The sequence below is a fragment of the Excalfactoria chinensis genome, chromosome 4 (genome assembly GCF_039878825.1).
Source record: "Excalfactoria chinensis isolate bCotChi1 chromosome 4, bCotChi1.hap2, whole genome shotgun sequence".
NCBI classification, from domain to species: Eukaryota; Metazoa; Chordata; class Aves; order Galliformes; family Phasianidae; genus Excalfactoria; species Excalfactoria chinensis.
Genome location: NC_092828.1, coordinates 84,546,741 through 84,689,046, shown reverse-complemented (window position 1 = coordinate 84,689,046; position 142,306 = coordinate 84,546,741). Strand labels below are relative to the sequence as shown.

The 142,306-nt window shown below is 46.2% G+C and overlaps 4 protein-coding genes, 1 long non-coding RNA gene and 1 other non-coding gene across 11 annotated transcripts; 4 read left to right on the top strand and 2 right to left on the bottom strand.

Moving 5' to 3' along the window:
* Positions 1–51,548: 51,548 nt before the first annotated feature.
* Positions 51,549–78,172, bottom strand: LOC140252162 (transmembrane 9 superfamily member 2-like). Its single transcript, XM_072336518.1, has 17 exons — positions 77,935–78,172; positions 77,456–77,523; positions 76,251–76,344; positions 74,446–74,573; positions 74,097–74,226; positions 72,684–72,811; positions 71,464–71,575; positions 69,254–69,333; positions 68,241–68,349; positions 65,546–65,678; positions 63,607–63,726; positions 63,365–63,422; positions 60,995–61,154; positions 60,425–60,576; positions 59,886–59,997; positions 59,064–59,235; positions 51,549–52,140 (listed from the first exon to the last, which is right to left on the bottom strand). Exons 1-17 carry the CDS (start codon positions 78,049–78,051, stop codon positions 52,073–52,075), a joined length of 1,941 nt encoding a protein of 646 aa, XP_072192619.1. The 5' UTR covers positions 78,052–78,172; the 3' UTR covers positions 51,549–52,072.
* Positions 78,173–79,135: 963 nt separating this feature from the next.
* Positions 79,136–89,582, top strand: RBMX (RNA binding motif protein X-linked). Of its 3 annotated transcripts, none has more exons than XM_072336520.1 (9): positions 79,136–79,220; positions 80,210–80,336; positions 80,527–80,633; positions 85,769–85,940; positions 87,009–87,125; positions 87,479–87,593; positions 87,695–87,820; positions 87,896–87,999; positions 88,500–89,582. In XM_072336520.1, exons 2-9 carry the CDS (start codon positions 80,228–80,230, stop codon positions 88,805–88,807), a joined length of 1,158 nt encoding a protein of 385 aa, XP_072192621.1. In that variant the 5' UTR covers positions 79,136–79,220; positions 80,210–80,227; the 3' UTR covers positions 88,808–89,582. The 3 variants fall into 3 exon arrangements, with proteins under 3 accessions (XP_072192621.1, XP_072192623.1, XP_072192622.1); XM_072336522.1 differs by having other exon boundaries at positions 87,911–87,999; positions 88,500–89,502; XM_072336521.1 differs by lacking the exon at positions 79,136–79,220 and adding an exon at positions 79,485–79,508 and having other exon boundaries at positions 88,500–89,502.
* Positions 80,390–80,454, top strand: LOC140252328 (small nucleolar RNA SNORD61). Its single transcript, XR_011903609.1, has one exon. It is a non-coding gene; the product is annotated as a small nucleolar RNA SNORD61 (small nucleolar RNA).
* An 87-nt stretch (positions 89,583–89,669) lies between the features above and the next one.
* Positions 89,670–93,260, top strand: LOC140252164 (uncharacterized). The gene is made up of 3 exons (XR_011903554.1): positions 89,670–89,784; positions 90,667–90,755; positions 92,274–93,260. It is a non-coding gene; the product is annotated as an uncharacterized lncRNA (long non-coding RNA).
* Positions 93,261–94,159: 899 nt separating this feature from the next.
* ARHGEF6 (Rac/Cdc42 guanine nucleotide exchange factor 6) lies at positions 94,160–123,870 on the top strand. Of its 4 annotated transcripts, none has more exons than XM_072335117.1 (22): positions 94,160–94,415; positions 95,367–95,450; positions 100,930–101,014; positions 105,142–105,242; positions 105,672–105,873; positions 107,918–107,988; positions 108,922–109,016; positions 110,024–110,119; positions 110,614–110,736; positions 111,202–111,340; positions 112,354–112,413; positions 114,094–114,240; positions 114,850–114,936; positions 115,694–115,772; positions 115,936–116,069; positions 116,150–116,275; positions 118,484–118,504; positions 119,465–119,558; positions 119,754–119,843; positions 120,552–120,651; positions 121,474–121,528; positions 121,813–123,870. In XM_072335117.1, the coding sequence occupies exons 1-22, from the start codon at positions 94,251–94,253 to the stop codon at positions 121,951–121,953; spliced, it is 2,295 nt and encodes a 764-aa protein (XP_072191218.1). In that variant the 5' UTR covers positions 94,160–94,250; the 3' UTR covers positions 121,954–123,870. The 4 variants fall into 4 exon arrangements, with proteins under 4 accessions (XP_072191218.1, XP_072191217.1, XP_072191214.1 ...); XM_072335116.1 differs by having other exon boundaries at positions 94,163–94,415; positions 105,142–105,269; XM_072335113.1 differs by lacking the exons at positions 94,160–94,415; positions 95,367–95,450 and adding an exon at positions 98,299–98,438 and having other exon boundaries at positions 105,142–105,269.
* A 3,015-nt stretch (positions 123,871–126,885) lies between these two features.
* On the bottom strand, positions 126,886–130,825 carry CD40LG (CD40 ligand). The gene is made up of 6 exons (XM_072336118.1): positions 130,670–130,825; positions 129,615–129,752; positions 128,774–128,819; positions 128,469–128,516; positions 128,230–128,292; positions 126,886–127,369 (listed from the first exon to the last, which is right to left on the bottom strand). The coding sequence occupies exons 1-6, from the start codon at positions 130,823–130,825 to the stop codon at positions 127,002–127,004; spliced, it is 819 nt and encodes a 272-aa protein (XP_072192219.1). The 3' UTR covers positions 126,886–127,001.
* Between the last annotated feature and the right edge of the window lie 11,481 nt (positions 130,826–142,306).

The following is a 142,306-nucleotide window of genomic DNA, read 5'->3' as shown; positions in this document are numbered from 1 at the left end:
GGTTTCTGCTTTCTCAGCTGTTACCTTTTTGCATTAGGTTGTCTCATTGTAGGCACATCCCAAGCACCTGCAGCTCCCACTGGGGTAGGATTGCTATAGTTTAGGAACCCCATGTATTTGCGGGTTGAGAATCTCTATGCCACCAAAGCAGGGAGATGCTTAACCTCCTAAATGCAAGGCCCTGAGGACAGCAGATATATCAAGTGTCAGCTGCAGCTCCATTAACTTCTTTCCCATGAGCTTTTTTACATCTACCCTTTCAGATAACGTGTTCAGTAAGGCCAAAACTTTGCCATCAACCATACTGACCCAGGTGAAAAGCTTCCTTTCCCTCCTCTTGCATCTCCATGCTTTGATACTTTCCCATCTGTAGTATCAAATCACTGTGAGTGAATGAGTGAACAACACCACCCAAACCACAGCTCCCACCAACTTACTTCCCATCAAACTCCACACCTTCAGAGCCTGAGCCTGTTTTTAGGAACCAAGAGGCACAACCAACCAATTATCCATGCTCCATAAAACTACCTCTAATTTAGCCACCCATGTCTCTTCCCATCACTCGGAGAACACCAGAAGTTGGCCTGGCCCCAGGAGGCTGGGGGGGGGGCTCATTACAGTGGCAAAGGTCCAAGCCAACCCCTCTGAAGGTGGAAGCACCAGGTGTGCAGAACTCCATCCCTTTCATCAAGGCATCAGAAACCAATCCCTAAATAGGGATCCTGAGTGACCCCCACCCTACTGTCCCCATTGGAGCAGGGGAAGAAAGCTGCAGGAATGGCCCAGGCCATGTTGTCCAGTTGTCCCTGCAGCCCTAGTAGGGGACCCAGCACCTTGCACTGTGCTCTGGCATTAATGCTACAGCGGGCAGAGCTGCAAAACATAGCCACACTGCTGGAGAGAGAAGGGGAAGAAGCACAAGAAAAGGAATATTAAATTACTGTCAGGAAAGCACACTTGAGAAGTGATCAGCACATCATTCTTCAGAAAGAAGCACAGTCCCAAGGTGCAACCTCGCAGTAATGCTCAGAACTACCAAATGGCTTGTCCTGTCCTTCCTTACTCCACTGACCATCCCATCCCACCTGAGCCCACACAGGTTACCAGGCTTTCTCATCTCCTCCTGTCTGATCCTCCCTCCCTGCTGCTCCAGGCTTCTCCCAGTCACTAATCCCACCTCACCCCAGCTCTCTGAACTGCCCTGTCAGCTGTGCCAGGCCTGGCTGACTTTGCCTGGCTTCCTTAAGCCCCTGATCCCCCTCCTCAGCTGCTCCCTTCTGCTCTAACCACCCTGCAGCCACATTACTGATCTCCCCATGACTTCTCACTTCATACACACTTTGGGATACCAGAACATAACACTCGAATGCTGAACACTATAACAAAAATGACTTGCAAGTGGCAACTGGTGTTTGTATAGTTGCCCCACGCACACACCCAGGTGCTGCACTCCCTTTTTCAGTGGAAGTGGAGTTGTACCCACAGGACTGAGCAAACCCACAGCAGTAAAACTGCAAGTGTGGACACCTCAGGAACACACAAAGGTCTGGCATGGATCACCATTGTCATGATGGAAGGACAGCCAGCCTTTGTTCAGTGGCTGTCCTTTCCTTTAGGGACGTGGCCAACAGTCAGTGAGGAGAAATCTCCCATCCAAAGATTATTTGCCCACTAACCGCAATGCATTATCAGATAAAGCAGTATCATAATGAAGCAATAAGAGCCAATGAAGTCAACGTTATCATAAGATAATTAGCCATGTCAGGCAGCCAGATGCCTTAAGGCAAAAGCTGTTTAGTGCACCAAGAAGGTCAATCAGCAGATAATGCCCATTTCCTCTGAATTTACTGCTGTTGTATTGGCCATTTCTTTGAACGACCTTTCAACAATTTCATCCCCAAAGGTGAATATATACACTCAGGGAACAAACCCTCTTAGCGAAGACCTGATTTTGTCCAGGCCCCTAGCTGCCTGTACAGCTGACAGATAAACAGAGGTTAAACCAGATGTTTTGTACAAAAGATTATCATGACAGAAAAACCAAGGGAAAACACTCACCAGTGTTGAGGATTCACAGCCAACTCCACACAGGATCAGTCTGCAGAGGAAGAGATCCTGCCTTAGTGGTAGTCAGCCCCTAAATGAGATCTGGGAGAGGTGGAACCAAGCTCCACAGCCTCCCGTAGCTCAGCTGAATTACCTTCACCTGTGCTCCCACAGCTGACTCACTGATTGCCTCAGGTGGTTAATCAGAGGTTCAGGCTGTGATCAACAGTTTCCCATAGTGGAATTGCACCTGGGTTCAGGAAGGTCTACATGAAAATCTGGTAGAGAGATACCTCCGCTCACATGAACACAGAGGGGCATCTTGGTAGGGCTTTCAAACCCTGTTAATTGCTGGAGCACCATCTCCAGGGTTCCTCCAGTGGGTGGCAGAGCAAGGGCTGTGCTTTGCAATTAAGTGCTCCAGCATGGAGCAATTCACTTGGAAATAGGTATTCATGAGAAAGAGAGACAGCACAGCCCCAAACCAGGCTCTGTACAGTCAGACGAGATATCTGGTTGGATTAAACAGCTGTAAGCATCCAGACAAAAGCCATGTTCCCTCCAACAGGGGCTGTTTCACTGAATACCTGACCGGGAATTTACAGCAGAGAAAATAATAGCAATGATGTTTTTCTAGGAGGAGCATGAAACAAGCAAGGCTCACTTCCCAGCCAGCAGTACCAAATGAATAAATAGAGGCAGGAAGAACAGTCATTCTGGAGTTGTAGGGCGTCCCCCCAGTCTGCTTCAAGGTTGACCCGCAGTACAGTTACCATTTTGCACCCTCCGTAGCACTTAACAAGGATTTTTAATAAACGCGGGATATTACCCTTCTCATTTGCAAATACAGTGCTATCTTTTGGGAGGTTCGTACATAGGAATAAAGAGGGAACTTCGTACATCCCTGGGTACCTTTCCATGAGCCATTGGAGCAGATATGGATGATATCATGGATCAACATTTCCAGGTCAAGACAGACAGGGAGAATGTGCAGAAGGCTAAAGGAAGGGTATAACCCCCGAGGGATGATCCCAGCACTTGGAGAATGAGATGGAAAAGACTCCAAAGGATCCGGAGTCCACATCTTCCTCCTTCAGCTGTGGTGATCAGCACAGAAGAAAGCACTGTGGCTTCACGTGACTCCCAAGCAATCTCAGCTGTGATTTGGAGGAAAATCTCTGATTAAGTCTTGTTTGTTTCTTTGTGCTGTCTTTCTCTTCCCTTCTCCTTGTTAATGGACCTATGCCATCAACTGAAGTAGCAGCCCTGGAAGCCTCTCTCCCCAGCCCCTGTAGCACAGCTCTTATTGGCTTCCTACAGCAATTCTGTTCCTTTCTTGCACAAATTCTGCACAGACTCCCAAACAGCCACTGATACTATGAGGCTGGATAGCATACAAAGGGCTCAGTCCAGACAGCCCTCAAAGGCTGATCAAGTCAGTTGGAGGATTTCTCACAGCAGGCTGCCGTGGAAAGGACAGCAAATCCCTGCCTTTTTCCATCAATATGAGGTTTTCCCAGCACCAGAAATCTCAAGGAATCCAGAAATTCCTCCAGATAATGCAGCACAGAGGCTCTAATTCAGCATGGAGGATGTATCTTCTAATTGTATTAGGGATTTATACACTGAGTTAGTCAAATACCATATGGCCACTGTAATACAGGCTGGTTTTTCCCTGGCAGGCTGCGTAAGCTGCTAACAGTAGACAAGGTCATAACATGTCTCCTTATCACTGCTTTATGTTCTGTGTCCTGGTCCAGCTTCTACTGCAGAAGCTGGATATGTTTGCTAACCTCTTTCCTTCTCCAAGGATTCCTATCCCCAACGTCTGCACCAGAGTCAGATTTGGTCACTTGTACATTAAAGCTCTGGCCCCTGTTTTGGAGCTCTCATTTAAGTCCATCACTGCAGCTCCGTGAACACATAACACTCCAAACCATCCATGGTTCCAGTGCCATTTCCAACTACTGCCAATCAAACTAGATGGAAATCAATAAGGACAGGCTCACCTTCCCCTCCTCATTAGTCATTTCCAGCCTGACGTTAAGCACGTCAGCCCAGAATACAATAAATGCAAGCAACCAGGGAAGAAATGCAAACATTGCACGCTCTCGCTCAGACTAAGTAAATCTGTTATACAAATCCAATACATTCATAAAACAAATGGGTTGGTCCAAGAAAAGGGAAAGGGCAGGGAAAGGAGGATACATGCTCCCAGCTCTGCTTCCAAATCTCTCCACCAGCTGCCCTCCAAGCATATCAAAGACCACACCAACGAGTTGTCCCCCAGTATCAGGAAGATGAGTGCAGCTGCTCACCAGAAAGGCATGTCTCCTGTGTCAGAGCCTGCCAGCAGTTGGATGTTGTTTTTCAGCTTGGCTTCAGGAGTCATCACCATTTCACAAGAGCACAGCCCTGTTCTCCTCTTAAATTAGTTCCTCCCAGGACTCCCTGCTCGGTTTCATGGCCATTGCCATGTCTGTCTGAAGGACAGATGTCGTGGATGGGAAATGTTCTGGATTTCTAAGGGAGGGAAGGTGACAGTGTATTATTTTTCTTAGGAAATTAATCTAATTTCAAGGGGAAAAATAAGCCTGAATGTCTGGTCCAGAAGTGGTTTCTCACAAACACACCCGAAATACAGAAAACAATGACAAAGGCAGGGAGCAACCATTTTGCCACAGCTGCATCGCCGGCTCCCAGCCAGCCCCGTGTTAACTACATACATTCACTTTATGAAATCACCACAGCAAGCTATAAATGATGCATGAAAATTAAATGAGAGAACTCCAACCAAGACATGAATCCCCGGCCACATGGCTGGGTTGGGCTTGGAGAGGGGCAGACAAAGCCGCGGCAGAAAGAAAGCCCTGCATGACTGGGAAACCAAAACAACCTCCCCAGCACTCTGCTTTCAAAACCCAAGCTGTATTTCAGGGGGGTGCCTGAAACAGCCCAAGTTTGGAAGGCTTAAATATCCCAGGAATAGGGAGAACAGAAGGCTCTATCCTTTCAGAAACCAAAAGATGACACTAGAGGTGCGTTCAGGGAGAAGGGACTTTAAGGAGAGGTATTTACCATGGCTAGAATTTCACTTGCACATACCAAAACCATGTGCTGCCATGCAGAAGCAAACAGATTTGGCACATGGGAGCTGAGGGCTGTCATGCAGGATCAGGGGATGCCATGCGGGACCTAACCTAAGCCATTCTGTCCCACACACTGCCTGATGAAGGCTTAAAAGCTGCTCATGGGCTTAGCCTGTGCCCCTCCACTTCTCCATATCCTTCATGATGCCAAAGGCATTTCTACAACAGTGCTGCACTCATGAGCATGAATGTGGAACATTTCTGGAGGAGGATAGCTATCCTATCTGGTTTAACACTTTTAGATGCACTTTTAAGGCAAGTCTTCCAAAAGCAAGAGTTACAACTTGAAACAATGCTAAAATGTCTCTTAAAAGGGACACCAGCTCAAAAGCAAAGCACCCACTCACATCAGGAATTAGAATCATAGAATTGTTAAGGCTGGAAAGACCACTAAGGTCATCAGGCCCAACCATCAGCCCCACCATGCCCACTAGCCATGTCACTCAGTGCCACATCTCCATGTCCTGTGAACACCTCCAGGGACAGTGACTGCCTCACTTCCCTGGGTAGCCATTCCCATTCCCCTTATCATAGAATGGCTTAGGTTGGAAGGGACCTTGAAGGTCACCTAGTTCCAACTCCGCTGTTGTGGGCAGGGCTGCTTGATCACTAGATCAGCCTGTCCAGGACTCCATCCAATCTGGCCTTAATCACTTCTAGGGATGGAACACCCACAGCATCCTGGGCAGCCACTGACAGTTCCTCATCACCCTCTTGAGTAAAGAATTTCTTCCAGTTCTTCCAGTGCCTGACCACTCTCTCAGAGAATACATTTTTCCTAATATCCAACATGAACTTCCCTTGGCACAACTTAAAGCCATTACCTCTTGTCCTATCCTTAGGACCCTTGGCTCCCCAGAATCAGCGCTGGAAGAAGTTGGAAGAAGAAATATCCAGAGCTCTTTTAGGCTTTAGCACTGATGTGCAAATGCCTATTAGACAACACTTCCCCTCCAGAGACCAGGCAGAAGATGGTATCTTCAATTCAAGGTGCTCATACTTGCTTTCAAACCTCCTCAGCCAGCATCATGCTGACCAGAGAAGGACAACAGCGAGCACACAAGCCATGCTGGGAACAAGGAGGCCCTGTGCTCAGCTGGATTTCTAGAAAATGTCATAACACTGACAATAACTACCCATCATCATAATTTAAGATCCCTACTGACAGTGTAACATGGGTCATGGCCAAGCACTCACAGACAAAGTTTTGGAGCCAGGAGTTACACAGCCAACAGAAGAACCACACTGCCAGGCTGCTCCCTGTGCTGCAATGGCAGCTGTCTACTAACAGGAGGCAAAACACAACAAGAAAATGTGTGTAGATCCACACAGCCAGGCTGCTCATTTAGACACCATCATACTGACATAGGCACCAGCTTCAAAAATTCCTTAGCCAAGAAGGGTGATGAGGAACTGTCAGTTGCATAAACGGGCTGCATCCAAAATGGTCAACTGACATACAAAAAGACTGCTGGATTTTCTTTAAGAACTCCTGATAATTCACAGAGGGATCATTTAAAAAATAACCAGTTGCCAAAATCGAAGACATTTGACTCTGTAACACAGAGTTTTCCATAAGAAGCACAGAAAAAAAACCTCACCAAACTCTAAGTCACAGCAAACAGATAACGCTCAGTGAAACAGAGCTTTCTGACTGCTTCCCTAATACTTCGCAATGTGCTGAGGAGGAAAATGGTAACCCGAAATCACAAACCAGAATCTCACACTGAGAAATGCATTAAGAGCAGGGGGGCAGATGGGTGCCAGCTTTAATGTTTTTATCCCTTCTGAAGTGATTTTTTACTTCTTCAAGCTCTCAGAATGCTCTTTTGCCCCATTCTCGATCCCCATCACTGACACTGGCCACACCATAACCCCAAATGCAGCACATCTGACCTCTGAGACATGACACATCTCAACACATGGATGGCTTTAGGCAGCACAGTTTCCCTTTCAAAAATACATCATATGGTGCTTCTGCTATGGCCACCTCATTGGCCAAAAGATGGTGCTTCAGTGATTTGAGCGTCATGTTTATTCCAAAACCAGCTCCTTCTCAGGACAGCTCTGGCTGAAGATGCTGCCCTCCAGATGATGTTTTTCATTTTAGCAGCCATCCATTTCAATGCTTCATTTTTTTTCTTTTTTTTTCTTTTTTTCTTAAAAAAGAAATAAATCAAAGTAAATACGTTATCATGCACACCTAGGGCCTGATCCTTTGGAGAGCTACCCCTGGGAATAATCTTTACTCAGGGAATTGTGGCAGCTCCTTTGAACTCAGCCAGACTATCTGGGAGAGCTTATAAATAACCAGGAAAGGGAGGTTCAGACTCGAGGCTGTCATTGCCAAAATGTGAAGAAACTTGGAGGTCTTACCACCATGGAGCTCCCATGGCTGCTGGGGGTGATGGTGACCCTTGGTGTTATCTCAGTCTGCACCACAGACCAGTGGTCCTCTCCCCCTCATCTCATCCATGTGTGTATGTCCTACACCACCAGTTCAGGGGCCACCTAATTTCCATTCTGTTTCCCATGGCCTTGATGTCCTGCTGCTTTCACTCCAACGTTTTTTAGTTCATACAGAAAAGAGTTTGGTAGATGACAAAAAGCAGATTTGTGGCTTTGCAGTGAAACTGGAAGGATATGTGTCTCAGAAAGTCCCCTTGTGAGATCCTTCCTAACCAGTCTTAATCTGGGTGGGTGACTGTCAAGCTGGGCAAGGTATATTGGTCACCCACATGACATACCAACTGCTTCTGCTGTGACATTCAGATGCAAAGCAGACTCAAAGCCACATGAGACACATCCAGATCTACTAGAGATGGAAAACAGAGATCGTCCTGCCCAGGAGAAAGTGTCACAGATTTCTCCTTGCGAATAATCTCAGCTGACCCACCAAGATCCATCCAAACCCGTCCTCAGCACAGCAAAGGAGAGGGTGGATGAATTCTGAAGAGAAAGAAGGATGAGGCTGGTAGAAACTTCTTAGAGACACGACCCTGGTGTAGGCACCTTCCTCAATGCTCAGTCCAACCACAGATTAAGGACAAAATGAGGGTATCCCAGGTTCTGTGCCTCTGCTCTGGAGCCTACACTGCAACAGGGCTGCTGAAGAGCTCTGCTTTGCTATAGCCGTGGCTGTGATTAAAACTGTGGCTGACAAACTCTTGGGAGAAAATGAAGAGCCTTTGATCAGCACAGTTCTTAGCCCAGGACTGCCAGGTATTCAATCAGTGAATCAGCTTCCAGTGGAGAGATGGATGCTTTTCCTTCTTCACAGAAAGTCAAGGAGAGCGGAATAATACAGCACCACGATGGCCTCTTTGAAAGTTCCAGCCATCAGGAAAAGTGAATAGCAAAGTGTTATAGAAAATCAGGCTCTGGAGGAGAACACCCAGGTTTTTCTGCTTCCCACAACCAGTTTGCAGCCTGGAACTCGTTGGTACAAAGTTCTTGTCAACATGCAAAGAAAAAAAAAAAAGCTCTTGTGCTAAATCTTGCCTTTTTTCTTTCATATATGAAGCAAACCACTCTTCTCCCACCCACCCTGTAGGCCTGGGCTGGACATCAGCCCTTTGTTGCCTGGTGGGAACAGGGAGGGCTCTGCACTGGGACTCAGTGCAAAATATGCACTTGGGAGCTGTAGGCATGAGGGAAGAAGAGAAACTGCCCTGCACCGAGAGAACAAATATTCTGACCTAGAACAAGGCCCCTGGGCATAACCTTTATGTTTCTTTGATATTCATTTTTCTTGATCTTGGCAATTCCTTTTTCTGCAGCTTTGGATTTGATGATCCTCACACAGTAACTTCTTTGGCTTCCAGGTAGAATTACAAATGTATCTCCTTTCAAAACTATCAGGTCTGGAAACAAGATTAAATTTAGCAGGAAAAGATTTCTATGTATTTTTTCCTCTTCCTGGTCTCATTAATGATAATTCTCAATTAATTCCAGAGTAAGTTACCTGAAATCAGGCATTGTTCCTTGGTACAGATTTGCCCTTCACAATGAGCATTTCCACACTGTGAAGGTGTGGGTCTGTCACCCTCAGTACAAACAGAGCAGGCAGGAGGGAGACCTGCTGTGCATGTTGGTGCGTTGAAAAGAAAGGAACAGAATCAAACAGAAATGGTTTCCTGACCTAATTCTGAAAGCCTCATTACTAACTGATAATTAGCAATCGTAGGTTTAGAAATGTCATTGAAAGACGGGAGAAATTCACATTCCATATCCTGGATGGCAGCCCTTCCCATGGCAGGGGCTTGGAACTAGATGATATTCAAGGTTCCTTCCAACCCAAGCCATTCTATGATCCCAAGAGGAGGAGAGGAGCAAACTTAATCAAGAAAATAATACGCTTAGCCTCAGTTTTAATTCAAACCATATTTTAGCATCTCAGCATAGCAGGGATTCCATAACATCATTCTCACCAGTGCTACAAATATTTCTATCCACACTTGTGATGCTGCTGTGCAGTAGTGCTGTTCCTTCAGCATGATGACACTTCTTCAGCAGGCTTGGAGGCAAATGTCCAGTTACAGAATCAGATGAACTGCCCTGGAGGAGTAAGATGCAGCAATTCTGGAAGTATCTGAATTTCTTCCAAAGCATAAATCATATCAAAGTCCCACTTTGCCTGGCTCTGAATTCACAGAGGTACTTTGGGAAGTGATGCCCAGCAAAAAAACAATAACCACTGGATATTATGGGCAAAGGATAAAGGAAAAAGAGAAACAATTTAATACTCAACTTGCAGTTTTCTAAAGGACAGTGTGGGCTGAGGTAAAAGAGAAAGGGTTGAAAGCATTCAATGTGACGAGGCAGAACACATTATTTGTGTTCAGCCTGGAAGCAGCGCAGCAGATACATGGAAGAGGTTTCACCTCTTGGGCATCTCTCCTTCCTCCACAGAGAGGCAAACCAGCTGCCCACACACAAACCAACCCCAGCAAAGTGTCATGGTCCCAGCTAGGAGCCATGGCCACTCTCTAAACGAGAACTTCCCCAACACACTGTTCAGAGGCAAAGCTAGAAGAGGAGAGGTTGCTCTCTGATTTCCTCTGAGATCTGGGCAAAGTTAACTACATGCAAGTGTATTTTGTATTTTATGTATGTTCTATGCTAAATATAAACAATATATTATGCACATATAATATATAAAGTGATGATAACATACTTACATTTCTTTCAAGCTCACTCTTAATCCCATTCTTTTGTTTGTTTGTTCTAAAGAGATTTATAGATTTGCTCTCACAAAGGAGAGAAGTTCCTGGATATGCTGAGTATTCTGTGGCTCGGGCAGGCTTTTTAAACTTCCACAAGGTAATTGGCACAGGAATTTACTTGGCTAAACCAGAAAGAGATTTTCAAAGGCTGAAATGGCAGCAAAATGCCTAACTCCCATTGGTTTTCAGAGCCACTCTCCTTAATCTCTGCTGTACTGTGGAAAGCAGAAAGCTCCGCCACGGCTACACTGTGCTCTCTGTGCTCTGTGCAATGAAAGACAATGAGTTTATATTAGATCTTCAGAAGGAAAGAGCTCTTTTAATTTGGGTGGAGGAACACGGTTCACTTGCTGCCTCCACGAACACGATCATGACTTGTCTTTGGTGCCACAGAGCAGCACATGGAGCAGCCACCAGCACCGTTCTCAAGGAGGGCAGCCTCATTGGTGGAGCTACCATCCTCCCCCATCCTCCTTTCTATTTCAAACTTGCAAAAGCCCTGCAAGCACATTCCTCACTTGGGCTTCTAACCCTGGTCGGAAACAACACCACGCCAACCAATTTCAATAGGAAAAGTACAGTATGAGTGACATGACTGTGGTCTGATGTGGAGTTTGTCTGCTCCTTGGTTTACAGCTGATGGCAACACGGTGCTTTCTTGCCTGGCAGCAAGCTTGTAGAGGTGGAAATCAGGGCTTCCAAAGGCCCTCCCAACAAAAAAAAATCCCAAAAGCTTTGCTGCTTTTTGGTCCTAACTAAGAGCAGAGACCTCAAGTCAGCAGAGATGAACAGCTTTTACTTTTCAAGGACAAGTGAAAAATCCCTCAAAAAAGAGAAAAAAGAAGGGGAATATTAAGAGGAAGTGCAGCACGGTTCCATGACGCTGCTGGTAGGGGTGGTGGGATCTCTCCAGAGCCAGAACCCTGGGTCTCCTCACCAGCACATGCAAACCAAAGGTCCTCTGTGAGGCAGACTTCCTTCCCTTAACCATTCCAGCCCTTCAACTCATGGCAGGGTCCTGTTTCAGGCTCCCCAGCATTCCTCACCTGTTTATTTCCCTCTCCTCCTCCTCACTGCCTTAACCACCATCTTCCCCTCTGTGTTTGGACTTCGTTAAGTAAGAATTTTCAGTCGAATCGTAAATTCATCAGATACACGGTTTTGGTCACGCTGAAACTATTAGCTAGTGTGGGTCAGATCTGTCAAATAGTTTGGGCTGGAAACTATGTATGTAAGGACGGGCAGGGGGTAAAGCCTCTTCACGCTTGAGGCAGACGACCTGCAATGCATGGATGGTGGCCATGCACTCATTCCCTCTCTTTCAGAGGTTTTTAAGAGCTTTTAAAAGTAGAACAGATCCCCTGGGAGAGCAGGAAGCCATTGCAGGATTTCCAGAAGCTGGGATCAAGCAAAGGGCAGAACTTTGCATATCCCACCCAACAAGGTGAGGCTGGTTAGCAAGCAAACCTTTAGGTTGGAAGGGCTCCAGATCCTACAAAACAGCTTTAAAAGCCACACAGTGAGCAAGAGAAGCAGGGCTGTATGCAGGCAGCAAGGGTAGGATTCCAGATACCATGCTCCCATTCCTTCTTCAAAGACAATTATTGACAAGAGAGGGTAATCTCTTTCAGGTTGGATACTAGGAAAAAGTTTGTCTCAAAAGAAAAGGTGCTACAGTGGCACAGCTGCCCAGAGAGTGGTGGGGTCACTGTCCCTGGAGGTGTCCCAGAGCCATGGGGATGTGGCATGGAGGGACGTGGGGATGGGCACAGTGGGGTGGGCTGAGTTTGGACCTGGGAGTCTTAGTGGGCTTTTCCAATCTTAATGATTTTATGATACCGTAATTCTAAGACTGTCAATTAACAGAACAGTCAGAGTTACCGAGAGGAGCAAGAAGAAAACAAAATAATCTAGCTCATAAGCACGTTGCACAAGGAAAATAGGATTGGTGACATCAGGAGCTGGACTTGGTCTAACATTTCCCAGTTCCAGTGAAACTGTTAATGTGGGTGGTTGGCCAAAAGGTGTCTGATGTCTCACAGCCTCTGAGTCTGTGCATGCAAACAAAGTCCTACGCAAAGAAATGAAAACCACCACCGGAACCAGAGCTTTTTTTCCATCTGCTTCCTCTCTCTGCCATTTTGCATACGCAGAGGGCACACCGTCCCCACACCATGCAAAGTTTCTAGGACCCCCGCAGGTCCATGACAAGGATTGGCCAAGTACTTCATGTTACTGCTTCAGCTATAATAATCATCTCAGTGCTCCCTGGGAGATTGACACTTGGTGTGAGAAATCACTGCTGGGAGGAAGTCTGCACTCATGTTCTTGAGGCTCGGTATGGAATTGCTTGCAATGTTTGTTATTCAAATTAAAAAAGGAGTATGGGGGAAATAGCAGCGTTTGCTTTCAAGCATGACACATACCAGCCCAAAGCCTCCTGCTGGTTTCCAGTGTGAACCTTCTCATGTGCTCACTAAAGGTGCAGGACAACCCTTGGGACAAAGCGACCAAAACCTCAATGATTTCCACTGTAACATCAGGCAGTGGGTGAGTTCATGATGCCTTTGTAAGGAGCAGTAGCATTGCCTTCACCTGATGCTCCTGACACAAGGAGAAGAAACTGTGGACTTGGCCAACGTTGGTTTTGCTTTGTAAGACCTCAATCTGTTCCTTTTTCTGCTGATGGCACTAATGGGAGATGGCACTAATGCCACGTGAGCAGTGAGAGCCCAGGAAGTTACCGGCTGGTGGGGAAAGATGCTGAAACCTACAGAAAAGCAAACTGAAGATGTGGAGAAAAAGAAGCACGTTTCACTAATTTCTTTTATACATCGCAACAGCTGTGCTTACATGAAAAGGGTCATTAACTGGGGTACCAGCACGTCTACTGAGACTTCGTACCATTTAGTGGATCGCCGCAGAGTACAACGCAGCATCATTTAAAATTCACAAACAAAACCCTGTAAAATACCTTAGTAAGTATTTTAATGGCCCCAAACAAGTGCTGCGGACCGTCGGGTAGATGCAATTTATCCTTTTTGCTATGTAAAAAGGAAATATATATATATTTTTTTCCATATGTAAAAATCAATCTGTTCTTCTTAAAAAATAGAGGGGTTTTTTCTCTCTTCTTTTTTTTTCCTCCACTGCGTTATTTTAAAAGAATAAAGACAGCTCCCACTGAGATGTCTGTTTAAAAGTTCAGTACATTCTGCCGCCTCATTTTATCTAGCGACGAGGAACTAAAAGAACACTGAAAATTCAATCATGACGGCAATAATATTTGAAAAGGCTATAAAAAAAAAAGGATGATTTCGGTGGTGAGGAACAGTGTTGCTGAAATTCTGGACTCACTCTTCCTATTTCGTCGCATGAAAAATAATCTGGGCCCTATGCGGAAGGCGCGTTCCGTGCATCACTTGGATGGAAACAAAACAGCCTTTTAAAAGCCTGCTGAAATGAAAGGTGATTTTCTTAAAACACACAGGTGTTTACACAGAGCCATTTACTCAACATGAGGAATCGTGCCGTTCCCTCTCTATAGTTTCGCCATCTCTCGGATACTTTGCATAAGTATGCATTTATTTACTAATCTTCAAAGAGTCCCCATTTTTCCTAGCTTTCCACTGTAGTCATTAGAGGTCACAACCCTGTAGGAAATATGGGCTGCCATGGTAACACAAAATGTCTGCTACAGGCTTAGTGTAATTCCTCCCTAATAGAAAAACAACAGCAGCAAATCCTGCCTTTGATAAACGGGCTTATACGTTGTAAGGAGCCGCTACCTAGAAAGATGTCCATCACTTCAGAACAGTGCTAAATGCAAGAAATTGATAAAAAAAAAAAAAGAGAAGTGTGTGTGTGTGGGAGGGGGGGGAGGACAAAGTCACAAATTCAACATGCTTAAAATAAATAAATAAACAGACCCCATTCCCACACGCAAAGGAGAACATTGAATTAATCTGTGGCACCGACCTACAGCTGCTCATTAAACACAGCCCAGTGAGGCAGGTGAAATTTGCAGCTCTTCGCATGCGGACCCTCCAAGCAACCCTGGCTGTACTCAACAACAAGTGTCTGTTGAGCACTTCTAGAAGGGAGGAAACTGCATTCACCTATTTCTGACAAAGCGTGATTCAGAGGGGAGCTGCCACCTCTGTGACTGCAAGGAGGTACCCAGCCATCCCTGCTTGGAAGTTCCTGTGGGAAAAGATGCATCTGGTTCCAATAGATAAGTGGGGTTTGGGAGCACAGGGCAAAAAACTCTGTTTGATCTGATGGTTCATGGGTGTTGCTTGCATTTGCCACATTGAGGAGGCAGCAGGCTGGGGGTGAGGGGCTCCTGGGTGCCTGCACACCTGTGCCCTGCAGCACTGCCTCTGTGGGATCTCCTCCTGCCCCACACACATGGGAAGGACGGGGTTGCTTTCATCCACTAGGCGGAATTTTGCCAAGAATGTGGCTTTTTGTGCCCATTTCTAAACTTCCTTCATCTTTTTCCAACACTATGAGGGGTGCCCCTGCTGCCCAACCCATCCTGCTGCTGGGGTGCCACGGACACACCAACCACATGCCTGCGGCCACACAGAGCTTCCCCCAGACAAATCCTGATTCTCATTGCCTTTTGTTTACATTCCTCCAGCCACTTTTCAATCCAGAGCAGCAGCAGCAGTCACATCTCCACCCATCCGAGTTAATTTTTCAATTAAGCTATTGCATTACCTCTACTCCATTCCCCATACCATTGACTTTGCCCTACTACCTTTTAAAAACAGGCTGAATTTGGCCTGATAACACATGGTTTCTCTAAGCATGAGCCACAAACTACTGCAAATCCCCACCACCGTGCCCAGCACAGCACATGGCTGAAGACACACCAACTCCAGCACACACACTGCCCACTCTCTACCCCAACATCAAGCTCTATATGAAGAAGAAATGCCATAAATGTCTCTGCTTGCACCCTTTCTGCTTCCTTCTGCTGAAGGGGTGGTGATTTTTCTCCTTTTCTTCCTGTACCACCACTTTGCTTTTTAAAGCACCTGGGGAAGTTTTAGATTTGCCTTTTCTTTCCTGCCTGGTTGTGAGTAATACTCTTCTTTCATCATGTTCTCAAGAAAAAAACACATACAGTGTAATGAATGCTTGCAGTTTTAATGCGTATTCCCTTGTGTTGGTCCAAAAAGGCAGCTAGATCTGGGAGGTTCTGTTCTGCCTGTAATATTTTTCCCAGATACTGCTGACAAAAAACAAGTCCTCTTTCCACCCATCTCTGTATCATCACCCTCAGTCCTAGGAATCCAAACCAGTCTTCAGCCCAACCCCAGACCTTGCTGGAGACAAGGGGTGTATGCACACAGGTTTGGAGGACTGTCCCTGGCCATGGGAAGTGAATGAGCCTGTGACATCCACAATAGGATGTCACAAAGAAGAAGAGAAGTCCCCATACTGAGCTCTCTGGGCAGTGTCTCCATATCCCAACATCACTCTCACACTTGCTCTCTCCAACTGCTTTCTGCTGATCCATAGAGTGCAGGCCATCCTTGGTATCTATGCACATTGTGCTCAGACACAAATGGTGTTTGCTGACTGGTACCGAGCCCCAGGCTGGAGCCCCCTGCTTCCACCACTGCTGGGGGGGACCAAACATCCACCAGCCCTGGCCAGTTACCAACCCTTTACAGCAGCTGTGTAGCCGTGCTGCACAACTGGAACAAACAATTCTCTCTAGTAAGTCATTTGTAAGGGTGCTCTGGCCACCACCAGCATCCTCCTCATGCTCTCCAGAACCCCCGACAGCAGCAGCAGGAATGAGCCCTGCCAACAGCACCCAGCTAGATGCACAAAGCAGCCAGAGCATACACAATGCAGCTCACCAATTCCTCCCTGATGCTCAAAGATAGCCAGCAGGTTGAAAAGAGCTTCTGCTCTGCACTAATCCACATGCAGACTGCATTCCCAGCACAGTCTGGGGCAGACTGGCAGCGCTATGCCATATCTAGGACCCTCCCATCTGCCCTAGCATTAAAGAGTTTTCACTAAAAGCCTCAAAATTGACCCCCATAGTTAAAGCCACCTCAATCCCCACCTCTCACAGCACCAGTACTGTAGTGTTTCTCCTCCACCCCACTGAACACAGCAATATGAGGCATTTATCAGGGCGCATCCCATCTCCCACCACCACCAAGTCCTCCCCTGGGAGGCTGTGGGGAGGGAAAGTAGGGCATTCAGCACTCCGCGCCATTTATTTATATATTACCTTCCTATTTCAGAGGGTCTGGAGCAAATTTCACCAGCATCATTGATTCTGCACCACTGATGACAACAACCACGCTGCTGTGCCACCACAATTCACAGCAGCTCTTGTGACACCATGTGGCTCCACCAGAGCCACCCCACAGTTCTGAGGCACCCTGTGTGCACCCCAGCTCTGCAATCTTCCAGATGCAAGGCTTGATTGCAACCAATGTAACATCAGTGGTACATGAGGAAACACAGCCTCATCCAAATCCCTTCCCTTAATTCCTGCATGGCCCAGTGCTGCTGTCCCATGAAAAGCCCCCCCACAGTGTGAATGAGCAAGGAAGGCAAACACTGGCAGAAGGAAGGCTGCTGCCTCTGGTAATTTATTTTGACAACTGTAGCTTAGTTTTAATCATCAATAATTCCTCCAAGCAAAGCATCTTTGGGTAAGTGGGCTGTAGTCTACTTTGTAAAAGTAATGAAGTCGGAGTAACACAAGGTCTTGCTACAGCATTCTGCTATTAATCAGTGCTAATAATTGTGGAGAAACTGCTGTTTTGTGTATGTAAATTGTGGAATTTGCAGATAAGCGAAGTGTAAATGAGCGAGGTTTGGTGTAGATGAGGTACTTCCACTTTGTGCCAAGAACAGATAATAGCAGAGTATCCGACCCGCTTTATTGTATTTTCTGATCATACATTCATTAGTCGAGCTGTTTGGACTCCGCGGTTACAACAAAGAGATCAGCTGCTCCCCAGAGAACAGGCCCTGTGTTTTGTAGCCACTGAGGAAATGGGGAGGAAAGTGCTGCATTTTGGGCAATCAGAACGAAGTACTGCGTACCCAAAGCACGGTTAAACACAGCCAAGCCACCTTCATTAGAGCATCACGATGGTCACTCATTTCCATACATCGCTGATGCTGTTTCACTGGCTGATCTCCAACCCATTGCACAGACAAAGCCTCCTGCAGGGCATGGGCCGCTCATGGCACACAACATGCAACAGCTCCATCGTGCCCACAGCTCTGCAGAAAGAATGGCCACGGTGGTGCAAATGCACACAGAATGACCCCTGGCTGTGCTGTGGGCAATGAGCATCACTCCCATGCAGCTCCACAGTGTCTGTCCCTGCCCTGCACGGGGCTGAAACCACAGAGCAAACAGTGGTGGTGGTGTCGAGGCAATAAGAAATCATTGCCCCATTCATTACACAAAACCTTGGCTTGCCCAAGAGGCCGTTTCCATCCCGGATTTACCCTGGGGGACCCAAGGGAGGAAGGCAGGCTGGGCTGGCACCAAACCTCCAGCTTTGTGTGGAGAAAGCACAGCCTGTGCATCCCTCAATGCCAGCCCCTGGCACCGTGAGCACTGCAGGGCCAAACCTTTGCTGTCCCCTCCAGCATCAGCACTTCAGGGACAAATCAGCACTGCCATGTCACTAAACTGAGAGCAACAGCTTTTGCATTTAGATGCTTCACAATGAAAGCAACCTCTTCTATCAGCGGTGAAAAATTTTGCTGTGTTTTTATCTACAGTTGTGAAGGCTGCTTGTACCAAGTCATTACTTAAGATTTCCGTCTTTGTCAATGCAAAATGATATCTCATTGACATCAAAATATCTGCAGAACGCTAGCTGACACTTCTGCTTGCAAGCGCGTTTGGGGAGCATTTATACATTTATTTGCCTGGAAGAAAGATGGTTTTAACGGGCTCTCTAGTCTCTCATTTTTCAGAAGGCATTATCAAAACATCGGGCAAGAACCTCAGAGCAAAGCTCTGAAGGAACTGCAGCAGATTTTTGCCGTAGGAACTCTTCTCATATATCAAATCAGACCCTCACGCAACAGCCCGAGCACTGCTGTGCAATTCCCACTGCACTGCATTGCTTTATCCTTCTGGGGGAAAAGGGCCACTTTCTAAATGAACAATACAAGAGCCCGGCCACAAAAGGCTCCTCCTGGAGTAAGTTGTTTTGCCTGAGAAAGCCCTTTTTCCAACACAGGAGGCTCAGGGGAGAGGAGAACTCCTCCTTGAGAGTAGGGAGGCACTGGGGCTCTGGGACATTGGGGTGTGAGCCTGCAGCCCTGTGCACAGCCCTGCCCGTGGGGAGCAGCACCATCCACGCACTGAGCTTCCCAACACAAAAGGGAGACGTGCAGCCTTGCACTGATCTCTTTTAGTCCAACAGAAGGGTAAAACCGTTCTCTTCCAGGCCCTTCGATCACCTTTTACTTCTGGAAGGGGGGAGAAATAAACCTAAAATTACTTTTCCTCTCCAGAAGGATGTTGGCTGTTTTCACTGTGAGATGGCAGAGAGCATTTTCTCGCCCTGAAATCCAACGAGTTTTGCTATGTCTACTGCTTCCTGGTGCCAAAAAAAAAGGGGGGAGAAAAAATATCACCTGTAAAGAATTAGGTAACAGAGTGTGAAAGGTCTCTGCCACTCAGGAAATACATCCTGCTGGATTTAATTACAGATTGCAACTAAACTCCCCCCTTTTTCTGAACTTCAGACGTACAATAACATGACATTTATTGAATGTGCTAGCATCACGGCAGCAGGGACAGTAAAAAAACCCAGAGAACCACGTTGTTTACAATCCACTTTTAAAATCTACCTTCGACCCAAGCTTAATGAGAGTTTTATGGAGAAAGCACATTTTATCCGCCCTCGTTAAGAAGTACCAATTACCCAAAGAAGAGAAGCTCCATCAGCACGAGCTGTGCTGGAGCCCCGCTCGGTCCCCATGCTCACAGCATCCCTGCAAACCTCTCCCATCCCCATCCTCAGGGCACACACGAGCCTCCCTCTCTCCCTGTGCACCCCATTGGCTTTGGGGATGTCATTCCCCACACATTTGGTCTAAATTGGGCATTTGCTTTCAGTATCTCAGCTGAGATGAGCGGTGGTGATACAACAGTATTAAATGTCAAACGAGCTAAAAAACAACGTGCAAAGCCAACGCAACTCTGCATTTAATTTAGGCGGTGTCAAAGCAAGGAGCTGAATGGAATGGCTTTTTTTCTTTTTTTTTTCCTTTTTTTTTTTCCTCTTTCTTCACACATTTTTATAAAACCACCGAATGCGGCTCATATTTGAGGCTCCCACCGCAAATGCCCCGCGAGAAGCCATCCCTTCCCTCAGCTTGTATCAATATTAGGCTATCCAGCAGCAAAAAACCAACAGAACGATATCTGCCTACGCTCCAGCCGCTAATTGTACATGGTGACATTAAAACCGTTCCTCTGCCCCGCATTTAATATGCCCACTTCAGAACGAGGCACTTGTATTTTATCTCTAAATGCACTGATTTAGAGCCTGTTTTGCCTCTTCACTTCCGTGCCCAGAAACACAGACGGTTTCCTCCCTGTGTAGGTAATGAACCATCCAAGGCACTGGAACCCGTTTAAAAATGTGTATTCCATCATAATTATCTCCAGTCGTTGCGCATAATAAAACAATTTGTTATAGATCAAATCCTGTACGTGTGGATACATTGAGCCGGTACCGAGCGTGTCACAAACTCACAAAAGGGAATAAACTCAGAGTCAGACACAGCGCTGCTCCATGGAAGGTGTATCCTGTCGGCGATCCCGCGTAATTTACAGCGTCTGCCGGCGTGCAGGGGGCTCTGGCTTGACTTTTTTCTGACTTTTATGAGCTGAAGAACAGAAGCGGGGTCATTTGGGAGATTAAGTTTCCTTTCTGTGCCGGGGTTAGGGAGACAGACAGAGGCACAGCAAATGAGGGTTGTGCTGTACCCTGAAAATTAAAATACAGTTGGGTTACTGCCCTAATGATGTGCTTTCCCAGCTCTTAAAAAGTTCACAGCCTCCCGGTGCAGAGCCGGGACCCTCAGCACTTCACCAAAAGGAGGGGGTTGATAAGGATTGCGTGCTGCTTGGTTTTTCGCTTGTTGGTTTGCTTTTAAACAGAACAAAAACCTGCCCCTGTTCCTGCGGAGCGCACAGAAATCAGCGCTACGTTCACCCCCTGACATCCAGCTGCCATGAAGCTGAATTTGGTCAAATTGTAGGCACTGCAAAGTGGCACGGAGGGCAGATTTTTCCCTCTCCCCATTCGGCAGGCAGGGAGAATGCTGGTGACAACTGAGCACAAAGTGCAGAGCCCAGCAGCAGCAGCAGCACGGGTTCCCACTGCCCTTGCAGCACACACACGTGTGGGACAGGAAAAATAAAACAGTCTGAGCCCTTTGCAGCAGCCCTGTTTTGGTTATTCCCCTCACTCCCCCACCCCAATTTATGAGTCTAAATCAAGGGGGGAAATCTGTTTCTAAATTCTGCCTGCACCTTTTACATGTGTATGCATTTCCCATTAATCTGAGTAACAAGGGAGGGAAAGAGGTCGTGTTTACCTCTTGGTCCCTGCAATGGAAAAAGAAAACAGAATTCTGTCTTTATAGGGAAGACGTGGGGCAAAACTGAGAATGGTGGGTTTTTTGGTTTTTTTTTTTTCCCCTCTCTGCTTCCCTTAAAAAAAATACAAAAACATTTTCAAATGGGAAGATAATCTCGATATTCTCTATATGGGGGCAAAATGCTGCCCATCACAGAAAGGGAATTTAACCTGAGAAATCAGCTGTCTGCACACACGAACTGGTCACCTTCCATTGGTTTTTCTTTACCTTCCCATTTTCATTAACTGGTTTAATAAATTCTGACAGAGCTCTAAAACCCAAAAGGAGCTGTTCTGCTCAGAGTTACCATTGCCCAGCAGCGCAGAACAGACCCGCAGCTCTCAGTGCCCTCAGTTTGAGCACTGCTCTGCTTTTAATGGCATCGAAAGAACAGCTGAAATCTAACACTTGTAGCGGTCCTTTCCCAAAGCACACCCGGGTGATTGGACTATATGCTCGTAGAGGTCTTTTCCAACCTGAATGACTCTGTGATTCTAAACTGCAGTAGCAGAGGGAAAGCGATTACATTCCCGAAACTGTTTGGCTGGAAAAGCTAAATTGGAATAATACAGTCATAACAGACCGAAAGAACGGAGTAAGTTAAAATAGCAACAAAACTGGAAGAGGAAAATTAGCTATTCAAGGAATTGCTTTTCCAACTAAATTACTCAAAATAGTTTGTTGTATTTTCAGTCTCTCCCGTTCCAGTGCTTGCTCACAAAGCGTGTACAACCAACACAGCACCCGCGTCCCGTTGCAAGGGAGCAAAACACCAGTTCTGAAATGGAGAACAAAAATAAGCAAGCAGCACACGGCCGTTCTAAAGGAGATGGGCACATACAGTGCCCGTGTCCTTTTGGGAGCAAATTGTGAGATATCGAAGGGAGAGCCATGCTTTTAAATGCCAAACTGGTCACAATGAGAAATATACATATACATTTTTCATAGCTTTGGGTCATTGTGAACGTTGTTCTGTTGGGGTAATCGGGGCATTGAACGTTACTGCTGAAATCTAAAATGGATACGTGGATTTTTTTTCTTTTTAATTGAGATCCACAGAAAACAGAAACTAATTAGCCACATGTATCAAAATTATTAATGTAACCCAAGCCGTCTGCTTGCCCTGCGTTATCTAATATATGATCCAATAAATAAGGTACCATAACACAACTAAAAATAAAGCTTAGGTCTCAGTACAAATTAAACTATAAAGCATTATTTTCAGTGCCTGAAAACGCCACATCTTTCACTTTAAGTTATAATTTAAAAGGCAATAAATGTGGTTTCATAAAATAAGGAAAGCAAACTTGTCTTGGTTTGGTGCAAAAAATAATTGCATCTAGCAATTTTACGGAAAAGACTTTGCAATAAATAAAAAACAGCGATTACAAAATAGCCACCATCATCTGAGAGGCGTTTTACGTGTTGGATGCTTGTAAAAATTGGAGATTATAGATGTACACCAAGAACCATAAAACCCTGCGTGATCGAGGGGAGGAAAAATGCAATCGAGAGCACTGCTGCTCTGCACACTTCCTACGTCACATGAATATACACTAAGAATGCTTCTGATCAAATCTGTCCATAGGACAGGGGTTGAAAATGCAGGATATGCGTTTGCTCTGCTCCTTTGTGCTCCTCTCACCACAGTGTGAGAGCGGCCACTTCAGTGCCCCATTATCCTCAGGGCAGTTTGTCTGACTGACCCTCATCCTGAGCACAGTGAGGTCCAAGTCATCCAGAAACGGGTCTGTTTGCAACAGGATTGGTCTCTCAGCTGGAGAGGTGGGTAACGTCGGCTGTACCTGCACCTCCCGCCCCATCTCACACCGACAGAAGAGGAATCCCCTTGCACCGAATGGATGTGAATGGAGCCAAAGGGAAACAACCAACTTGTGCCCTGAAGTGGCAGCAGAGTTATATAGAAAAAGCAGATCATGCCTTAATGATGCATACAATTCTATCAGTATTTTCCCTTTCAAAGAGAACACACACGTCCCAGCTGCGTGCTTAGAAACACCCCAAATCTGAAGAAATTAACTGACAAAGGTTAACGACAACAACAAATGCGCACAGACAAATCCCCACAGCAGCTTTCAGGTTGCATCAAAGTGTAGTATGGGTGCAGCGAAGATGCTGGAAACCCACGTAAACTGGGAGGAGAATTGTTTTTCCATTTTGTAACCATGCTGAGCAAGAAAGCTGCCCCGGGAGTGGCTGCAGTTCCTATAGGTAAACTGCCCAAACCAGCATCACTTTTTTTTTTTTAATACCTTGGTGCCCCCTTTTGGTCTATGCAGTTCAAGGCATTTCCCCATTTCAAAACGTAATCATAAAAATACAGTCGCTTCACACCAGTGAGAGCACAATGGAGAGCCTGGTGGCTGCAGGGACGGTCCCATTGCCTGTTATCAATCCACCCTGCACACGGGTAGCACGAGGTCAAAGAAGAGCTGATTTCTATGAGACAAACTGCTCCCCATCCTGCTTTACGCAGACTAGATGGAAGGGGGTAAAAGAAAAGATAAAAAAGAAAATACACAGACCCAAAGACCCATTCATTACCTTTGCTACAGTACACTCAGTGGGGGAAGGCCGATGTGCGGATGGTGACTTTGCCTCGCTACGTTTGTGCGTGCAACAGTGAGCAGAGGGCTCCCAAAGTGGTTGTGAGCCTTTGCTCGGCTCCAGGTTGTCCGCAATGTGCCCAGAGCAGTGCTGCAGTACATGCACAGAAACCCAGAGGAAGAAAGAAAGCCAAGTTTGATTTATATTAATTAGACTGAAAAAAAAAAAATCTCATCCTGACGACTTTCATATTGCAGCACTAGTAATTATGCCACAGAAACAAGATCTTTCCACGTTCAACATCACTGTGTGAAGACGAGCTTATTTCCAGCAGGGATATTGAGTCCTGCCATCTGAAGGGCCAATCAAGTGTGAAGTACAGTATAGTTTTAGACTCAATTGAAAGGAAAAAGCTTGACTACTAGTTCATAGCATGACAACTTTCATGGATTAGCTCAGACCCTATTCTACTCCTTGAAAGGGTATCACAGCATGAAGACAGTTTTCAATGCACTAAACTTTAATAGCTGAGTGGGGGAGCCAAAGCTTCCTTTTGGTCTCTATAGAAACAGTACAGCCAAAATTTGAGGCAAAATTAAGATTCTTGGGTCTCAGTCCTGTATTTACTCTCCAAGATCCCTATTCACAAAAAGTCTTCAGACTTTATATACATGTAGAATGGTATAGATAATTACAGATGTGCTTGCGTCTGCTGCCTTTCCAAGGCCAGATGAAGCGAGTTAAGCCCCGGTAACTAATTCCCCAGAGCCCCACTGCTGTTCCCACTCTCTCCCAGCCCCAGTAGGATGCACTGGGTGCCCATGGAGCGTCCTCTTCTGCCCCAGCACTGTCCCCACACCACCCTCTACTCCATCTCTGCATGAAAGCTTCGGGGCATAGTTAGGACATGGGCTCCCCTAGCAGCTCACCGAGGAACGCAGTACTGCACTGGCTGCTGAGCAGCACCAAAACCCACACAGAGCCTTGGGAGGGGACAGAGGCATCACCTGCACGGAGCAGAACAGAGCAAGCGGTAGCACAAGCATGCTCACTTTTGTTAAGTGCTGACATAGGGGAAAACACTCCCATGAGAAACTCTTCCCAAAACATACAGAGATACAGGAGCCCAGCCAACATCAGCCTGCCCGGCCACCAAGAACCACGAGCTGCTCTGCAGCATGACCTTCAGCCCTTGTTTCACACTTGACTGTGAGCAGCTCCCAGCCCTCGCTAACTACAGCTCCCAGTAGACACCACTCCTCCAGCCCGACATGCACACCCGACATGCAGTTTTCTCTTCCCACCTCCTCTCTACAACCCTTCAACCTGCACCAGTTCTGCTTTTTCAGCTTCAAATCAAAACAAAACAGCAACAGGCAAAGCAATCTGCAAATGCTCACAAGAAGCAGAGGAGGATGGATGGAGGAGGGCTGTGCTGGGAGCCAGCACCCGGGACACACACAGGAGAGCAGTGAGGGATGTTACCTGCACGCACTCGCGCTGCTGTCGGTTTTGATGCCCGTGTCTGGGGTGAGTCAGCTGCACAGCAAACTTGGCCGGGCCGCAATGCCTCCCCCTCCCCTCCCTGCAGCTGGGATGTATGGGTGCCTCCTATGGAGAGTCTCCATCTCACTATAATGCTCCTACCCGCCCTTTGTAGAGCACTAATCCTGATGCACCGGAGCCAGGAACTTGCTGTGCACAGTCAGAGAAGCGATTTTTTCCCCCTCCCTTTTGGGGGTTTGAAGTTAATCCAGCTCTGGGCAGCGTCTGGTGGCAGCGTCCCCACGATCGCAGCCATGAATCCTTGTGCAGGCGGTGGTTTTCCATTGGGATTTGCCCCTGCAGGTGCGGAGCTGCTCAGCATCCAAGCACAGCTCTCCTCGGCCACTCAGACACATCCAGGAGGCCAGGATCAGGACAAGGATGTCACCAACCAGGCAGGGACATGCTCTAGGAACAGGACTTGGCTGCAGGGGTGGAGTTGCCAAAGAGTCCCCACAGTTGGTGATGAAAGAGACCCAATGGTCCTGCAAACCCTGTGTCACCTCCAAGCCTTATCTCAGCAGCATCCCAGCAGGATTCAGGGCTCCTGATACATGCTAAGAAATCCCAGCTTTGTCAGTCACTGCTCAAACACATCCTCCATCAGTCAGACAAGCATTCCACAAACTCTTTCCCTGTTGTACTCCCCTCTGTCTCTGTCTCTGCCAAAGAGACTCTGTTAAGGCAAACTGAACTGAAAGTGCTCCTACTCACAGGAAAGCAAAGCTTGCATATTACCTCACTGATCCAGCATGGTTCAAAGCTTCCGTAGCTCTTGCTCTTGTTCTTCTCCATCCCAGAGAATCACAAGGTCCCAGAAGCAGCAGCTCCCTGCCTTCTCAGCATGCTTTGCTTGCTGCAAACAGCTCCCTCCATCAGGAGCCTCTGTCTGGCTGTTGCCTGATGAAAGTCATGTTCTGGGGCCACAGAGAGCAGCCCAAAGTCAATAGGCACCAGATGACCTTAAACAGGGTCAGACTCACATTTCCCACAGAGTATTCCCCTCCTTGGGTATCGTATCACTGTTACGCATACGGGCTGAGTTTCCCAAAGGTCACATCTGTGCTCTCCAGAAGGTGTTCCTAGCCCGTCTGCCAGGTGCCCATTACTAGCGTTTGTGAGAAGCAGCACCAACACCATCGCTGTGCCACACACAAGCTTGTTTTTCCTTTGGCCCCACAGCCGGACCTTGCATGCTTCAGGGCCAGACCATGGCCTCCAAGGACACCTGCAGCTGCAGAAGTGTGGCAGCAGATCAGGGAAACGCACGTCCTTGGTGCTCGGGGCCTCTTCTTGTCCCATGGTGGAGGGGCTGGAATCCCTGTTGTGTCGGCATCTGCAAAACTGCCTTTGATGCTCAGACCCGCTTGTGATTAGGCCTGTAAGCAGAAATTAGAGAGACATGCTTATGGGTAAACACTCTTTCCTCTGTTGGATAAACACTGCCTATTTCTCCCTCCATTAGATACAACATCTCCAAAGCCCCAGAGTCTAATAATAACCCCAAACAGAGACTTTTCCCTTTTGTGCAGTGCTCAGCTATGCAGATTAAGTTTAAGTGATTTCCTTTCAACAGGTTGGAGACAGCCACGGGCTGCAGGGCAGAAGTGACATATCCCATGGGTCCCTGAGCAGTGCTGGGACCCCTTTGCTCTGTGCTGGGCAGGCATCCCATCTCCCCATCTCCTCACAAGAAGGCAATGAAACCTCCGTCTCCCCAAGCCCCGGCTCTTTGCAAGGAGCAGAAAGTCCAAACTTTGGTCCATCTGCATGCACTGACAGCTCAATCGATGGCTGGCTCCTGCCACGGACAGTCACGTGCACGCGGGCGGGCAGATTCAATGGTCCTATTTAAACCTGCTCCTAGAGACCTCAGGCCCTACATGTGTCACCGTGTTAGATGCCATTGATGCCGAGGCAGCTTCTTTGCAGGACGTCAAAGCATAATGGAGCAAACCCCTCATGTGTGAAGAGAAAGGCGTCCTTTTGCACCAAGGCATCCCCTCTATTCAGTCAGGGAGATTTTTATGTTTGGAGTTGAACAAGGCAGACATCAGCACGGCCACAGGCACAAAACAATGGGGACAATTAGCCAGGATATAGCACAGCCACACGTGGGATGCGGGGTAAAGAGAATTCGGTGCTGGCAAGTGGGAAGTGAGCTCTCCTTTCCCCCCAGGACCCAATGGGTAGGAGCCACCTCTTCCATGATATCCCCTTGCCATAACAGTGGCACCACACACCAGCACCTCAGGCAGCAGTGGGGCTGCTCGAATTTTCTGCTTGGGAGTGGGATTGCCAAGATAGCAGTGAAGATCTCAGTGGCTCCTCCTTGCCTCCAGCCCTACTGCTGGAACAGCTTCCCAAGCACAGGGAAGGGACAGCAGGCCCTTCCCTGCCTGGGAGAAGCCCTGTGTGGGACAGGGATGGCGCAGTGCAGGTGACACTGCAGAGGCTGGCAGGAGAGATGCAATGGAGACTAATAGATGCTGTCACGTTTCCACATTGGATGGGGCTCTTTCTCTGCTCTCCACAGCTTGCTGTCCCATACCAGCCCCCAGCAAGGACTGGGCTGCAGACCCCTAAGTGAACACCAGCCTGATACTCCCTTTTACCAACTGGAAGAGCCAGCTGAAAGATCTCTCATGCTTTTTGCTGCTCAATTTTTGCAGCAATTTGGGTATAAACTACTGTGTAGATGCCAAAGGGTTTGTTTCCCCGAAAGGTGCTATTTTGTTCACAAACACTCAGCAGTCTCTTTTCCTACCACTCTTTTCATCATTTTAACATGAAAACTAAAGCTTTTGAAATCCCTGTCTCATGTCAGGACATTACATACCTGAACTCTTCCCACATCTGAAACCTGAGTCTGAACATGAACTTACCCCAAAACCCTCAAGTTTGCAATTTAAGGAATTTCCCTTGATGCATTATTTAAAAGTATGTTTTAATTATTGATTGAGGCAGCTTAGTGCTGTCATTTTGCATCCAAACCCTGCACAGGGCTCAGCCCTTACCTGCAGCAGAGCAACTTTCCTCCCCTCTGCCACTACCAAAACACTTCATTACATCATTTCAGCAGGCTCCTCTAAATCACATTTGAGGCATTTGGTTAATGATGGATTTAAGCTTTTTCGTACCCAAAAGTAATTGGTTTACAAAACACCTGCAGCAAAAAAAGAAATAATGATAGTTGTGCACAAAATCCTGCTTCACTGTGTATAACTGGAGGAAAGATTGTGCTACCTCTATTGTGTTTAATGAGGAAGTTGTCACCTGTTCCTTTGCAGTGCCTTCATGGAGAGTGGAGATTTCTTTTGCAGATGCATTGCCTGTTTTCTCCCTGAGTTTCCCCACCTGTGTAGCTGCAGTCACTGATTCCCCAGGAAGGGACCAGAAACTTCACCTCAGACATCATCCATCCAGGCCAGGGCTTGCCCTGCACCCTGGGTTTAGAGCTGCACAGTGTTTGGGGAGGATACAGGAGGGAGAGCTGTCTCTGTTCCCAGCAGTGGGGAGCTGGAAAGGGGGGTTAGGATTTTATGGCATAGAGGGCTCACACTGATAGCAGGGACCCGCAGGAGCAACAAGTGCTGCCACAGCCGGATGGCCACAGGGGAACCAACAGGGTGATTTATCACCTCTGTGCTTGGAGCCCAAGTCACACATTCCCCAAACCATAATTAACTGCCACACTAAAGGAAAAAAAAAAAAGAATCACAGTAAACAAAAGCCCGTGGGCTGCCCTGATGAGCATGAGGGCTGGCCACACAGTGAGTAGGGCCATTGGCACCAAGCTCAACCCTCCCACACCTCCTGCCCCTTGCTCCAGCACCCAGCCCATCTCCCTTAGGCAGTTGGGTGCCAAGCGCAGTCATCCACACGGCACAGGAGTGTGTGATTCTGGAGCAACGAGTTAAACCCATCCTAACAGAATGAGTTTCATCATCCATTAAGGTTGGATAAACCCATCCTAACAAGTATGGATCATTGGCACTATTTGGAAGACTGATACTATTGTTGCCTCTTCTGCCCTTGGGCCCATATCCACCTCTGCCCAGGCGTGGTTTGCTCACCATATACACACCTAAAGTCACGGAGACCACAGCAAAGATTTCCCCCGATGCAATGGATGTTGCGAAGCGCTCAGCTCCTAAGAAACGAATAAATTATCTCCACTCGGTAAAACTGAATTTGTCTTCCTTTCCACAAAACCATGAAGATATTTATATATAATTTATCTTTCTAAGTTGTCATGTGGCAAAAGACCTCTCGCTGTGAGGCAAGCTTCTCTTCCTACTTAGAGAGAATTACGTGATTAAATAGAGACCTGAAAAGTTGTGAACAAGCATTGAAGAAGAAAAGGTTTCCTCTTAAAGCCTTAATGAAGTGGGTTCATTCCTCCTCCAACATCAACTTAGCCTTGTGTAGTTTGTTTTCACTCTGGTTAATCACTGACCAAAGCTGTAGTGCGGACCACCAGTTCCCAATAACCCATAAAAGGCAGATCAGAAGCTATTGTTCTTTTCTGTAGGGCTTAGCAGACAACAGCTGAATAAACCTGTTCAAAGTCAGAACAGTCAAGGAGGAACAGAAGCCCAGTCATCAGCAAGGGGGGGATCCTGAAAAGGAAATTCATTTATTATGACATAATTGATAGCGTGCGCAAACACGGACCCGGTGCAATCTCAGGTAATTAAATATGGAGCGATTAATAACAGTTACAGAAGCAATGCTATTGCAAAGAGGGAATTCATGCCTGCCCACTCCCTGTGGATGCAGGCACCTGGTATCCCACTGCTGAGATTTTGGATGAGACCTTCACTGGTTGCGGGGGGGGGAGGGGAAGGAAGGAGATGAGCAAAGAACCAGGTCGTTGGAAACTGCACCCTGTGGAAGCGGTACAGCTGAGAGAGACTGATGGGGCTGCAGCACGCTGGGAAGGGATGTGGGGCAGCTGCTGCTGGAGGAGCTGAAGGAAAAACATGAATGCAGCCTTGCTTGGGAGGCACATTTTACCCTCTTGGTTCATTTGGAGTCACAGCACTCACACACACACCCGTCGGGTGCTTTGGCTGCTACAAGGGTCTATGGTGCCAGAAAGACCCGGCCCTTTCCGACTCAAAAGAAAAGATTTTGCAGGACCGCAGCCAGCTCAGAAACACAGAACCACCAAGTGAAGCGGTAGGATGGGATTTCTTCCTCCAGTTTTGCTTCTGCCCATACAGAGGTGGTGGGAGGGAAGGTCTCTCGCCCGCTGTCTCCTCCCAGTCGGGCAGTGGCTCATTCCCATGCCATGCTCCCACCACCCACTCCCACCGGTGTCACCTCTGCACTTCACAGGGCTGTTGCCTGTGCAGCACCCAGCACTGGGCCCTGCTTTGAAACACCCACCTGGGGGTGGCCAGGGCACAGTGCAAGGCACTCCCAGCCTGCCCACTACAAATGGTGGGACCCGCTGCAGCCAGGGCACAGAGCTGCTTGGGCTCAGGAGGGTGGGGGGAATACATGGGAAGGCTGGGGGAAAATCAGGAGCAAAGACAGCTTTCCTCCCCTTTGCTTCCCAGAGTTAAAGCAAAATAAGTGAAAAGAGATGGTAAAAAAAAATGAAGATTAAGGACTGATAAGCAGAGGCTGATGAAAAGCAGCAAAGGCTGAGGCTGAAAGAAGGATTTGTTGTATCTGCCGGGAGGAGGGAGAGGGGAAGAAGGGAGCAGGGCTTGCATTGCGCACCACCGACTTGAAGTTTTAGACATCATTTTCTATTTTTCAGCAGTTTATTCCTCTCACCTGCGCGCTCCATGGGGAAACACTGATTGCTTTAATTCTAACATTTGGAGTGGAACCCCATTCACGAAACTTTCTGGCTGTGTGATTCAAACGAGCCTTCTCTTTCCTCTTTTTGTTCTCACAAGAAAATCAATTCACTTGAAGAGCCTCTTAATCCCATTTTTGCAATCAACAATTGCCACTTGTATATCGCTCTAATAGATTAAGAAGTGGGATGATGCGGTTGTCTGGTCTAATTCAACCCTATTCAGGTAACTGCAGCCCGAGGCACTTTGTAGTGCCAAGTGTAGAGCTCTACAGGAAGACTTTTGCTATCATAATTTCCTGTGGAGCTATGCACTGCCCCCACTGAGTAGCCTGAATTACTTTGAATTAGGCCCGACAACCACAGAGAGCAGAAATCCAACAAGCAACAATAACCAAGTCTTTGAGCATGACTTGCATGGGTTATTTTTTTCTTTGCATTAGAACAGAAAGGAGGAATTTCAAAACGCGCATCTATTTAAATGACAGCGACCTGCCATAAATCAAGTGTGAAACAAAAGGGAGAACAGTTTAAGTGAGGGAGAAGTTGAAGCGGAGGAAAAATTAATCAAAACAGTTTTCAAAAAAACTTCATCGTAAGAGCCTGTGAAAAAAAAAAAATGTCGGGCCTGCAGCATCTCCATGGCAACAGAGAACAAGCACATGTTGGATACCAAAATCATAAAGGGTTTGTTTGGAGGGGATGAAACAGAAACAGATGGATCGGCTCTTACTTCTAGTTTAATTTGTTAAAACGTTTCGGGCCATTTATCATCCGGAATGCCAAACCCGTAAAGAAATACTGAACAAGAAAAAAATAAGAAAGTCTGCCCCAACGGTGCTGTGATGCACAACCCAAAGGGCTGGAAGGGGAAAGAGTGGATTTAAGGGTGCAAACACAATGCTGAGAGCCCAGATCTGAGCTGAAAACCAGGCTGGCTTACAGCAGGTGAAACAACCCGAGGCTGCTCCTCGGGTGTGCGTTTGGATCTCAGCACATCTACAAAGGGGTGATTCCGTGTGCAGGGGAAGATAAAAACGTGGCGTACGTTCAACTGTAGCTCCAGAGAGGGAACGAATCGAGCAACGTGTGTAAAGATGCAGCATCTCAAGGAGCACGAGTTTAAAATGTTCTGGGCGGCCAAACTCTAACCTTGGAAGGAGGGGTGAGAAGATGTTTGTTTCCTTTTCCTTTTCCATTTCCCCCCCCTTTTTTTTTTCTTTAATTTATCACCATCCCTTAATTATTACCAACACAGCAAAGGAGAAAAAAAAAAAAAAGTGAATTAAATCTAAATAAATATCGAAGGTTTCTCTTCTTCAGAGTTTCAATCACTATTCCTACTCTTTTACCTTTCTGTGTTCAGAAAATAAAGAGAACAAAGCGGGAGCCCTACTGGTTCAAAACTAGCAGAACAGACAAACAACAGAGCACAACTGTTCCCTCATGCATGCCTGGGATTAGGATAAAAGCAGAAAAGACTTCTGAGAAAAAGAAAACAACAAAAGAAACAGGAGTGCTGACAAAACTTTTTTTCTTTCTATTGAGGCAAAAGGGAGAGGAAAAAAAAAAAAGGAGCCTTGCTAATAAAAAAAAAAAGAAAGAAAAAGAAAGAAAAAGGGAAGAAAGAAAAGAGAAAGAAAGATAGAAGAAGAAAGATTAACAAACACAAGTAAGGGGTTTTCACCTCCTGTTTTTACTTTTTACTTTTAGCCCAGCCCAGGCAAAGGAACAAGGGCAGCCCTGCGTGGTGCTGCCTGCAGTGCCTGTCCTGGCCCAGCAGTGGGATGGGATGCTGAGCAAAGCCCAGGGTGCAGCTCAGCGCTTGGATGCCCTGGTGCCTTTATAACCAATTCACCCCAAAGCGTTTGCATTGGGTCAGGGAAGAGCAGAGGATTTTTTTTCCCCATGTGCAGCTTTAGAGCCTTACATTTGCTTTTGGAATTTGCTCTTGGAGGCCCACAGCTGCTTCAGGCATCCCAGAAGTATCATTGATGCCCATGCAGCACAAGAGGGGTTGATCTAATTGGGCTGTGCTGGCTTGCAAGGGGCTCATCTCATCCCAGACTCTGAAAATTGGGTTCAAATCTTTTGTACATTTAGCTTTTCAAACCCTTGCATGTTCCCGTGCACAGCTTATACCACCAATCTGTTACAGACAGATCCATGAGCAGCAAGATCAGCTTTTGACAAATTCAAAGGGGAGAAGTCCAGGCTGTCTGCCCCCTGTGCTCCAGGAAAGGACCAAAACCTGCCCCAAATGAAATGCTTTACAAGAGGCATTCAAGCACATGCCATCCGTGCTGTGTTTGAGGTCGCACGCAATAAGGAAAATAAAGGCTTTGGAAACCAGCAGATCCATGCAGTAGGTGGGAAATGGCACCTTCAGAAGCTTAATCCAGAGCCTTTCTCCTGCTGTTTACACCAAACACTGTCCTCAAACCACAGTCACAGGCAAGTGGTTGCAGACACCCAGCCCAAAGCCATTGTGCTGACATCTCCCTAACCATGCAGCACAAGATACTGGAGGTTGCCACCCATGGGAGGCTTTGGCTGGGCATTCCCTGCTGCTAGGGCAGACATCTACCAGCATGACCCCAAGGTGCTCAGCCCTGGCCTGCAGAGATGGCAGTCATCTCAGATTAGCCCAGCTGGCCACTGGTTGTCACTGTTGCACCATTAAAATCAAGCTATGTCCAGTTTATCCTGGCTGTACGTAACATAATCCTTAATGGCAGGAGCTCAAAAGTATTTATAGGAACACAGGAACAGTTATGCTCTTTGGTTGTGGTGCAGCAATAAATGACTGTGCCTTGATCCAACCATACTGGGCAATACCATTGCCACCAACAGGTATATCCTCCACAGCAGTGCCCATCTCACTGTGGATCCGTACAGCGTTCTTTGCCTTCAAAACGCAGCAGCATGCATTTCAAGGAGAACTAGCATAGCAGAACCACAGCAATCTTGTTGAGATATATGTAAGAGCCAAACACAGACCTCCCCTCCCCCCCACTTAAAGTAGTCCACACTAAAAAAAAAACATATCAGGAAATTAAGAAGAGGAGTAAAAAAGAAAGGTATCAGATGTCAAGCACACCACTGAAATGCAACTCAGTGGGTCTTCAAGATGTCTGGGACCCAGCCTTGCAGATGCTTAACCCGTTGGGTTCACCAGATGCTCCCTGTGCCCCAAGCAATGCAAAATGGAGAGAAGCATCCAAGTCACGCAAAGCATTAATGATGGAAAGACATCCAGACACAAGTTAAACCAGAAAAAAAAAAAAGGAGAAAACAAGATGGCAGAGTGATGGCTGCACACAGGGGGGTATGACCCATTACATGGTGACACAAGTGAAGAAAAGGTGCTGATGCTGTAGTGCTGGCAACCATCAGTGTGCCATTAAAACCATTCCTGCTCGTCAATAGCACGAGCACACGTTTCGCAGTAACAAGAGGCTTCATTCCCACTTGGGGACCAGGATGCTTGAGCACGCATCAAATTGCTTTGCTGCTTGTGGCACCTGATGGGCAGCTCTGGTTTGGGGTTTCTGCAACAACAGCGCCTTCAGTGCCAGCCTAGGACAAAATCCCACACTTAGCCCAGGGGCTGTGGAAGTTCTGATGTGTGGGAAAACCTGCCTGGATTTCCCAAGGAACCTGCTCGTCTCAGTGACTCATCTTTTAATCCCACATCCAGATCACACGCACTCAAAATCTTGTATAACTATCGAGATTAGTAACGTAACCAAACCTCATTTGGGCAAGATATCATCTTGCTTGTGCTAATATTTGATTTCTATTACAAATTCCTCATGCTGTTAAGGCCTTCCCCCTCCAGGCTAGTCTGTAACGCTTTCTGTTGAGGTTGGGAAACACCAAACCCTCACACAGAGGTAAATCTCAGATAATTATTTTGTGCCTTTACATGGAGATAGCTCCAGTTCTTACAGTACACTGAAACACAGGGCTACAAGCAAAATTAGTCTGGCATAATTAAGACAGTTTCCGAGGCTTGTATATCTCACATCTCTGTTAGAGGCAGATGCCAAGGACCAGAAAGGTTTTCAGATGGCAGTGTGGCTGTTGGCAGGCAGCTCATTAGCAACTCTTTTACTGCAATGCTGATGCAGCTACAAGTGTTGCATAAACTCCTATTAGGTGATCTGGGCTCGATGCCACACACTTCTTTAGCAGCAGGTTGTGGTTTTTTGGGCAAACAGATTTTACTCCTTTCATGTTTCGAATATGAAACACTTTCATGCCATGTAAAATTATGTTAAAACGCCCAAACTTAAACGCTGAAGTTTATTTTCACCAGAGAGGCATCAGACACATATAGATAAAATGGAAGGATATTTCAGAGTTGTATGTTATAAACATTCATTGAAGTCAAGCAGAGTGGCTTTCACTGACTTCAGCAGACATTGGATGAGATCTTTGAAGATCAAAGGGTGCAATTATATCTTACTTGCTGCTGTGAAACTGAGTCTTAAGCAAATTATTATGTTACGTTGGTCTCTTTTTGGAGAAAAGCTTGTTCTGAAAACAGAGAAGGGGCAGCTTTGGGACTGAAGCCTGTAAGACGGCCACAAAGGAACAGCTACGCCCCCAAAAAACATCTGAGCTATCTGTCAGCCTCCTTCAGGGTGGGAAAACTCACATTTAGAGCTACGTTCTGTGTGAATTCCAGCGGTAATCAGCAGGAGGGGCACTCGCCAAGGGAGAGGGCAGGTGACAACTGAGAGCAGCTGGGTGTCCTGGGGGTGACACTGATGGTCTGAGTCAGGCAGGGGTCACACCAAGTCCCAGGGGCTCCTCTGCAGCAGGTACGCTGGGCCCATGGTTTCTGCTCATTACCTGAACCGCGCACTCATTACGTTTACATGAAGGGAGAATGGCAGCGTGCAATTATATAGTTCACCAACTAATCACTTCCCATCAAAGTTTCCACTTGGCCTCTTTTATTGTGAGACTCCCCGACGCAGCTCACACATGGCTGAGCATCGCTCCTGGTGAGGACGCGGCTCACAGCTGGGCTGGGGCACAGCTCAGCGCCCGCAGAGCCTCTGCAGAGGGCAGCCACACAGCGGAGGTGTGAGGGTATGGGAAAGATGTGGACTGGTGCACGTATCTTGTGTTGTCACAGCAGAGCTGGCCTGAACTTAGGCTAGATTCAGCCAGCTAATGCCTGGATGTGAAGCTGACACTGCGCTGAGCCTCGTGCACATCTTCCTTTCTTCCCATCCTTTCCTCTCATCCCTGCCTGACTTCCCCTCCCAGCCCACAGCCCCTGCCCTTGTGTCTGTCCAATGGACACAGCCGCAGCCACACGAGAGCTGCTGTGGCTTTTTGCTCAGACAACACTGTCACCAGCAGAGCTGAACAAGAACTGCAGCTTCAGCTGTGCCCACACAAAGCCCAAGACTTTAAGAAGCTTTTGATGCTCAAACAGGAATGCTTGCCCAACACAGAGTCCCGAGATGGCTGCTGCTGGGGGGGAACAAGTGACACACTCAGCAAGACAGTGACGGAGCGTGACAGAAACCTAATCCTGGTAAAGGTGGGTAGCAGAAACACTACACTGTAATCAAACAATATTTCCCTCACCAGAAAAGACCCCAAGGAATGCTATCAGACACCCCCCAGGACCAGCACTCAAACACAGAGACAGCCCAGTGTGGCTGGGGTTGAGCAAATGCAACTCATTGACAAACAGATCAAACCAGGCAGGATTAATTAATTAACATCTGCAAAGGACAAGGCCCTAGAGATGCTCCATGTTGGAGGGCAGTGGGCAATGCAACCCCCATCGACTGCAGGGGCAGCCACGGGCAGAGCAGGGCCAGCCGACAGCCAGAGTTCAAACAGATAACTTGGCAAAGATCAGCGTAATTAGCCCCAAAGTAAAGAGTTCCTATTTCAGTGTGTTTTACTGCCACGTGCCTGAACACTTTTCTAGACCAAGCTTGCAAACCTCCCCTGCAATGGGAACCCTCCACCCCATTCTTGTGTATTCATTAAAATCCTGTCCTAATTGCTCCCTCATCAGCTATGAATCTTAAGAAGCCTAGCTGCTAAGTGCTTAAATTGTGTTTGCTGACAGAAAAAGGAATATTCACCAACTATGAGGGAGACAGTGAGGACTCAGGTTCATGTGAAGGAGGCAGCAAGGCTTGCTGGTGCTGAGCTTTCAGGGATGGGATGCAGCGCCCAGCACTGCCCTGTAGTGCTGATGAGAACAGCCCATTCCCTGCGTACCTGGAGGATGAACCCACAGCATTTTAAGGCTTAACCCAAAACAAACTCCCTCTGGTAGGAACACAAATATTAGCTTCACGTTTTAAAGCCAATATTCCCTTGGCTTCCGCTCAGCCACCGCCGTGGGGCAGCCCTGCATTGAGTAGTTGATGTATTTATGAAGTCCTAACTTCCAGAAATACAGCCAGCAGCAGGCCGTAATTCTCTGACGTGTGACCTATGGTTTTTAAATACTGACCTGAACAAACGGGCTACTGGAAATAGATGTGTGGGGTTTTTTTTTCCTCCCCTCCCCAAGTTGTCCTCCGAGACATATTTACTGAAATACTTTATTACCTCATCACCGAGCATAATTTAGAACTGCAGTTAAGCACTCAGCGTTTAAGTAAAAGCATGCATCATTCTGACAGCATTTGGTTGGGAGGGGAGAAGCTTTTCCACAAGCTATTAGCTCCAAAATGTCTGAAGATTCTCAGCTATCAGCTCTGCAGAAATGCTCTGACTTCGGCACGTTCCCCGAACTGCATCTCGGAGCTTTAGCTCCAGCCTGTGCTTTAAGGTAACTGTTGTGGGTTGGCAAAACGTGTGAATTTAATTAGTGTAATCTAAACAAAAGAACCATTTCAGGGCTGCTTTAATCCATATGAGACCAATATGTTGATTTGTCAATGTGAATTTAATTAGTGTCTTCGAGTCTAAACTCCAACTCCCCCTTTTCTTTTATCTAATTATCACATTTATGAAAAACATTATCACATATTTGTTGGCCTGTTTTGCCATGCAGTCAGACTGAAGTCCCAGAGTCAACACGCACTTCTAATAAGCTCAGTGCATTTCCAGAGCACCACGCACAGCTCAATAGCATCCCACCCAATGGCTGCACACCTACTCTCAAGAGGCCAAGGGCAACTCAGAGGCCATTGTATCCTTCCCCTCTCCTTTGCCATGCACAGAAAGTGAGATCCTTCTGGTGGAGGTGTTGATGAAGTGCATTAATGGTGCACCACTCAGCGGATGGCCACCGAGAGGCATTCACTTACAGATGACTAATTGAGCAGAGAACAATTGCTATTCATTTCACAAGTGGTTCCCAAGGGCTGGAAGGGAGAGGGAAGGCTGCATCAGTTTGCCGTTCATCAAGTAAACATCCAAGTCATGTAAGCCTGACCTACATCACTCCAGAGCGGTTAAAGATGTTCTCATTTCTCCACGCAGACCATGTTTGGCGAGTCAGTGGGTGGTTCCTAAGGCTGGAGCACAGCTGCTGGCAGGGTGCTGGGGATGCCCTCAGAGACCAGGAACCTAAAGAAAGCCCTGGTGCAAGATGCTGAATGTCCACTGTCCACACACCTACCCCAGGGAAACATCTCCCATGCAGAGGGACAAGCAAGGGGAGATTGCCATCTGGCCACTAAAGAGCACTGCAGCCACCCTTGGAGCCTCTGTTCAGCTCCCAAGCACCCCAGAACCTCTTCATCACCTGCCTCAAGTCCCCAGCCTGAGTGAAATCACCTGCTGGAGGCACGTAAGCAGGCTGTTGATTCACAGAATGGCTTAAATCAAATAACCATAAAGGCTGGAAAAGATCTCTAAGATCATCTAATCCAGCCATCCACACACCTATAATAATGCTAATTACTGCCCCTTAAACCACATCCTTGAGTACCACATCTACACATTCCTTGAGCACCTCCAGGGATGGTGAACCCACCATCTCCCTGGGCAGCTTGTTCCAGCATCTGATCACTCTTTTGGAGAACTTTCTCCTAATATCCAACCTGAACCTTCCCTGGAGCATCTAGAGGCCATTCCCTACACTTAGGTGTAGGTATTGCTATACACCTGAGCTAGAAACAAGAAACTCACTCAACCCCTGGCTACAACTGCACTTGCAATTGCATGTACCTTTCACTACAGAGAGAGGAGCCCTTCTGTAGGTTATCTGCCAGGGAGCACAGCGACACAGTTCAAGGGGGTTGAAAGTTTAGGCGCAGATATTATCTTCTAAGTTAGGCAAATTACTCCCAAGTTCAACCCCTTGTAGATAGTTCAAGATAGACGTGGCAGGAGTGATCCCAGGTCATTTCTTGTTTATACCCCCTACTCACATTTGAAACCACCTGAATCCTTGCCCACTGCCTGTAATCGGGTTATCTAGATTTACCCGTGATAGAGGCTGCTGCCCCTAGAAGGGGAGAAATGAACAAAAACAACGGCAGCAATCTAAGGAAAGAACTTATTTTACTAAATACGAGACACAATATGATACAATATAACTACAACTACTATATCAAACAAGGCAGAGAAAAAGAAAGAGAGAAAAAGAGTCCCGGAGAACCGGGGGCCTACTGCAATCTCTAGGCGACAGGCTGGAACGTTGCTGATAGAGCAAGACAGCAGGGATGGAGCGCTCCAAAGTGATAGACAGGGCGAAAAGAGGGACGTTCCAGCCTGGGAGCGAGATTATATGTGTGTCCTCCTCCTCTGGTGATTCATCTCTGGCCGCGTTGTCCCCTGGGATATGTAGTTTCCTCCAAGGGCTGAGTACTCGGGATGCTGCCATTCCACAGATCTGGAGCATGAACCTTCCACACTTCCACATACCCTCTATTACACTTCCACATACCCTCTATTACACTTTCTTATACCACCAAAACAGTTCATACCGCACATGATGTCATGATGTAGAATATTGACAGCACAAAACCATGACACTGCCTTCATTCGTTTCCTACCACAAGCTGAAACCCAGTGCCAAAGACAAAGGCTGGATGGGTTTTAAGAGGCAGAACAGAACCCTTCTCTATCACAGCTGCATGCCGTCCTCCAGCTCATTCTGCAACACCCTCTCCTTCAGCAGGGCAGCAAAACACAGTACAGCAACACATTGCAATACCTTCTGTCACCATACAGCATTTCCCTCCATGTATAATTACTGCATTTCAGGACAAAGCTACCTTCCCACTCTGTTGTGATTATCAGGCAGAGTAAGAGATATTGTCAAGGAACTGAATCACTGAAGCATGCAGCAGCACAGGGCTTTACAGGGGTGCTCAGATTAGGTTTCTGCTCAGAAACAGGCAGACAAGCTGTGCTTGAAGAGCTAAATCCTTCCAATGCTCCTATTGCACTTTAAAAACCAAACTACTGCTGCAGTTGGTGTCTGTGCGAGCAGTTTGGCTACATTAGCCACATTGGCAGCTCAGCTCCTGCAGCCTGTGCCAGGTAAGGAGAGGAGCTGAGCTAACCCAGAGGAACTGCACACCCAGTTTAGAAACCAGGTGCCTGGAATTACAGAAAGAAATAATAAAAACTTCAGAAAATTGGTCTAGAGAAGTTATTTAAGTAAAAATTCCCCAGAAGTCCCGACCTATGGAGGAGCGAGGAGCTATTGCCCTCTACAGATCTTGCCTCGCATGTGTGGTCCTTGTAGATCTGGTCTCCTTGAAGTCAGCTGGGGCAGCAGATAGGATGGAGATGGAGCAGGGGATTTGGGGGAGCTCACTCACACAGCTGGTACAGACAGCAGAAGCCCAGTCTCACACCGGCTGGAGAGAAAGGGTTGCAGAAAGGTCAAAACCAAGCCAGATCCAACCACTAAGCAGCCAAACCACTACAAAGCTTTACAGAAACAAAGGAACTCCAGGATGAGGCCAGTGCTGGGAGCTGCACAGCCAGCCGTCTCCTCCAGCAGCTGAGCACAAACAGCAGCCCAAGGTCTACACAAACCATAGGGAATGGAGCTGGACCAGATGCCCTACTCCATTCCCCTCCCTCAATATCATGCAAGCCTGCGTCTCCACAAACACACTTACCACGCTGTTCTATAACCTGCCAGTGCTGGAGATGCCCTGGGTTATCCCACCCCAGGGACTCTTTATATCTGGTAATGGCTTCCCAGCACGAAGCCCACCCATTCCTGCTGCAACTCAAACCCCCGATTCCTTGCCTTAGCCCTAACAGATATAGGACACAAATCACTATTTTTTTCCCACAGCTTTCTGGCTATTTCACTGCCATGTGTTTTCTCCTGTGCGTGTGCAAGGTGGGGTGGCAGGAGAGAGGGAACCTCCATCAGCGGGAGCCATTCTTTGTCATGTAAAAAGATGAAATTCTTTTTGGCAAGAATGAATTTTCATCAATTCCCCCAGCTGGAGGTTCACCATTTTCCAGAGGAATTTGGCCATTTTCCCAGCGTGCAAAGCCTCTGTGGGTTAGCACCAGCAGGGTTTCATTTTCACAAGATCAGCCTCCAAATACGCAATACAGCCTATTGTCTAAATACAGTACGAGCACAGCCAGTGCCACCTGATCAGGGCCTGGTTTCCTGGCATTTTACTTCCCCCATCTGTTGGCTTTTAGCGTAAATTGGAGTGAGAGTGCCTACTAATACTAGTCTCTCATTTGAACGTGCTCGTGAAGCCATATTCAAACACGCAGCGCGTGTTGGACCACGTTCAATTTATGCAGAGCACAAGGCACATCCCCAAGACAGAACTGGAATTGCTTTGAGGGCATATTCCTTGCCTAGACCGCTTTCTGCTGAACAGGCTCGTGCTGGAGCCCCTTTTTTTTAAGAAAGGGAGAAGTGCTTGTAAAGGGGAGCTTCCCCCAGGCTAGTTCCGATCACGCTCCATTTCTCATCTGACCCCCAGACATCCCAAATGAGCTGGGAGGAATCAAGACACTACATGGAAGACACAGAGCTTCAAGCACCGATCTCCCAGATTTCCTTGCACATTTCAAGGATGGAGTGACACAGGGCTCCACACCTGCACTCGCCCATCACTTTTGTTCTGCCCCACGTCACATCCCCACGGAGTGGGGCCACTCGTGTATCACCAGGGATTGCCACGCTCACCCCAGACCCGGGTTTCTGAAGGTCAGTTTCCCCACAGCCCGGGCAAGGAGGGATCACGCTGATTAGGTGCTGATTTTGGTAAGCTTCTTAGACCCAACCCATGAGGCTTTTCTGGATTTGTGTGCCCGTAATTTCAATAAAGGAGCTTCTTCCATATGTGCACCTTCTCAGCGTTCGCCTTTATCTTTGATTCATCCTTAACAACAACCATAAAGGTGCACCTCACGTTTCACCTCCAGTTTCTCAGAAGCACCTTCCAAGGACAGAGGAGCACCCACTCCTTTCCCAGCGACCTGCAAGTGCCTGCACTAATGGCATTCACACCCACCTACCTGCACTGACTTGGTGATACATCCAGCATCTCCAGGTGAGAGAACCCACCAGTGATGCTCCCATCCTGCCCACAACCCACTGGGTTCAGATATTTTTTCCTAGAAGACGTTTCCCATTTAGACTGGAGCAAAGTGGAAAGGTGGAGGTACCCCACAGCTGCTGGGGCTCTGCCTGGCAGGGCAGCAGTGCTGGTGGCAGCCTGCCCCCAGCACCAGGCCCCCATAGGGCTGTATCAGGGTATGGCCCATTCATTCTTCCAGAGAAAGAAGAAAAGGATGCAGACTTTAAGTGCAGCACAGACATCTCTGCATATAGCCCTGCGCTATTCTCATCCCCATGCAGTTCTGCCCAGGGAAGCCACTGAGCGAGAGGCACCGTCAGAGCATGCCCCATCATTCCACAGCCCACTTAGGGAGACTGGAAGAATGACTTTTGAGGCCAGTGCTACTTTCTTTGCCTATGGGAGCTGCCTGGTGATGCCAGCTCTGCTCGTTCCAGGAGCAGCTCAAGCATTCAAACTGTGCAGCATCCCAAGTGAACCCCTCACCCTGGCACTGCTGAAGGTGGGGCCTGACTTGGCCAAAAACATCACTCACTGCTTTTATTAATTAGTTTTACTCTCCAGGCACAGAGCAAGGGGTTCCTTTACCTCTCTGTGCCCCTGGGCATGGTCTCAGCCCAAAGGGCCCCTCTGGAGACCAGATCTGGATGGAGACCACATCTGGAAGCAGTCACCTCTTTGCAATGGCACGAGTTTGTGAGAGCCATGAGCAGCACGTGTATGTTTGCAAGCTGTGAGCCCAGCACAGGGGGCACGCACACCACTTCTGCCCCATTCCAAACCCCTCCTGAATGAAAAACAAATTCACCCACCAATTGCCAAGCAGCCCATTTAACATCACCATCATTACAGACAAGTGATTGGATTAATCCTGGGCAGAGAATGCTTTGGAGATGCTGCCACTCCATCTCACTTTTGGATGGACAAAACAGGAAGTTGTTGCAGACTTTTCCTCCAGCAAACAGTTTTGGTTGGAACTTGTCCATTTCCACCACTATTTTGACAGCAAACCAGAAAACACATTTGCAGCTGCTCAACTGCATTGTAGTGCCGAGGCTGTTAACTCTCCCCATGGCCTGTAACCAAGTCTCCTGCAAATCCCTTCTGTGTTGCAGGGCTGCCCCAAAGCAGAGCTCTATCAGGAGCTGCTGTGCTCTGGGCTCCCCATACCCCACACCAGTGGGGTCACCCAGCCAGGGCAGGGGAGCATCTGCTGATGTAAGGAGGAAAATCGTTCCGTAATGCACCACCCTAGACATCCTCAAAAAGAGCCTTCGGTGAGGCTTTGGCTGCCCAGAGTTGCTGGATTGGATGACAGTCACCTCCTCCAAGCATCACCCACTACTTTTATCAATTATTTTTACTGTCCAGTATTTCATCTGGACAGACCCATGAACGTTGCCACCTGCCAGCTCCAGCCCAGGTAGGAAAGTAACAGCTTCATGTTACTCACACACAGCAGTGGATCCAACTGAGTATTTACACAGCAGCACTCAGCATAAATCACATAAACCTTTTATTTCTCAGTAAGCACCCTCTGCCAAAAAGAAAATGCTTATTCCCAGCTCTGTTCCTCCCTACCCCAGCAGGCAGCTCTGGGTTTTTCTGGCTGTCAGGCTATAGGAAGCCTTGCACACAGAGCAAGAACACAGCTGGAGCTGGCCAACAGCTCAGCACCACAGCAGCATCAGGCTTCAGGGAGCCAGCAGTCCCACACTTGGAAGCAATTCCAGCACCCACTGGATGTGATCTCCATCCTGGTCGAGTTTTGTATCGGGAGAAATGAAGCAAGACAAACCTTGGTTAGATCACCATCAGTCCACGCAAAACACTCTGCCTTTGAGGTTTCCAAGCGCTGGTCAAGGAAAGATGCTCTGTGTTTAGGACAAGGATGCCACTCTTATAGACAGCCCTTCCAGCAGTGCATCTGCCTTCCTTCAAGCGCAGCTAAGAAGAACACAAGCGTTTTAAACACAAAGTATGGCACGTTGGGTCAAAGCTTTAGAAATGCCAGTGCCAATACACATTTTGAGTGCGTTATTAAGTCATCAAGACTAAGCAATAAAGTCAAAAACACTTCCAACTATCAGTTTTGTCACAACAGCATCTTTCTGTACCAGCGCAGCAAGAGGCAGCCGGCAGGCACTGGACTGAATACCTCACACACTTGAGAAAGTGCATTTACACACATAGCGTGCGGAGAGCCCAGGCTCATGGAAAAGCCTGCTCCCGTCAGATCAGATCAGGCTTATAAACGGGCTGCTTTGGGAAGGGGAGGGCAGGGAGGAGGCTAACGGCTGCTTTATTGCATTAGGCAGTATCTTCATTAAGGCAGAGAGGAGTAACCGAGGGGAATGTGCACGTAGCGTGACTTCTTTGCTAGAACCTCACCAACTGCCAACTGGCAGCTCCTTGGCTCCTGGCCACCCAAATCCAAGGGACCATCTGGCAACTGGTTCGGTTATCCCTCCCCGGTTAACAGATGCGCTCGAGATGGTGCAGGAACAGCATTTTGCAGAAGCAATTAGTTTAATCCTCGGCTAAACAGTTTAAATTCCAAGCTATTTGGAAAAGAAAAAAACAAAAACGCAACAACAACATAAAACACAGCAGCTCGCCTCCAGCGTCAGTAATAATAACCAATGAGCACTCAGTTCTGGTGGTGTCACCACGGACACATGCCCACAGGGCTGATGGCAGCTGCACCCGTGCTTTGCTGCTCCTCGCTCCACGTGCCGGGCAGCAGAAAGTCACCAGATTGATTCCAAAGCTGCAGCCAACATCCCACCGCCACGTGATACCACGGAGCACCCAAAACACGGCTGGGTAGAGGTGGTCTGTGAAATGCAACGCTGAACATCAGCTCCCAACCCTGGGAGGATCATTCACTCTATTTCCAGCTTACTGCTGCCAATGGAATCCCGCACCAGGGAAGGTGGAACCAGTGGGAGTCCACAAAGCGCTTGGGGAGCATTGAACGGGAGGAATCATGGAACGTTATTATTAATGACGCTAACCGATTAATTGTTATTGAATTAGTGTGATTTTGTTCTCTCGAGAGGTTTGTTTTTCCAGGCTCTTCTTCTGCTCGCTTCCCTTAAAAAGAAGCGACTTTCTAACTGGAGAAGACTGAACGAGGAGCTTAACCCAAATAAAACAAATTGCCGGTAATTTCTGGTATCCCCTATGCCATTATTGAACAATTTGCATTTGAATCACGGCTTTTTCCATCACAATCCAGCTTCACCTGATCCTGCTCTATAATCACCATCCCCATTTATGAAATCTCAGCATGTTGCCGCAGAAATTATGTCACAAATTCATCATTATGACTTCCCCAGCAGGAGAAATTGGAGCTGAAGATTGGCCGTAAAAGTTGCCTATTTTTTTTTTTTTAACCAGTCCTGCATTAAAGATGTTTTCATATTTTTAAGGTACGGGAGTGAGATTAGCTACCATGGGGAATTAGGCAAACACGCCATAAATATCCTAAGGATATGAGATTACACTCGTGTGTCACAGGAACCATAAAATATGATCAAGAGACTTTACGGAGGATGATCTTTGAAATCAACTCCTAAGCTCTGAGAGGTTTACATAAAATAGACTATGGGTTGAGGAAAAAAAGGAGTACAAAATTCCTAAGAGAACCAAGCTGATAATGGTGACGTTACTCCTAATGCTATCAGAAAGGATGGAAGCCCATCCATCTACTTCCATCCGTTAGGCCCCTCCAAATGCCGATGGTCACAGGTTTGGTAACGCTAGGATAATGCTCCTGCTCTACCTTCTGCATCCTCATGGAGAGAAGGTGGAAGAAGCCAAATCTCTTCCTTGCTAATTGCCGAGGGATAAACAGAGACGTTTTCTTTCTTTTTTCCTTTTTAAATCCTATTTCAACCCCTATGGGTCCAGCAGGCCCAACATCACTATGATGCTTAGCAGCCCATCCTTCACTGCTCTACTGGTGCTTTGAAGAGCAGGTAACAGCACAGACAGGGTCTAGGATGCCCTGCACAGCAGAGAAGCAAGACTTTGGGGTAGGAAATGAGCAAAGGAAGGGATCCAAGTTTCCTCCCAACCATCCCAGGCTCTTTGCAGGGCTCATCTCACTTTGTCCAGGTGGCTGCAGAGCCGAAGCCCATGGACCCCTTCTGGGTGGCTGGAGAGGTGGTTGCTCCCATGGCAGAGATGGAAGCCACCACACACCAGCCTCTCTCCACTCAGTCTGTTAACTCAAAGCACCGCCAGCTCTCATTGGAGCTAACACAAACTGTGGCAGCTGGAAAATTACCCTGCTGTAAATCATGGCCGCTTGGTTGTCAGCTATCCGTCTGCTGCTTGGATGCACAGTTTCCTCCTCTTATCCCCAGCAGCTTTCCACCTTCTCTAAATTAAGAAGTGAGGAAGCCAGCTGGCAGGTAAGTCCTGTATTTAGTAACAAGGAGTCTATTTGCAATGTTGTTAAGTAGTCTGGCAGGTTAATTAGTTCTTTGATAGTTCCTGGTGTGCGCTGTTTGACAGGTGAGAGAGACACCCACCATTTTTAACCAGCTAAAAAGTGCAAAACACTGCCAAAAAGGGGCAAAAAACAAGGCAGAGAGGAGGGGTTTATTTCAAGAGATCACCTCGACACACCACCTGTAACCATCAGCACGTAGATCCAACCCAGCTGCAAACAGGGCTTATTTAGCACTGTTAAGTTTGTAACATGGCAACTCTGCTGAGCAGCCGCAAACAATAATTAATTAGCAGCAAACACTCTAAAGGCCATTTCATTCCTATTCCAGCAATTACACTCTTTCAACCAAGAGGTGCCTGTGTGTTTCCCTCCCAGCCCCACAGAGCACAGCTCATTAAGGGAAAGCAGGAGGAAACTCTGGAGCCATTCAGAGCCCAAAGGGGAAATAAAGGGGCTGGGCCTTGTGGCTGGATCCCAAGGAGCAGCTAATGAGATCCCCACCATCAAGCTACTTCAGAGGCAGTGAGGACACTGCTGAAACCCAGACACCAGATTACCAGCAAAGAGCACACACACATAGACCCGGAGCCTTAAATGCATTATAGATGCAACTGAGCACACCACAGACTGCAGGATGAGAGCTAGATGTGACCTGCACCCAGATGGCCTCTCCTGGGCAGAGAGAAGCTGGCATCAAATGCAACAGGAGCACAACCCCACTGCCACCTCTGAGGGCAGGATACATCTTTCCCACTGCCACCATAAGGCAGTCAGGCCCAGGATGCTCCTTCCCCTATCCAGGGCCCTGCACTTGCTGCAGCATTAACTCTGCAGCCTGGAGACACTCTGCCAGGACCAGGGTGGTACAGCCAGCCACCCTGCTTGGTGGAAGCCTCAGCTCCCATCTCACTCCCTGGAGTCACTAATACAATCACCCCCCTCTTCCCAGTCACCCCTTTCAGAGAGAAAAGATGAACACTCACGTCTTTTCGTACTGCTTGGGATCACAGGACCAGCAGAAGTGCCCAACACGGACCATCTCCAGCTCCTTTCTCCCCCCTCCACAGCTGAGAGCACTCACACGGAGGCCCTATGGGGCTTTGCTGCTTAACGACCCACAGCTGCACCGGTAGCACCAATTTGCTGCTTTTCCCTTGTTTGGTGCTGTTCACAGCCCATGATGAGTCGTATCACCTGCTTTCATTCATAGCACTCGTTCTTTCTGCAGTGCACAAAGGGTGACGGGCAGTTGTTTCAGAGCAATTCCTTTACTACAGCAGGCAGGAGGAACATCAGGACAGGAGAAAGCCCACAAAGAAGAGGCAGAGCTGATGGGCACAGGACAGCGGGGAGCAAAGCTTCCCAGGCAGAGGGAGAGATTTTCAGCCGAGCTGATTTCCTACGCAACCCTTTGCTTGGAAAAGTTGTAGTTTACTCCCATATGTCCCTTCTCTGTTTAATGGTAGCTCAAGAGGGAGATGCAGATGCTCTGGGTGTACAAATCTAATCTTCATCCTGTAGAGTTCAAATACTTCTTGGTGTCTCTTCACGGTTTGCAGTGCCTGTCAAGGAGCAGCACAGGAGCAAAACCGAAGGGAGAAAATATGGGAGGCACATGTGCACATCTGATTAACCCGACTTTTTATGATAAACAAAGCAGCTCAAGGGCCCTGTTATCTCTGCCCCTGTAATAAATCTCCCTGTTTTACTGTTTTATAATGTCAAACATCTAAGGGTTTTCCTTTAGCTGCAAATAGAACATAAATTACCTCGGGTAAACTCCTCGGAGGCTAATGTTATCTATAAAATCTTGGCCCTAATAGCTTCATGGAATGCCTAATAGCTTCCCATGATTGTATGAGCAATGCTAATTAGCATATGCAGCCTGTAACTAAGAGGCATCTAGATTGGGAAGGCAAAGTGCTATGCTGCGAATACCGTAACTGTAGCTATCCAAATAGATCCTGACCCTGACCCGAGGTTTTGGATATAGGCTTACAGCATCTCAATAGAACATGAAAGACATCCATCCTCCTTTCATCCCATCAAAGTCAAAGACATCCCACCTGGATGCAAAGGAGACTTACTAAGAATGATCCTCCATGTCTCTGGGAAAGTTGCAGGGCCGGTTGTGATCCCACTGAACGCTCTCTGTGGTCGTTAAGCCCTCTCCTACCTGCCCTCTGCTGCCTTTCCCACTCCTCGGATAGGCGGAGCTCTGCTGAAGGCAGAAGGGCAGCCCCAGACACAGCAAAGAAAGGGAAAACTAAGTTGCAGCTGCTAGGGGAGAACATTCAGCTCCAGAGGCACAGTATCTATTTTCCAAGGGATTTTAACAGGTAATGCATGAACGTCATGTGAATATAGCAGATGAGTTAACTGTTAGTTCCATTTGGCAGCTGTTATTCGCGAGTTAATACAAAGTGGGTTAGAGATCACATACCAGTTAGTGTTAACCTAAGTACTCACAGCATCCAAGTCCCCACGCTGACCACCTTCACCTTCAGAGCACGTGGCTGATTCAATACACAGAGACTGAGATCTTCATCCACACCACTTACAAACTCCCAGAGAGCACTGAGACTTACTGGAAAATCACAGTTACTGAAGCCCATCCTGCATCCAATAACATATAAACCGAGGAGTTTGGCTTTGGCTTTCTGGCTAGGGCTCACACCACCTTTAAATTGATACGTGCTGTTAACAATTTGTATTTAACTTGCAGCCTTGGTGGCTTCCTCTAGGGAAAACGTGAAGCCAAAAGGCAGCTTTTAGCTTCTCCTTGGCCAAAATTGATGCCAGAAAATACTTTCCGAGGGCGAACAGCCAGATTCTCTCCAAACTGCCAGTGACAAACCTGGAGCCAGCAAAACCATTGCGATGTAGGAAATGTTGGTGATGAGGAGGGCAGCCGCCTCTTAGGTAAACAGAGGGCAACTGGTGCAGGTGGGAAAACAAGCACGGATAAACCACCTTAGAAACACACAGCGGTGACTGCAGTTTCAGGTGTCACCTCGTCTCTGGGTGTTCCTAACAGCCACCGTTTGCTGTGCAATCTCTGTGTGATGTGCAATCTCAGATTTGCAAGAATGGAGCCAAAAATGTTCTCTGACGATCGCACAGGAATGACTGACTTCACTTTTACAGCTGTGGCTGCAGACAACTCGCAAGCTTCAGAGCCCTCCTTAACCCAGCCTTCCTGTGAGCTCGCTAGCACTCACATTAAGGCACAGAAAGCTCTGCGAATGTAATTTTACAGCTCGGTTTATTTTGCCTCTTGTGAAATACACATTGATTAATCTGGCAAAATTTCCTGCTGGGATTTGATGCCAATTGGAACTCTAAAGTTTTCTCATGAATTCACTTCCCTTTGAACTTGTAAAATTGCAAAGGAGCTTCAGCCAACAATTCTCATACATATACATATATATATATATTCTTAAGTACCCAATCAAATAAAAAGCTTTAATAGAAAGAACCTTTTCAAACAAAGCAGCACCAGTTTCAATACGAGCACAAAGTCTTTCACAGAGGGAACGGCACTTTCGGACCAGCAGACAACTGCAAGTTCATCTCTCCAATGGCAGCTCCACAGTTTCCTGCCTCTGGGAGAAGCAGAAGGGAAGCAGAGACCCCAGTGGTACAAGGGAAAACAATTGGGAGGCCAAGCTGTGATCAAAGCCGTACCTGAATCTCACTTGAAACTGTCTCCCCATACCAAAGTTACATTTTTGAAAGGGTATTAAACACTGGCTACAATGATCTGGTATTTATATGACTATGAGAAGATATGGAGTCATTTTGGGTCTTGTTCAATTGCTGGCTTAGACCCTGAAAAGCAGCTTCCAGCAATGAATGTTTCCATATGCCAGTTAATAAGCTTTGAGTATTTCACCCATTAATCTGAGTGAACATCCCCTTATTCATCTCTAGCAGGGCCAGTAACAGCCATTTGAATCATGTCTGCAGAGACTCTGTTCAGCCTCAAGTGCAATCCAAGATGCTGGAGAGTCTCTTTAGAGCCTTGACATTCCCAAGAGAAGAATGTCTGCAGTCTTATAACTCAAGAAGCTATTAAAACACTCCATAATGTGAGATCCAGCACTTAAGCACAAGCTCTGCAGAGAGGAAAGGCAAGGTTTCACCTTCAAGAGTCATCTATTCCCAATTGATTCAAGGCTAAAGTTTCCGACAAGCGGCACTATTTTCCTAGGACAAAGAACAATAAGGTATGAGTTGCAGAGGGATAAAAGAAGGAAAAGGGAGGTTCCTCTGATCAACACTTTGCAAAGCAAAACTGTTCTGGAGGAAGGCTAAGCACACAGCTGAAGCATGGCTGCTTCAGAAGCCTTTTGCCCATTCTATAGCTATATCCATGAGTGACCTGCCAGTCCCTCTGCTCACGCGATTTCCATCCACACAAGAAAAACAGCACATGAAAGTCACAGTCGAACTGTTCACAAGCAACACAAAGTGGAGAGCTTCCAGCAGGTCAAGCTAATGCGATCCATGTTCAAACTGTGCAGGCCTAATTAACATGGAAAGAAACAAGGCAGGTGGAGTCGTACAGTTTTATTTGAACAAAACCCAGTGTTGGTATTTGTAATAAAGTCTACATTACACTAAATGCATGTACATTTGTAAGAAGATATCTAGTCGTAAAGAAGGTGCAGGATAATATGTACAGTCATAGTTAAGTTAAAAATTCACATTTTACATTGAATTACTCGATAGTCCTGTGCTTTGATGGCGTACAGCTGGAAATCAAGAGAGGTAACAAAAAAAAAACCATCAAGAGCTTTCCATTGGAGGACTGAAATAAACCAATTCACGGGATATTGACTTGTTCTCAATCAAATTCCGGATACAATTCTTAGAATGATTAGAATTAACGCCTTCCACAAGGATTGGGATGTAAACGTTGTTCCAGTGGTGCCATTTCCTTCCATGAGAGATTTTATGCTGCAGTCTGCTCTTTGCTTTGACAAATTAGAACTACACGGCATGTTTCTCGATACATGGTAGAAAAAAATATTCTCAAACAGCAAGGGAGATATGTTCAAAAGACACTTTGAAGCTTTTCAGTCCACTTTCACAACACTGTAAATCTTACTTACAAACCAGAAGCAGGCGAAAAATCCAATAGTCCCTAAAAGGAGAAAGTGAAAAAGGTTAGTTTATCCAACAGTCTGTGCGGAGAGAAAAAGGACTAACAAGTATTTCCCAGCAGGACAGAACATAACATTGTAATCCAGCTAACTATCCCGAATAACACACTTGATAAATCTAACAATACGCATTCATCCCTCCTTTAAATTACTGATTTAGATCAAAGATGACTTGATAATACATTGAAGGTGGTGATACTGTCACCACTAGCAGGCAAGCAACTGAATTTTATACACAAGTAAAGCCAGCATCAACCTGAAGTCATTCTGGTTTTAAGGTCTACAAGCAGCTTACAGCCACCTTATAAAACACGGCTTTGGAGAAAGTCACCTGGTCTGGTTTTCTGTTCATTGTGCTCCATTGACACTAAAGAGGAGCGACCTCCATGCTCTGTAAATCCTAACACTAAAGCAGCGCAGGTGGGAGAAAGCATCACACAAAACCAGCAGTAACAAACAAGCCAAAATGAGCAATTTCATGCAAAGTGTATTCAAAAGTATGGATTTGCTTACTGTGGATCACTACAGATACCACAACACAATGTTTAAACAAATAAAGACATCCAAAGACTATCACTCACATCATTTCTAGCACTAAAAAAAGCCCTTAAACCACAGCTGATGGGAGGCTGGGAAAAAGTACCACTAACATACATGGCCTGTTCTCACATCCCTGCCTGGGAGCTCTGCTGTTAGGATGCTTGTGGAGCAGACCTGTGGTCTGCATTGGTATCACCTCCCTCAATTTCTTATCAGCCCAGCTCTTTAGTCATTCAACCCAATAGAGAGCATCAAAGACAACACTCAACCTCCTGCACGTGCTGTGGAGCACACGTCAAGTCCTATGGCTCGAGTTTCCAGAGTACAGGGTAAGATGAAGAAGCACTGACTTCCGTATCATTACATCCTAAGCCTCTACATTAAGTGAGGCATCATTTCTCACACTTATCTATGGGAAAACGTTCACACAAATACTAATCTTTACCAGAATAAAAAAGTAAGGTCTGTACACCAGTCCCATGACAACCCTTCCCAGCTACATCACTGACCTGCAGTACTTGCAAGATGACGCACTCAGCTCCACCACCTTTATATTCATATTATTTTTTTGCTACTACAGCCCATGTTTAATATCAGCTCCAACCTTTCCCATCATTTCGAGACTTATGCACTAAACAGGAGCTTCATTATTAGGTATTTGTCCCTTCCACATTCATTACACTTTCTGTCTTTCAGGTTGCATCTATGCATGTGGCAAATGAGAAATCTGTCTTCGGAATGCTTATTATCTGTACGCCGATTCTTGTGTCCTTCATGCTACCATGTATATTGCACTTAAAGGCTTTCTGACAGCCTATTATTATGTGCCACAGATTACCCTTTCCCTCCGAGCTTGCAGTTATCATCCTCTGAAACAGTAGGTGACAGCAGATTTACTGCTCTTGATAGGAGATCAGACACCAACCTCAGAAGGAATTTAATTCCTTTGTAGGCCTGACATTGCAAAGTCTTTGCAGTTTATGGTCAATTCCCAATCCTTCCTACTGTGTCCAATACTCCAATATCAGCATTGTTACTCTAAGCCTTACTCTCATGTTGTTTTTTTTCCCAATAATGGTTGTCAGCATCTGCTTTCTAGCTGTTTTTATAATATAGTCCACTTTGAGCCTCCTACGGCTTTGAAAGCAATGTTTCTTCCAAATGTTTAACAGATGACATACCTTCAAATCTATCTGCTGTTCTACAACCAAATTATAATATCTTAAGAAAACTGCATAATTCCAACACAACGAGATCTGCCAGTAATCCAGGTGTGCCATAACTTCATATGGGAACCCACTCTAAATCCACAACGTTTTCCTCTGATAATCCTTGTCACCCCGATTCTTTCCAATACACCAGCTTTCTAAAAATCACAGTCTCACTCACAGCAGACTCCATCCTGTGAACAAGCATTTCATCTATAAACAGATTTTCGCAGTTTTCAGTAACACTGATCTTCAGCTTCCTCCTTAAAAAGGTCTGCTTAGCAAATCAAAGACTAAAAATACCCCCTTCTTTTCTCAAACTTGATCAGAAATGTTGCCAACGTACTGGAATCAGCCTAAATCTGCTTTCTAACACAAGAGATAAGCACTAACGTTTGTCAGACATCACATTCGAACCATGAATTTACAAACTCAAAGGAGAAAGGTTAGACTCGTAGCCCAAGATACAGCCTTACATACTCGCTACCTTCTTTGTCAGCTCAAATTCCTTCTGCTGTTACTTTCACAGTTCCTTAGTCCTACATCTATAGTTATGGAGTAGCAGGACAGTAAGTTCTTCTTCCTTCCCACAAATGCAAGCATCTCTTATAGAACCGAAATCCATAGACTCAAAACTTCAAAACAAAGCACCACTAAGCTAAGTCATCAGTCAAAAGACTCCTTCCCTTAATACCTGGAGGTCAGAATGGCTTGAAACGTGCTGACAGAAGCACAGGGAGGTTGAAATCCACCTCAAGAATCTAACTGAAGGCTGAGAAGTGAGAATTAATCACAGCAAGTCAACTGGGTGAGTTTTTAGTGATCACAGTTGTTTTCTTTCTCATTAACATGGGAGGGTCCAAAGGATGAGGTCAGCACACGATTGTGTTGGTACTACAGAATCAATACTAATGGACAGAAACAGACGTAAGTTAAAGAAACGTTTATTTATAATGTTTCTATGTGCAGCTGTTTGACCTACTAATGCTTATGTTACTGAAAAGCTTAACCTTTTTTTGAAGAACATAAGCAGCACAGTGCCTGGTTCCACTGAAATCCAAGTCCTGTTTTTCAAGTTCAAGCCTGTTTTTCAAATTTCAAGCCAGGATGTTTTCTCTCCTTTAGTCCACTTCACAAATACGCTACTTGTTATAAACTTTAGAACCCTATCCAAAAGCCAACAAAATCAGCAATCAATACACTGAATCTATAAGACAATGCTGAATCACACAGCAGGTTCTCAGATTCCTCCTCTGCCTTAACTACTTTGACCAAGTCTATCTTAAAATACAGATAAGCATACAAGCTATTACCCATAACTGCAGTTTGACCCAGTAAAAAGGCCTTTGCCAGCTGTATTATTTAAAATACAACCTTACCATTTCAAGTAGCAACGTTTAAATTGTGTTTTCTTGACAAACACACCCAGCTCTTCAATCTGGGGAATATTCCTAAGCATATCCTGCACCAAAATAATCAATTCCTCACTTTAAATATGCTTCTCTCATTAGAATATCAGGCCTACTTAGATAAGCTGTAATCACTCAAGCATCGTGCTTACATTTTTTCTTTCAAACACGCTCAAACTGAAACTAAAGTCTCGAGGCACTATCAACAAAAAGCACACCTCTCCAGCTCGCTGCTTCACTGGCACACATCAATGAGCACAACAAGGCAGTGAGACACACAGCTTTTTTGCCTTGAAGTTATTACATTTTTTTTTCCTTAAAGTTGTTCAATTCCAACATTAAGTACTTTTCAAAAAAGAAATCAGCTCAAAGAAATAACCTCTAAAGTTACTTCAGGATCGGTCTAAACTCCTTTCCATTGTAAAGGTTTTCCAGCTTTAACGTGCACATCCATCAAACATCACAGCACAATGATGCCAAGCGTGACACCTATTCTCCCACTGAGACAGTAAAATCTGTTTTAAACCAACACGATCAATTAATGTTGTGGATAATGATTACTCCAACCAGTCCTAAGTATTCAGTGACTTCAGTGAGATGAAAAAACATCTGAATAATGTATATTTAAGAACTTTTGCAGGATAAACCTTTATATTTTTTCCCCAGGTGAGTGACCTTTGTATTTTAAGACTCTGCCTTTCTAAACAACCCTTCCTAGTCTACGAAACTGATGCCATCCCAGAGCACTGCAGCCCATGGTTCACGACTGTTCATCCAAGGGAAGCACAGCCAAGAGATCTTTCATGTGCAAAGTAGTTTGTTTCTTGGCTAGGGAAACCACTCAAGACATCTTCACAACTAGGTGAATTTTAACTGTGTTCAATACATCCATTTGTACTTATGCTAGAGATCCCGACATCTGGTGTATATACTCTAAGCAACAGTTTTCTTATACAGAGAAGAAAGTTCACAAGCTGGTATCTAACTGAGTAAAGAAAGGTTATTAGTAAACTAATTTAAATTCCATATTAAAAAACAAGGATTATTCCAGAGAATAATGCCAAAATACATTAGGCAGACTTCTCTGCTCCATTTATCTCTTCCAGCTTTATTGTTTAATGAAGAAAAAGGAATTCAAAGCACAAACAGATTGTAAGAAAGCAAACAGAAAAGCACTCTGCACTTGGCTGATACTTCTTATGTACCTTAGAAGCTCTCTGTATCATACTGGTTTCAATCACTGCACAGTGGTGGGTGCTTCAGAATCTCGGATTCTAAACACAATCTACCCAGAAGATCAAAACTCAATTTTGAAAATGGCATTAACTCACAAGTGAAAATGATGTTCAAAAACAGAGGTCACCAAAGCAACACGCTCTGACTACAATCAGCATTTTCTGTTTCCTAGCATAAAATGCATGTAATCACGTAGCTATCCCCATTAACCATACTTATTACTTCTTGAAAGATTAGCCACACTTTGTACATTAAATCAAATTGTCTTCTTTGGGTGCGCACATTAATAGTTAGTTTTCCACCAGTCAGGCTGTATTTCTGTTGCTGTTGCCATACAAGCCTTCAGTTCCTATTTCATTATTCACTATGATCTTTTCTGTGATGTTCACAGTAACGTAACACACTGCCATGCAGGAGGTATCAGCATTGCCCTTTATATTTCTGTCACAGCTGTTGAGATCTAATAATGCAAGAACACAGAACACCAAAATACCTATTGCTAACTTAAGTGGAACAGCTCAAGGTCCCATTTTGGAAACATACATACATGAAGAATATGTTTGTACTACAGCGTACAACTCAGGGATGGTCTAATGCCTCTAATCTGACCTCTATAAACTTGAGAAGCACTAAACCCTTACGTTCCAAAGCAAGTGCTATCAAGGACTTGCTTGACTCCTAACTCTGAGTCATCTACCTGTAACAGCTCATGTCAACCCAAACACCAGCTACCAAACTAAACACAGGAGAGAAACTTAACAAAGCATGTTATATTAGTAAAGATGTATTACGTACCTTCCACCTTTCTAGAGAGTGCTCTATAACTTTAAGAAAGTATAAGTGTGTCCATGCAGCTGCTTTCCTTATGAACTACAAATGCAGCACCATCACTGCTAGCACAGTTCTAAACAAGGAGCACTGCCACAAGGACAGCAGCACAGCAATAAACAGCAGTACCATTTATTATTGCACTTTTGGGGCTTCACCGGCCTCCACATCAAGAACTCCAGGATCAGCACATCTGAAGCTTTTAATACCATTTCAGCAGCTGCCATGACAGTTTCAATTATCGTTTTATATATGAAAGGGATATTTTTAATTCTACCAATTTGCATCTTGTAAGTGAAATTGAAATTGGCAGAACAGCAACTAACCTGCACTAAAACCCAGACACATTAACATACTGCTTCAGTTTAAAAGTAATTAAAACATTTCAGACTACAGGGTTGGCTCTTTTTTTTGTTGCCATTTTGTTTTTAATACATATATTGTAGAGGACATCTGGAGCTTGTCTGTTCTGCCAGGATTTAAGCAGGATTTTAAGTGGCAATAGGCCAACTTCTATGTTTGCCCCTTTAATAATTAAAAAAAGAAGAATTAAGTCCTCTTTAAAAAAGAAAACAAAAAGACGCTTCTTTTGACTTTCCTTGGAAGAAAGGAAGATCCAAATAACAACAACAATAAAAACCTGGGAGTAAGTGCCAGTTTCTTCGGTGATTTGTTGCTTTTAGTTGTGGTGTTTGTTGATGGGTTTGTTTGTTTTTGCTTGACACACTAAACCAGTATTAGAGGCAGAAAGAAGGAGGTCCCTCTCACTGCTGACCTGGCAAAGTCTGACGATAAGACTTACTTTCATTAGTTACTTTAGCCATTCTTTTCTAAATTGCACCAAAGGAGTTCAGGGATGCATCAGAAAGTAGGTTTCAAAAAGCAGGTAGATGTTAAGTAACAATACGGATGGCATGATGGTCCCCAAAGACATTCCCCCCTGCCCCCTTCTTCTTCAGCCTTAGGAATGAACATAAGGGCTTTATGAACAATCTATGGTATATGAACTAGCATTTTGTTTAGTTTTATCACTGCAGCACTTTGCTACCTGAAGCTAAGTGATACCAATATGTAACATATTAAAACTCCATATATAACAGCAGCAGCACGAATAACACCAACATAAAACACTCCTGGCTAATAGCAGCTTCAAAGCACTTCTAATTTCACATGGTAGAACTAGCACAGGTCAAATCAGCCTCAAAATTATAGACTGACCCACATGATTATGAATAATGGAGTAATTATGGTGCAGACAGTCGGCTCAAATACCATCAGAAACGGAAGCTGGACTACTAAAACTAAGAGTCTTAGTTCTGCCAGGCAAGGTGCATGCCTGCCATTAAAAAAGGGTACCACGATTCAGCAGGTAATGACACTTAACTAGAGCTCACTTAAATACCCTTGGTTCCAGAGTGAGCAACAATAGCTCTCTGAAAATGCAATGGTTTGAGCTCACTGCTAATATATAATGAAGGTAAACTGCACTATGAATAAAAGTAATCTCAAGTTAGACAAAAGAACCTAAATGGATATCTGATTATGACGTGCTGTAACACTGCACATTAGTGTTACACAAAAGTAACACTGACTGAATTAAGTTTCGGATTGAAATGAGAAATGCTAGGTGAAGTTTACAACAAATGCTGAAATTCCTGCATTACTTTTGTGTACTTTACTCACCTGTGAAAAGGAAAAAAATCAAGACCATGATCATTGTGTAACCAAAGTACAAGATGGTGCTAGCAGTTCCTGTTATCTGGAGTTTAGAGAAGAAGTAATGAACTGCATAGATAAAGAGATAAACAGCTGTAAAGCTGCTTGTCAAGAACGACCTCCACCACCAATGATAATCCTGCAAAAAAAACAATAAACCTTTCAGCAAGAGACATCACATAGAAAATAAGGAAGTCAGTTGAAAAAACATCATTGTTTTATTTAATGAATTTGATCCAAAAGGTAAATCCAAAACACTTCCAGCATAGCACACAGCCACCTTTACTTTCTCAAAGTCAGCTGTACTGCTTCAACCATGAACAGTAAGTTGTTCAAGGATCAGGGTTGTTAATCTGTGCTTATCTACTGCAAACGGTAGCACAAAATAAAGACCTTATCAATGCTGTCCCAGGTAAATGGAGATTTTTCTACCACCAAGTCAAACACTGGCATCAAATGAAGGCTGAGGCCTTGCCTGACAAGTTTCCGTAGCAGCCTCCTATTCAATTTATGAACAGAAACAGGCTGCTAGTGCTGACATCCGTGTACTTGAAGAAACACCTGCACCATTAAAGGCAGCACAGTTTATAATGACAGCTGTAGTACTACTGGAAAAAATACTCCAACATTTTGAAGCAAGAGATGCATAAAGCGCCTGGGGTAAGCAAGGTGAGGGCTGACAGTACAATTAATTTGCAGAGTCCAGCATACCACAGCGCATGAGAATACCTCAAATCTCTTTCTAATATATTCCAGCTGAAAAGTGTTAGCGACATCGAAACTTTTTACCTCTGCACAGAGATGGAAGTAGCACAGCAAAACTGTAGCCTCAGAACAGGTAATTAGAAGAATTATAAACACTAGGAACAGGAAACCAAACATGTAGTACATTTGATGCGACCTAAAAGAAATAAAAGAGTATCATTTTTGATTGAAGTTCTGAAGTTACACGGCCAGATAAGGCAATAAATATAACCAAACAAAAAACTACCACAGGGAAAACTTGGTCTATTAGCCAGATCCTAAGGTCTTTATTTTCTTTGCCTGAATGTGCTCTGTAATTATCTAGTCCTTCATGTTTGCATTTAGCAGGGTCTGTTGTGACAGGACAAGGAACTGTAATTTCACACGTCACACTTGTCAACACAACCATTATGGGGGAGAAAAAAAACCAACAAATTCTGGAGGTTCCAAAAAAGACTGCAAGAAGATACAAATAAATTAAGAATCTGCTGTCCCTCATATTCAATGGTTTGGGATGTTCAAACCCACTGGGCGTATGCTATTAAACCAGTATAACTAGAGCAACAAGAAAAAGCGATACTCACCAAATGCTATTCAGAATGAAGAAGAGTTGAATGAAAATGCAGCCAAAGGGCAAGATGCCCCCCATGATGATACCAGGCAATGGTTTGGTGAAAAAGGACTGCTCCGGGATTTGGCGAGGAATCTGGTTTGTACGAACTGGGTGTTCAATAGGCTTCGAATGAAATTAAATGTGATTAAAAGATAAATTGTTTACATCGTAAATAAGATTATTTTCCCTATAATACGGTACCTAAATATGGACATAAATTTTGGTTATTTGCAGCCATAAGCCATCACAAGTTACTGAATCAAAAAAAACCATAACCTACACACCTGTTAAAGTACAAATTGAAGTTCTCTGAAATACTATTGAAATACTAAAGGCAGCCAAGACTTCCAACAGAGCACTATCAAATTCTGACTCCAAAGAATGGTCAGATAAAGGCTTGCTGTAACTTTATGAGCATATATACAGCTTTAAAATCATCAGAAACAAACATTTCACAATTATAAGGCCTTTTTTCTTAGGGATTCAATGGTTCAGAGGCAAAAGAAAGGCCTATTTCCAAAGTATATTCTAAGAGCCCTACCTTCTCTTTGAAGCCAAAATATGCACCGATGAAGGTCAGTGGGACTGAAATTCCAAACCACATGGCTAGGATAGCAACCAAAGTACCAAAAGGGATGGCAGCTGAAGATCCTTTCACCCACAGAATAAGGTTCATAATGAAGAAATCAGCAAAGACAATCCTGAAAAAAAAATAAAAAATATCAGTAGATACACTAAAATATTCTGGGATAATAATAAATCAATAAATATCTAGTATTGAAAACAAAACAGTTAAAACATTTGCCAGAAGCATCTACAGTAAAAGCCATCATTTAAAGAAAGATTCAACGCATAAAACCACAAAGCAACAAAAAGATTTTATTATAAAAATCTATACACGGTCTGTTAAACAATAAAATATATTAAAAACCACTTATCTGAATCACTTTTCCTACTATTGACGTTCTTTTAATTCCTTTATGATAGTTCTTTCAGTAATTTCTTTCTAAAAATATATACTCAGTGATAGAGAAATCTCATATTTAGAAGGCCATGTCAGTCTCACAACAAACACATCATGCCACAGCAACGTAGCATCAGAAGGATGGACTACAGGGCTCTTCCCTCTAACAAGAATCTTTGTATTGATGCCTCATGGAGCCACACAGTTAAGTAGCCCACAGATCTGAAGTAGTTAAACAAAGCAATCATCAGTTGTGATATATCTCCAAGACCTGTTCATTCCTTCCAAGTTAAATGCATCTGCCTCATCTTGGGAAAACAACTACAAGCAGCATGTTGAAGACATGTTTGACCATCCCATTGTGAAAGTAACCAAATGTTCTGCAGGAGAACCTCATATAAAAGCCTGTTTGAATTTCCACTGCCTATGAAACCAGAGATTTATCACAGCAGATCCAAAAGAAAGGGCACTGGTGAAATGCACTGCTCTCTGGATTTTGCTGAAGAATAGTTCCTTAGGCAGAATCTATACTGCCCTTAAGTGAACATGCATACTGTATTTAATTAAAAAAAGGAAGGAGGAAGGGGGAATTAGATTAATAGGCTCCTTTCTTCCTAGGTGAAAGCTTATGCTTGTTGAAATTGTTTGGGGAAATAGACTTGTTAAATAAGCACACCCAAGTTACCTGTGATATAAACATAGTGTTCATTAAGAAATAAAAATCAAATCCATTTAGGAGTCTTGCTAATCTTTATAATCTGCCAACACTTGCAATACAGACCCCACTTACCCCCTCTAAAGTCAGAGAAAAATACTGCATATGTGAACTCCCATCAGTCTACTGAGCCTGTAAATGCCCCAGGCTGTTTATGATATTATGCAAATTCATGAACTAGCATAGCATAATCAAGACATCTGTTCCTATTTTACCATCCCCAATCATTTTGCTTCCTCTGTGAAACTTAATTTATTTGAGAGTTTAAATGATCAGCATGGTACTTCTTCCACTGATCAATTCTTCTCTCTCCAGATAATATCTAAATGACAGCAGGGAGACTGAAGCCCATTTTGTTTAGAAACAAGATTTCCTCACAGAAAAAAATACCACGCTCAGCTGTTATCAAATGCATTACATTTCATATCATGAAACTCTACATTACTTTAATTCACATTGTGTTACCAATTGATAGTTTATTGTGTTGGGTTTGTTGTTTTTTGTTTTGTTTCAGAAATACCTTAAGAAATGACTTCTAACCTTTTCCTCAACCTTTGCCAAAGCCATTTGTACTGCATGCAGCCGAAGGTGCATCAATGAAATACAGAAGACTCGCAAAATAAATTATATTCCCCTTTCTCACTGACCTAATTCTCACAAAAGGTCTCATAAGCCATGAGAAAACAAAAGGTAGGAGTGCCATCCCTCTTCCCAAGCACAGCGGCATTGGTCATAGTACGATACACACCACAGCAATCTCATAAATACAGGTAATGTGAGGAAACGTTCAGTTTCAAAACAATTATAACCAGTTTAAGCGAATCTCTGCACTCTTGTTCTTCAGAAGCACAATAAACTTCCCCAGATTATTAGGTCTGTTTTGTTTAAGGTTTGTTACCTATTAAAGGCAGAGCTGTACTGCCAACAATAACTTCCTCAGCAACATTTTGCAACAGGTCACTCACAAGAACTCCAAGACCGACCAATGTAGTCCAATACATTCAAATGTTATTTCTGTATTGTAACAAGAGATGGATATTCCGTGCATCCCACCATTTCTATATCCTCAACTTGCTCTTGGACTGAGCCTCAAAAGATTCTCAAAAACTAAAGCAAAAACCAAAACAACTTCTAGCTCCATGAGCTTAAAGTATTTATACTACACAAGTACAGAAATAAGTATTCATTTAGAGCTAAGGATAAAGGAAAAAACAAGGGGAAACAATACTAACCCAGGGCAAAGCAGAGCCGTGAGCAAAACATTTGTCTTCCACTTCTCGCCTCTAAACGCTGAGGGAAAAAAAGTAAAAACAATTTCAAGATGCAGACTTTTTCCAACTGCTCCGCAACACGGCACAAAGAAGCAGGTTTACTGTCTGAGACATCAGCTATCAGCTCCAGCGTGAAGTTTATATAAGCCCAGCAATTCTGAGTTTAACCTGCTGTGCCACATTAAACAAATGGTTGTACTTACTCTTGTACATTCTAGCAGACACATAACCAGCTGGAGTTCCTAGTAAGACCCACAGTACGACTGCACAGGTCATCAAAGCGCCACGGTTGGCAGGAGAAAGAAAACCAAGGCAAGCTAGGACTAAAGATACAACAAATATTTAGACATTAGTTGACACATTAAATTCCCCTGTAAAATACATCAGAACAGAGACTTGCAAATATTCAAATGATGATTGCGTAGAAGCTCTCATAGTCCACCATATAACTGTACCCTCATTGTCAATGTTTGCCTTTTGTTTGTTTTTTTTTAATTACAAAGCATCTTATCTTTTAAAGGGAAACTGCGTCACTGCCAGAAGACTAAAAAACAGAACTCCACATAGAGATGAATGAACTCGAACTAAACTGCAGCTTGAGGAAGTCTGCTTCCAACATCCTACTCGCTGCAAACACACATGGCATCAGTCATGAGTGATAAGTAATAAAACAAGTTTAGTATGTGGCATAAAGAATGTGAGAGCATTAAGTCTGGAGAAGCCAAAAACTTTGACAACGCTAAGGGCTGTGGTTTGTTTGCCTTTCCAGTTATTAATAAGTATGAAGATACAAGACCAAGTCAGTTGCTTGAAATTCTTAAGAAGTGCTCAGCCACCATGATGGATAACACATCTCAAGGTACTGCCTTGAAAATAAAAACTACTGCAGGAAAGATGTCCAAGTCCAGGCTGGTTATTAAGGCCAGTAAATTAAGATCCTCACAAAAAACGTTTCTCAGTGATCTCTAGTAGAAAGTTCAGGGTTTGGCAGAAAAAGGATTTCCTGCACCCTTTTCTTCTTTCAACACCACCCCCAGTTGCACAGAAAACTATTGAAGTTAAGTTACAAAAGCTGCGATCAATAATGAGGGACAAAACCTTCAGGAAAAGAAATGTTTAACTTGATATTATGTTTGGAGCATCACAAAATGAAAAGAAAAAAAGGAGCAGATCTCTGGTAGCACTGGTAGATTGTGATGGCCAGGAAGAAAAAAAGAAAAAAAAGGACGGTGAAATTCAAAAAAATCCTGCTTTTGTAATAAATATCCATATACGTCCCAATTCTTCTGTACAGTTGTGCAATTATACAATTGTACAGTTACACAATTATACAGTCGATAGGTAAACAGAGGTTAAAGAGATGTTTTGTATGAAAGATGATCTATGATAAATGGGAAATGCTCAGCGATGTTGAAAATTCACAGTAAACTCCAAACAAGTGCGACCTCCAGAGAAAGAGATCCTGCCTTAGTGGTGGTCAGCCCTTAAATGGGATCTGGAAGAGGTGGAGCCAAGCTCCATCCCTTCAGGTTGCACAGTTGAATTACCTTCACCCGTGCTCCTGCAACTGACTCATTACTTGCCTTAGGTGGTTAATCAGGGGTTCAGACTGTGATCAACAGTTTCCCATACAACAGTAAAAAAAAGGAATTATAATATACTTTATAGGTTACATAAGAAAGCATTGACCTGTGACAGGTACCAGTGTCATGTATCTGTCTAGCAGGCTGCCATTATCACAACGTCATGTCAGAATTATTTCATTGGCACACACTCTAGCTCTTATTTCTACATGGCTGCAGGCTGTTTTGTCAAACATATTAGATAAAAAACATTCTGAGAAGATTAAAGCTTTGATTATGTGCCTTTGAACTGGCAACACTGGATCCTTGGATAATTTACACAATGAACTGCTTTTGGTTAGTTTTTGTTTGTTTGTTTTAAAAAGTAATATATAACAGTGAAGATTCAATTCTGCAGCCACAAAGACTATGAAGTAGCCCAGTTAGCAACATTTTGAACAGGATCACCTAAAACAGGAAAACCTTTCAAGAGAAAGCTTCTCAAAGTTGTTTGAAAGCATTGCATCTTTCTTACACTATTGTGCTACAAACGCATCACATTAATAAACCAGTTACTTACACAGAGTAATAAAGGTCATAATGAAAATTTGTGTTCCTTGACCCAAGAAGACAGACAGTAACATTCCCTTCCTTGGAGGTCTAAATACATCTCCGTGAACCAGCTTCCAGCCAAATTCCTCTTGGGCATCTTCCTGTACAAAACCAGCAATGTCTTTAGCAAAGATACATAACGCAGTAGGGGATTAACACAAACAAGATGTGAAAAACATCTTCAAAGTTTGATTAACTTCCAATTCAGTTCTAAGGACAGACTAATTACATCTGATTCATCACTCATCGATTTTTTTAACCCCCCTAATGGTTCACTGAAAGAAAAAGGCAGGATTTATCAAGAAAATCCTCAGAGTGAGAAAAAAACAACACAAAATGCAATTATCCAAATCATGTCACATCATTCTAAATTTAAGCCAAAACAAAGCATTCAATTTAACTTTGATTATACCATTCCAATCTAGTTTAAGTTTTATTTTTCTTCCCCTCCTCCCTCTCACTTTTCATTTTAAAGCATATCAGTCTCAATGACAATACTGAAAAGGACTAAGTGGTCTGCTTCCTAGACTTGCTAGGACCAAGCACAAACATTCTTTGTTCCATTCTTTGTTCCACTGAGAGGTGAATGGATGGATGGCATGGTAGAGATCCTCAGTCAGTTCTGCTGTTCAATGAAGTTGCTAAAAACAAATACCTCCCCTCAGAGAAACAGAAATAAAACCACATAACCACAAACAGTGACTGAAGTAGATCAGCCGGCTCACATGACTTTCATTCAACCCCAAAGCATTGCATGCAGCTCACTAAACTAAATGCTTCATTAATGTTATGTCTCACTAAATCTACACCATGCAAAGTTAGTGCCAGTTGGTTTTAACTGAACGCTGAACGCACATATTAGAACTATAATCACAGGGTCACGCATTTATCTCTTCAAGTGGAACCACTAATGTTCACAATGTGTGAGATGCTAATTTCTTTCACAGCAGCTTCATCAGCCTTGCTCTTCTTCTGTCCCACTATTTCACACCTTCCTAAAATTAGTTCCTTGAACTACAGCAGATTGTTGAGTTTCTTACAAGTGGTTGGAGCAAAAAGGGTGTTTTTGTGTTTGAAAGTCACACCTATTCCTGCTGTCATCCATAAAAACTAACTGCACTTCTACAACTCTTTATCGCATTAAGAATGACCAACTAATGAAGACAACACGTTATAAGACACTGAACGTGGCTTAATTGAGAGATCAAACAAGAGCTCCAGAAAATGAGCAGTTGAAAAAAAAGCTGAAAAATCTTCCACTTTAATTGCCGTCTGTATTTGCATTAACAGAAAATATTAAATATCAAAAACACACAGAAGACAAGGAGTGCTCTGAGATGTTTCAGTTTCAATATGAAACATTTTTTGTGCCTTTTATGTATTTCGTTCCTGAGATCGACGGAAACTACAGTCTTTGTAGTATATGACATTATTCCTCATCTTTCACTTGCAGATACCAATTTGTGTTAGCCTATGTTAATCAGAATCTCTCCTGTAATATTTAGGAAGATAACCACCGGTGCTCACATTGATCTCACTCAGTTATTAACCCATTGTTGAATTTTTTATCCTTCTTGCTATAATCACCCGATAAAGGTATCTCTAAAGGATTTCCCTTGCCTTACAAAAGTTGCACAGAGTAGTGTTGCTCATGGAATTTAGACCACAAGCTTTCTAAACTTCACAAGTCACATGCTATCGCACTCACTTTCTGAATAAGCTAAACTATAAACCACTGCAAACCACTTTGGAACTAGAAAAATTAACTGAGCTCTTTAATGCAGCTTCAGATGGAAACAATACCAAGCTGCTACAAAAGGGGACAATACACCTATCAATAAAAATACCTGTGCTCTTCTTAATTTGGCTTTTCAGACTTTAAAATGAATGCTTAGAGGGGAAATACATCAAGAACATACCAAAATCTTTGTTTCTGTGCCATGCATGTAGCTGCAATGTTTACAGTACAGCACTTACACTAAATCCACATAATATTACTGAAAATAGGCTGCACTGAGAAGGAGTATTTGGTGTAACCCCAGGTTGCCATAGTCAGAATTCACTGGTTGAAGTTGGAAAAGAACTCCGGAAGTAATCTTGATCACTCCCATATACTCCAGCTGGGCCAACCAAAGCAGGTTGCCCATAACCGTGTCCAAATGTCTTCCGAGTATCTCTAGTGATGAGGATTCTGTAATTAACATATGACTGCTCAGATCAGCATCATGCTGCTAACTGTACGTCCAGGCTGACTCCAAAATGCAGCCACTCAAAAGCAACTGACACCTCTTGATGATGAGCCACTGCCAGAACACCTTCCTTCAGCTTTACAGTGTCTGCACTGCATTTTGTGGCTACTGGTTTACTGTGAAAAGAAATACTTAGGGGAAAAAAAGCAAACAACAGCTTTACTTTGTTGAGTTTCTCCTTGCATATCACAAGTTTACCAAACGACACCCAAGGAATAAGACTGTCACATTAGCCCATTTATTCCTGCTGTTAGAAGAGACAAAATAGCAATAAAGCTAGTTTTAACCCAATATATATTGTCACATATAAATTCTTGGTAGTTACACATCTCTTTAGAGATGTATTCAAAACTAATTGATAGACAGCCTATTGCCAGAAAACGCGCTCATATAAAAAGTGTAAATCTTACTCACTGAGGAGTCAATTTGGTTATATCTTGCAATATCTTTATGAAGAGTCCTCAAAATGATCATAGCCACCATGCCGGATAAGAAGAGAACAATTACAAGGGAATTCATTATGCTGTAGGTAAAGAAAAAGTCAAACTTTCAGTTTACTTATTCAGACTTCAGGACAGGCACCCCCAATTCAAAACCCCAAACACAGCTCAAGCCCAAGGAATAGTCTTACATACTCAGATATTACCTAAATCATTCCACTAGACATTTCAGTTCTTTCCCACCCAGAAACAATAGGCTGTTTTAAAGTTCTGTATCCTCATGACTTCATAGGAGACAGAAGCAAGGATAGTATTTTATGACGTTAATTCTTGAGACAGACATATTGCATTTCACCACCTTCCTTTTTACATATCGACAAAGTTATTTCCCTGGTGAAACAGCTGCAGCTCTCAAAGCTGATTCGAAAGTTATCAATCAAAGCCATTATGAATCAATTAAACCTCCGTCATGGCAGTTAATATTTTGTGGATACATACTTAATCCAACCAGACTTTCCAACACTTAAAATATTACAAAACATTAACATTTCAATATAAGTTACTTACTTACGTGATATGCATTTCATTTTTTCCTCCTAAAAGAAGCCCTTCTTTCTACTCTATGTAGCTGCAGAGTACCAAACATGCAGTAGACATACATACCTCTCACTTCACAGATGGTGAAAGCTGGACAGTAACAATAAGAATGCTGCAGAGCAGCAGCTTCTCAAACGTTTTACAGAATGAACTAACCCCATACAGGCTGCTTTCCTTTTGGACGCTAATGGTGCATTCCTTTAGTGAAATGCAATACTGCAGTTGATCCCAAGAGACGCAGGACTGATAAGTTACTATGCATATGAAAACAAGAAACTTTACTTGCCTGAAGGCTAACAAATTTTGTTTTACTACAGCAAAACCTGTATAACTCTAGAAGCCTTTTGTGTTCCCCTGCAGGGTTGTTCAATGGATAAATGCAAATCTTACCTGAACCACTGGATGTTTGTGTGTGGCATAGACTCCAAGATGTAGTCCCATCTGGAAGCCCATTTAATATTATTCTTTTCCTATAAAGACATTAAATAGCATTTAATAGAAACAAGTTTGTTGCAGGCTCTGGGAAGGAAGATGCATATTAAATCTCTTCCACAAATCCTCCATTCAGCAATAATATCTAAGCTCAGTATAAAACCAGGATGTTAGACCTACCTATTGAATGAGTTCTTTTTATCTCTTGAGCCTTTCAAAGAAATCTTATTGAAATCTCCCATCCGTGTGTTCTATGTTAAATTGAAGCTTCACTAACCCCCTCATCTTTCCAAGATTTGGTAAGGAGCTGCCTGCAGTTCCCAAGCTGAAAAACACCCATGTCATCACCTCAAGGTATTCCCAACATAACATATAACCCAACACTTCAACTTTGTTCTAAACATTTCATGTTCTGGATCAAGAATGCTGCAAAACAAACAAACTACACCAATACATCTGAGTAGCTGTAATTGCTACAAGTTTCTCTTCACCAGCACACCCTATACCAGCAGCTATCAGTAGCTCACAGCTAGTGATTTGGACTGATTTACCAGATCTAAAGTTTCTTATTTGAGTCTCAAACTGCTCACATGCTAAAAGTTCAGCACACAAGAGTACAAAACAAGTGAGACAATCACATGTACCATTCACACCTCTAGAGCTGAATATCTGGCCTCATACAGTGAATTAAACACCACAGCTTTCTCATAATTAGCTGTCAGGATGATTCATTATTTATGCATTTTACCTATTTAGGTAGTCAAGCTCACTGAAACCAATATTCTCTTTTTAAATGCTCTTCACCAATGAATATTCTCCTTCTGGATATATTTTGAAACTTTAATAAGTAAAATAAAGTTATTATTTCATTCCAAATCAAGACTAACAGATACCACAGAGAAGTTAATTTTGAAGTGCCTTGAATGCCACCTGCTGGAAGTGTCTGAATCTGCAGCAGTTAAGCCTTACCTGCTCTATGCTTCAGAAAAAAAAGATATCCCAGATGCCTAACAGGTTGTGTGCATAACTGCATAAAGTTCATATTGCAATCCTACATTGCAATTCATCATCAAGATTTAAACAAAAATGTTAATACACAGGAGGTTCACTCATGTAGTAAAATCAGAGAGTTTAAGGAGGATTTAATGTCTCAAGGGAAAAGTAAGAGGATATAGAGCCTTGCACCTCAGGGTCACTGGTTCAGATCAAACTCAATTTGGTACAATGAAAGCTGTTACCATATGATGGCCATTCGACCAGCTATTCAAAATATGCTGGTGGTCTCAAACCAAATCCTTTAAGATCAGAGCCCAAATCAGAAGAAAAACAATGCTTTTAGGACAGATTGGAACTGAAGCACCAAGGTTTGAAATAGCTCCCCCACAGGAGGCTCACTTTCCAGGCTGGGATAAAGAACTCAGTCTCAAGAAAGTCTGATCTCCTCCTGCCTAAGTTGCAGCAGGCTGGATAAAGCATAATACTGTAAAAGACGAATGGCATCCAACTCAAAACAAACAAGAAGCAAGTGAAGAAAAATGACACAAAAACGGCAACATCAGTAGAAAAACAGCCTCATGATATGCTCAGTAAATATTTAAAACAGAAACATCCCCAAACACTACAAAGGCATTTCTTCAACATGAGACTCACATGAACCTAAGTGAACTCTGAAAATACAGAGCATATCTCAAGGAATACAACTCCTCCAGTTGATCAATCTAATAACCTGTTACTAATAAAGCAGAACAAAACCCAAAGCCTACATATTTTCATTTGTTTCCTATAACAAAAAGAGCTGGATCTCAATAAGACAGTAAAGATCACAGTTAAAGTTTGAGGATATCATCTAACCCACAGAATCCTGAATGACCATAATTACTTGGGAATCACGCTGTTCAATTTTCTAAAATACAGATATAGTTTACAAAAGAAAGATACGATTTCCTCTCTGGAACTGGATGACAGTGGGGGGGAAAAAGGCTTTACTCGTTCCAAGCGTCACTTAAATTACAGTAATGGAAACCATAATAGGTTTTGGGAAAACTGCTTCACAAGATGATCCTCAGGGGATTTACACTACCCAGTTATGGCTGCTAACACATTACCTTCTTATTTCAATTTTGTTCTTCTCGGGAATTATGTATTTGTATAACAGATTCAATACTTACTTCAAATGTCACTGAGTAAGTATAGATCAAATTCAATTTGTTGGTGAATTCTCCGGGAATCTCCATGGGTGGACCTTCACAGCTTAAGTTGTTTTCATCCGTGTGTTTGTAGCTAAGGAAAAGAAATAGTTAAATAAAACACAATCGTATCTGCTCTACTATTCAGAGTGAATTTTTAGGTAATTAGGACAGGTTTTTATCAGGTCAGAATGACAAAATTAAGGTTACATGCAACCTAATTGTGCCCCCTTGTGGTCTGCATGACCAGTGAAAAGACAAGTATTCCTTTCAACCATTTACGATGCAACAGACAAAGCATTAATCAAAAATGGAGATGGTCAGTAGAATCTTCTCACTGCCATCTAGGAACAGAGGAAAATGGAAGAACAAACTTGCACGGGAAGTCTAGTTCACTAAATAGACGCCATATTTTGTAATAGAACAAGAAAGAACTATATCCAAATCCCATTATACTATGCACACCTGTGCGATTTGAGAAGCTGTAGTCTCATAATTTAAGCATGCACTAAATCTCTATAAAAAAAGAGGATGGGCAGCCTGCAGTTCTCTAATACTTGTAAGTATTAGACTAACAAGAGGCCAAAGTAATTGCTTCAGTCTATTTCTCTGAATCCTTCCTGGTCAACCCATCAATACAGAATCTAAAAAGCTACTGTTTAGGAAGATAAATTAGTCTTCTTAGATATTTTTGCCACTTTGGATGACAGTGTTAACTTGACATTTCACCTGTACCTCACTATCCAAACTAAAAAAGCATAACTGTACAAATACTAATTTGTACTAAATATGATTGGGAGGAGATGCAGAAAAAAAGAAGAGGTGACAAAGGAAACCATCACTTAATGAACAGATGTTTCGCACGTATTTGAAAGCATGCATTTTGAAAGAAACTAATAAGCAGATGCAAATCAATATAAAGCTGAGAATTCTTCTGTTATTTATGTCAGGTTATTAGACTCCACGTATGCAGTTCTTCCATTCAGGAAGGATTTTGCTGAACATGTGAAAACTTACATATTTACAGTCACTGAGCTGCTCTCTGCAAACAGTTCCAGCTGTGAACTGGTATAACAAAAACTTCACCACAGTTCAGAATAATCAGCTCCTCAGAACTTACTGACACCAAGAATGACTTCTAAGTTTGCAATTACTGTTAGGCCTCCTTCGCACTAGAATTCACTGCTTCAATGCAGAATTACCTTTGAGGTCTCAGTCGTGCCATCACCAGTCTTGCACCAGGCCAGTTTTCATCCTTCCCACTGTGGTACATGATTGTTATATCAACATGGTTGAAGAGGTAGAAAGTGTTCTTCTTGTTAAACTCTGACTACAAAGTACCATAAAGAGATTTAAAAGTGGCCAACAGGAGAGGGCGCAATGCAGTCACGAACTTCAGAATAAGACTACTTCATTTTTCACTCAAAGGAGAAGACCAGAATCACAGCTGTATCATACCATAACCTTATATTTTTATCTGTTTCCTTCAATTTCAAAGTAGCACTTGAGGCAGTACTATTAGCTGCATAAATGTGAAGATAAACCGTAGTTTTGCCGCTGCATTAGAACAGCTTCTTTTTACCTGGGCACTCATTAAGAAATTCAACCATTGCCAATTATGTAAGAAGATCCTTCTTCCAAGAGAAGATTTTTATTTAAATTGCTGACTTTTCCATGTACCACACAGCTTCCAAGACAGCATACACCAATATTAAATCAACATAAAAACTACTCCCTCCATAAACTACAGTACAATATCGTGATGTAATCGAGTTGAACACCTAACTCCAACAAATCATTCAAGTCACTGACCATTTTCAGCAGTGTATGGAGCTAGAGGAGTAACCCAGTTGGAATCCAGCTGTAGACAGAACTAACTGAACACTCATGATAAAGGCACCACTTTCAAAAACACATGAATTCTGCTAAATACAAGTAAACAGATGCACTACCAGCAAACAGCAAGTATGTGGCAGAGCACAGCCAAAGCAAATTCCCACTGAGAACAGTGTGGTCCTCCACATTAGGAGAAGTAAAACTGTATCACTATTATACCTAAGGGCACTAGTTCGCCACACAACTCCCAGGATGCATGACACATTTTAAACTGTTGTGAATATAATTCTTCTATCACAGCTGTGTTATCTTCCATCCATTTGGGAAAAAAATATGCTGTCATATTTAGCTTGTAATCTGTGCTAGGCATAGCTTTTACAATTACAACACTGCTCATTTCTAGATCTTTACTAGAAAGCTTCTGCATGAAACTGATAAAAGGTCTTGCACACAGACAACTTCAAGCTGCGCTGACACAATTAGTAGGTACAAGAATGGGAATATATGAAACTTCAAAAACAAAATCTCCAAGTTTTCTAAGGCTTTTAGTCAATAAGGCACCTTCACTTATAATGGTCAAAAAGCCCATATAAATAAGTATTTTTGGACAGTTACGTAACTGAGATGCTGCACAGAGAAACATTCAGCCTTGTCAGTACCCATATTCTACATATTAATTATGTTTACAAGGATATCTGGGCTTTTTTTCAGGAAAACAATGCTCAAAAATAAAACTTCAAATGAAATTAGATCTACTATGATAAAGTTGCGTTACTTACATTTATAACACAAGCATCTTTAACTCTACCATCTGGAGTAACGAAACATCCTATTGGGAATCCTGGATTACAGAATTTTTGTCCATCCTCCACATCATAGCACCACGTCACAGGCATGTTATCAATAATCCTAGACAGAAATCATCAAAGAACAGGTCCTTGCACCTTATTCACACTGATATTTACCCCACACATGCACTCTACTTAAAACTCTGCAGTACAGGATGCACAGTGGAGGACAACAACAAGATAGGAGAAGGAAGAAAGCAATCACTTAGGATATAGATAACATTATGTTAAAAATTGAACAGAAAAAAAAAAGAAAGATTAAACACACATCTCAGCTTACCAATGATGTTGATAATTCAGCTGCATTCCTTTCTTCAAAAAGGCCAGCTTGCTTTTATCAGCACTGTTTTCTGGGTCATAAGACCTCGTACAAACTTTCTTACATGTTTCCTGCTTCTTAAAAGTGAACTGGTATGGAAGTACACAAAAAGAGTCTTTCAGATTTTGCCTCAAAAAGCCTTTCTTGTCTTCCCTTCCCCCCCACAAAGCTGACTTCTTCAAGATAGTTCACCTCCTTGCTATAAAAGTTCCCAAACCACAATTTCCCATACATAGCTTTAGCTAATTTTTCAAGAGCTTTGTATATCCAGAGCCAGCGCTGTGAAAGTGCCAGATATGACTACAACAAGCCAGATAAATTACCTTCAAATAAACCTTGAGAATTAAAATTTGAACATTAGTAGGAAATAACTGCTTATTTTCTTCATTAGTTTGTTTTATTTTGATAATTCCATCATCTGCTGCATCAGACTTAACTATATTTTCTCCGAATATTCCTGTTAATTCTAGCTGTGCTTTCCACATTATGATTCAGTTCTCAGACAACGCTGTCAAAAATACAACAGGTTGCACAGTATCTGTACTTCAAGAGCAGTTACCTCCGTACAACAACAGGCCTAACCTAGTTAGGATTTACCTGCTTTACTGAGCCAATATACTGAATTAAAACCATAACACAGAATTCTAACATGATCAAGGCCTAAGTGCTAACAAATAACAGGGCATTTTTAATTATTATACTGCATAGCCATTTCAAAAGGAGTAACTGTTACAATACTTGACCTGCTCTATGAATATCAAACCCAAAGGACACACTATGCTTCACATTTAAAAGCTTCACGTGGCCAGCAGTGCTAAGACTTTAAACTGTGCTAGCTGAGAAAACCAAGGAAGAGGAGGTTTCCAGGAAGGGCTTACACAAGGGAGGAGGCAGCATCTCCTTAACAGCTCTATGAAAAGATGTGGCTAGGTCCCCAGTGACTGAGCAGCAGTAGACTCAAACTCTGCTGCTTCATTGTTTTGTGGGGATTTGGATTATCTAGAACGCTCACACAAAATCATAGCTCAGTTTTCAGCTTCATCAGGAATTCTCAGTTTGGAAACCACAGTTGAACAGCACAACAGCTTTGAAGCATTGAGAGCCATGGTTGGACCATCTCTCTCTTGCTGCCAGTAATTTTCCCAAACCAACGGGCCAGTATTTAACAGATGCTACTTTTTAAGTCATTGCTAATGCTGTGGATAAGACAGAAAAGCAACGCATACCTAATTTACAGAACACTTGCATATCTTCATTTTACCGAAGACTTCATAGACAAATGACATGCAGCAAAAAAGGAAGTTTTGATTTTAGACAACAGATATTAAATGCACACAAGTGGGAAAAAGCCAGGAATGAGCCCCAAGTGGGCTTTCATTCCTACTCTGGAAATTTCCTAATAGCACAAACAAGTTATACCTGAAACAGTTCCTGAACCAGCAGCTTCCAGCCTCTAACATTAGTTTAAAAATGAATGATTTCATATCACCTAACATTACTTCTAGTTTCTAGATTCCACTGTCACGAAGGAACAGCAAAGAAGAGTGATTACTGGTTCAGCATCCTACCTTCAGTTAGCCACCCTAAGATGCTTTTGGGGCAAGAATAGTTTCTGTTTTATTACAAAAACAATGTCCAGTTTAAACAGAGAAAAAAACACCACCACCATCACACAGTTATTGCCCTTCAGCTATGCCTATGGATTGTAGTCCTCAAACAGACAGCTCTCCAATCAAACCAGAATCACGTTTAAGGTATAAAACAACCTTATATGGAGATGATGCTATCCTCTCCCCAAACAGCACTTGCCCAAGATTTTCTGACGGTCTTTTCTCTTCCTTATCTTGACAGAAGTCAAAACTGGAAAAAGGGGAAAAGGTTACCTTTAATTTTTAATGAAGATATAATCATAAAAAATAGCCTAAAACTATTTATTTGTTCTTGTCCTTAACACGGCAACATCATGCTTCCTTCAACAGGTCAGCCACAGCTCATAAAAACTCGAGTGCCTTCACAGATGCTATACAGAAACGCTTCTATTTTGATAGCAGTTTGAAACAAGATCTTTCCTAGCTACAGGACATTTAGCAAAATGCATGGCTTTTAGTCCAAACACTCTTTCCAAATGGCAATTTAAACAAACAATAGCATGGTTCACATTAAGAAAAAATAAAGCCTATGCCTCAAATTGCCCATTCTTTTGCAAAAAAAAATAAATAATAAAACCTGGGAAAATTACTCCTCCTCCCCCTTTCCATTCCCAAAGGAATCTTTACAGTGAGTGTTTAATGTGAATCATATCCCAAGGAAGGAAAGTGTTGTCAATATTAACGCACCACACAGCCCAATGCCACTAACCAATTCAACTCAATATATAGTCTGATACAGCTGAACATAAGGGAGAAGACAGAACTATTCCAGGTGTCTGTTGTTTAAACATGGGTAGCAGTAGGTGATAAAAAGAGATTCATATATTTTTGCTGAATAATACTTCTTCCTCAATACGGGGGCCTAACTTTGTTTCCGTTGGTAAAGTTGAATGCAGATAAAGATGCTGTTGGCTTTTAGAGTTAGCTTGTGATTGCATATCAGTCCTAGAAGACCTCTTACCTGCCTTTGTCAAAAACTACAGCATTCACAAGCAAGAATCAAAATCAAAGTAAAAAACAAAACAAAACAAGAAGAATTAGATACAAAGCTCTGGTGGCTACAGGTGAAGTAATAACTGCTTGTCATCAAATTTACTTCACTTTTCAGAAAGAAGGAACACAAAGATCATGTCTTCCTAGGTTTCACAAGTAGGAAGGAATTTCACATGCAGCAGAGTTGTAATGTAAAATTCAGCTCAAATCTAAAGCGCCTTATTAAAACTCACAGGTCCATCCAAAGCAATGCTTATGGAGCCATGAACCGCACCACTACACTATGAGCAGAAAACACGTTTTCCAAGTGCACATTGGGATGTACTTACGCGTCATACTCATAGGGCAGAACTGATTCAACGGAGTCCAGTCTGTTCACAAAGAGCTCTATCAGCGACTGCAATGGAGAAACCAAGCGTGAGAACCCAGAACTGAGCAAGCAGCCGCACAGCCGACACGAAACACACGGCCAGGAGCTGCCAGAAGTTAGCGTAGGGCAGTTCTGACTTCTGACAGGGCCCGACCGCGCCGCTGGGCCACGCCACAGCCTCCGCAGGGCCTGTAATAAGGAAGGAAAGGCCGGCGACTGACCCCGGGCACTGACCGAAAAGCGATCGGGGCGCAGGGAACGCTGCCCCACGGCCACCGGAGCAGCCGGCGCGGCTTTACTCCCTGGAGGAAAGGTTGTCTCCAGAGAGGGACCGGCCGGGCCGGCACGCAGCAATGAGAGGGAGCCTCGGGGCGGCCCGCAGAGCCGTTCGGTGCCGGCGGGGAGCAGCGTGCCGGGCCCTCCCGTCAAGGCTCTCACCTTGCAGCCCTCGCTCTCCTTGTCGTCGTCACAGAAGCTGACGGGCGCCAAGCCGGGCAGGTAGAAAGCGGCACCAAGTGGGACCAGCAGCAGGAAGCCGGCCGCCAGCAGCCTCATCTTCCAGCCTGGAGGAGCGAAGGCAGCATGAGCCGAGGCAACAGATCCCGCTTCCCCGGGCAGCGCCTTTCGGAGGCGGCTCCAACCGAGGCCGCGGCCTGAGCGTCACAGCGGCGGCGGCGCCGCGGCGGCTGCGCAGTGACGCGTGAGGCTCTGGGCGCCATCTTGAGAGAGGGTACTTAGAATGAACTGACCAAGTCAGTGTGAGGAGCGAAAAGGACCCCACGAGTGGGGGGTCACCCACGGCAAGGGACAGAAAGAACGGCTGCTCTGCTGCCCTGCAGCCTGAGTGAAGGCTTTGTGAAGGAAAAACGCTGTATTTCTATAAATACCCCCGAAGGGACGGCTGCCCAGAGAATTGCTCTTTGTCATGGAAGTATTAAACTGATCTTTTTGGTTATTAGTTGTTTTTTTCCTATGTTTCTGGAGGGAATTACGTTCCTTTTTTATCCTCATGCGCTTCTAATTCCTTCCCTGCTCAGGCGTTTGGGAGACGTGTCGCTTGTGCTTTATGTTTTAGGCTGTGTAATGGACCTTAAAATACCGCTCCATTTGCAGTGCCTACAGAACTCAGGTTCTGCCTGAGGCCTAATGAAGGTGTATTTTAGGACAAAGGACAGGATAAAAAATAAATGGCCTTAATATAACTAGAGCAGTTGTGTTCTAATGCTGTTTCAGATGTAATTGTGTTAGTGCCAATCACATCTAGCCACACGTGCAACATAGGTTAGGGAGAGTTAATAAAGTGAAGCCTTGAGCTACTAATTGCCCTGGTTTCAGTGCTTGAGAGCTGCTTCCTTCTGTATTTTCAACAGAGCGAGTCCGATGCGATGTTGCGTTCTACTCTTCCTAACACACACAGAGAACATCAGAGACTGGAAAGAGGCGTCTGATGTTCTTTTCTCTGGACGTGACCATTTCGCAGCGTTTATTCGAGGATTTATGACGGAAGCCTTGTGCTCGGGAAGGTTATTTCTCACAGTTAAGCGGTCCGTCGTATCTCCCCGCACACCCTCCGCCGTGAGGGGCCCGTCGGGCCGCGGCCTCCCCCTGCTGGGCTCTGCGCCGCGTGCATCCGGGGCCCCGGCCGGCGGTGACGTCAGCGCTATAAAGAGCTGCAGCTCCTTTGTTCGTTCCCATTGCGCAGTTGCGGCAGGGTGGGAGTGGAGGTGAGTGCTGCGAACCGAGCCGAGCAGGCCCAGGATCTCTAGGGAGGGAGAAACGGGGCCCTGCGAACCGAGGGCTGGGTGTGGAAAGTGGCGGCGCGGTGAAAGGCTGTGCCCGCGGTGAGGAGCTGCGCTCCGCCCGTCGCTGCGGGCCCGGGGCGAGGCGCGGTGGAGTCCGGCCTGCCGCCTTCCCTCCCTGCCCGCCGGCCCACGTGCGGGGTGCGGGCACGGCTGCGGCGGGGCGCCGGGGGGGTCTCCGGTGCGAGAGGCGTTTGGTCGCCGCCATTTTAGGTGCGGGGGTTTCTCGGCGTGGTCCCACCGCGTGGCTCCTTTTCCTCGAGGAGGACAAAGGGAGGGCGGCTGCGGGCGCGCCCCGGGGCCCGAGCGGAGGGCCCGGTGGGAGGCTTGGGGCGCTCGATCCGCTTTGCACTGAGGCATTCGTCTGGCGCCGGGAGGGAAAGAAGGCCTTGCCAGATGTGGCCGCCATTTTGTAGAGGTGTATGGAAAACGCGGAGGGTCCGGCGCCCCCTTCTTGTTCTCCTCTCCGTTCCCTGCGCGACGCTCAGAGGAAGGCGGTCGCCGCTTGTCCGCCTGCGCGATTGGGGCGGCCCGGCCTCCGGCGGCGCCTTCTGGGGCTTCTTTGTGCCGAGCGAGCCGCGCCGGCACTGAAAGAACCTGACAGGAGTGAGAGCTATTGAGTGCAAATATTACCATCGGGGGCAGAAATGCAGCAAGCTTCGCTTTTCAGTGCTCACCATCTTCGATGGTAGAACTGCTCTCATTAGAGCCTTGCTTGGTTTCTTGGGGTTGACTCTACTGGAAACAACTGCTTCAACTTCGTAGTTATTCTTTTTCCCTTCATGCTTAACGTGTCTCTTCTTTGGCATCTTGTCCAAAGAAATTTGGCTTGAACTTGAGGAAGAGTGAATATTCCGTGGGATTGTCTGTCAGTCTGCTTTAGTTTTGTCAGTGACGACTGTGTGCTTTTGTAGGTCTCTTGTATCATCAAAATGGTTGAAGCAGATCGTCCTGGGAAACTGTTCATCGGAGGCCTGAACACAGAGACCAATGAGAAAGCCCTTGAGGCTGTATTTGGCAAATATGGACGCATTGTGGAAGGTAAAAAACAAAGAATACTCTTGCCGTTTTAAGGTTAAAAACAGCAGAAAACAGCTATGATGACTCTTATAACGTTGATCTTACGAAATGATCATGTTCTCTAAGAAGTTCTGAGTTTGCAGGTTAAATAAGGGTTAAGTAATTGCAACTAGTTACAGAAGTGGATAACGTGGTTTTATTTCCACTGCAGTCCTCCTGATGAAAGATCGTGAAACCAACAAGTCCAGAGGGTTTGCTTTTGTAACGTTTGAGAGTCCAGCGGATGCTAAAGATGCTGCCAGAGACATGAATGGAAAGGTAGGAATTGAGATCTGCTTTGTTGTTGCTGCTAACCAAAAATACTGCTCTGTGGAGTTAAATTAACTCGTAGTAAGACTTCATTGGAAGATTCTGGAGACAAGTCACAGTGTTAAATTTGGCAGGATGATTTGACTTCCTCTTGTCTCCATGAAGTAGGAATCATTTTCCTCTGATTCTGGATTTGACAGTAGAAGGTGAAGCCTGGCTGTCATTTAGTTATTTAACCTTCAATTGGTGATGGAGAGCTTTCTGGTAGACAGCTTTTCACTCCTGCATGCCTCCTATGATGCTTTGGATTTTACTGTCCTTGAACACGGTACTGCCTAAATCATATTTTAGGGAAGTGTCTTCCCTGAAAACTGAGTGTTTTCCCTAATAAGGGTTTGATGTGACTTTGCTATGCTGTGGTGTGTTGATACATTAATTTGTAGGTATCCTTATGTGTGGTGTGTATGTGGCACTTCTTGCCAATTACAGTGAAACTGTTCTGCAGTTAACCAGCAATTGAATTTGTTTATAACCTGCAACAGAACTACACAACTTAAAGAAAATATGTACTAAGTAACTAATACATATTAAGTCTTTAAAAAGGAAACCAAATCTCTGAATTTGGGGCAAAGTTTGAGATTCACATCAGAATAGCTTGTTGGAGGAATGTAGGTTATTGTGATCTAATTTTGCTTCACCATGTGTTTGAAAAGCTGAATGTGAGTTTGTGAGTAAGTGATCAACAGCAGTTTTCAAATAAATGCTCTCTTCAGATGGCGTCAGCTGTCATGTCAGTTGACTTGAATTTCAGACTCTGTCATGTGTAATCAGAAGAGTTCAGTTGTAAAGATCGTGCTGAATTGGGCTTTCTGCTAACAGCATCTCTTAGAAGGTTAAGAAAGCCTCTATTTAGAATGACTGAATAACACTCGAGCTTTTGATATGTTAGTACAAAGTAACGGCTATTTTCTTTCAATTCAGTATAGTCCATAAGTAAATCATAGTGAATATTTGCGCTTACAGAAAAAGGAAATGAGTTTGTAGCGTTCACAGATGATTTGTGTAGTTAAACTTAGATATTCCTTGTTTTGTGTTATAGCAGACTTTCTGCTGTGTGTGCTGCTTAGTTTCTGGGTTCTTGAGGACAATCTGGTGATGATTAGTGTGACTCTGTATGGAGACTTCTTCTTTAAGCTAGTCATTTTTCTTAACATGGACAGTGACAAGTCAGATAATGTTCTTTCTATACCAGTTCAAACATCCCTAAAGGTACACATGTCTGTTACTGAATCTATCTCCATTGTGTAGCTTACTACAGTTCTGAAGACCTGTTCACTACAGTTTCAAAATCCTGATTTCCTGTGAGTTAATAATTCATTTGAACCCCTGCATGGAGTAACTTCAAGCACCAGCAACAAATTGTCGCACTGAATGGAGTCCAGTCCTCAATCCTAAAACTGCTTGTGGAGTGCAGCACTTAAATGAAAATCACTCTGAAAATAATCAGCTGTTCTAGATCTTGAGTGTTGTGTATATATATTCACATTGGAAACATTCGTGAAAGTAATGATTGGTGAAGTAGCTAAACGAGTCTATATTTTTGAATGCACCGTCTGGATCCCTTGAGAACTAGAAGGTACTGACTTGTGGGTGATCATTGTCATGGCTTGTGTCTAGAGCTGCAAATCCATTGTCTTTGAAATTTGAACCACAGTGTTTGAAAACAGCACTTAAGATTTGGACAAGAATGGCCTTCAGTGTAAGCCTGCAAGTGTAGCTGTGTATAGTTCCAATTCTGTGACTGTCTAGCTTGATTTAGTTGTGGATGTGAAAGATGGTTGCGAGGCACTTCATCAGAAAGCCTTCTGGACAATAAGTGATGCTGATACTTCAAAAAGACTGCATTCTGTGTCTGAAGAGGAGTGATGCTTGAGGCATCCTGTGGGAGGAATTCATTCTAATCTGACCAAAATGGGAGTTCTGACTGTTTGGAAGTGATGAAGTACTCATGAAAAATCCAGGCATTTTGAAGGATGCAACAGCAGAAGCTCAAGCAGCCTGTAATGAGAAACTTGACCTGCCTAGCCAAGGGGAAACTGGTGATGTATGGGCAGTGTGTAGCTCATTCTGTCATTCCAAAGCAATTCAAAGTTGCAGCCAGAAGAAGAGGCTGAATTGGATGAGTTCTGCAAGAACAAAAGAACATACCTTCAGTTGCTGGAGTTGGGAGAAGAAATGGGGTTAAATATGTTTCATTCCGAAGTGGAACAGGCATATAGTCTCACGTTGCTTGTTGAAAATTTTAGTCCTGAGGAAGGAGGTCAGGAGATAATGGTTTAGTGGGAAGGGGAATTTCTCAAGTTAAATTACTTTCTCTGCAAAATTGGATCAGTTATAGCCTGAATCGCGCAATATAGATATTAAACTACTTCACAGCGTTTTCTTTAGAAAAAAAAATCTTAATTGTGAGGTAGCAAAGTCATCATCCTCATGTCATAAAGTGTAATTTCTTGTCTAAGTACAAGGGAATACTCCAAGTTTGTAGTGAACATCCTAACTGTTAAGCTGTTGTTCATATTTGAAGTACTGAGTACAAAAATCTATAATTAAAGAGAATGTGACTTTAGAGGAAACATCTGCATCAAGCCAAAGATAAAATTCCATTTGAAGCATTCCGCTTTTCCAGTTGAAGACCTATCAAGCCAGCTGGAACATGTGGAGAGGTTGGAAGTGAATACTACTATATCTGCTACAGAAGATGATCATCCTCTAATGAGCAAACTTATTTCCAAATCTTCTTGTGAAGAAGTGGTATAATACAGAAAAACTCTGCTTGATAGAAAATGATTTTCAGTTCTTTCATGTATTTGATAAGTGCTCATTGTGCATTGTCAAGAAACACAGAAATGGTGGTGGAATTGCAGCAGCATCAACAGTAAAATGGTCCACTGGAGGAGAAACATCAGCAAGGTGGTAGGCTGCTGGTTCATGCAAGCTTTGGAGTATTTGAATAACAGCTACTCAAACTTTCCAAATACACTTCATTTAATTTCTGTTTTGTGATGTGGAGCAGTTTGCAGGACGATTCTGATTGTTTGCTTGAGGTTCCTTGGACACAACAAAACTGTATAGATTGTTCATCACACGCGCAGGAATTTTTTAAATTGTGGTTGCAAATCTACTGCTATCCTTAAATGAGCATACATAGTAGAATTCATTTTTTAGCACCAAGGTAATGCTACAAAACTGTGCCCATATCGTACTAAAAATGCTCGTGTAACACTTGGAATCAAGATTATAAACACCAACTAATGAGTGCTTGTTTTGACAGCTGGTGTTTTGGGCCCATTGTAAATTTCTTGCTCTGAGATGACTTGTCTGAGTTCTGTCTCATCAGTAAGATGAGTTCATTTGACTGAAAAACATAAAAGAAGATGGTTTTCCCTTTCCAAGTTTATCATATTTTAAAACAAGTACCTTGTGGTTAACTGCTGCAGAAAGAAAGATCTTCTTGGACATTAGACACAAGTCAGACTGCTTGAAAGCAGTTGCAAAAGAAACCTGTGTTTTGCCTCAGTAATGTACATAAGTGCAAGGCAGAAGAAAATAAGGATTAGAAGTCATTAAGAATGCCTTCTGTGCTCAAACAGAAAAAAGATTAAAAAAGCCACCAACTTGGACTTACACATCTATGCATTCAGAGCCTCTGCTAGTAGGAAGGGATGATATTTGGGCTCAAAAATTCAACATTGTTAGTTGTCTGCAGCTGCTGTCATGGTAGCAGAACTTAAGGCTTTAAGCCTACCTTTCCCATTGAGAGAAAGGTGACTGGGATATGAGAAATGACAAAACTAGGTATGAAATATTAATGGTTTAAGTTCCAGTGATTAGCAGTGTTAATGCGTGCTCCTGGAATGTTCTGAGCTTGTCATGCCAAACTGTCATTGAGAAACTGTGTAAACTAAGTCAAAACCAAGACCAGTGTTACCTTGCTAATGTTTATTTTTTTCTCAACATGGATTGAGTCAAACCTTTGGATATCCACTTTCAATTTTTCAGTAGTAGCTACAACTGTGTATGGTGGTGGAATACATCTGCTGCTGGAGTGCATGATCTCAAGAAGGGGCAGGTTTCATTGGAGAAGGAAGAAGTTTCAGTTTTACCTCAATAAACAACCACTTGCAGCGCAGAGTGAGACACTTATAAGCAGTTTTCTTCTTTCATTGCAATAATGTGCAATTAACAACACTCTAAAGCATTAGTTGTTATAAACATTAGCTTACAAAAAGTCGAGTAAGCTGCGTTTGCCAATAAAGTTGTGCAGTGAACTAATTTCAGTAGAGCTTGATCTTGACTACTCTCCTGACCAAATGTGTATTCTCTGAAAGAGGATGCAATGGATACACTTACTGAGTGACAGAGTATGTTTTAACGCATGTTTATATTTGAGGCATAGTAGCTGTCTGCGGAGTTCCTGTTACTGCAGGTCTATGCTCCAGAAAAAGCATCCACTTAAAAAAGAAAATGTCCACTCTGGAAAAGCAAGTAGTAGAGTAAATGGGGTCAGTCACCTCTTTTTTTTTTGTTTTGAAAACTCACCTTGAAACAGTAGAAAAGGGCTGAATTACCATACTCAGTCTGCTTTGTAGATGCTGAAATTACTTCTAAATACTTCAGTGATCACCGTTTAATCAGGACGTCAAGAAAACGTACTTAAAACGGCCTCCCCATTGCCAGAAACCCCAACTGAAGCTAAGATATCTTCAGCTTAATCCTGTAACTACTGGTGCAGTCAGTTTGGTGCAAAAGTCCGTGGCAATTGGAAGTAAATTGGAGCTCATAAATCATATTTCATTTACGGAATAAATGACATGGGGCTGCCGTAGTCATTGGACACTTTTATTTTGACACAATGCTTTCTGATGCTGCTCTGTGTTTTTTTCATCAATACCACAAGAATGAAGTACTCTAGAAGTTAGGCCAAACATGCTGCTGAGTACGTGGGGACTAATACTGAAGACTCAATCTGTTCTAGAGTTGCTCTAACTATATAATATGGAAGCCCTATAATAGTGAAGCAAGAAGGGCTTAATTTAAGAAATACAAACGTGACTGAGCAATAAGTAAAGCAGCTTCTTCTTTAGTCATTAGATGGGAAAGCAATTAAAGTGGAACAAGCAACCAAGCCATCCTTTGAAAGTGGTGGTAGGCGTGGGCCACCACCCCCTCCACGAAGCAGAGGTCCTCCCAGGGGCCTTAGAGGTGGAAGAGGCGGAAGTGGAGCGAGAGGACCACCTTCAAGAGGGAGTCACTTGGGTATGTATTTACCTATCTCATTATATACTTGGACAACATACAAGACAATCCCATTGGAAGATGACAATAATCCTACTGGAAAAAGTCAAACAGCTGACTAGTGCACTCCTTGTTCATTATTAAAATCATGAAATAGAATCTCGGCAGTTGAGTCAAATTTTTGATTAGGCAAGTACACCTTAAGAAAAAGGCTTTCAAATGTGAAGATTCCCTTCTACATCTAACACTCTACTTGACTTTTGGCTATGAAAGAAACAAAACTCCTGCCCTGCACGTGAGAAAGGAAGCTTTCTTGTATTCAAGGTGAAAAAGTGGTTCTCATCCATCAGGGTAAGGGAAGTGCTTTCTGCTCTTATTAGCAAGAGGTCTAAACTCACTGAACTGTAGCTGTTTAAATAATTTATCCTTTGGGGTCACAGTGACAATGAGGAAAGCTAAACGTTGTTCATGACACTGTTTTGGGTTGAAGCTCTCTGAAATGGAAGGATAGTACACAGCTCGATACCGGATGTACTTTAACTTAGATATACCTATTTATTCAGCAATTTTTCAGTATTAAAGCAGCACGTGAGTTATAACAGCAAAAGCTGTAGTGCAGAGAAAAAAAAAGCCTCTGAAAATACTGAAAACTCTATTCTTGGAAAGTCTACGTAGTATGTCCTACAGTATCTCTGTTCCTTCTTTATGTAGGATCTTCTGTAGTGAATCTTCCCAGGTGGCTTTTGTCTTCTGAAGGCAGTAACTTGAGCATTTAGCCCAAGACTGATGACAGAGTTTTCTTTCTCCTTTGCAGCACACACTGTGGCTTTTAGATTACTTCTGTAAGACAGTTCTTAACAGGAATTTAAACTGAAAAAGGTTTATTTGGCTTGCTCTCAATTCTGCCAGTAGCATCTAGTAGCAACTAAAAAAAACACAAGAGGAAGGTATTTTTAAGGTCTGATGATAGAGGTTTACTGTTGATCACACAGTAGTGGTAATATCAGTTAGATTACTGAAGTTGAGATGTTAGGGACATACTGGTAAGTACTACAGAAATAACAAGTTGATACATGGCTTATCTTCTAGGGTCTTCTCGAGGGCCACTTCCCATGAAGAGAGGTCCACCTCCACGAAGTGGAGGCCCTCCACCTAAAAGATCCGCACCTTCGGGACCAGTGCGTAGCAGTAGCATGGGAGGAAGAGGTAATGACTTGTTAAATTGCTTTGTTATCTTGTAATATCTTACTCGTCAGAAACTGATGACAAGCATTGTTGGGTTGTTTTTTTTGTTTTGTTTTGGTTTTTTGAAGTTAAACGTAGCGTGGTCTTGTTGATTTATCTATCAGTTCCCATCATAAACATTCTCAGCTGTTTGGTAGAACTGATGTGTGATCTGTTGCACTTCCTTTAATGCTGCTTTTAGACTTTGTAAGCAGAAAAGTATTGTGAATGTAGGCTACAGGTGATGCTTTTAAGTCTACGAACCACTAAGTAGTAATTGCCTTGAGTCTTCTGTGTGGTTAAGTGCTAACTATATTACAAATCTTCTGTTTAAGCTCCCGTGTCACGTGGAAGAGACAGTTACGGTGGTCCTCCACGCAGAGAACCAATGCCGTCACGAAGAGATGTCTACATGTCTCCAAGAGATGATGGCTATAGCACTAAAGATGGGTAAATTTTCTTAATGATTTAGATTGGCTCAATATTTATCATTCTTCAGAGGATTTTGATCTTTGATTACTGTGGCATAACTCGGTTCTTGTTTGTTGTAGTTACTCGAGCAGAGATTACCCCAGTTCCAGGGACACACGGGACTACGCGCCACCTCCACGTGACTATGCATATCGCGACTATGGTCATTCCAGCTCACGTGATGAATACCCCTCCAGGGGCTATAGGTATCTACTACTGGATTTTTGTCTGTGTCTGTTACTTCTGCTGTGATCTGACTGATTTGTACTAAGTCTCAGTAGTCTTTCCTCTTACAGCGATCGTGACGGATACGGTGGTGGACGTGACAGAGACTACTCAGATCATCCAAGTGGAGGTTCCTACAGAGATTCATATGAGAGTTATGGTAAGAATCCATTTTGAGGATCATGCAATAATTTGTACGGGTCCCATGAAGTCTGACTTCTGCTGGGTTGTGATCGGGTTTTAGAGGGAAGTGGTGCGTTTTTTTTTCCCCTACAGTGAAAGTGCAGTTGTTGGTTATCATTTGATCACATTGTTAAGCTGTAAGTTAAAGAAGCAAAATCTACAGTTCAGAATTGCAGCTATCTCTGGAAAATGTGGCTGAGTTTCTTCTCTAAAATAACAAGCTGTTCTGGAGTACCCAGTAAAGAGCCTGCCTGAATAAACACCGTCTTCATTCCTTCAGAGTCTATTAAATCCACTCACTGCCTGATACGCAATTCCCACTTAAAATACCATTAACATAGCAGATTATATAAAGAACATCTGAGTGCATACAAAAGAGTAAAAGTAAACATTTAATACAGCAATTCTGTAAATTCAGATTGAAATTGTTTATATAACTTATGGTGTTGCCATATTACCTGACCATTGACCCTGCAGGTAACTCACGTAGTGCTCCACCTGCACGAGGGCCCCCGCCATCTTATGGTGGAAGCAGTCGATATGATGATTACGGCAGCACACGTGATGGATATGGAAGCCGAGAAAGTTACTCAAGCAGCAGAAGTGATGTCTACTCAAGTGGCCGTGATCGTGTTGGAAGACAAGACAGGGGTCTTCCCCCATCCATGGAAAGGGGCTATCCACCTCCTCGTGATTCATACAGTAGTTCAAGCCGCGGAGCACCCAGAGGTGGTGGCCGTGGCGGAAGCAGATCTGACAGAGGTGGAGGCAGAAGCAGATACTAAAAACACTCTTAACTTTTTTTTTGGACCAAGACATTACTTCTCAAACAAAAGTTAAAAAACAAAAAAGTGAAGTTCTATCTTTACTACCAGAGGACTACTAAAAGGAAAAGTTGTTTTTACCTTTTTTTATTGTTGCCTGTTAAGTTTTCCCCTCCGTGACTTTTATGCTTTTGTGAAGAAAATTTAAACCAGTGTTTAATTTCATTTCAAAATTGTTAACATTTCTTTCAAAAGGCAGATGTTAAATGTATAAAATTTGAGCTGTGTACTAGTGTTGTAATTTCCAAAGTAAAGTTTCCCTGAAATGCCACAATTCCCATCTGACTTTCCTCGTGAACGGAGCAAGCAGTACTTAAACTCTTCCACACAACATCCAACTATCTAATATGGAGCTGGATTGTTCTGCATATTCAGCATCTCATTCTTAAGGTGTTGTTTGTGATGTGGAGGGTGGTGGGGATGTTCCACAAAAACATACGTTTTTGTCTAGAATTTCAAGCCAGTGTTCCCTGAAGTCAGTATTCCCAGTAGAAAATGCCTTCAGATCTTGTGTTTAAAAAGTCACTCCACCTGAAAAAAACGTGTGGATAATACTATTTTTTTTTGCCTTCCACCTGCTTTGGGGGGAGTTTAAAAAGTTCTCCCCATCAAATGAACCATGTACGTACGTGTAAGTCAGCTACAATATACTGTTTAAAAAAAAAAAAAAAAGAAAGAAAAAAAAAATAATAAAAAAGTTTGAGCAATTCATCAAAGAAGCTCCCAAGCCATGCTTACTCATACTGTTTCAAATTTTTGCAACTCTGTAGTGTTTCACTTTTAAAGGAACATCTTTGATTCCAAAGGAGAAACTAAGATAAGCAAAGAAGTCTTTCTCTCCAACTTCTCAAAGGCTTATGGCTTCCTAAAAACAAGTGAAACTTTCAGCATTCCACAGCTGATTTAAAGCAACAAATGCCTGTGAAACAGCAAAGATGGTAAGCAAAGCAAACTAGTTTTTCAGTCTAAGTCAAAACTGAACCAAGTTTCTTCCTCTAGTACGGTAAAACCAGCTGCACGTCATGGCAATGGAAGTGCTGTCTAGATTAAAAAAAATAAGGAAATGAAATACTTCAATGCATTAGAAGTTCTCAAAATTCAACATTTCTTCTTGGATAAAAGCGTTTATGGCACCAGTTTTGAAACTAAACATAAGAATGCAGCTCGCTGTAGACAGAATACTGTGAAGTAGGGTTGGGAGGGGGTATTTTGTGCCCAGTATCTTTCATTGAAGATGCTCAAACAGACTGCGTTTACTGTTACTTTAAGAAAATTAAAAGACTTGTGAAGTCAGGAATTGATTTAGATTGACAGATACCATCTCAGCTATTGGGAGTTTGAAGCAAGCCATTGCAAACTTGACATTTAGTTGGATGCCTGACTGTTCAGTTTTGACACAGCGTTACAGGAATACCTGGTACATGTGGCAGAACCTGTGACAAGTTATGACTCAGGTAAAGCCATGAAGTTCAAATGATGCTCTTGAATGTAGTATACGTGAAGACCTCCAACTAAAAGCAAAACCAAAGCTTTTTACTTCTGTTTAGTCCTCAGTACGTTTTGTCGTTCAACTTATGGATTTAACGTGGCAGTGCACCATTGAAAAGGAATGAGAATCCATAAGCCATGCAACCAGTCACTAAGTCATTCCAGTCCATTCCAGACCAGTGAATCCTCCACCACTTAACAGAGAAGTAGTAAAACTTGAAACAGATTAATCTGCAAACCCAAGTTTGTGACTCTTGAAATGGGGGGAAGCGCTATAGATTGACTCGTGCTGTAAAATGTATTTTTCTCAGCTTGCCTTATTTTGATTACAGGATGATCACTTCTGGAAGATGCTTCTGAAGTAAAGCAGATTCGTCCGGTTTGGTGGCAGAGATGAGTGATGCCTGTACTGATAGATCAGGTAATTGCTGTATTTTTGTAGTAGTTCTGTAGAAGATTTTTGATGGCTCTGTATTGGGGTGGACATCCTCGGTGGCTAAAATAATTCAACTCTGAAAGCAAAATTTGGAGGAGCAGGTCTAAGCAGGGCTTTTAATTGCCAAGTTAGGAATTTCAGCGAGTGACTTCCTCCTAAAAGTAATGGTCCATTTGGGGAACCAGTGATCATAAAATGAGGTTACAGACACACCATGACGTGCATTTCACTATGAATGCACCATACTTAGTCTAGGATTCTTCATAAAATAAGACCAAAACGTCTGGATTGGAGTAACAGCAAGGGCCTTCAGATTAAATGGCATACTTTCCACTTGACTGCTGCTACTTTAAAGTACTTTTGCGATCCAGGTTTTAGAAAGGTGAAAAGAAAATGCTGCAGTTGATACTGCGGTTCATCTGACTAATCATGTTTGATTTTAGGTGAGATCAGTCTTGGATAAGGGAGATAGGTTCTGCTGCACCCTGTGTGATGTTATAATCTCAGTTTGCTTACAGTTTTTTGCTCTGTGCAGTGCTTTTGTCATTAATGCTTTGTACGTATTCCTGCCAAGTTCCTGCTTTATCTTTGGTACTGGATGTTATTTCAGATCAATAAAGGGCATAGTACAGTGATGGGACCCAGTAGATCATGTTCATGGTTGGGCTCAATGATCTTGAAGGTCTTCTCCAGTCCAGATGGTTCTGTGATTGTGTGACATACAGAAGCATCATCTGTAGTTTCTGTTCTGAGGCTGATAAAGTACATAGTAAAAGCTGCTAACTCACCAGCCTTCTATTTTGGTGTTATTATTCAAAGAATTTCAACGAACAAGTGTTAATTTCCTCATCTTTGTGGTGCTCTTGAATGTTCAAGTATTTAAATCACAAATCCTTCTGGAAGTGACACTGAACCGTGTTCTTCATGGCAAAAGCACTGCTATCAGTAATAGGGCACTGAGGTGGAGTCAGCAAATATGTCTTGAAAGTAAACTCTTCCTCCACCTACAACAGAATTAGTAGGGATCAGTCTTCAAAGTTTGAGGCTGGTCCATCCCGACCATGAGTCTTGCTAACTAAAAGATGGCTCACTATCTTCAATATGCAGCATCCTAGGTGACTGTAAAAGGTCTTATCAAATCATCATGCAGATTGTGTCAAAACGTTGTCAAATTCTTTTGGTGCTTATGTGCCATGTTATTGTTAATTCTCTGCATCTCTTCTCTGGGAAACGGGAAATGAATTACTCCTGGCAAGTGAAAATCTATCTCTTTGAAAGTGAAGATCTTTATCAGTTTACTGTATTTGTTTTGTCACTTACAGGTGCTTATTAGACTATGTTGGAATTATTAAAGATAAGCCTGCTGATGTACTTATTTACTCTTGGGACAATTTGGCAATAGCCAAAATATATTCACTGTGTATGCAGCAACAACTCGGTGATGTGACTTTGTCTGTTGTGTGTTTTTTGACAGCATACTAAGCTGAATTTCCTTTCTTTCAGACAAGAAGAAGGCAGTGCAGCAGTGGATACGCACTGGAAAACTGAAGAACAACAAAACGCAGCTGGCAAAAGTTGACTTTTGAGTGTGGTGTCGCCCAGTAATTGTTACAATTTAAGGAATTTTCTTTGAAAGTAGCCCATTGATCTCTTATATCTAAGTATTTCTTAGATGAAAATCAGCTGTCTCCTGTAGCTTACATCTTTCAAGAGCTGGGAGTCTTTATTTTTATGCAGTAAACATGCATCAATAAATTCTGCAGCAGAAAAACACTCAGGGTTCTTCTTTACACACACTGCTTTTCCTCTTTCCTGAAGAGGAAAGTGAGTTACAGTCCACTAAAATGTAGAGGACTAAACAGCTCCAAATTCTTCCTCACCAAGAAACCAGACGGAATTTTACAGTACTGTTGCTTGAAAATTTCCTGATATCCAAGCCTTCTGGATGACAGGAAGAAAGAGCTGATGCGCTGAGGCAGTATAAGTGATAAGTGATGAGTGTTGTAATGTGTGCTGGGTTCTTAGAAAGCTCCAGCAGGTGCCAGCAGTGCACATCCTAACAAGTGCATTCCATAGAAACGAGAGGTTTCCTTCAAAATGTTGCCTTGGTTTTGAGGCATTTTTATCCTGTCTGTGCCAGAGAGTAACGCCCAGGTGTGAGTATTTGATACAGAAAACTAACCAGATTGGCAGAGATACTTAGGTAAGGCTTCTACAATGTATACTATTTCTACAATAGAACTTGAAACAGCTCTCAGTTTTTCAGTAACTAATGAAGAAAAAGCATGTGTGCCCTTTCAAGGGCTTTAAAATGATGTCTGTCTTTTGGATTAAGAGTATCACTTTAAACTTCAGCTAAAAATTGCAGGTCCCATGAGTGGATAAAACTGCAGTATTTTCCAACGTTAATAAATAAGCTGTCAAATAAAATGATGGTTTGTTTGAAATAAATTCTTATTTCTTGGAAGAAATGGTGGCTGACCAGTACTATGAAGTGGTGGTTTATTGTTACGTACGGTCTCGGTGTTATTTTGCTTATTCAAGGAGTTCTACTGTAATAAGAGACTCCTTTTTAGCTGGCTATGTATCCCCTCCTTCCATTTACTTATTTCTTTAAACTAATACTGTAATGTAGTTGTTAATGATGAAAATGAGGCTACAATGGGGTTTGTAACACTACCTGGTGAGGCAAGTATGTCATCTTCCCTCTACTGAGATACTTCTCTGCAGGTTGGAAGCTGTTCGGTTCTGAGTAATGACTGAAGTGTCTTTTATTGACATACATTGTTCAAGGCATGTACATTGACCTCAGTAATAAGAATGAACATATGGGAAAAGGACACCTAAGCTGTGAACATGGAACTGCCAGTCCTCGTTTCTACAGACAGCAGCGCTCACAAGAACTGGGGGGGAAAAAAGGGCCTTAAAGAGTCTTGTAATTAGTCATAAATGTGAAACATTTAGCGCACATACGGATTGCTGTAGATGCATTGTTAGCAGATGGCAGTGAGGTCTGTGATGTAGCTTCAGGCTGCTCTACCATTCGTGCTGGCTCCTGCTTTGTGCTACCAGGATTTTCACACAGCATCCATCCTGATAGAGGTCAGAAAAATGACCTGGAAAGCAAAGACAGCCATTCAGGTTTACTGCGTGTAGTTTCTCCTTTTGCTGTTCTCCTTACCCCTCAAATTAGATTGAATTCTTAAAGCTTGGATCCCATAACTACCACACAAAGGCAGCTTTTCTAGCAAGGCTTACCACAGAAAGCTGAGGATGCTGTTTAGTGCTGTTTAGTCCATTTTGTAACAAAGATATTTCTTACAATCGCTGTCGTTGATTTCTAAGCTTTGGTGCTGAGCTAAGAACAGAAAGTTTCACATTTGAGCCGTGCAATCAGCAAAAGAGGCAGGAAGATGTCATCACGGATGTGGGTTAGTACGAGCTGTGGCACGGAACCGTGCGGGGGGCAGAGGTCCAGCAATGAATCCAGAAGAGCAAGTGGTAACGTGGCTCATTTCCTTAGGAGTTCTCAATTCCCCGAAGAAAATAGTTGATGATCCGGAGGAGTTCCTGAAAGCTGCTCTGAAGGATGGGACCGTGCTCTGCAAACTCATCCATCGCCTCCTTCCGGGATCTGCAGAAAAGGTAACTGCTGCAAGATGTGTTTTGCCAGCCTGAAACTGCTGCACTGCGGGTCAGCCTGGGATATATGCTTCTTGTTGGTAAGCTGTGTAAGCACGTTACTAGCTCCAGCTGAGGGCAAAATGCAGCTTAGGTTTAGTTGGTTGCTTTCTTCTTTTCTCTTGCCATCCAGAATAACGACCGCAGAAGGGTTGCAGTTAGCTGAGGTAACACATGTTCGTGTGGTGGCAGGAAATACTGGGCCTACCAGAGCTGGAAACGTCCTGCTTTTGAAGAAGTTAAGCAGTTAGTATTTACATCAATAGCACGAATTACAGCAGCATAAATAAATGCTTTCAGAGCTGCCTGTGAAATATATTGCCAGTTGGGAAGTAGGTTGGGAGTAGGTAAACCTTACATCTGTGCAGTGCTTGAGCTGTCGCACGACCACCAAACCCACTGGTAGCAAAGCCATGTCAGCCCCTCCTGTCAGCTTCCTGAGCTGTGTGTTCATACGGCCCAACAGCATGCGAGGTAACTGCAGGTGAGAAAAAGGGAAGGAGCCCGAGAGATGGGAAATGGCAGCACAGAGAAGCTATTGAATTCAATTAAAATGTCCTCTGTAAGACAGCAGCCTTTTATTGATTTTGCTAGCAATCACCCCCTGCTGGCTCTTTTTTGCTTAAGAGATGATGGTTTGGGACACCGTGTTCTTAAAAGTCATCAGTTCTCACTGCCGTTCGGGGCACTGTCATATGTTGACATTCAAAACAAGATGCCGACCATTTCGACTCATGCATCACTTCCTCCAGTGGCTCTTTCTTCCTGGTTCGACAGCTTGCCTGCCACCCCCACCACCCCCTCCAGAAGCTTCCCTAATTCAGCACACAGTGCACATGTCAATATTCATGCAGGCCCACTGACAAAGGCTGTATGGGAGGTAACGCAACCGTCTCCATGCATTTTGTTCTGTAGTATTGCCTGGAGCCTAAAAACGAAGCTGATTGCATCGGTAATATTCGGGAGTTCTTGAGGGGCTGTGCAGTTCTTAAGGTGGAGGTAAGTCACCTTTCATTAGTGTTATTTACATCGTGTTGGTGTATCGTGCTTGTTTAATATGCATCTGGAAGCCAAATACCAGAGGGGCAGCATCAATAGTCATTCCTGATCTTCTTTCTTAATGGCATAAATAGGAGGATGGGTAATTTAGTGTGAATGAGCCCATTGGGTGGTGAGGACCTGCTTACATCTTTCTGTCCATTATTGCAGACAAGGGCTTGCAGTTTTTAGCTTTGCTTTACTATCAAGGGGAAATAACACAGCAGCTTTTTTCACCCCCTGGTTGCGTGAGATTCTGCTGAAAATGTAACGTTAAATCGATCCTCATACGTGCAAATCATCTGAAGGCTAAAGCTGCTCCTGACCTTGTATACCTTTGTACACCTGCAGGTTCTATGCCAAGCATGGTTTGTATTTGCGAGGTCAGAGTGGATCAGCTCAGTTCATCAGATCAAAATGAGTTCAGCTCATTTGGCCACTACGTATATTTTTTAACTAAGTGCTAAGGGTTTAAAATGTGTTTTAGGACTTTTTGTATCACGGTAGAATTCCAACAGTAAGCAAGAAGCCAGGAATGAAGAGTTATCTGTGTCCCATTTAACACTCTAACCTTGGGGAACAAAAGAACTTCTGCCAGGAGCAGGGAGTGCTCTGCAAAACCTTCATACAGCACAGCAATGCAAAGTCCAGCCCATGGTAACTCTGTCCTGTCCTCCTTTGAAGGTCCAAGCAAGAAAAGAGCCTTTCTTCTCCTTAGATCTCTTTATTAACCAGCATGACAGTTTGCTCATTGCGGAGCTGTTTCGCTGGCCTGTTGTAACCCAATAATTCACTTCTAAAAGCCTTTTGCATCAGCCGGGCGTGAGAGCAGATCTATAAGGAAGCAGGGAGGGCTCAGAGATCAGCGTGCCGGTCTGCTGGTGCTGCACCATGTGATCTCAGCTCCTCAGAGAGATGATTTTTCTATTGAAAAACTAATCAGAATGGCTGCGCTGGAAAGCATAGGGAGAGAACAGAAGTCTTAAACGTCTGAAAGATGAGATAGAAGCAGTTCTCGACTGCTACGCTTCAGCATCCCATCATTTAAGCCAGTTGATGATGTTGAGTCGCTTTGAGGTTTTCAGACAGGAGGGATCTGCAGCACAGTACATCCAGCTCTGGGGGTTGCTCTGCTCCTCCCTTTTATTTATTCCTTGGTTTAATTCAGGAAAAGATTCCTAAGTTGTTTTGTCCTTTTTCTGATGGATAACCCGCTCAGTCTTTGTGATATTCCGAGCAGCTTTAGTGGGGCTGAGGTGGCTGCCCATCCTGCTCGTTGCGAGGCCTCAAGAGCTGGATAAAGCTTACAGCAGTTGAGTCCGAGCTTCAATTTTGCACCCAAAAGTTTCCAAAAGAAATAGCCGTATTAGAGTTGCCACAGAGCCCCCTGTACCCGGGGTGTGAAGAAAAGGGCTGGCATTGGATCCCAGCTGGTTCTCCCTTGTGTCACAGACCTCTGGTCCAGCTGCTGTTCGGAAGACCTGTTGCAGTGGGGATGTGCAGAGGGGTGATTCCTGCAGAGCTCTGTACACGTGCTGTCCTCCCACCAGTCCTTGTTGTCCTGGTAACTCAGTCTTAGGGAAGGGAAGGAAGGCACAGGAAGGTGGGCAGAACTGTCTCCAGTTTTAATGGGGAAACACACACTGGGGACTTGGTGGAAGGGAAAGGACAAAAGGGAGTCCTGCCAAGGGATGGCCGAGTGTTAGCGGGCTGAGGGCAGGAGGATCTGTCAGATGGAGCCTGGGGGAAAGGGAAAGATGAAGAGGGGTGAAAGCTCCCGGCCCAGCTTCTTCTTGAGGGTGTAAATGGGAATGATTCATCTTTGCTTTTGCTGTTGATACCGCTGCGCATACAGTGACAGCAGCTGAATAGCTGAGCATTGCTTGCTGCTGGAGAAGCACGGGATAGTGATCTTCATTCAGCAGCAGTGTTCTATTGCAGTATGACCACAAAGCTGCTGGCAAAGGGCTGGATGCTGTGAACTAAGAATGGTTTCTGCAACATCAATCAATATCTGGCCTTAACCAGGCTGTCCGGAGGGATCACAGAGCACGCAGGGTGTCATTGCCATTGAGGGCAGAACAGAAGCTATTTCTGCAGCCAAAGCGCTCGCAACCTTCACCAAATTGCACTTGGACCAAGAGTTTGGGAGCACGGGTGAAAACCCATCACCCTCCTGCTGCCCCATCCCCATGCACCCAAAGCCACGCTCCGCTCTGGCTTCACTCCTTTCCTACCTGGGGTGCCCCTAAGTTCTCTGCCCAGCACCACGCAGAGCACGCAGCAGGGGATGGGTGGCTCCATCTGGAACAGAGCGACCCGGAGACACAGCACGGAGCTGTACGGCTGTCTGCAGGGCGGCATTCCCTCACTGCGCTGCGAGGTGTCGGGCTCACACAGCTCACGGGCTGCGTTTGGTGGGCTGAGCACACGGTGCTCTGAGCGTGTCACCACCTCCAGCTGCTCGGATCCATCCCTGTGCTCTGCCTCAGCATCGCCCTTACAAAAGCGCTGTAAATACCATTGATGCAGCTTGGATTTTCCTTTCTTTCTCTATCCTTCTTCCTTCATTTTCCTGTCATCTTTCTTGGTACCTTTCCCAGTTTTCTTCCCTTTCTCCTTTTCCCTTTTCTTTCTCCTGTCCCAGTTTCCCATTTTCCCTTCCTATCTCGATTTTCTTTCCTCTTCCCCCTTCCCCTCCCCTTCCTCCCCATTCCCGTCCTTTTCCTCCCTTCCCCACCTCCCGTTCCCCTCTCCCCTCCGCCTCCCTCCCTCAGCCGGCAGCGGGGCGGAGCGGGGCGGCGGCGCCGCCTGTCACTTCCCCTTCCCCTTCCTCCCCATTCCCCGCTCCGCGATCCGGCTCCGGGTCAGACCGCAGCGCCCGGCCCGGCCCCGCAGCGGCCCCGCAGCCGCCATGCCCCGGGGCTGCCCGCCCGTCCGTCCGCCGCCGTGAGTACCGCGCGCTGCCCCACGCGTGATTTCGGGGCTCCCCACGCGTCACCCCGTGCTCACTTCGCCCCCCGCCCCCTCTGTCACCGGCTGGGGCTATCGGCATCACCGCTCCCACGCGTGTCCCCAGCCGCTCTCACGCATTGCTGGCCCGTTCCCACGCGTACCTCCTCGCTTTGCATCACCCGTCCTCAGCGGGGCTGCGGGCTGCCGGGGGGGGGCTCAGCCGCAGCGGGTCGGCTCCAGCCCCGCGCCGGCTGCGGGATCACTTAGTGCGGATAAGGGCTGGCGCGCAGCCCGGCTACCCCGAACTTCTCCGGGATGCGGCACTGCTGCCGGCTCTTGGGTTTGGTTTGGCTTGGAGGAGCAGAGAGGGTCCCCCCGGCAGCGGGATGCCGACGGGAGCGCCCCGCCGGACGCCGAGCTGCCCTCCCCGGGCTCCTCGCGGTGCGGTGCGCGTTGTTCGCCGGCCTTTCACCGCGGGGCGCCGCGGTCCGGGATCTTGGAGCAAGAAAAGCTCCTTGTAACCGAGAGCGTCAAACGGCAGCCGCGGATGGACGGGGGTCGCTCGCACCGTGAGCTCGGAACTGAAGGGCTTTCCCTCGCTGTTAGTTCCGGCTTGTCTTGTCGTTAAGAATGGAATTAGGGCTGGAAAAAGTGATTTTTAGCACTAAGCGAGGACTTTTCTGTACGACGAGTTTATCCTGGAACGCGCTGCAGAGCACATTCACATTGCAGCAGCTCATCCCGAGGAGCTTTCCATGCAGGCGTTGTTCCACAGTGGCCGTTCCGGACAAATTCTCTATGAAGAAAAGTCCCAAAAGTTGTTGGCTTGCTTTCATGCCGGGATTTTGGTTTGCATGTCTTTTGCCACCACCTTTAGGACTTTAGGACATAATACTTTAGGAGCGTATTATTTGATGCATTAAAAGGTCGAGGGCGCGTTTTCCCACTATGGTCCTTTAAAAACAAAACAAAACAAAACAAAACAAAGCAAACCCAAACCAACAAAGCAGCCGTTCAATGAAGGCAGGACTCGTTTTTCTGGCTTTCCCGAAGTGGAAGCAAAAAAGGCACGGCTGAGCAAATGACACACCAGCCAGATGCGCGCAGACGCCGCAGCCTCGCCGCCGGCTTTGTGCTCCCCATTGGCAGGAGGAGACGGCGCTGCTGGCGTTCTGCATCCTCCGGTGGCTGCCGGCTGGGTCAGCGTTACCATCTCCGGTGCCACAGAGGCGCTGATGTTGCTGCTGGGGGCCGTGGGGGATGCTGGCAGTGGGCTGTGTGTGCAGGTGGGCTGAGCAGCCCCTGCTGTGGGTGCGTTCCTGGGTGTTGGGGTGCAATGGGAGCCGCTCTGCTGCTGTTGGGATTGGGGAGACTGTGCTTTTCTCAGAGCGTGGATTGAATTGCACGCGGTCAAAGCCTGTCGGTATCGAGTGGCTGAGTCAGGCTTTAAAAATACTCTCAGTAAAGAGCAGCCTTTGTGCTGCCAGGGTTGGGCTGCGTTGCTGAACGGATGGAGAGGGAAAGCCACGCTGCATCCCCATCCCGGACTCAGAAAGGCCAGTCCTGTCCCTTCAGAGCACACTGGTGGTCTGGGAGTGCAGAGAAGTGCCATCCTAAGGGCAGTGCTGCCCTTAAGACAGTTCCCTTGTGCTTGCTAAACTCTGTAGTGCTTTGGGAGTATTTGTACATTGTGTCAGGCAACAGAGCTTGAGAATCACCTTTTGTATCTGTAGGATTTACAGATCTGAGGTCTCCGTCTGTGTGACAACATGGGCTCAGGGTTGTCATCTGGTGGTACCAGGTCTGGGGGCTCCGTGTCACCAAGCTCTGCTTTGCTAGGAAGAGGGTTGGTGTGGTTTGTGTCTCATGTGCTGTAGGGGATGGTAGTGCTCTGGGAGCTGCAATTGCCCCTCTTTGTGGTGCAGTGATTTCTGGTGCAACAAGGCTCAGATTCCCACTCACAGCCATGACTAACTCAGTGTTTCTGTTTTGCCGTCGAGTCTGAGCAGCACAAAATCCTTTAGGGTTTTGCACATCACCTTTTCTGGCTTCCCATTAAAAAATGGTGAACGCATTATACACGCCGTATTGCCATAGCATTGTATCTGCCACGTTGCAAGAGCAGCAAATTCTCTGTTTGTTTCTTCTGCTGGGGAAAATGTGTGTGTGTGTGTGTATGTGTATGTACAGCCTCAATCTCTTTAGCTTTAGACAACAAAAATAGCAACATAATCTTTCCTGCCTTAAAGGCAGCAGAAACCTTTGCAGCGATCCCATCTGCAGCAGCCCAGGTCGGTCCCTGGGTACCAATGCATGGCCCCAACCAACCCCAGCAACGCACCACCCCATGGGCAACGCAGCCGTCAGCCCCCATAGAGCCGTACCCCTGCAGGCACAAAGCTGATTGCTCATCACAGCGACGTGGGCTGCTCGGAGGCGAGAGGGAGATGTTTTGTGCTGAACTGACCACGTTCTCCTCTCGCAGCTGTTTGAGCCGCACGATTTGTACAGAGGAGAACAGTTCTCCAAGGTCCTGAGCACATTGACAGCCGTAAATAAAGCTACTGAAGGTAAGGGGAAAAAAAAGCATGTTTTGTCTGTTGTCTTTTCAAGTGCTGTCTTATAGGTGTGCTGGGGGGAGAGGTATTTTAATGGGGAGTCGGTGCTGATTTCTGGAGGCTTGGATAACTGTGCCTGATGCCGGTGGGTCAGTGCTTCACCTTTCCACCAGCTCAGGCTCTGAGGGTGGTGATTCAGAGCTGCTGGTTGCACTTTGCAGAGCGAGATTATCGCTTCGCAGCCGGGAACCTCTGCTCGGTTCTGACAGCATTAAGGGACCTCAAAGTAGGTCAGTGTAAAGGAGCCTCGGTGTAAATGAGAGCGCATACCTCCCGAATGCAAATGGCAGGTTTCAGGCAGCGTGTTTGAGAGCCGAGCATAAAAACAGATCCGTCTGTGGAATATCTTCACCGAATGTCAAAACAAACAGTGCTGCCAGATGCTCACTCAATTGTATCGATGTTCCTCTCCGCGCTTTGCGGATCCCATCATGGGGAGCCAAGCGCTGACAATTGCTGCCGTTGACTTCTCCTGTCTCTCTCAGTGCAGAGCTGCTGCTGGAGCAAAGCGAGTCACCTCCTCCTGTTTCCATCCCCGGTGTTCAGCTGAGCTGTATTGTCCCGGTACTCAGGGACTGCACTGAGCTGGGAATAACATCTCCTTATTGTCCTCATCATATGAGGGCTGCTCTGAAAGCAATGCCTCCTCTCTTATGTTGACCCATGGCCTCAGAGGTGGATGTTGGTAGGATGTTCTGTAGCTGAGAATTTGACCTATCCAACAGTGTTATTGTGTGCTTTGCATCTGTTGTCGTTTCCACGGAACTAAACAGGAGGCATTACTTTCGGAGCAACCTACATACAAGCACAAGGAGTCCCGCATGCCACCAAAACCCAGCATCAGCGTGAGAGCTCAGTTTCCCTGCTGGATAGCACATATTAGGTGATTAAGAGTAGAACCATTCGAAACCCAGAGCAGCATTTCCCTGTCACAGCAAGGTTTCCCTCTTGCTTCCTTTACCAACTTCTTGGGCTGGAGCAGAGTGAGCACAGCTTTGCTCCTGTGTGACTGCCGTCGTCACAGCAGCCTCCCCTTATTAGCAGCCCCGAATAGGGTTTTGCAATCACTGGGTGAAGCTCAGGACACGGCTTTGCCATGGAATAGTTTCTATCACGCGTTCCCCAAGGGGCTCTGGGGAAGCTGGGATCCTCTCGGTTTCATAGCAAACATCTGTTGGAGCATATGCTTTCTCTATTTAAATGTTAAAAAGCGCAATGCCTGTGATATAATTAGCTGCTCAGGCAGAGAGCACCCTTGGGAAAAGTACAGGGTAAAATAAATACATGGCTGAAAAGTTTGCTTTTTTGGTGGCTTGGCCACGTTCCTGAGAAACAGGAGCCCGTGTCCTACAAAGTACTGCCGTGGATGGGTCTGTCTGAGTGCTGAGGCTCTGGGGCAGCAGGACCAGATCGGTACATCCTCAGCATGTCTGCACCTCCAGCCCCTTCTGCAGGGCATCCACAGCGTGCAGGAGACAGCTGGGGGAGCAGCTCAAGAACGTGCTTCCGAGCATCCATCCCCTTGAAGCCCAAATCCTTATGCCCTCATGGAGCAAGTAAGTGCAGGCATCATGTGTGGTGTGTGAACTCAGGGTTCAGCAGCTGTCTGTGAAGTGACAGCCACACAGAGCTTGATGCTTTTATCTAAAAGAGAGGGCAGGGGAGGAAAAGCAGCTGTGATGGAGCAGGCGAGGCTCTCCTGCCTAAAATAGTGTAGGAATGTGAGCAGAAAACCCAGCTATTTTAACCATAGTTGAAGCAACATATGGCAGCAGTGTTCCATGCTGGACCAGGCATAAAATAGGACGCTGTCATGATGCAATATAAATGATACACTTCCCTGCCAAACTGTCAAAGTCAGTTTTACATTTGTTTCTAGGTTGCAGCAGATATTTATAAAAGCTTTGGGAGATAGGGAGGGGCAGGGAGAGAGAAGCATAAAATCTGCAGTAACCAACTCATTTCCATGGGACTGTGGCTGATGGCTTGAATAAGCAGAGAAGTCTGGACTCGCGGTTTACGCCCTCTCCTTTTGGAAGGAATGAAGGGTAGAACATCTCAAAGTGGCGGCCAGGCCACTCCTCCTGATGTGGGAGCAGCTGGAACCACTCGTACTCAAATATCGGGGTGCCTCAGCAATGACAAAGCCAATGTTTGCAAAGAGGGTTTTTCATAGCGAGAGGTTTTGGCGTTGCTGCAGCAGTCTGGAGAGCTGGGAATTCACAGTGTGGTCATCAGGCGTTGTGTAACGAGTAGGGCAGGAGGGAGCACTGACTCACTGATGGCATGCTTGATTTGATGTGAATTCTGTCCATCGCTGGAGCAGGGACTGGACAGACCAGTGCATGTTGTCTGTCGGCGCCTGGAAGTCGTAATCGTGGCCCTGGTGCTATTGTGCAAGGCACTGTAGGAAGGCAAAGCAGAAGGCAAAGAGCTTGCAGGTTGTGTTGCTTCAGATCCATCTAAGGAGGTGTTTTTTTCTATTGAAACAAAAATCCTCTTGGGAGAACGAGAGCCCCAGCTGAGTTCCTGTAACTCCCACCAAACTTCCCCTTTGGAATGATTTTTCCATGTTGACATTCAGATTGGAGGATAGCAGGGGCACAGGAACCTTAAGTTTGTGTGTTGTGATTCCGGCACACTCGGTGGCTTGATCCCCTTCTCCTGTTGCAGCCTTTGCAAGGAGGAGCTCCAAACACTATCCAGAAGACTCACACCCCCAGCACAGCGATGCCTGCAGGCAGCACTTTGCTCCTCCCCGGGCTTTTGTGGCCTGTGGGCACACCAGCTCTATGCTGCAGTTGGAAAATACCTTCTCTGGAATACAGGCATTCTTCAATCGGAGCAAAAGCAACAAGAGAAACCTCAAGACGTTCCACACTGTTCCCTGCAATCTCAGCATCCCCCGTTGCTTCATTGCTGCAGGGTGGCACATAGTGAGGAGGGGATGTGATTGTTTTCCCACACTGTGGCATGAGGGGCAGTGGCAAAGGACTGCTGGCAATGACAGTGCCTGGAGAACCCTGTTTTCACCTCCGTGCAGCATCTGAGCACAAGTAGGGCTGATGCTGCTCTTTGCATCGAGGCCACTGATCGGGATGCCAAAAAACTTGCCAGAGGGTAAAAAGTCTCGTGGTTGCCCTTGGTATCAATATAAAAGCAAATTGCTCATTGTGAAGCATAGATCTGTGTCAGAGCGGCATCCTGATTTCCAATATCTGGCATGCATTGTCACGGTCAAGCCCAGAGACCAATTTGCAGAGCACTGAGCTTTGAAGGAAGCAGCTCTGAGAGCTGTAGGATGGGTTGGTCCTTTCCTTGTGCTGGGGGTGATGCTCCTGTCCTTGCTCCAAGGAGTCCAAATCCCTCTCTCACGTGGCTCCTGGCACTGCTCCACCAGCAGCAATCTCTCAGCTGTATAATGAACCCAGAAGGACTTGTTTGAATAGAGACCGATTGTGCTGAACAGCTGCTTGCATTCCTGCCCACTCTGCTGGGAAGCCCACGCTGCAGCTGCAGAGGTGACCTGAGGGCGCTCACTTGTGAGCCAACCTTTGAAACACCTTCAGCAGCGCTTACTTGGGATCCCAGAAGCGCTGGGCTAAGCGTTAGTCTGTTTTCATCCGATTTAATGGGGATTTCAAAAGAAAGATTGCCATTAGTGGAGTGGCCATGGCAGTATGTAGAATCATAGACCTCTAAGTCCATCCCCAGCCCACCTCCACCATGTCCATCACCACATCCCTCAGTGCCACATCCCTGCAGTTCTGCAGCACCGCTCTTTTGGACAAGAAATCTGTTCTAATACCCAACCTGAGCCTCCCCCAGAGCAACTTAAAGCCATTTCTTCTCATCCTATTGAGAGTGCCTTTGGGCTGCAGCTCATCTTCTTCCATCATAGGAGAGTTAACCCAGCCCAGCAAAACCATCCCCCTTTGGTACTGTGCTCTGACTGATGCTCCTCCAGCTGTTGTTCCCCTGTCCTTGTTTCCTCTGTGGGCTTCATTCTTTGCTTTGCTGCCACGTGGAGGGTTTGGGACCAGATGGGTGAAACTCAGGCACTGTTTTTGCTTTGGCAGATCAGCCGTCCGAAGGGCCATGTTTGCATCCATCGGCTCTTAGCTCTGCAGCTGGAGGTGCCCACACCGACTCCAACAGCACAGCCTCACAGTCAGCAAAGGTGCTAAGGAGGCAGTCCAAGACTGTGGTATCCTTCATTTCATATCCTATTGAGGGTGTGATGGCTGCGGGGGCAGAGAGGTGGGGGTGGTAACTCTAAGCTGGAGCACGTTGTGTCCTGATCTCCATCGTGGCTTTGCTGCTCTGGGTGCAGAGTCTGGTGGCTTCTCAAACTGCTGTGCTTCTCTTTGGTAAATGAGGAGGCCGATGCTTATCTATTTCCCATTGCACTGATGAGACTGAATTAATTCTTGGGAGGGACCTTGTGATCCTCTGGCAGGGTGCTTACACAAGAGCAAGATGTTTCTGCTGGTGCAGGCTGCAATACTGAAAAAAAACCAGCTGTAACAACAAAGAACAATGGCTTGTCCTGGTGGATTCTGCTTTGTTGGACTATCCACTGATGTTTTTCCATGTTTTCTTTCCTTAGGAGATGACCGAGAATGGCAGTCATCAGCTGGTGGTAAAGGCCAGGTTCAATTTTAAGCAGACCAACGAGGATGAACTCTCTGTTAACAAAGGAGACATTATTTATGTCACCCGGGTTGAGGAAGGGGGCTGGTGGGAAGGGACCTTGAATGGAAAAACAGGCTGGTTCCCAAGCAACTACGTCAGAGAAATCAAATCCACCGGTAAGCACGTTGCTTTCAAGGGCTGATTGAATGACAGCAGTATAATGCAGCGTAGATCCTTATGCCTTTGGGAAATTGCTGCTATTTATTAAGGACATGGGTGTGCTTAAGGCAGCGGTGCTAATGGAAGTATGAATGGCACGAGGAGGGGAAAGCCTCGTCTCTCACATCACTTGAGAGCTGCTTCGCCCTCTTTCCTGTGTTGTCCTATTGCTCTGCTAGCAGCACACGGCTGCAGGACGGGGCTGGAAGTGCTGTGTGGGTCTGCTTGCCTCCAGTTATTATGGGAGCTCTCGGGTCACTGCAGTGTCTAAGCACAGAATTGGCTTTTTGTTAGGAACCTCCATCAGGCAGTGCATTTGCCTTCGAGCCTGCCATTTCTGGCAGGAGCAGAATGGATGCTTGCTGGTCCCTGCAAGGAAAGCAGCAGTGTCTATATGGCCATAAGGAACAATCCCCTCTTTTAGTGCACAGCCACGGCTGATTTCACAGAGCCCATTTCTCCCCCGATGCATCGTCTGCTGTGAAGCTACGGGCGATATCGAGAAAGGGAGAGTGAGGGAACGATCCACCTGATGACATTCGCCTTTATTGAGCTGTGTCTCAAGTGTCCTTCACCTCTTGTGCAGCTCACCCTGCTGTGCTTCCGAGGCTGCTGTGTGACAGCAGATTCATTCTTTTTGGACAAAATTCAACTTCAGTTTCTTGTTGTGTCTCGAGGGCTTCCCGTCAATGCAGACCTGTTGTGAGGCATCAGGTGTGGTATGAGGAGTGGCTGCGAAATGCACAGCCCCCCGTTAGATATTGTTGCTCCCACTCTTGCAAGGGAAAAGAAAGGAAGGAAGAACAAAACGAATGAGCGAGCGTTCAGAATTAGGTCAGTTTTTATTTCTCTCTAAATGAAACAATCTTTGTTAGGATATCTCATCTCCTGCCATTTCCCTGTGGGAGGTGATGGCTGAGCTGGAGCAGGACGTTGCAGCAGACTGAGGGCTCATCTGGCACAAGCCAGGAATCGCTAATTAAGTCCGTGAGCGGAGAAGAGCAGCCTTTTATAAAAGGAGAGCAGTACTCATTCCCATGGGAAAGGTTGGGTGGGAGAAATAGCAACACCTCATGGAAGCAAAGGACAAATCCCAATGCGGGAGGTGGGCGAAGCCCTTTCCCTGCTGGCCCTCCCATCTCAGGATGGGAGTGGGATCCTCGCAGGGTGCAAAGCTGAGGATGCTCTCTCCGTGGCTGTGATGCAGGGAGCATCATCTAACTCGCTGCTGCCAGGGACAGCCCTTGCTGTGAGCTGGGTTGCTGCTGTCCTCGCCTCCAAAGTGCGAGACGTGTCACTCAAAATAGAGTCAGTGTTTATTTCAGCAGTGTCTGCACTGCACTCTGCCGTGTCCTGAGCGTGCCCTTTAGGGGGAGATAAGAGGGGACAGAGCTTCTGGCTGTAAGTGACAGGAAACTCTACAAGGGCAATAATTAGACAGTATGTCATGCTGCGCTTCCCAGCAGCTTAATTTATCAATTCCAGCTTCTCCCCTGCTGTCGGTGTGAAAGTAATTGCCTTCCCAGAGTGTGCAGGGAGAGAAAGGCCCTCTGAGGGACTCAGCACAGGGACAGAACCTCTGGGGACCAAATGCAGGTGGGTCTGCTGCGGGGCATGTGCTTTTCAGGGGGAGGAGCAACAGAGCAAAGACCCTCGTGGGGGTGAGTGCAGGTGAGTGCGTGTGCATGCACCAGTGGCATCCACAGCTATTCGGCATATGCATAAGAAAAGGAAGAGGAGAACTGACTGCCAGGTTTGTGTGAGCTTTGTTTCTTCAAGTCTCCCTTCATGCACAGCTCTTGCATGGCAGGGTTCAGCTCACTGACCGGCGTTGGCTTCAGGTGCTGGTTTTGTGTTGCAGACAGGTCACTGTGTGTTCACATGGGTGATGGTGGATTTGCTGGGCATGATGCAGCAGCGACTTTTCCTGCTGGAGTGAGAGCTGTGCTGTATTGTTTATTGATGGGTTTTGTTTGTGTGTTGTTGTTTTTTTTTGTACAGATAAACCACTCTCTCCCAAAGCATTAAAAGGACTTGAAAGCACTCAGCTGACAAAGAATTATTACCCTGTGGTGAGTTTTAAAGTGCTGATCATACATTTTAATCAGTAGCATATTATTAATCTTCGGAACCAGCTCCTTCCCTTAGAAATCACTGAAGCAATTTGTAACAATTGAGGAAGAGACTCTGTATTTAAATGCAGCTGTTGCCATTTCCTTCAGTCGGGGCTGTCGAGACGATAAACCACAAATGGAAGTTGCAAAATGTCACAGAGTCAGACTGCAAGTGGGCAGCTGGGATAACAGAGCGGAGGTGGCTGCTTTTAGAGCAGTGTCAAGCTGGTTGCCCAGAGAGGTGATGGGTGCCCCATCCCTGGAGACAGCCAAAGTCAGGCTGGATGGGCTCTGAGCACCTCATTGAGCTGTGGGTGTCCCTGCACAGTGCAGGGAGTTGGACCAGATGGCCTTTAAGGGTCCCTGCCAACTCAGTTGGTTGTATGAACAAGGTGTGATGCGTGCTGGCTGCTGAGGTGGAGCATCAGGACAAGATTGAACTCAGCACATCCTTGCAATGGCCACTGGACTATGCCCTGGTCTGAGCTGTCCATATTTTGGCCACTGTTGTGTTTAAGTCCTTGCAAGCAGCGGTCCCAGGGTGCATGCACACATTGGTTTGCATACCTTGGCAGCCAGTTCTGCGTGCAGGGTTAGGCACGAGCCTCTTGGGAGTCAAATCCTAAACTCAGATCTGAAGTCACATTGTCTTCATGCTTTGCCAGGGAAGAAAGAGCAGCCCTTCACACCTGCTGTCCGGTCCTCCCCCAGTTTGCAATGCACAATCCATTAGTTGGGCCCCCAGGGCTTTTCTGAGCATTCTGAGTTCTGCATTAACAAATTGAGATGTATTTATGGGCATAAAATACACTTCTGTGGTTTCCCACACTTTGAAGCCTTTGCCTGGTCCCGAGTACCAAGATCTACTCAGTGCTCTGTCTCTCACCCTAGGTGTTGCAAAATATTCTGGAAACAGAACGAGATTATGCGAAGGAACTACAGTCACTTCTGGGAACTTACTTAAGACCCCTGCAGTCTTATGATAAGTAAGATATAAGGGCATCTGAGATGGATAGAACCCTGTGAAATCGACCACAGTTCATTCCTTTCTTGCTTTTGAATGTTTAGGGACTGTCACTGCCCTTCTGATAGAGCCTCACACCTTTGTGAACTAGAAAAAACCAGAACCATTGGTACAGATTTCTGCTCTTTCCCCTTCCCCAGTGGTCGTGCAGGCGCTCAGCTGCTGGAGATGGGCATTTCTGTCTGGTTGAGGGCTGGCTGCTCCCATCCACCTGCAAGCTGCCGTGTGCATGCTTCCTGGCGTTGTACCTTGCATGGCTTCTTCCCTTGTCATTTGTCTTGTGACTTCTCAGCCCTCAGTGGCACCTCCCAGTCATCTCTTCCTTGGGTCCCTCTTCATTGGCGTTGCCTCTCATTGAGCCTGAGCTGCTGCTGAGCAAGAAGCATTCTGCTTAAACTCCCTCAACATCTCACTTTCCTTCCCCAAATCTTCCCATTGGGATGTCTCCAGCTGTGGAATTTCCCCATGCTCTCAGCCTACCCACACTGCAGGCAGTAAGAGGCTGAAGTGAGACACAGAGAAGCACGGTGACAGAAGCAGGCGTGCTGCTTATGGTGAGGAAAATTCCAGCCTTAAGGAAGAAAGCAACCCCTGCTTGTAGGGCTGCCCTGTGGGACCCTCCTCATGTAGGGGACCCACAGTATGAGCCTGTAAAGACAAAGCTGTCTTTGTGTCTGCTCACACACCTTCCTCCCCACCCCTGGAAGAAATCCCATCTGTCTGTGTCTATTAGACAGCTAAACACGTGAGAAGATTAGCGTGATTAAGTGATTAAAATCCAATTAAGGTAATCCTTGGCAGCAGACTTCTTCTCTGGGAGTCTGTGGTCTGTAGCTCACGGATCATGGATTCTGTGTTTCCCCGTGATGTGTCTGGGGAAACAAATCCGTGGCCCTTTTTGGAAGGGCTGCTTGCAGGGCTATCCTGAGAGCTCTGCTTTGGTGCTCATTGGTGATTTGACTCTTCTAGGCTCAGTGCTGTGGACATCGCGTCGCTGCTGGGAAACGTGGAGGAAATCAGTGCATTTCAGCAAACCCTGAACCAAGCCTTGGAAGATGTTGCAAAGTAAGCTTATGCCACCACACTGGGGTTGTTAAGCTATTAAATTGCAGCTAAAAATAATAGAAAGACCCGTTCGTGGACGTTAAATATGGAAAATAGAAGGAATGAAGAAAGGCAGCAGGCAGTGCTTTGGCAGGAAGGAGAAAAAACGTTGACAGGTACTTGATGTGAAAGCATCATTGTGCAGACATGTGCAGGGATGAAGATGGGGGTTGCTGGTGATCCAAGAGCAAATGCTCAGAGGTTGTGCTTTCCTTTGGGAGCCAGCTGCAGGGGGCTGCGGCATCTCATCTGCTGGGTCACCCTGTATCCTGGGCTCTGGTGCTCAGTAGAACCTCAGTCCCACCTGAGGACCTTCCTCCTCAAAGTGAGAGGTGTGGGTGCTCCAGCTGTGCAGCGACCCCACATAGCAGGTGGCCCTTGTGCAGATAGGCGAGCACATCATAGGTGCAGAGTGCAGATGAAGAACCTCAATAACAGCATGTTGGTGCTTTTAGGCTCCCTGAGAACCAGCAGCGTGTGGGAGGCTGCTTTATGAACCTGATGGCCCAGTTCCGCTCCCTGTACCTGACGTACTGCGCGAACCACCCTTCTGCTGTCAATGTCCTCACACAGCACAGGTGAGTGATGGACGTGGCTTTTGCCCCAGGTGTTGCCAACAGGATGAGGAGACAGCATGGGATCTTGCTGCTGGGAAAACTGCTAGGCGTCTGGGCTTTCCATTTGTCTCTCTCAGCCATCTCCTGTGCTTGTTGTAGTCTAAAGAACCTGGGTGCTACTTCACACCTGTGGCTGCAGTGCTCACCCAGATGGGAAGATGTTCCCCTGTGCCACAATACTTTGGGCACGTTGTTGCAAAAGGAGGATGTTCATGAAGTCACCTCAAGTTGCCCACTTTAATGACTGAGCTGCTGTTCAGCTGGCTGGTTGCTCTGCACTAACAGCACCTTCCCTCACTCAAGCAGACACCTGAGTTTGTGTAAGGCATTGCTCAGAGCAGAGCACTGGGAGCTCTGAGAGCCATTGTGAGGGTGTGCAAGGCAGCAAAACACAGCCCTGCTTCTTGTTGTTGCTTCTATTTATAGCGATGAGCTGGAGAAATTCATGGAGAGCCAGGGTGCGGCCAACCCAGGCATTCTCATCTTAACCACGAGCCTCAGCAAACCCTTCCTGAGGCTGGACAAATATGTGACTCTTCTGCAGGAGTTGGAGCGGCACATGGAGGTAGGTGGGATGCAGGACCACTGGTCAGACCATACCCCTTAGTGCTAGGGCGTAAGGAGAGCGGACCCAATAGGCTGCTTTAAAATGCTTTGGCTTTTCCCTCTCCCAGTGTTAATTAGCAGATAATTACTCAGCAGACTTTTAGCTGTGGTTGTCCCAATCCACATCTGTGCCTGGGAGAGGGCGTCAGACCCTGTGCCATAGTGGGAGAGGTCCCACTGCCAGGGGAGAGCTGAGCCTGGCAGGGAGCTGCATGCTCCTGGTAGGATGCTGTGGGGGTTCTACAGTGGATCTGGGGACACAAGCTTCCCTTATTTCTCTTCGCTTCCAAGCTGAGTGTGGGAGTGGAGGTTTTGTCGCATGAGTCAGTCGGGTTTAAGTTGTGATGCCCTGGGAGAAGCGTGGATGTACGCAGCATGGATGTGTACCACAGTGTTCCCTGTACTGCTGCACAGCTAGAGGTGGGACAGGTCTGTTCAGGGCAGCTCTTGTCCTGGGTTCAGAGGGGCTCTGACAGCTCCATCACACACTGGATACCTTATGATTTGCTTGGCACGAGGTCTAGATGGTGAAGACTTTATGATGTAGGGGCCTGGATGCCCAGAGTGCTGGGAGCATACCAGCATGCAGCAGCAGCCAGAGATAAGAGGCAGCATCCTGCTTCCCCCTCCCTGACCCAAGATGTGTCTTAAACCCAGAGCTGGAATTACACCCCTGATGGGAATTCCCTTGCATGGGAGAAATCACACCCTTGATGGTGCAGTAGAATGCAAATAGAAGTTTCCTTTGTAAATGTGAGACCAGAAATCCACCCTACATGTTTGAATTGATTTCCTCTCCTCTTACTCTGCCTTATGCTCGTTCAGGTAGGCTGAGATCAATGAGCTGCATGGCTGCGGGGGTACCTGGGGGGTTTGGGCTGCCCCTGGTTTTGCTGGGGCTGTGGGCTGCTTATTGTGCTCTGAAGGGCTGTGGCTCCTCGTGTCTCAGGGATTTTTCTCTCCCTTCACTAGGAGGCGCATGCGGATCACGATGACATCCTGAAAGCCATCACATCCTTCAAGTCTCTTGTGGTAGGTGGCGATTCTTAAAATAGAGCGCTCCATTTCACAGGTGCGTTTCATGAAGAGTGAGTCAAGCCTGACATTTGTCTCCACGTTTGAAAAAGAAAAGAAAACAACGGAGAAAAAGGTCTTTTGGAATGGAAAAGATGGTTGATAAAGACTCTTAATTTCAGGTTGCAAGCCTTGGGTGCCCCTCTGGTTGCGTCTCTCAGCAGTCGTGTGCTGGCTGTGCGCTCCCAGCAGCAGAGATCTCCAGCTCTGAGTGCTGCTGCAGAGCTGAGTGTGGGCAGCGCTGGTGGCTGGGGCCCTTTCATCTCCTTTTGCTTTGCACCTTCGTCATGTGCCACCTGATGCTGTTGGTTGAGATGTGCCCCATGGGCATCCCTGGTCGAGACGCACGTGTTTGTGGCTCCTGATGCTGTGGCCATTAGTGAGGAATGGACAAAAGGCAGCAAAATGATGAGTCAGAGGCACCTACCAGTGCTGTTCCTGTGTTCTGTGCTACCTACGCCCCTCAAGGTCTTGGTGCAGTGAAATGAAAAAGAGGAGCGAAACTCATCCACATGCACAAAGGTTTCATCTAGCAAAGCTTCTTTCAGTTATTATAAAAGCTATCGTCTCTCTTTCTTTGTAGCCACTAGATACCTTTCACTATAACCACTCCAGATGTGGTCCAACTTCCTTCCTTAGCATGGCAGAGGCAGGTTTCATTGCTTAGCAGCGCAGATAAAAGATGGGGAGGAGAAAGTTCATAGAAAACAGGAAAGGGTGATCATGTTACATTTACTTAGAAACTCAGCTCCCGCTCCATTTATTATTCTAGGAGGGGAATGGTTCTGTGAAATTGTAACGTGTCATGAGTCTTTAGGAATGCCCATAAGTGATAGATGGCTTTCTTTGAACTGTGCACTGAGCAACACAATGCAATGGTGGTAGGACTAGAGGGGTTCGAGGTTAGATGGGCAGGGATGCTTCTCGTGGGCCCACGGTGTCTGGGGTCAGAGAGATGAAGGCAGTGACTGCACAGCCCTGCACCTCTGTGCACTTGGTGTGAATTTGCTCCACCAGCCCACAGTTGTGAGCATCGCTGCAGCCTTGTGCAGCTCCAGAAGTTCCCTTTTGTGCTGCTCCACTGCACGGCATCTCACTGCAGATTGTGATAAGGAAATATCTGCACATCTGATCTGTAGGGGCTGTGCACCACTGCAGGGATGACTCCTTTTGCTGCTTCAGCAAGATGGGATGAACCTCTGAGTACCAGCAGAATGAGAAACGTTTCGCTGTGTGGCTCCCTTGGTTTGGAAAATGTGACCCTGTACTCTCAGAGGTAGAGCTGGTTTGGAAAGAAAAGTTTGCTCAGTGCAATTGGTTTGGAATCTGAACATATTCATTACACCATCAATCAGTGTGGTGCCATTCTTGACAGGGTTTGGGAAGCAGAGCCGAAGCAGTGATGCTTTCACAAGATGGCAGCTGTTTCTTATGAGTGATAGTATTGACCTTGGCTGGGTTTTTCTCATCATTCTGGGTTCCTTTTGTGGCAAAGGAGTAGAACTGGGAGCCCTGCAGTGCAGTGCGATCCCAAGAGTGCTGAGCCCAGCACGGCTGATGGGTGAAACCATCTTCGTTGGGATGGTCTGGGTTTGTGCTGGCCCTTTTGCTAACGGGGCGCTCTGTGGTGATTTGCAGTCGCAGTGCCAGGAGCTGAGGAAGAGGAAACAACTTGAGCTGCAGATCCTCTCCGAATCCATCCAGCGCTGGGAAGGAGAGGACATAAAAACAATGGGAAATATCATCTACATGTCCCAGGTCATGGTGCAGAGCGGGGGCAGTGAGGTGAGTGCATCTCCTGCACAAAGGCATCTTGCCCCAGTGCCCTGTTAACATGGCACATTACTTTCCTCTTTGCTATCTGTTAACGTCGCCTCCTTGGGGTGCCTCTTTGCTATCTGTTAACATCACCTCTTGCCACGTCCTGCATGCATTGTGTGACAGGCAGAACCCACTGCCCAAGTGTCACACCTGTACCTCCAGCAGGCACCCACCAATAGTGTTAGACCCATTAATACTGTGTGTTTGGTGTCTGCTGGGTGGGCAGTGCCTGTTAGCATTGACTTGTTTGCTTCCCTATGACCTGTTCTACAAAGCCCTGCAGTGTCCAGTCCCCGAGTTCTGTTTGGGATGTGAAGTGCTGGGGACGTGAGCTCTTGGTCTTCTGATGGGGAGGGGAAATCAGTAATATCTTCAGAATCAGCAGGATGTGGATGGAACTGTTTGCTCAGGAAAGCCAAATAAGATGCTGTAAAGAAAACAAAAAGCCAAAATGAGTGGTTTGGGGTTGGTCCCTCTCAGATCGTGGCTGCAATTGCAGCAGGTTTGGTTTGCTGCAGGGCAGTGCTTGTGATGCACTTCAGACATGCCTAACCTCCATTCTTGTCCTGGCAGGAGAAAGAAGAGCGATATTTCTTGTTGTTTTCAAACGTTTTGCTCATGCTGTCTGCAAGCCCACGGATGAGTGGGTTCATCTATCAGGTAGGCACGCTTGATTTGAAGCTGCAAGGCATCAGGTGTGGAAAGGATATCAGATATCTCTTCATCAAATTCGAATCTCTGTTGTGATGTAAATGGGCTGGGAAGCGGGGCTGTGTTCTGCCACATGTGCCAGGGCACACTGTGAGCACCTCTGTGCTACCGACGGGTTAGACAGCATTTGGGAAGTGTGAATGCTCTGCAATTAGAACACAAAACCACACCGTACCTGTCCTGCATGCTGTTCTCAAGCATCCGACTGTGTGTTGGGTGTCCTGAGCTCACCGTGGGGTTTTTCCCCATACAAACTGCCTGTCAGTGGATGATATCTCACAGTCATATGTGAAGGCGATGAGGCAGACGGTGAAGGTTTGGGAAGGATTTGGCTGAGTTTTGAGATGTCACCCACCAGTGGGAGGGAGGTGAGTGGGCAGCGCATCACACAAAGCAGAGGCACAGGGAAGGTGTTCAGAAGGACCAGGGGAAGTTGGTAGTCCTGGCTTCTGTGTAAAAAGGGCGAGTAGAAAGAGTGGCAGGTGAGCTGGGGATGACTCAGCTGCCATGGGAGCCTCTGCTCAGGGGTTTAACCTGGTTGTGCAGGGAAATCTTGATCCATACATCAGAGGCACCTCTTCCCGCAGTCTGAAGCCTTCACAAATTAGTTTCTAATGGCAGTTCCCAGAGAAAGAAATCAGCAGAAAGGAGCAGAACGCCATGCAGGAGGCAGTCACTAACACTGATTCCTGCTCACTTCTCCTAGGGAAGGCTGCCTTTAACAGGAATGACGCTGACAAAGCTGGAAGATGCAGAAGGGAACGAGCACGTGTTTGAAATCGCAGGTCAGTGTGTGGCCTCTGCCTGGGGCTGCTGGAGTGCAAGCAGCAGCTGCCACCAGTACCAGTCCTCCTCTTCCTCTTTGCTCTTGTACTATGGGCTGTCCAAGTTCTGGGCATCTCCCCGTGCTAACCCAGCTAAAGTTGTCTGTTTGACCCCCTGTTGCAGGGAACATGATGGAGCGCATCACTGTGTCCTGTAGCACCAGCCAGGACTTGCACGAGTGGCTTGAGCACTTGCAGAGGTTGACCAAAGGGACGTGCAACACCGTGTCCAAAACACAGTCCTGGAGCACCCATTCGGTAAGTAAGCTGCCTCCCAGCCTGCCTGCTGCCCGCTGTTCCTCAGTGCTGGCTGAGCTTTTTCTCATCCATTTTCTCAGACATTTGGCTCCACCGGACAGATCCGTGGTCCCCTGGAGCCCCCCAAAATCCTCAAACCCTGGAGCTTGAGCTGCCTCCGTCCCGCTCCTCCCCTCCGACCATCGGCAGCGCTGAGTTACAAAGAGGTAATGCTGTGTGCCTGGTGAGCACTGTGATTCCCTAACACTTGTGTTCAGCCATCTTATCCCAGTGTGGGTTTGCTGCTCCTTTAGGCAGCAGGGATGCTGAGAGAAAATGCTGTGCAAATGAGTGATGCATGCTGGTTGCTGCAGCTGGCTTTGAGCTGCAAGTGAAGCCTGAGCGTGTGTGTTTACAGGGTCAACCCCATCCCCGGTGTCAAGCCCACAAGTGCACTGAGGGACAGGCCTGGTGTTTTGTATGATTTATACCTATGTTTTGGTGGCCAGAGCAGAGCGGTGCAGCAGCCGTGATGTTTGACCCCATATTCACACACCCATCACCCACTGGGATGTGTAGCATCCTCCGCAACAACCCCCAGCCCGGGGTAGGAGGCAGCGTGGGGAAACCCAAAATAAACCCCTGCTCCCATTCTCACCCCCCACTGCAACTGCAGCGCCGTCCTTCCCTACCTTGCATTAAACTTTTGGGATTACTCACCAGTAACGTGGCAACGTTCCTCTTACTGACTGAGCACTCCAGTTCTGAGTCACCGGCCTTTCTGGGTACGGCAGCATGGGAGCATCATTGCCTGGGCTCCCAGGGGGAGAGAGATGGGGATGGGGACAGGGCTCACGGCCAGCTCAGCCCCCCAGCACGCAGGGACAGCAGCCAGAGGGCTGTGGGGCTGCTGTTCCAGGCAGAGATTTTGAGGTCGCTTCACCGTGTTTTGATCTATTTCTTCAAATTCATGAAACAACGCATTTCACTTTGGGAATTAAATTGATCTGCGACCAAATGAATAGGTGGGAAACCACCCTTAAGCTTTGCGTGTTCCAAATCTTTAATGTAGACTAAACAGTGCTTGCATGGTGCACTGAAATCTAGGGAGAGGCTTTAATTCGAGGAGAAATTTTTCCACGTGAAAGTACAAGGGTGAGATCGATTTACTATAGAGGCCAAAACCACAGGTGGAGTGATTTCATTAATACCTCCATCTCCTTCGCTATTTCTCACTCATTCCCTGCCGTGGATCTTTTACACCATCAGTGTAAAGGAGGTGAGAGGCGGTGCCGGTGGCAGGGAGCCCCGAGGGGCTGCACACAGCATCTAGAAGGCCCCAAAATGTGGTGAGGATGGGAGCAGCGGTATCACAGCAGCCCCAGCCTTCATGAGCCTTCATTTGCACTCACTGCTGCAGAGCCCTCTGATAGCAAAGAGCTTTCCCACCACCTCCAGGTGATAGCCCTGGGCATGCAGCCCATGGCCCTGCAGTGGCAATTGCAGTTATTGGTCCCAGATTAAACTGTAGCACAAAATGAGCGATGCTAACAGCTGAGCACGAGTCTCCTTGTTTGTACAATGAACAAATACAACCATTTCAAGTGTCACTTGCAAGGAAGAGCGTGGGGGAGTTTGCTTAAAAGATGAGAGATTTTCAGACATCCATTGTTACTTTAATTGGCTTCTGGTGGTGTAGGATGGGATGGCACAGTCTTGTGCATTTCCTCATACCTAACTGTGTTCAGGAAACCCCAGAACCTGCTTGCGTACCGCACAGCACCGCTGTTATTTCCATTGAAATTGGGTCATTTTTCCTGTTCTGTTTCCAGTAATCATTTGCAGTGACAGAGCAGGTGCTGTGGGTAAAGCAGTGTGCCCGGATTCAGGTTAGTTAGCGAAGTGAGAAAGGTTTACAGATGATTTCCATTTCGTTTCTTTCTTTTTGTTGGTTGCATTAGGTGAAGGGGTTTTTTTAGCACTGGGATTTGTAATTTCTGCTGCTCGGAGCAGCAGGAAAGCCAAGCAGTGCCCTCTGAGAAGCCACAGCCCTGGGCTTTGCCATAGGTTGGGCAGAGCACTGCGTCCCTTCATCCCCAGGCATCTGTGGGATGTCAGCCCGTTTTAAGCACCGTTCTCTTAAACAAGCAACATCTACTGAAAGCTACCACTAACCCAGGAGGCATGCTCTCTGTATGGATGTCTTCGGAGTGGATTAATGCCTGCTTCCCATGAGTTTCCCATGTAACTTGGTCAGTTTTGCATGGCGCCGTTCTCCTTTGCATGCCGATAGCAGAAGCAGTGCGGAGGGTGTGACGAATTAATCACAAGACTAACATTGAAATGTGTTTTAGAACTGTGGATTTAATGGACTCGGTCAGTAAAATCATCAGTCTCTCACACTCATCTTCTCTTTCTTTGCATATTCATTGTAGAGGATGTCTTATATCTTAAAGGTAAGGGTAGATACATCTCTTTGGCTTGTCGTGGCAAAGACTGCTTGGTGCTGTTCATGCTTCTTGTGCTTGCACAACCCTTGTTTTGCCTGGCTGTATCCATAGCTTAACACGAGAGTCAGTGGCAACTGGCAAACGCTGAGAGATCTCTCAAGAAGGATTTAGGACCCTGCTATTAAAACTTCCTGGCATGCCTCATCGCTCCTTAAAATTGGAATTGCATGTAACCGATTAATGTACTAATTCCTAATCAGCAAGACGTGTAACTCGGTGAAGGAGACAAAGAGCTTGTGTTCCTTCCTAGCGGAGCCACAGCAAACACTAACTGTGCGTGTGCTTGTTTGTTCTCTGTGTATGTTGGGGCTTATTTGTACTCTCAAGCAAATGCGGTGCATTGAGAAGCAATGCCGTTTGCTATTCATTTATTCTTATTAGAAATCAAGTTGTGTCAAGGAAATAAACGATGTTTTAAAGTTTTCTGACACAGGCCACGTTGCTGATAAGCAAACCCAAAGTGCTGTGAATGTGGCTGAGTTCTTTGGCCAAAGGCTGTTAGCTGAGAGATACCTGCTAAAGGAGCGTGTCCTGTCCCAGACCTGCGGGTGCAGTTTCTACTCAGTGAGGTGGTGGGGTCACCATCCTTGGAGGTGCTCCAGAACCATGGGGATGTGGCACTGAGGGACGTGGTGATGGGCACGGTGGGGTGGGCTGGGGTTGATCTTAGTGGTCTTTTCCAACCTGAATGATTCTATGAATTCCCACCCCCGTGAGAGGGAGCAGCGGACACAGAACTGTACATGGGAAAAGCAGTGAACACCATTTCCCCCACCGTTGTCATTGTCTGCTTTGTAGTGCTGTAATGCTTTGTGCGTAGCACCAATAGCTGCATCCAGCCCGAGCTGCTCTGCTGATGGAGCTGCCTTTGGTGCTGGTTGAACACAGCTCTCTCTTTCCCTACAGGACTCCAGCAAAAGTCCAAAAACCATGAAGAAGTTTCTTCCAAAAAGGAAAACTGAGAGAAAAGCATCAGATGAAGAGTTTGTTATTAGGAAAAGTAAGTGCTGATTCTTGTTCTTTTCTGGTGCTCAATATCAAAGGATGTTGCAAAGGCCAGAAAATGTGAAGGAGCTCAGAAAGGAATTAGGGAAAGTCCCAAGGCTGTCAGTCAAGGAAACAACACCTTCTTGCCCAAAGGCTGAACGCAGAGATCTTGGCTTTTGCAGCAGCCGATGTCTGTGCTGTGTTCCAGGTACTGCTGCACTGGAGGAAGATGCTCAGATCCTGAAGGTGATCGAGGCGTACTGCACCGGGGCGGGCTTCCAGCAGGCACTCAGCTCAGGTGGGCACACAGCAGCTTCTTGAAGGCTCCTCCTGCCTGTAGCGCTGATAACCCTCTGGGAAAAAAAAACCCAACTTGTTACATCAGTGAGCAGTGAGACTCATGTTAGGAAACTGTGTGGTGTTCAATCTTTGAGATAAGGGAGCTTCATCTGCTCAGTGGTTTAGTTGCCATTGTTTTTCTTCTAAACACAGAGAATGAGCAGATAGGAGGGCAGATGAGACGCAGCTACTTCACCAGCACTTGTTAGGAATTAAACAACCCTAGTCAGTGCCTGTGGCTGTCAGCACTGAAAACCTGATGCTAATCTCAGGTTGCATGTAGCTTTAGAAAGGAAGCATGAATATTATCTCTCCATCAGCTGCGTATTTAAGAACGAGCTGCTTCATAAGAACCTATCTACCATCTTCAGCGCTGGAAATAAAAGTATTTATCACTGCTGGTAAGATGTCAAATTAAATCACTGAGCTATCAAATTATGGCACGTTTGTGAAAGGGAGGTCGTGTTCTTCAGAGAGCTCCTGGCCCTCACCGAGGCAGTTCGTTTATAAGTAATGATGGAGCTTGGAGTGCTCTGGCTCTGGAAGCTGTCCCTCGCTGCTCTGGCCCAGCAGCACACCCAGTCCCTGCATCGCCCTCCCAGTCCCTGCTGTGGGCTCCAGGAAAAGTCTCCCTTTTTTCTTCCTGATGAGCATTTCTTGCATGCAGGCTCCCGTAAGGACTCCATCCCCCAAGTCCTTCTTCCTGAGGAGGAGAAAATCATCATCGAGGAAACGAGGAGCAATGGTCAGACTGTCACAGAGGAAAAGTAAGTGAGGCTGCAGAGCCCTGGCCAGGCTGCTGCCTTGTCCCAAGAGCACCAGGCTGTTCCAGTGGCTATTTTCTCCCTTTTTAAGTACAGCGCTGCATTCTCAGCAGTTCAGAGATAGCTGCTTCCTCCTGGGAGCCCACACAAAGGTCTTGAGAGCCAACGTATGTAGTCCCAGCGCTCCTCCGGGTGCAGTGAACTGGGTCAGGGAGGACAGAACCAAACAAGGGGCTTCGTTGTTTGTTTTTCTTTTCCAACTGCAGACACTGCCGTCTGCTGCTGCTCCTTGGAGCAATGCCTGAGTGCTCCCAGCCTGCTCCATACCATCAGCATTGGGGTGGTGGTGTTGGCCCCCTCCTGTTCCCCAGGCAGCACATTCTTTCTACATTTCCTTTTTGCAGCCCAGCCCGAAGGATTCGAGGCTGCTCTGTAAGATACACTTCAGTTTAAAAACCATTGTTTATTATTTTTTGTAGCAGCATAAACAAGGAAGCCAAACCACAGAGCTTGTTGATAACTTCAAGACAGCAAAGCAGGGTTGCTTTGGTTCGTTGGGGCTTTTTTTTTCTTCAGTTTTGAGAAAAGAGCCGTGAATTTATGGCTGATGGTCTACCAGTGCTCCTGGGCTGCGTTTCCAGAGTGACCTCAGCGGCAGCAATACTTGTAATGGAGAAAAAGAAAATACAAAGGAAAGAGAAAAGCAGGAGATAGAAGCACCATTGCCTCAGTCACCAAGCTCCCGATGCTGTTGCTGATTTACTGCATTTCAGCCCCTTATGTTTTCATTTAATTTCTGGTTTTTTGCATTTTTTCTTCATGCAGGAGCCTCGTTGACACGGTTTATGCACTGAAAGATGAAGTGAAGGAACTGAAACAGGTAATTGCAGCTTCTGTCTGTGCTGTGAGATGGCCGGGAGAAATCTCACCTGCTCCCACCCTGTAGCTGCAGACACATTGCTGCTGCCATGCCCACCTGCAAGCGCTGAGGGTCTGCTTGAACAAATCAGACCCCAAATAGCCCATGTGGTTCATCTCCCAAAGGGGCAGTCACCTTGTCACCTTGTCACCTTGTCACCTTGTCACCTTGTCACCTTGTCACCTTGGCTTGTGGAGCGCATGGGTGTTAATCACCCCTTTCTTCCTTTTTTTTTGGCCTCATAGGAGAACAAAAGGATGAAGCAGTGTTTGGAGGAAGAGCTGAAGTCCCGGAAGGACCTGGAGAAGCTGGTGAGGCGGCTGCTGAAGCAGACAGATGAGTGCAGCAGGGAGGAGACGGGACGCAAGTCATCGCTGATTGCCTGAGCTCGAGGAGAAGCTGCTGGCAGTGTGACCTCAGGTGTATTTTGGGAAGCAGAACTGGATCCTTTGCCTCTTCTTCCTCCTCATTTGGTTGGTTCGTTCGGGGAATTTTATTACCAAAAAAAAGAAAAGGAAAAAAAAAAATATATAGTTTTTTCTTCCATTTAATAAGGAAATGAAGCAAACAAGCAATCGACCACAACTCAAGCAGTCAGCGAGCCGTCTGTGATTCACAATCCATCTGCAGCAGCTGATACCTCATTGGAGCAAACCCAGCCTGTGCCAGTGACTGCCACTCACAGAGGGTCTGGCAGCAGTTTCTCATCACTTCTTGATGCTTCCGTTCCCTTCAAAAGCACCAGTCCCTATTTATTGAATGAAAACACGATGGAGTTGGCAATGAGCAGAAACCAAAAAGCACCGTGCTCCTTCTTTCAGATAATCACGACTGGGGAAGTTATTCCCATCCACTTTCTTCTTCCCCATTAATTGACTGTAGTGAACTGCAGCCCAGCAATACTGCAGGTCCTGTGTGGCCTCGTTTCTGATTCAAACATGCAATTAACACCAAGGCGTTTTAACTCCTTGGGGAAGTCAAACCTGGAGCACCTGTCAGAGCACACGGGAAGGTGTGTTGCACAGTACTGCCTCCTAAGAGCTCGTTGTTAGCACAACAGGTAATGCCCTCAGCCCCTTTTCTTAAGCATGACCTGAAACTCCTTACCCCCTGCTTTCTTTTCACTTGGAGTGTCCACGTATTATATGAGTTTATAGTTTTGCTGTGCTTCCCCTCGCAGGATATGCTTTTCTCCACATGAAATGCAAACACTGCTTGACAGCAAAAACAGCCTCCAGATACGCTCGTCCCCTGCTCCCTTCTGCCCACATTAGGCTCCCGCCTGAAGGCCAGGATGGCTGCTTCTCCCCCATTGCCCCAGAGGGGCTTTTCTTATAGGAAAAAGTAACTTTTTGGATAGGAAAGGTATTTATATTTAGGCTTTGACGAAGAGCTGGAATGCTCCTGGGGCAAGGACGTGCAGCACCTCCTAGATCCGTGCACAGCTCCTCGAGCACAGCACATGGACAACATGCATATGTATCAGTTATCTTCACCTTGTTTGGTGTTACACCTTAGTTTATAACTGATGTTTTCTTTCCTTCCTTAGCAGCATTTACAATTAACCTCCCGTTAATTATAAGCCTTCAGAGTATCACAGGGCAGCACGGGCCCTGTGTGTGCAGACACACTGCAGCTCCTTACAGTCCTACGTGGGTCATGAAGGATATAACAGAGGCAATAATTACAATTCTCTCCTTGCAATTAAAATTCAGGCAAGGAGTCTTTAGGGAGAGCTGGACCCTGCTGTGCTGGCAAGCCATTTCCCAGCATAACCACCTTCCTGCTTATGCTGGCTTGGCTGCAGCGCTGTCTGCCCCAGCATCATCGTACCTGGAGGTGGGCTGGGCTGAGGCTCACTCAGCACAAGGAAGAAAACCAAGGGCTGTTTGTACACCTAGGAGAGGGTAGGAATGTTTCCCCACTGCCCACGGTTTAGTTGAAACCCGTGCTGTGTACATATGCATGTTTGTAAGATGTAAGGAGATGGAGGGCGCACTGGGAAGTGTTGGATCAGGCGTTTGTTAAGAGCTAGAAGCCAAAAAAATAATAAAATAAAAAAGGAAAAGAAGCCATGCCGGATGGACAGCAATGTTTCCATATTTACTTTGTTTACAGTGCTTTGTAAATAGGTTCCAGTGAGTCTGTCTTTAGATGGCTGTTGTGTCAGCTGCCTTCCACTTTGTCACGTAGGTTTATTTACTGTAACTACTTGTGCGAGTTCAACTTTTCTAACATGTTTTTATTTTGGACAGTTTTTTAATTGACATTTTCAACAAATAAAGGATAAAAATCGCTTCTTAGCCCTTTGTGTCCATCTCCCCTCTCTCTGGAGCTGCACGCAGGGAAGCAGGTCGGTGCAGCACAACAGCCTGCCAAGCGCTCAGCAAGTAACAGCAATACTTGCCACGGACATCTCTTTTTTCAGAGGAAAGGGGCTGAAATGCCGTGTTCTGTGCTCTGACCCGCTGGACACCAGGGGGAATGCTGGTGTGGATGGTCACTGTGGTGTTTGGGGGTTGTTCCCATCGGTGCTGGGGCAGGGAGATGCCTTCCCATCCCTAGAGCCCCAGTTGTGTCCCATTGGCAGGAATGCTTTATGGAGAGAAGCTCTTCTCCATCGCGCCACTTGATTGCTGTAGATAAGTCTGTTAAGTCACTTCCTGCCTTTTCTTCTTTTTTTGGGGGGTTACTGTGTTACCTATTTTTTTTTCTGGGGATTAGGTGTGGTGACAGGATTTCCTTTGGTCTATTGCTTGGACAAGTCTTCTCCTGCACCCTGGTTTCTTTAACTCTTTGGTGGGACACTCGGTGGTACTTCAGGAAACTGCAGAGCAGAGCAGTGCCACATCCAGACCCAAGTGTCCCTGAGCACCAAGTGGTCCAGAGAGCAAAGACAAAGCAGCCCTCAGCTCATTTTGGAGGCAGCACCTCCCTTCCCATGTCCCCATGAGGCCAAATCCTGGTCTTAACCAGAACCACCCCAGTCTCTACTGAATATGGGCCTTATTTATCCCCTTCTCTTACACCAGGTCCCAGACGTCCCCTCTGCACAAGCAAAATAGCTCAGGCAGCACCAGCATCCTCCAGGCAACAGAGCTGAGTGTCAAAAGCCATCAGTGTGAGAGCAGACCCAAAAAGCAGCTTAATGCGTGCAATCAGACCCCCGGTGAGGCTGGAGCAGCCTGAGAGGTGCCCATTTGGTGCCACATGCCGAGGCAGCTGCCACCAAAGTACCCAACATATTCATTTTCCCCTCAGCCCCTTTTCACTTCTTCGCTCAGGGAGGAGAAAAATCATCTTAGAAACCATAAATTCCACAGCCCAGTGAGTGACAGCGGGGCCCTGCAGGGAGGGAAAAATCAGAGTATTGATAACCTTCAGACTTTCCACGGGGAGAGGAAAGCTGCGGCACCGCAGAGGGGAGGAGAACAAAGCAGCCCAGGAGAAGGCCACGGGCTGAGCCTGACAGCTGGATGGTGACACACACATCGCCTCTCCTCCCACGTGCAGCCTCTCATCAGCATCCCACAGGCTATTTTTGGCAAGTGAAGATACAGAGGCAAGAAACAAGAGCCCCAGGAAAGGCAGCGGTGCAAGGCTAGGAGACTCACTGCAAGGGGGAGGTGGCATTTAGCAGCTTTCCAGCCCAGCAGCACCTTCACTCCTGAGAATACTGTCCTCCCCACCCAGATCCCTACAGGCTCTGACTTTGTGCACCGCACCATCCCATTCCATTCCATCCACCTGCTGCAAAGCAGGAAAGAGGACCTTGCATCATCCAAGCACAAGCAAAAGACCTCTTCCAGCCAGGTGCTAGAAATCCCCTAAATGAACATCTCCAGCTGCACCTCATGCTGCCCTCCTGCCCTTGGTTAGAATGCACCCAGCCCTGCCCTGCATCTCCAGTGTGTCCCATTGTGTTTGGGGCCAGCTGTCCCTGCTCTGTCCCCTGCACTGTCCTGATGCCCTGTTAATCCCCTGGCCCTGTGTAGGACATCAAGAGGTCACACTGGGAAGTGTTCACAGCATTCATAGCAGACAAAACCCCCATCCACGGGACATGATGTTGTGCAAAGCCCCATTGCAGTGGGTGCTATGGGGTGCATGGCTCGGCAGGGCTCTGCAACCTGCACAACACTTCAGACACGCTCGAGAAAGGGGACTCCAAATGTCAAAATGCATTGCAAAACACAACCACATGCAGCTCCTTCACACTGCAGAGTTTCCCATGCACTTCAGGTTAGTCCCTCTGTCCGTAAATACGAGGCAGTTTTAGCTCAAGTTAAATAAATAGCTTTTATACATGGCATGGTACAAGAACGCTCCGTTCTCAGACAAAGTTATGCAGCTTTGGAGAACAGCCACAAAACTGCAAATTGAATTAGAACAAAACCAGGCAGGCGGAGCAACCCTGCTTTGACTTTGTGGAGGCAGCGATGGGCACCCACCACTCATGTGTCCAACCTGGCAGCACCTGCACTCAAGCACTGCAGCAGGACCAGGCCTACAGACTCATACCACGCATACCCTAGAGAGCACCCAGATCTGATATCTCCTCCATTTGTGGACTTTTTGCCTCCAGAAGCATCTCTGTGCATCACCTTGTGCTCCTGCCACCTCAGTGCTTTCCTGGTCCTGCTCCCATGGAGGACAGTACTGGAGAGGCAGCATGTCCATACCTGACCATGGTGACCAATGCCCCTTCCACAGGGGCTCTCTATCTGACATGAGAGCATTCTCTTGGGCAAATTTGGTTTCACCAGAAGCAGAGCAGCAGCAGTGCCCTACCGGAGCTCTGGGTTGAAAGTAGCAGCCACCCCAGCCACCACCAGCAGCGTTTTTGATGATGGGTGAATTTCAACCAGCGCAAACTTGGCCACGTTGAGCAAGAAGGCTGAGTCCTGTAGGCAGCTATGTGTGGAAAAAAGGAGTTCTCAGCCATAATACAGTTAGGGTGGCAATAATGTATCACCAACAGCCAACACGTAGGGACAGAGCCTGGCTGATTGATTCCTTTAGAGGAGACGCTCTTCAGCCTTTTAACGTTTTTTTTCCGTTGGTGTTCTGTAAGCAGATGAGTACAGGAGATATGCACGAACATAGCAAGGCTGGAGCACCCTGAGTCCTACGGTGTTAGGAAGGAAAGAGCGTTGGTAGAGATTGCTAAATAACGGGGCATAATGGGGCCAGCAGAGCGGGGCACGGTGGACCGGACACGCAACCCTACCAATGAAAGAAAAAAAGAGAAGCGTAGACAACGACAGCTTCAAACTTTGTTTCCTTTCCTGTTCTCAGGGCCTCTTGGCCCTCGTCAATAAATAACAAAATATACAAAATAAGAAACAAGAACAACAAAGAGGCGGAGGAACATAAATACGGGGAAACAGGGAAAGCCCTTTGGCTCAATAGAGACTGGCCGGACCCCTCATCTCTACAGCTTGAACATGCCAAAGTAGGTGTTGCCAGGGTTGGTGTTCACTAGCGTTGAGTCCGTCACGTTGACGAAGACCATGTCGCCCTGCCGCAGCTCGAAGACACCACCCTCCCGGATGGACTGGAGCTCACAGAGAGCCGTGGAGGTGCTGTGCGTGTCGAGTCCCTTCATCAGGAGCCGGTCCTCTTCCATGGGGAGGTACAAATAAATATAGAGGGTGAACGGCGCGGAAGCCGCCGCCTTGGTGCAGAAGCTGACTTGTGAGTAGATGTAGTAGAGCCCTGCTTTCTCCACCTTCAGTTTCCCCTCATGGTAGGTTATCAAGCTGCTTGTTGGGGCGTAGCTCGTTGTCCTCCACTCCAGCACTGGGGAGAAAATATGGCTATTGAGCTAGGATAGATCTTGTTCGGGAGGCTGATTCTGGGGGGCAGCCCCTGGGGCATTCGGCATCACAACCTCCAACTCCAGTGGGGCAAAAGGGGGTTCCTGCCCACCCCAGGACACCATCCCCAAACCATGGGACACAGATTCCCATCCCTGAAGATGGGATGCAGTTGTTGGTGAGACACAAGCCCTTGCATTGATGCAAATGGAGGGCCACTTTGCTTTCTTCATCTAACCATGTGGAAATCATAGGATCACAGGCTGGCTTGTGTTGGAAGTGATCTTAAAGATCAGTGCTTGGAGCAGAGGTAAGGATTCTTCAAGGAACTGCAAAAATAAATGCCCCCTAGGCTTGGTGCTGCTCGCACCTCCAGGAGCTCTGCCTCCCCGCAGACCTGCTGCTGCCATTGCTTCTGGGGCACAAGTGGTGTCCTTGGAGCAGCTTGTGGACATGAACTCCCATGGGGAGATCTCCTCTACCCCCCGCTGCCGAATCGCGGAGCTCCTGGCAGCCCACTGAGATTGGGGCTGCTTTGTAATTGCAACAAGTGCTCAAACAAGGAGTTTCGAAATGCAATGAGCATCTTGATTCTTTGATCTTATCTATTACGGAGCTTTCCACAGGTAGAATGAGCTCTGGGTGAATTGCTGCGTCAGAGATGGAAAGAGCAGTTGCCGATTACTGGCAGTTACTCCAGAATTAAATCAAACATGCTCTGATTGAGAAGTCCTTGCGAGACTGAGAGGCTGACCCTGAAAACTCTTATTCTCCTCAGTAAGCCTTGCAGGAGGGCACCTAGCCAGGGCTGTGCTGGGGACAAAGCCACGAGAGCTGCCTTACCTGACACTGCTCTGCTGCTCTTCACCCCTGCCAGGTGTGTTGCGATCGGCTGCCTCTTCTCCTCTGCAATTGGAAAACACCGGTGTTAATGGGGCCCAGCACTGCTCTACCCCCACAACCCAGAACTCCCAGCCCAGGTACAAATCCAGCCCAGAGGCAGTCTGCAAAGCCCCCTCCTGTTTGAATGAGGCAGGGTCTGGCCTCAGCAATGACATGAACTTGATGTGCCCACTGCTTACCTGCCACAGATGTCTCATTCCTACTCTTCAAGTGGGGGTGCTCATGACCTGCAAGGAGAAAAAGTGAAGGATTTAATTTTGAGTTTATTTTCATCAACTTTGGGCAATGCAGTATCTTGGCAAGACAGCTGTATCCAGGTCTCTGCCAACCCCATGCCATACACAGTCCCCCCCCATGGAGATGCTCTGCTGCTCCCGATAGGCCCCACCAAGGGTACCAAAGGACCTGACCCTCTCTCCTGTCCCCTCTCCCCTTCCTCCTGCAGACACTCATCTCTGCCCTCCAGCAGCACCATGACACTCACCTCTGTGCATTTCAAATTTTGGCAGCTCCTCACTGGCTGTCTTATCCTGCAACAACAGCAAAAATATATACTTGAAGATAGGTACCCTTCCACTTGTTAAAATAATACACTCTTTTAAGATGTATGAATCAAACACCATTAAAGCCTGTGTCTAAAAGATGCTCTGGACAAAACTCGGTGCTGTTTGTTACCAGCAAAAAGTACCAGAAGCCATCAGATCCCCCAGCACCTTCCCAGCATTGTGTACGGCTGTGGGCTTCCCTGTTCTTTGCAGTATGGGGGTAGCCAAACTACTGGTCTTAGGTCTTTAATTTTAATAATGCTGTGCAATTAAAATGCTCTGCAAGGTGGCTCTTTTTCACCCAACCATGAGAAACCTCTGCATTAGGTGGAGGTGATGTCCCTAAGCCACGGGGAGGCATTTGCATTGCATCCTCCTCCTGCTCCTCGCTGGACTCACTCACTCCAGCTGGTCCAAGTCATGCACTGTCATTAAGGGTTGAGCTTGAAAGTGCTCCTAACATCCTCCTTCCCACCCGCACAGCAACTGAGAGAGCTGGAAGACAGCAGAATGCCAGTGTTTTTCAGGCCAGGATGGCAGCTCCATCCCATCCCACCTCTCTGCAGTTGGACGTGCTCTGGCCATGCTTTGGGGAAAAAAATGGATGAGATTTTTCATTGATGTCATTCGTGTAAAAATATCTTGTAAAAAAGGGTATAAAAAAAGAGTGCCTCTTCTGTAGCCCCAAGATTTCAAGAAGGCTTTGGGTGATGCTTTGTGTGTGCCTGGGAGCCTCCCTCCACCTTTAGCAGGGGTTGTATTCACCCAGCAGCAATCTACCTTGCACTGGAGGTCCTGGAAGCCCTTTAGAACTTTATCACAGTCCAGTAACGTCGACTTCTGACCTTCTCCCGTCTGACATTTCTGCACTTTTCTCAGGAAGATGTAATCTTCATTTAAACTCAACACCTCTTCCATCTGCGGGGGGGGGGGGAGAAGAGAGAGGGTCAATGTCCTGCTGCTGGGAAATGCAGATAGGAGTCATCCTCTCCAAATCACAGCCTGGAAACCCAAGCCCCAGGCTGTCAGCCACTTACATCTTAATTTAGATCAAGACAACACATTTAAAAGCCACTTAATACCAGTCTTATCTTTGCATCTGCATTCTGGGTTTGAGATACATTCCATTTCTATAGCTTTCTGCTTTGGGGGAAACAGTTTTAGATCGGTGATTTTGAGCGCTGTGCAGTGCTGCTGCAGTCACAGCAACTTCAAATAGAGCTTTTCAGCTCTTCAGTTTTTGCTAAGTGCTGTCCCACGTGCAGGACAGGATTACGGATACTACAAACCTTCCATCAAACAGGGCCAAGTATTAAGGCCCACTGCTGATTTTCCCAAAGCAGAATCATAGAACTGTTTGAATCGGAAGGGATCTTTAAAGGTCATCTAGTGCATATCTCCTGTAATAAACAGGGACATCTACAGCTCCATCAGGTGCTCAGAGCCCCATCTGTCCTGACCTTGAAAAACTTCACTTCTGGACTCACTTATCCCCCCGATGAGTGTCCCAGTGCTGCTGCGGCACCAGCATGACCAGCGGGATCCTGAAGGCTAACACAGCACCCAGGTTCACCCAGACTGGTTTGCTCTTAGCAGCTCCTCTTTGCCAATCCATTATCACTTTGTTAAAGAAGGGAACAGCCCCCTTCATCTGTGTACATCTTCTCTTAGTGGCAAGTTAGAGCTGGAATAAGAACACGGGTGTATAAACCCCAGTCCAGTGGTCAGCAGCATCGTGCCCCACGTTCCTCCTTTGGGTGACCAGCTCTCTTTGTGCAGAAGGCAAATGATGTTAACAGTCCAGCAGAGACAGCTTTATCTTATCCAACACTTACCTTATCCATCTTCATGTGAAGATATAAACAGAAGAGTACGGTCCCAATGGTCTGTACCACCATGAACACAGCGAGGAAGCACAGAAACATTTTCATGGTGCTGGGAGAGGTGCTGCCCATGGGTCGGGGTGCTGCAGAGCTGTAGGCTTCATTCATCCTCCGGGCAAGGTGCTGGTGCTCCTGCAAATGAGCTGCTTGCAAGTAGCATGAGAACTGTTGTGTGAGCAGCCGCTGCTGAAGGGATACAGGTTGCAGCAACCTACACTTCCTGGAAAAAAACCCTTCGTAGTGGGTAGGTTTGTTCACCACCATCTCCCACAACAAAAAAAAAAGAGAGAGAGGTTGCTTAGACTTTCTTCTCCGCTGCACTTCCATTCTTTTTCCTACCGTCCTACCAGAAGCAGGTAGCAATTCTTATTCTCAATTTTCATATCTGCTTCTGAAACACTCCTGGCTTCCCCCAGTGTTGTGTGTGTTGTTTTATTTTTCCTATTGTGGATGAATGCTTTGTAACTAGTCACCTTCAGAGCAATGTAGACCATGAGTCAGTGGGCAGTATCGCTGAATTGTGGTGGGGGCTGCCAGGCATTGGGAAGCTCTTTGGAACTCGTTTGTTTCTCAAAATAGGAAGAAAGGTTTTCTACTCTGTTTCCTTTGTGAGACGGACAATTTTGCAATACCTGGAGGAGGCAGATGGGTTGCGCTGGTTCCTGTCCTTCCCTTGTGCCTCCCAGCGGTGAAGTCTTCCTGGGTAGGATTAGGATGGATGCTCCTGGAGAAAGGGACATCTCTGTGGGCGCTGGGACCACAGTGTGGGCATGGCTTCATGCTCCTGGACAGCAGGACTTTGGGTCTTGGTGCTTGGCTGTCAGTTTGGAAAGACACATTTTGAGCAGCTTTTCCAGTGTCACGGTGAAGTGCTCACCCTTCAAACACAGGCACAAGCATCCTCGGACTGTGCCCCCATTAGCACAAATCTGGGCATGGAAAGGGCTGCTGGGGACTCTGGGCACTGCTACCAACCACAGATCTCCACCATAGAATGGCTTTGCTCCATGCTAGAGCAAAAAGGATGAAGCTGGGCTGCCTGCACAGGGGGCTGGGGCGATCAAACCATCATGCAAAGTTGTTTTGAAAGTAACAGGCTGAAAGCAATGCTCTTATCAGATGTGCACGCAGCAAATAAAGGGCTGGATCCTGCCAGAAGCAGGGTGGTGCTAAGCAGGGCTGCTCACCCACAGTGACAGCAGAGGAGAGCTCCCAGCGCCACAGGGCTGCACAGCACAGCAGGATGGGCTCCAGAGCTCGCTTTTGCTATCATCTACCCACTCTCTCGCATCCTGTCCTGTGTGGTTTAGGGTGCTTTTAGCTAAAACTGCAAGTGCTGGTAGCAAAGCACAAACATCTCTGCAACCCAGTCAGTATTTGACCTTGGCAGGTCACTGCGTTCCTAAATATAGCCAAATAACTCAAATATAACCTAAATCACAGATGTGTTACAGTGCCAGGGTCTTTGCTGGCAGCAATTCAGTGGCTGATGGATCTTCAGGGTCCCGTGCCCCCTTACTGCGCTGACTCTGCCATCTTCTTGCACAGAGGGGAGCACTGAATTATAGAATCATAGAATCATTAGGGTTGGAAAAGACCCCTGAGGTCATCGAATACAACCATCAACCCATCCCCACCAGGCTCACTTAACCATGTCAGTGCCACATCTCCATGTTTCTTGAACGCCTTCAGGGATGCTGACTCCATCACTTTCCTGAACAGCCTGTTTGGGATGGGGCTGCAGCCCCCATGCAGTTTGAGGGCACTGCCAACCAATGCTTTCCTTCCCTCTCACATTAAATTCAGTATTACCTTTGGAAATACCAGCCCTGGCCCCTGGCAGGGCTCTGAGCTGACTGTCCCAGAACTGTCCCTGCCATGGAGGGTCTTTCTCCTGCACCATCAAGAAGCTGCCCCCAGGAAAACCCCACAGCACTGAGGGCCACAGTAACCATCAATGCACACTCTTCAAAGCCATCACCCCATGCCTTGGCCAGGCATGGCAACCACCAACATTTTCCAAAGCTCTTCAGACTTTCCTCCGAATTTAATACTCATGTTTGGAGGAAGTCTTCATATGAGAAACAAAACGACATGAGAAGTCGTTACTTAATACTTTCCCCGAATCCCCAGTGTCGGGACCCAGAGGCAGTCAATAAGGTGTGAAACCACAGCAGTGAGTGATGCAGAGAGAAGCAAATAAGGCTTTGCACATCTATCCCTGAGCCCTGGCCATCCCCGGCAGATGAAACCCTCTCAGAGATGTTTCTGGATAGCCACCTATCACCATTGCACCAAAATGAAAGAAAGCTGCAAGGAATGCTGGAAAGCCCAGCCCCGTAGCACACACCTGCAGCTCTGTGAGGATGGGGAAAGGCTTCGCTTTGGGGTCCCCAACACAAAATGTCTACAGAAGCTCTCTGGTTTGCTCTGCAAACCAGGAAACACGGCCTCAATAGTCACCGGTGCCCTGACGAAGAAGACGGTGTGGAAAATGTGACAGTGGGGATCCCAGCAGAGATTCGTCAGCGTGCCTTATTAGGAGGGCAGGCTGGTCGCTCTTCATTAGGATAACGTTTTGTTGTGTTGGCAACCCAGCCCCAACCATCTCCTCTGGCCCCATTACCAGTAGTAATGGTAGTTCTGCATCACATGGGTAGGGAGAGGGGCTCAAAATCCTCAAAACCCATGTCAGCTCCTGCCAGGGCCAGGTTGACTCATGGCTGTATATCGTTGGCCACTTCCTGCTGTAGGGACTTTGGGGATGGAGCAGGAGGGCACGGTCTGGAGGGATGATGGAGGACCCAGTGCCAACCTATGTGGGATTCCCCCAGAGAAGATGAAGTTCACCTGCACCTGGAGACAATCCCACCACTGGGAAACCAACCGGGTTTTCTTTCACCCCCAACCCCCTGAACATAACCATACCCATCTGCTAGAGCACCCGGACGGGTCCTCCAACCCGAGTGAGACAATGGGAAAATGTGATCCATCGCTTGCATTCCTATTGACCTACTTGCAGTATTTCCGCTGATCAGCAAATTGTCTCCACTGCAGTCGGTTTTGTTTACTGAGAAAATATCCGGTTGCAAGCCCTGGTGATCTGCCAAAGGCTGGGAGCAGCTCTGAACACAGCAAGGTGAAAGCTGATGAAAAGAGAGTGAATTTTTTGGGTGCTTGCTGCGGTTTCATGTAACTAGCTCTTTAAAAGATGCTGCTCACCTCACCAGCTCGTTCCACTTGACAAAAGCCAGGTGCTGTGCACCACCAAGAGCAAGACACTCAGAAAGAGGATTTTATTCTGAGTCACAAAAGGAGTTTGCCTGCAATGCTGTAGGAGGGATGCGGAAGGAAACCTATGAGAAAAACCTGATTTGGTCCTTCTGACCACGAGCAGAAATTTGAGCTTTAACATCATTTATTTATTATTTCTTTAGATTTCTTTTTCTTGTGTCTCCCGAGATCTCATGTCCTCGGGATTGTACCCATCACAGGAGAGAGAGGAGACGTACAGAGCCAGAACATCACAGAAAATATCACCAGCATCCGGAGAAGGAAAGGTTACAGTACAGTTTCCGTTCATTTTTTTTTAAGACTTTGTATGACTTAGAGAAAGCTCTGGAGCACAGAGCAGCCTTGGGGTAGTAGGAAAGGTCCGGCTTGGGATGGTCATATCTCCTATGGAAGAGAAGGGCAGGAGGTGGCTGTTGTTAGCATTGTGGCAGTGGCAGGCTTCAGCCTGGTTGCTCATTGTGTCCCACCCCCATGGAGAGACACCTGTGGGGGTCAGCAAACACTCCAGGCTTCAGCAGGCATCACGTGAGCTGCCTGTGTCACTGCAAGGCCAGGGGACAATGCCCAGACATGTGAGGGGAAAACTCTCCCTTCTTTGCCACCCTGCTGAGCTCCCAAGAGCCAAGGGGAAAAGTTGCAAGGGACAGCACTGGGTGCTGCTTTCCCTCTGAGATAACCAGCTCTAGGGGATGCCATCTCCTCAGCTGCTTCCCACCATCCATCCCTGCTGCACCCATGGGTGCACCGGTGATCCCAAGGGGACTGGGATGGGTGAGGGGCCAGGAAAAGCAGAGGAACCAGCCCCATTGCAGGATGGAGGTCCCCAAAGAGCGCGTGGCTCTCACAGCATCTGGACTGCACATCTAGACAGCACATCTGGGCAGCACACACTACTTCTGGGTGGTGATGCTCAGCCACACAGAGCCGCTAAGAGAACGTGTCTCCAAAGTGCTGATGCGAAGCCTCAGAGCAGCCGTGAAACCACAAAAGGCACTAGAAACTTCTTGCTGCGACGGCTGCACCTCCCTCTCCCAGCTTCCTAAAAATAGAGGCTGGCACAGGGTGAACTGCAGCCTTGTGCTGCCAAACAGCCGTGAGTCACCGCAGAAGGAAGGTAGGAGCACCCCGCACACCCCAGGGTGCAGTGGTGCAGAGGTCTGGGACCATCAAAGCCAAAACGAAAAGTGATGGGGATAAGCAAAGCCCACGGGAGGTTTTGCACAGCGGCCACCTCCCACGGCAAAGTGCTGTGGTGTGGGTGGGGGGGGGCCCGGCATCGCCTGTGTATCGTCCCTGGTTCCCCTGACTGGGACAGGACTGAAACAATACCTGCATCTGCGTGGGGCTGGCAAGCAAAACAAAAGGCTCAGGGCAGAGGAGGGATGTGGCTGCATGGTTCGTACCAGTTCAAAAGCTGGAAATCAAAGGTGCACTGTGCTGTGCTTCTGTCTTATCGCTTGGGGTGAGATCAGCCACGCTACATGCGGTGATAGGGACCAAAGAGCTTGTTAAGAAGAGCACGAGGTCAGTCCCAGCATGATCCCCTGGGTCACAGGGATCCCCACAGCATCCCAAAGGCTCACACTGGTGGAAATGACAGGGAAAGGGTGAATGAGGGTGAGCCTGCTTGAGAGGAGCAGGCAAGGAGAAAAGCCCCAGACAGGGACCAAATCACAGAGAAGGCAGCAGCTGAGCATAAACCCACACACTGCCATGAGCTCTAATAAATGCTAAGACTAAATGAGGGGACAAGACACACACGTGGCTTGAGCCTACAGAACCAATCCAGAGTCTTTCACAAAGGAACACAGAGCAGACTCGCAGTGAATGTCATGCAGCAGTTGCTGTGATGCTAACTGGCGGGGGCAGCAGTGAGGTTTCGAGCCGGGCTGGTGGGCAGTGTGTTCCCACTGAGAGCTGCCGTGCTCAGCCCAGGCACAGCTCGCTCTCAGACCGCTCTGCAGTGCTCTGAGCCCTGGGACGTGATCTTGCTAAGAAATCCAGCGTAAAATCCGTGTGAGCTGCACGACATGGCAGAGAGCGGATGTTAAAACAACTCTGCCATCTGCTGACTCCTCCCTGCCCCATCCATCCCTCTTTGGCCCCTGCTGCAGAAAGGATCAGACACGGAGACAAGGATGTCGCCTCAGGGTATTTCTATGGATGAAAACGGTGCCAGCACAGCAACAAATGCCAAATACGCAGCTTGGTGGCCAAGCACAGACTCTCCCCACAGTCTGTTGGGGAGTTACCAGATGGGGATATTGCCATGGTGATGCAGCACTGGGATGCTGCTGCTGCTGCAGGGTGGGAGGTTCCTGATGCCCTCTGTGAATGTGCACAGTGAGCAGGGGATGTAGTGACAAAGCTGATGTCACGGTAACTGCACAGAGAGGCTGTTCCACAAATGGAGTATTTTCCTAAGGGACGTATTTCCTTTCCAACACGAGCCATCAATGACCACAGGCTTCTTGGCAGCTCCAGCTCTCCTTCCTACTGGCACAACATCTCCATTAGAGCCCAACACATTTGTCACCAGGAAGATATTTTGGGTAGTTTCATCACCTGCTGGAGAGAGGCAGGGCACTGAGCACCCCGCCGAGCTGCGCATCCTTTCCACAAAGGCTGTTTCACACTTGAAAATGAGTGCTGAGCTCAGCAGATGCTCAGCCCAAAGCACAGCCTGGAGCATCCCCTCTGCTTTGGGTGTCCGGTGGGTAGAGCCATGTCCCCGCACACAAGCAGTGCTTTGTGCTCTCACTGATGCTCATCGCTCATTCCCTCTGTCAGTACATGACATAACAGCAGTGCACACAGCCTCGGGGGTGGTCGTCAGGATTTTCAGAAAGGGGCTGCCTGGGGTTTTGTGTTAGTCTTGCAAGGCAAGCACATCAATGGAACCGAAAGTAGGTTCGCACCACAGTGCCCACCCATGCAAAGCTGAAACGAACCACAAAGCCAGACAATTGCACAGCCTTCTAATATCTACCAGGCTTGCTTTCCGAGCACTCACTGCTGCTTTTGCAAACAGCCTCAGAAGAATTCAGTGGTGGAAGTGACTCCTTGGCCTGTTCTTGCCAGAAAAAACACTAAGCACATCCTAGAGGGCAGGAGCACATTATTCAGGGTTCTAAGAAAGAGTCTCGGTCTTCAGATAATCCTACAAGTGCTCAAATTACTTCTGGTACAAACCCACCATCACGTCCCTCATGGAGCTCAGCTGAAAGGGAGAAGACACAAAGCAAGGCTCCCCAGCCTGGATGCAGCAGCATGTGAACAGCTGTGGCCACGAGAGATGGAGACCTCTACCTGAGAGGCAAAGCCCCTCTGGGCACACACACCATGGAGCCATGCTGGGTCTGGTCACGGTGAAGTGAAACCTTCCAAGTCAGAAGACATGGAAAACCACCAAGGTTTGAAGCGACTTCTTCAGTCCTCTGGTCAGATTTCCAAAGAAAAGCTCTCTCTGGTTGTGCATAAGGACTCATCAGGAAGATGAGAAGCTTATAAGCCCTTGGCTCAGGCAAGGCCATGCCCACCCTTCCTTGCAGAGTCTTCTCTAAGGCACTACCACATTGCTTTGGGACGTTGCAGCTCCTGCTGGGCAGAAAGGCACCAGTGGTTCATTCATAAAATCGTGCCTCGGGTAGGAAAGAGACCAGAGTTCTGCACAAGAAATGAAATGCTTTTGAAGTTACATTAATACAAAATTAATGCATGTTGCATGCATCAGCCCAGTGCCTCGGTGAACACCAAGCCGCACTGTTGTTTTCTTCTTTTAAGAACTACATCACCTGTAGGCAGCAGTGTGCACGAGCTTTGCATTCTCTCTCTTCCACTGGTTTTTGCAGTATGCATTTCCAAATACCTTGTTTTGTTATCAAGCAAAAGAACAGGGTTTGCATTCCTTAGCTCAAGTCATTTCTTGTTCATGGGTTTTCCACATCCATCCCGGCCATCGGCACACAGAGCACCACCCACTCCCCAGTGACCAGGCAGAACACACCTGTGCCAGCCCATTGCTCACCCTCAGGTGTGCAGGGAGCTGCTGACCCACCACCGTGCAGCAATACCACACGCTCAGGCAGCTGGCAGTGACCCCTGCTGTGCTGACTGTGGATCCAAGCTCTGAATCGGACCCTTTAAAGAAACAAGGAATAATGAATCACTTTGATCCCTGAAGTAAATGGCAGCGTTGAGCACTCAGGAAATGTGAGGCCAGGCTCGTTTCCTACATGGGAAAGAACAACATCTTCTTTCATGCCATAATGCCTGTCTGCTCCCAGGAGTTTTACTGTGTGCCAGATGACTGAAACAGCCACTTGTGTTAGAGCCACCAAAGGCACAGAGCGGAGTCAATGACACCGTTGCGTTGGCCAAGGTTTAAGAGGAAGGGCTCCTGGGGACACACACAGCAATGGCCCAAACTCAATCACAGCCCTGAGAGAAAGGCTTTTAGATTCACATCAACCCCAGTGAAAACCTGAGTGCTGACAGCTTATCAGCTGCACGATTTACCCAAACCTGCTGCTAAATAGTCATGAAAGTAGCTGTCAACTGAGAGCGGTCTCGAGGATGCACGTCAAGAGCCAACACAACAGCTTCAAAACATTGTTCAAATGCATAGACGGGGGAAACCGCACAGTTTGACTCATTTAATTGCTTAAGTCAAGCCAAATTCCACTTTAATAACACGCTTATATACAAAGAATATGTCACGAATAACGCATCAACAGAAATACATGTTTTACGCAAAGAAGTCAAACCGGTTCGGTGTCAGATGCTCGTTTACATGTGTATTGATTTAATTACAGATTTCTCTCTCTGTCTTTTCAAGATTGCTAAAAAAGATCCAGCACACAATCCCTGAAACTCTCAAGTTGAGCCAGACTGACGAGATGCACCAATTTTCCCTTTGGTTGTGCCGGCAGAAATGTGCAACAACTCTGCCCTATTGACGCAAAGTCAGAGGGAAGGGCAGCGCTGGCATGGCTCAAGTTGGCAATGCACCACTGGGTGTAATGAGATCTGTAGCTGTCTTCATGAGGATGGAAGGGGGTGGAACCAGGCTGGGAGATCCTTGGATTCCCACCCTGCAGAAAGGGCATCCCCAAAATCAGATGCCTGCACCTCAAGCGTGCTTTCTGCACCCTGCAAAGCCTGCAGAGCATCCTGCCCTCATGCACACAGGGCATCTCCTGTTGCACCCGTGCCCAAATCACCCAGGGGATGCATTAGGCAATCGTTTCAGGCTCTGTCAGCAAATGAAGACATCAATAAGTGGCAATCAGAGACTGTGTGGAGCAAAGTGGGAATGACTCCTGCCCCTCCTGCTCAGCACAAATTGCTCCCTGTGTTCCCTGATGCCGTGGTTCAAGTGAGGACCTTTGTGGTTCATGAGCAAAGTCATGTCCAGCTGCCCTTAGCACACACATGGTCAGCACCTACTGCTAACACCCAGGGCAGGGAAAAGTGTATTTCAATGCTTTTCTTAAAGCACTGAGCTGAGCCAGCATCAACAAATGACAGAATCATTCATGATGGAAAAGATCACTAAGATCATCTATAGTCCAACTATCCTCCTACCACCAGTATTGCCCACCAAACCACAGCCCTCAGTGCCACATCCACCCTTCCCTTAAACTCCTCCAGGAATGGTGACCCCACCACCTCCCTGGGCAGCTTGTGCCAGTGCCTGACCACTCCTTTGGAGCAGAAATCCTCCCTAGTATCCAACCTGAAACAACACACAGTGGGAGGAACTGATGGTACAACATACTCAAATGTCTCAGTTACGCTGAAGCCTGACTGAATTCAGGAACGTTTCCTTAAAATCAGCTTAATCTACCTTTCTGCATCAAAAAATCCAGTCAGAGGAATATCCCAATTGCCTGTCATTGTTAATTAGCCCTGGCTTTTCTCTGCAGACATCTGAGTGCAGTACCGGCCATCCCTTGACTGCATCCTCCAGCAGTACCTCCAATAGCTGTGCCCGTCACTCGGCACCTCTCAGCTGGACAAGGAGGTGTAGAAAATAAACAGCTCACTCTGCTCAGGCTCAAACCCAGAGCTGCACAGCCTACGTTGAGGCAGGATGCGGGAGCACAGGATGCTCTCACCCTTTTGGTGTTGATGTGAGTAAGAGCTGGGGCTCTTCTGCAGGCAGATTCAACCTGGATGGGTCTGTACCGCTTCCCCTATGCTGTGGGACCTGGGACATCGATGCAGTGGCGCAGACCAACACACATAGAGACAGTCCAAACACTCAGGGAGAGCACTGCTGCTAATCCATGCTATGGAGCATGCTGGTCATCATGGGTGGCTTGGATGGGATTTAGGACTCCCTGTCTGCCATGCTTTAGGGACCACCCCATCTCAGTCAGCTCTGCTCCACAGTGGCCACACAGAAGTCCCATCAGCAGCCCCACACTGTGACCCTGCTGCTGCCTCCCCATCCCCTGTGCATCTCTTCAGCACAGAAACCACAGCCATGACTGGGGCAACGTGACCACAGCCGAGCTGCCTGCACAGCAGCACTGCCACGAGGTGACACAGCCCTCTGACAGTGCGTGACACTGAAACAAGGAACAGGCCCCAGCCACAGAGGCACCCACACCACCAGCGTGCACCAGTTTTCTGCTGGAGCTCTCTGAGCATAACGATGCATGAGAACTCAGAGGAGAGCTCTCCGGGCCAACTGGAAACGGGGTGGGGAAGAGGTTCAGTATTTCTTTCCACTCAGTTCACTTCTCTTCTGCCCACCAGAAAAAACGAAATAAAATGGGAAGGAAGCCATCTGTGCAGAGAAAATAACTCCGGGCTGGAGAAGAATGCTGGGAACTTGCACATAACAAAAGCAGATAGCTCTGGGAATCACCACAGATCATCCCCTCCATCCCTTGGAATGGTCGCTGCAGCACTGAGAGCTCAAGGAGGCAGAAGATGGGCACGGCCCGCACAGCCCTTCTCCTCCCATCACCACAGTGAGTGCTGCATTCAGGATGGGAACTGAAAATAAACGTGGGAAGCAGCAGATGGCCACTGCTGAATGCATGATGCTGTTTGCCAAGTCCTGAGCAGAAGAGCACGCGTACGGAACGGGATGGAGCTGCTGGCACCGAGCACAATGGCAGCACCACGGATGCGAGCAGAAAAAGCAAGAATCGCTCTGCTGCTCTGCACAAACAGTTCTAGAGGAAGAAACCAGAAGTACAATAGGCTTTCAGTGGGCTGTCCAGGTGGTTCTCTTGCTTGCCAGACCTGCTGCATGGCGGCCCAGTGAGGACACGGCATCGCCACACCTTGCAGTGATGGGTCGAAGCATTCCCATGTCAAGGCAGACAATGATGCCTCACATCCTTGCATTTGAAAAACTCCCCCCAGCGCCATCCAACTCAACTTGCTTGCTTCACTGGGAACGCTGACTTTGAGTCAGCTCGAATAGTTCTAGCTGTGACACGCACAGGAATAAGTTGTTCCAAGAAAACTTTAAAAGCATTTCAGTATACACAGACCTTAGGGATAATTCATTCAAACCTTTTCCTTTAGGAGGAATGGCAGAGGGAGGCAAAGGTTTGAAAGCAATAATTTCACTGGGATTACAGCACAAGTCTGTGAGGAGATGGAGGGAACACAGACCAGAAATCATTGCTGTGGCTCACAGAGGAAGTCAGATTATTTAACCACGTAGCCTTAACGTGCTGGAAATGGTCAGCACAATAACAGAAAGAACTAAACAGAGAGGTACTCAAGCTATAAGAGGAGAGAAGAAAAGCAGTTTTGTAGAAAAATCCAAACCAAGAGGGATTTTAGGACATTGGTAGGATGCTGGCCTACCTTTTATTCACTTAGTTAACATGGTTCCTCTTGCATGCATCTTCATGTATATGCTTGCTCTTGTACACACTTGTGTTATACAGGGTGGCATTTTCTTATTTCCCTTTTTAACCAGCATCACAAACAGACACAGCTGCTGACCTAAGACAACGTATGTCAGCCCAGGTGCTGTAACGGGCTACAATTTGCAGCATGTAGGAGAGATAAAGATGATCTTGTGCTTTTCTGGCCCATGGCTGTCTCGAAGCTTTTTGCAACAGGAGCCCATGGTCTACAACTATTTTAAACACTACTGAGATATCAAATCAAGATAAGCAGCCGCAGCTAATTGCAGCCCTCTATGATATAGTTGTGCTTCGTATCAACAATGATGAAAAAGTGCTAAAAGTCCTTTCAAAGAGGGTTCAGTGTGGAAAGCCATAAAGCAAACAGAGATTCTTCACAACAAACACAGTCCAT

Coding starts and splice junctions, on each gene's coding strand:
- LOC140252162 (XM_072336518.1), bottom strand. CDS start 78,051: ATGAGGCTGCTGGCGGCCGGCTTCCTGCTGCTGGTCCCACTTGGTGCC. Junction 76,345..77,455: donor CTGCCCTATGAGTATGACGC/GTAAGTACATCC, acceptor CCCTTTTTCCAG/TTTTGACTTCTGTCAAGATA. Junction 63,423..63,606: donor GTCTGCTAGAATGTACAAGA/GTAAGTACAACC, acceptor TTTTTCCCTCAG/CGTTTAGAGGCGAGAAGTGG.
- RBMX (XM_072336520.1), top strand. CDS start 80,228: ATGGTTGAAGCAGATCGTCCTGGGAAACTGTTCATCGGAGGCCTGAAC. Junction 80,634..85,768: donor CCAGAGACATGAATGGAAAG/GTAGGAATTGAG, acceptor CTTCTTCTTTAG/TCATTAGATGGGAAAGCAAT. Junction 88,000..88,499: donor AGATTCATATGAGAGTTATG/GTAAGAATCCAT, acceptor TTGACCCTGCAG/GTAACTCACGTAGTGCTCCA.
- ARHGEF6 (XM_072335116.1), top strand. CDS start 94,251: ATGAATCCAGAAGAGCAAGTGGTAACGTGGCTCATTTCCTTAGGAGTT. Junction 116,070..116,149: donor AGTCCTGGAGCACCCATTCG/GTAAGTAAGCTG, acceptor CCATTTTCTCAG/ACATTTGGCTCCACCGGACA. Junction 121,529..121,812: donor AAGTGAAGGAACTGAAACAG/GTAATTGCAGCT, acceptor TTGGCCTCATAG/GAGAACAAAAGGATGAAGCA.
- CD40LG (XM_072336118.1), bottom strand. CDS start 130,825: ATGAATGAAGCCTACAGCTCTGCAGCACCCCGACCCATGGGCAGCACC. Junction 129,753..130,669: donor TTCACATGAAGATGGATAAG/GTAAGTGTTGGA, acceptor CCCCCCCCGCAG/ATGGAAGAGGTGTTGAGTTT. Junction 128,820..129,614: donor TCCAGGACCTCCAGTGCAAG/GTAGATTGCTGC, acceptor CTGTTGTTGCAG/GATAAGACAGCCAGTGAGGA.